General features: G+C 38.5%; 3 protein-coding genes across 8 annotated transcripts; 2 read left to right on the forward strand and 1 right to left on the reverse strand.

Annotated features, from left to right (window-relative positions):
- The first annotated feature begins 3,439 nt into the window (after window positions 1-3,439).
- rag1 (recombination activating 1) lies at window positions 3,440-6,592 on the forward strand. Its single transcript, XM_073050070.1, has one exon. The coding sequence runs from the start codon at window positions 3,440-3,442 to the stop codon at window positions 6,590-6,592; it is 3,153 nt and encodes a 1,050-aa protein (XP_072906171.1).
- Window positions 6,593-22,464: 15,872 nt separating this feature from the next.
- rag2 (recombination activating gene 2) lies at window positions 22,465-39,345 on the reverse strand. Its single transcript, XM_073049640.1, has 4 exons — window positions 39,243-39,345; window positions 35,489-35,607; window positions 34,884-34,945; window positions 22,465-24,672 (listed from the first exon to the last, which is right to left on the reverse strand). Exon 4 carries the CDS (start codon window positions 24,632-24,634, stop codon window positions 23,075-23,077), a length of 1,560 nt encoding a protein of 519 aa, XP_072905741.1. The 5' UTR covers window positions 24,635-24,672; window positions 34,884-34,945; window positions 35,489-35,607; window positions 39,243-39,345; the 3' UTR covers window positions 22,465-23,074.
- On the forward strand, window positions 31,567-70,836 carry iftap (intraflagellar transport associated protein). Of its 6 annotated transcripts, none has more exons than XM_073049641.1 (6): window positions 31,567-31,649; window positions 49,039-49,183; window positions 53,077-53,231; window positions 60,812-60,878; window positions 67,953-68,080; window positions 69,421-70,836. In XM_073049641.1, the coding sequence occupies exons 2-6, from the start codon at window positions 49,066-49,068 to the stop codon at window positions 69,592-69,594; spliced, it is 642 nt and encodes a 213-aa protein (XP_072905742.1). In that variant the 5' UTR covers window positions 31,567-31,649; window positions 49,039-49,065; the 3' UTR covers window positions 69,595-70,836. The 6 variants fall into 6 exon arrangements, with proteins under 6 accessions (XP_072905742.1, XP_072905746.1, XP_072905747.1 ...); XM_073049645.1 differs by having other exon boundaries at window positions 67,956-68,080; XM_073049646.1 differs by having other exon boundaries at window positions 31,607-31,649; window positions 49,120-49,183.
- The last annotated feature ends 73,343 nt before the right edge of the window (window positions 70,837-144,179 follow it).

Genomic DNA, 144,179 nt, shown 5'->3' on the forward strand with positions numbered 1-144,179 from the left:
AAATCTATCTCATACCCTCTTTTTACCCTCCTGATTTCCCTCTTAAGTGTGGTCTTAAATTCTTTTATGTTCATTGAGGGATTCATTCATAGCCGTCTGCCATCAAACACCCAAATTCCAGCCATACTGAGGACCATGAACAGGGATGGACTTATCAAACACAAAGAAACAACTGGTGCTCACTTGAAGGAGCACTTGAAATTACCTCTGGCTCCAGCCTACAGCAAAATGTTTGGTCAGTCCTTGCCACAAGACCAAAGTCAAAAAGAGCAGCTAACATAACAAACAACAAGGCCCCAGGAGCATATTTTATCCCAGGATATGTCCATTTGTCAGGAGCACTGTAAATCCCTGAAGGAAGGCACCACCTCCCAGACCACTCACTCACCTGTACTGCTAAACAGCACCTGCTCCGCCTGGGGCCTTGTCACTCACCTTCGAACACACCAAACTGAAGGAAAAGCAAATCAGCCCAATTTTTAGCAACTGAGAAAGAAGATTTGAGGGACAAGCTCCAAAGAAATGCTGTGAAGTTCAATTAATCCACAAGGTGGCAGCATCACGCAGGTGGACAACCAAAGAAGGTATTTTACTGCACTAAATAAGAGTTTAAAAAAAAGGCTGAGAAATTTGGGGAAATGGGTGAATGGAGAATTGGATATAAAATAATAATTAACAATGAATTACAAATTTAGCAAATTCTAACTGTAAATATTATACCTATATTTATATATATATTTATATTTATTATACTTATAAAGATTTATTGTAAAGTAGCAAAAATATTAAAACGATTAAATAAAGCTAAATATAAAATATTTTAAAATAAAAGACTCCAGCAGCCATATAAAGATTTATTGTGAGAAAAATTTCATGCAAAATTGCATTTACAGTTTGAGTATGTGGTTAAGCCTGACCACTAGTTTAGAGTGACAAGCCAAAGAGGCAGGGCAGCGCATCAGCTGCCAAAGTACGCCTGAAGAAGAGAGAGAGAGTTCCTGTTATTTCAGAGTTAACCTCATGGCCTGAAACAGGTGGAAGACCTCTCTGAAAAACACATTCTGCAAGACAAAGGTAATATAGGAAATGGCACTTCTATTTACACAGTGTAATGACTTTTCATTTGGGGCAGAACTATGACTGAATTTTTGTGTAAGATTACTTATTTTTAGTATCTTAGCTGCACTGAGATTATCTAAATGTTATCAAAACTATAGCCATAGCATACAAACATTATATACTGTATATTATAATATCAAATAAGCTCTAATTTTCCCCATGACATTTAACTTCTTGAACATATTGAAAACTGCTAAAAGAATAATAAAATATTCTAATAGGCAAGAGAGTGAAGAATTGTACCAAATATTACTCACAATTAATTTTATTGATTTTACATTTCGATGTTTTGAATTTTGAATATTTTAAAATATATATGTTATGAAATAGATTTTTCTTTAAATTTTCATATGGCTGCTTTGCTAAGCATAGTAAGGCTAGATTTAGGATAATGTTGCATATTATATTATACTTTACATTAGAAAGAGCTCTGGTAAATATGAAGAGAGGAGGTATGAAGTATTTCCTGGATAATGAGGGAATTAAGTTGTTTTTGTGAAATGGTGGAATGCGTTTCTATGAATTTTACTCCAGATGACTAATCCTTGACAGAATAGACAGAACTACATTACATTTTTAAAACTATATTGCTGACAGCTGTGTCACAGTATCTTCAGTGTTTCAAAATTTTTTATAAAGTCCAAATCCATTAAAATTAACCTCTAAGGTTGAAGATATTAATGTTTTGAAATAGCATTTGTTAAAAATGACAAGAACATCTATAAACCAATCGACCTTTCTGCTATCAGCACTAGAATTCTGAATGCAGTAAATAATTTGTACTGCTTTCTAAACGGAGCACTTTTTACACTGAGTCTCTTTTTTTTAAATAGCTTGGCAAGTATTACAAAACATAATGGTGTTTCTGTACCGGCCAGTTGGTGCAATTCTATCATTCTGTATTCTGAATTTTATCCAGCTATTTAGCTGATATTTAGGCTGGTACCAGTGCAGAATATTACATAATTTACCAAAAGACACCAATGGATCACAACCAGGATTTTCCTCAATTGTCCTTTGTCTACATTCAGTAGGTATATGGTTACTGTACCAAATTGCTTACTACTTTAGAGACAAGGTAGAAATACATTGTGCCTACAGCTTTGGAATATGTGACAATATTATTTTTAAGGATGACATCAGTAACCGATAGTGTGTCTGTCTCATTACACAAATTAGACTTCCTGTGCTTTATTGCAAAGAGGATAATGAATAAATATTATGAGTTGGATCATTTCAGATTATTTTATTGGAAAATATTTTACCAATCCAACAATTACAGTTGTTAACAATTTTGAGACAATCTAAGACTTAGTATCAACTTAAATCTTTGGCTTTCACTTCTTTGCTAAAGACTCTAGTCTGTGGTGGACTTAGTTGTGTAATGAATTGATTTCATTGGGTGGATATTATTGATATGTAATTGTAAACCATTTGCAGATAGAAATGAGGCTCATTTTCAATCTGTGACTGTTCTTTGGTAATGTTGCTTGATGTTCCAAATAGAGGTAATTTCTGTGAGTTGAAGGGAATTGCACTTTCTCTTAACTCCAATGTATTCTCTCCCAAATATGACAAATAGCTATTTATAATCATTTCTGTATCTGCCCTCAGTCTAGATTTTCATTGAAATTTGTGTCTGTGGTGCTGTTTCTTCTTCTATTCTACAGACTTCAATTTTGCTAACAAGTCTGAGAGGTGAATAGAATAATTAAATTAACAGGTTAATTGAAGGATTGCTTTTCCTTTTGAAGATCTACCCTCACTGTTACCTCAACTAAAAAAAACCTCAATAAATGTAATGGATTTTGATTTGATGAATTCTGCACTGTCTTTCCTTTATTACCCCATATTATATTCAAATCCTGCTATTATTCTTTTGGATTATTTTTTAAAGACAATTTTATCACCAAGGCTAGGCTGGATGGCTTGTCATTTTCAGATTCACCCTTCTATTTTTGAACACAAGTTTATCATTTTCAATTCCTCCTTGGTCATCAAAAACCCTTGGAGATAAACATAACGTAACTTAGTCAAGGGAGACAGAGTTAAGAGGCTGTTTTACAGTCTGACAGTGACTTACTTAACTCTGCAAATTCCTGCCAGGTAGAATATGCTATATTTAACTTTCTCATATTGGATAAGGTTAGAATAACATTGTGCCATTGAAATTAAAAGCACAATGTTAGGCTTTGAATTAGAATGTAGGTATTTTAAATTAAAATTTAATTAAAACAGACTGTCTTAAATTAATGACATAAAGAATGATCCTGTTTTAATCAATATCCACTTTTATGTCTCTATTAGATATCACTTTCTAATGGAAATGGAGGTGCCTATGCAAATTATACCTGAATATTTCAAGAACTCAGAAGCGAGGCCAACAGTAAATGTCCAAACAGAAGCCAAGATTTCAACAGAAAAGGCTTTTGAGTCCCAGGCTGTTCTGCCTGTCCGTGGTGTAATGTGGCAAATGACTCCTCCTCAGACCAAGCCACAGGGAGCTCTGTCTTTAGAAACATTGCCCTTGGACAAGAAGACTTTAGAAGATAAGTTCCTGGAGAAAATGCCTTTAGATGTCAGCCTCCCAAAAGCCAAGTTCTATGACTATATGCAAATGGAAACAAAATCTTTAGAAGATCACATGTTGAAGTTACAAAATCTCTGCCGCATTTGTGGAGTTTCCTTTAATATGAACAGTTATGACATGAAATACCCAGTCAATGGCCCTGTTGATCATGTCACACAAGAGGTTCTTAAGAAAATGGGATATGGAAACAGTTTTTGGCCAGAACTCATCCACAATACATTTAATATAGATGTCATGACAGATTCAGAGGCCAGACATCCCACCCACTTCTGCCATAGTTGTTGGCAGATTGTCATTCAGACAATCAACAATCCAACTAATGAAGATGCATTCTTTCCCGTAAGCACAATTGTTCAGTGGAAACCACACTCCAGTTTTTGCAATGTTTGCAACTCTGCAAGTGGAACACGTAAACGCAAAGTTCTCAAACTGAGTGCGCCAGGCACCAAGAAGCCTAAGGTATCAGTTGATATGCCTATCAAAGCAAGAATCATTAAAAGAAAAGATAAAATAAATTCAACAAGTATCTTATTGGCTAAAAAGATTGTGAGCTGCAAGAAGATCCATCTAAGTTCAAAAGTCCTTCTGCATGATTATCCCAATAGCTTCATTCAGTCAGTGTCATGCCAGGTTTGTGAACACTTGCTAGTTGACCCTGTGCAGTCACCGTGCAAGCATCTCTTCTGCAGAACGTGCATTCTCAAATGCACTACAGTACTTGGAAAATTTTGTCCAGTTTGTAGGTTTCCATGTGATCCTGCAGAGTTTAAAAGCCCAGTGAAATCATTCATTAGTGTTCTCAATTCATTAGTTCTAAAATGTCCTGTGGAAGACTGTGAAAAAGAGGTAAGATTTGGTGAATATCCCAAACACACCCAGTGTCACAAAAAAACAAGAATGTCACAGGCCTACTCTCCAATAAACAAAGGTGGCCGGCCCAGGCAACATTTGCTCTCTCTAACTCGCAGGGCTCAAAAACATCGTCTGCGTGATCTCAAACTTCAGGTTAAGGCATTTGCGGAAAAGGAGGAAGGTGGTGATGTGAAGTCAGTATGCCTTACTCTGTTGTTGCTGGCATTGAGAGCTGGAAATGAACACAAGCAAGCAGATGAACTGGAAGCTCTCATGCAAGGTCATGGATCAGGGCTGAAGTCAGGTGTCTGCCTTGCCATTAGGATTAGTACGTTCCTGAGTTGCAGTCAGTATCATAAAATGTATAGGACGGTCAAAGCAGCAACTGGGAAGCAGGTCTTCCAACCACTGCATGCACTCCGGAATACCGAGAAAACATTGTTGCCAGGTTACTATTCATTTGAATGGGAGCCTCCTCTCGCAAATGTCTCTACCAACACTGAAGTGGGAATAATAGATGGTACATGTGGCTGGTTGCAATGCGTTGACGACTACCCATTGGAAACAATTTCGAGAAGGTTTAGGTACGATGTGGCGATTGTTTCAGCACTGAAGGATCTTGAGGATCATATTTTGGAAGGTTTAAAACTCAAAAATATAGATGAGTATGTGGGTGGACCTTTTACTGTAGTAATCAAAGAATCTTGTGATGGAATGGGAGATGTTAGTGAAAAACATGGATGTGGCCCCTCAGTTCCGGAAAAGGCAGTGAGGTATTCATTTACAATCATGAGTATAAGTGTGGCAAATGAAAATAATGAGAAGGTGAAAATATTTGAAGAGCTCAAGCCAAATTCTGAATTGTGCTGCAAGCCTCTTTGCTTGATGCTGGCGGACGAATCTGACCATGAAACTTTGACGGCAATATTGGGTCCGCTAATCACGGAAAGGGAAGCAATGAAAAACAGTGACTTAATCCTCGAAATTGCAGATATACCTCGATCCTTCCAGATTGTCTTCAGAGGCACAGGATATGATGAGAAACTGGTTCGTGAAGTCGAAGGCCTTGAAGCTTCAGGCTCTATGTATGTGTGTACGCTATGTGATTGCACTCGAAGTGAAGCTTCGCAAAATCTGATCTTTCACTCTATAACACGGAGCCATGAAGAGAACTTGGAGCGCTATGAAATTTGGCGCACAAATCCATATCATGAGACGGCGGAACAGTTACGCGACAGAGTGAAAGGGGTTTCAGCAAAAGCATTCATTGAAACATTGCCCTCCATCGATGCTTTGCATTGTGACATTGGGAATGCAACAGAGTTCTACAAGCTGTTCCAGGATGAGATTGGGGAGATGCACAAACATCCCAATTCATCTAAGGAGGAAAAGAAAAGACGGCAAGCATTGCTTGATAAACACCTAAGAAAGAAGATGAACCTGAAACCGGTCATGAGGATGAATGGAAACTTTGCAAGGAAATTAATGACTAATGAGACTGTGGAAGCAGTTTGTGAATTGATTCCCTCCGAAGAAAGACGAGAGATTCTGAGGGAGCTGATGCATCTTTACACTCTTATGAAACCTGTGTGGCGGTCCACATTCCCACTCAGAGAATGCCCCGAACTTCTCTGTCAATACAGCTTTAATTCCCAAAGATTTGCAGAACTGCTTCATACAGAGTTCAAGTACAGGTATGATGGCAAGATCACCAACTACCTTCACAAGACTTTGGCTCACGTCCCTGAGATCATTGAAAGGGATGGCTCTATTGGGGCATGGGCAAGTGAAGGAAATGAATCAGGCAACAAACTCTTTCGGCGTTTCAGAAAAATGAATGCAAGGCAGTCCAAGAGCTATGAGTTGGAAGATATTCTGAAGCACCACTGGTTGTATACTTCAAAGTATTTACAGAGGTTTATGGATGTGAACAACGAATTGCAAAATGAAGCAAATTCATTTGTACCAGATGAATTAATCACCCAACACGATCCAATAAATTCAATAGATGATGATTCCCTTTATTTTTAAGTTGAGTTCCTGAATTTGAAGTTGGTTTTAAGTCTTTTTAACCACAGAAGACAAAACAGTCTGTAATGTGGTGGCTTGTTGTGGCCATACCTGGGAGACAGAGTTGATGCTGACGAAGTCCCAGAGGTGTGATTAAGAGAATAGGGTCAGTGTACGATGGACAAGGTCAGCTGATAAACGTAAGTGTTAGCTGCAGTCAAAGCAGGAAGTGATCACAAATCAGTGAGTTTTTCTGTATTTGAATTTTGTTCGGTAATCATAGAAAGCAGAAACTTTGGTTAGATTCTCTGCCTAAAAGTGAAAAAAAAGACCTTGGCAAGATGAGGTAATTTTTCAATGAAGGAGAGTTAACTTACTTTCCCTCATTAGTGAGAGAGAGCCTGTTTGGATGTTGAAGTGTTAGGATGGACAGTAGTTTTTGATGTCATGGTCCGTGGGAGTTTGCTATTGCGTGGGTTGGGGATGGCCGATGCTTTTGCTGGGGTGGTTAGAAGCTTTTTCTACTGCTGTGCGTGGCTGGGGCTTCGGTGTTCTAAAGTTTTCCTGTCATTCATTCGTTGTTTTTGTTTCTCTTTTGTGGATGTCTTTGAAGAGTAAGGATTTCAGCTTGTATACTGTATACATCCTCAGATATTAAGTTGAACCATTGAACCATTCACGTTGTATTTCCCGAGTGCTAAATTAAAATATTTCAAAATCAACCAAACATGTTTATTGTTGGAAGGATAATGATGTTGATCTTCAGTGCTGGTTGATTGACACCACAAGTCCATGGTGAAGTACTATATTATGATGCCTCTCTGAATAAGTGTTCTTGTTTCCTTGACAAAAATGTATTTGGCTGCTTTTAGATTTTATGTTATTATTTCATGGTGAAAATGGAAGATAAAATGCAGCCAGTGATTACCGCAGCCAATACTAATCCAGTGGCTCAAACTGATCCTTGCCATCAGGAAGACAGAAAGCATGGGGAGTACTGATAGAGCTTCACCATTGTCCAGCTCAGCATTGAGAAATGACTACTTCCAACACTCAGGCCTCTTGCTTCAACATGTGCTGTTTCCGTAGCACTGGGCCTGGGTCCCAAAATAGGCGGCTGCAAGTTTGATTCTCCTAGTTTTTTAATATTTAGTTTTGTTGTCAATTTCTCATGCCATTCTTGGAGATTTTGTTTCATTGTTATTAACTTCATAGGAGATCTGCTAGTGTTTTTACGTATAACATTGATTTTTGGTTTGTAGTTTCTATCACACTTTGTATAAATGTTGCCTTACAACATTCTTTTTGCCTCTGGACACTTTTCTTTTAAAATGATAATCAGCACCTACAGTTAAATAATTTCTGGTTCTGAAAGCTGAGCTACACTCCTATTAATAGTTTTTTTATGAACACAATAAATTGCAGACAGCATATACCATTAGCGACTTTGGAGATATGGCATAGAGTTTTTAAAAAATTTGGCCAGGTGTGATAAATGTCCTAACATCTAAATACAAAAGAAAATCACATCTTCTAATGTCACAGGAATGGAGTTAGGCCCAGAATACTAACATAGTGTGTCACAAATACTTTATTTACTTAGTAGAGAACTCTTTTCTTAGTGCCAGTGTATTTTCCTTAGATTACTCTGAAAAGAAATATAAAAGTACCAGATCCCAAAAAATAAATACCAGCACATTCGCCTTTAACCATATCCTGCAATGTAAAATCAAGAACTAACTGAATGCAACCTTTGGAGTCTTTATATATGTGTTCATCGTAGTAGTATATTGGCATCAAAAAGCTGGAAAGAGGTTCTTAAAAGTAATGTGCACACAAGTTAATGTTATTACTCTATTGAAGGACAAAAAAAAAGTGATTAAGAAAAAAAACAAATATCCTTTATTGCACGAGGACAATGCAAATTTAAGTTGTTCTCAGCTGAAATCTGATTTGGTAATGGGCAATCAACTTGGTTCTTTTTAGGTAATTTGTATTTTATGACAAATGTAATTCATTAATTTTGTTAAAGTAATAGATAATCTCGTATTGATAAACTTTTTTGGAGAATACGGAGCTGTAATGCAGGATTTTGACTCAAAATATCAACAACTCCTTTCCTATCACAGAAGTTGCTTGACTTGCTGAGTTTCTCCAGCAGCTTGTCTGATGCTCTTTTTTAAAGACACATATGGAATTTATATCAATTTTGTTGAATACAGTGCTCATAAGAGTCACAGCGATTAGATGTAATTGTAGTGCAATCTGCAGTGTTAGTTTATCAACTCTGTTTTTAGCTCAGATACAAAGCAAATTTTGAAATTAATCAATATTCAATAGGTCAAAACTGTTTTCAATGTTAATTAGTAAGATCAGTGTTTATTCATAGCATCTATTTAATTAAAGGTCATAGAAGATGTTAAGCAGCTCAAAAGAAAGACAAAGTTCTGGAGTTACTCTGCAGGTCATTCAGTACCTGTTATGAGAGAAATTGGGTAAATGCCTTGAGTTAAATATCCTTCATTATCATTTTGTGGATTATTGTAGCTCGTAGAGGATGTTATGATGAACGTGCTTTAGCATGCATTTTGAAAATTCTGTGTATTGAAATGTATTTTGTCAAAATTTGCTTTGCTTTTTTAAAATAAAGATTTCAAACTTTCAAAGAGTTGGTTACGAGTAATTTGTAACTTACAGCACCAATGATGTATTTGGCATTTCTACAATTCAAGTGATGTTTTGTGACTGAGAAAGTTGACTGCTAAAACCAGAATACATCTATACCTCAGATCCCTTAAACTTGCAGAGGTCTTATTTGTTATGTCCTGAACAGAATTTGCTTTGGGTCTCATTTCACTGCGACTGGTGACCTACAATCGCTGTTCTCTTACTGCTACGTATTGTCTCTTACATTACGATATTGGTTGGATCCAATACCCATGTTCAGAAAAAAAGACAAAGCAAGGATAGTGGGCATGGGGAACCTTAAATGGGGCAGTGAATCCAGTAAGAATGCTCCTTTACTGCTGCTGTGTGAATCTATCACAAAATAACCTAGGTTAGGAATTCATTACAAAACTCTTAATTAATTCAAAGCTTGAACTTTATTGTCTCTACCCAAATATTAACATAACTACATTGATCCCAGGCCAACTATTTATGTTATGAATGCTGTTGTTCCCTTTAGAACCATAGAACATTACAGCACAGAAACAGGCCTTTTGGCCCTCCTTGGCTGTGCCGAACCATTTTTCTGCCTGGTCCCACTGACCTGCACCTGGACCATATCCCTCCATACACCTCTCATCCATATACCTGTCCAAGTTTTTCTTAAATGTTAAAAGTGAGCCCACATTTACCACTTCATTTGGCAGCTCATTCCACACTCCCACCACTGTCTGTGTGAAGAAACCCCCCCAATATTCCCTTTAAACTTTTCCCCCTTCACCCTTAATCCATGTCCTCTATTTTTTTCTCCCCTAGCCTCAGTGGAAAAAGCCTGCTTGCATTCACTCTATCTATACCCATCATAATTTTATATACCTCGATCAAATCTCCCCTCATTCTTCTACGCTCCAGGGAATAAAGTCCTAACCTATTCAACCTTTCTCTGTAACTCAGTTTCTCAAGTCCCGGCAATACAAGTTCCTTTGTACCAATATTCACTCAGATCACCACTCCAATTTATTATGCATAAGTAGGGGATCTCCCATTGGCCAAATGATTGATCCTTCTTATCCCTGCTCCTGGCGTGGTGGAGGAAGATCTTCCTTCCCATAGTTAGTCTCCAGATTTCTTGCTGTTTCCCCTCATTCCTATTCTCTTTCCTTATCAGTTCAAAATGTTGTGTTTTGATTCCGGTCTATCTGGCTAATGTGTGTCAGATTCAGTTTATTGCCTTCTTACAAGTAATGACTTGTAATTAATGCCTCTTTCTTTTTTTCTCCCTCAATCAGACCAGTTGAGACAGATCAGCCAGTTCCTAGACTCAGGTCACAGACAGAGCATGCACATTCATAAACATGCATGTTCTATCTTATCAAAGAAATGTCACTAATTCTTATTTGGATATTACCTCTAGTGTTCAGTAGGTTATAAGTAGGGACCTCATTGTGTCCACTTTTAAGTGATTTTATCCAGATATTCCTAAGCACAACCAGTTTACAAAATGGAGGTTGCAGAACAGACTCACAAAATGGCAACCTCCTTTCCTTTCACCACATGGCAAGAATAAAGACATTTAACTTGTCTTCTTCCACTGTCTTTGACTTATTTCATTTAGATGTTTTCTTCCATATTTTGCATGCATGTTTCTTGAGAATTTTCTAGCAATCACCTTAAGCACTACAAGTTAGATGATTCAATACTTGAACAATGATGAAGGATGAATGCTCTATTCCTCTGTTCCTTTAATGACCAGTTCTGCAGTTAGGATCAGGAGTGTGTGATTAAACTATTGGTCTTGTAATTTAAAGGTCTGGATTAAATAAAAGAAAAGCCCAAATTGTGATAAACATGAAGCTATCAGGTTGATGTAAAAACACAACGGTTCACTAATAACTACTCTACATGTCTTATCTGCCCTTTGAAGTAGCCTGGGAAGAAATTTGGACTGGATTAGCTGGATCCTGCAGACACAGCTGCCAAAGTGGATATGAGATAGGTCTGCAGCAGGCAGCTAATACACCTCTGTGAGGGCTAAACCTAATTGACCTCATCCTCATCAATCTACGTGTTTCAGATATTTCTGCCCATGATTTCCAAACAGTTCTTGTAGAGACAAAGTCTCATCTGCACACTGAAGACACCACTCTGTTGATGGTAGACTATGAGAAGATAAAAGCAGAACTAAGCTATTCAGCCTCTGCTGCCTACTCGATCTTTCAATAATATCATGGCTAAACCAATACCTCAGTGTTACTTCCCTGCACTGACTTCAGATTCCTTGTTTCATTTAATATCTGAACATTTATTGATCTCCATATTAAATATTCTTAGTGACTGAACTTCAACAGTTATAGCGTGACTGGAAAAACTTCCAGTACCTACAATGAGTAACAACAAAGGACCAGTGATAAACTTCCATATCAGGTTGGGGAGTGATTTGGAAGGGAACCTACAAGTGACTGTGTTTCCTTTTAACCTGCTGCCTTATGAGGTACAGTCAGAGCAGAATGGGTGAGCTACTGCAGTGCAGGGCATTTTGAAGGTGGTACATGCCTGTCACGATGTCCGCAATGGAGGGAACAATTGTTTCGAGTGGTTGATGGGATGTCAATCAAATGGGCCACTGAATAGATTGTTTTTCTTGAGAGTTGTGGCATTGCACACATCCAGGCATGTAGAGTATTCCATCACATTCCTGGTGTGTGCCTAGTAAATGGAGGAATGCCTGTTTAGTGCCAGGAAGTAAGCTAGTTGTAGAGTTATACGGCACCGAAGCAAGCCAATTAGCTCAACTCGTCCATGCTGACCAAATTGCCTACTTGAGCTCATCCCATATGTCCCGCTAAACCCTTCCTATCCCTGTCCAAATGTCTCTTACACCTTATAATTATATCTGCCTCTATCATTTCCAGTGGCAGCTTGTTTCATACACCCACTCAAAGGTTTCATACAACCTCTGAAAAATAAACCCCTCAGGTCACCTTTAAATTTTTCCCCTCTCACTTTAAACCGGTACCCTGTAGTTTTAGGCACCTCTGTTCTGTGAAAGAGACCGTTACTAACAGCACATAAAGATTATAAAGGACCAGATTTGCCAGATTTTCAGCACATACTATTCTTTGCAGTTTTCATCATGATTTGGAATTGTAATGATTAAAAATGGTTTGATTTTGGTGATTGAAAATCAAATTATCAACAAAGGGCAACACAAATTGAGTTGTGAATAGGCTTGCAGGTGTGAGATGATGGAATAAAATTATTAATTGCAGCCTTCCTTGGAAAGCAAGGAATACTTTAAAGATAAAGAAAGAAGCTTAAGTTTCTTATCTAGTTTAAATCCACTGGAGCCTCTCTAGGTAGGTTTGCTAGAGAGGTTCCAGTGGATTTAAACTAGATTCGAGGGGGGGACGGGAACCAGAGTGTAGGAACAGATGTATGGGAGAAGGAAGAAAAAGAAGACAGTAAAGTTATTTGTACCATTAGAGATAAACAGAGAGGAAGTGGTAGAGAATTTCTTAAATGCATTTATTTTAATGTTAGGAGCATTGTAAGAAAGGTGGATGAGCTTAGAGCGTGGATTAATACCTGGAAAAATGATGTTGTAGCTATTAGTGAAACATGGTTGCAGGAGGGGTGTGATTGGCAACTAAATATTCCTGGATTTTGTTGCTTCAGGTGTGATAGAATCAGAGGGACAAGAGGGGGTTGTGTTGCTTGTCAGAGAAAATATTACAGCGGTGCTCTGGCAGGATAGGTTAGAGGTCTCATCTAGGGAGACTATTTGGGTGGAATTGAGGAATGGGAAAGGTGTAGTAACACTTATAGGGGTGTATTATAGACCACCTAATGGGGAGCGAGAATTGGAGGAGCAAAATTGCAAGGAGATGGCAGATATTTGTAGTAGGAACAGGGTTGTGATTGTGGGAGATTTTAATTTTTCACACATAGACTGGGAAGCCCATACTGTAAAAGGGATGGATGGTTTGGTGTTTGTAAACTGTTTTTTGCAGCAATACATAGAGGTACCGACCAGAGAAGGGGCAGTGTTGGATCTCCTGTTAGGGAATGAGATAGGTCAGGTGACGAAGGAATGTGTTGGGGAGCACTTCGGGTACAGTGATCAGAATACTATTAGTTTCAATATAATTATGGAGAAGGATAGGACTGGACCCAGGGTTGAGATTTTTGATTGGAGAAAGGCTAACTTTGAGGAGATGCGAAAGGATTTAGAAGGAGTAGATTGGGACAATTTGTTTTATGGGAAGGATGTAATAGAGAAATGGAGGTCATTTAAAGGTGAAATTTTGAGGGTACAGAATCTTTATGTTCTTGTTAGGTTGAAAGGAAAGGTTAAAAGCTTGAGAGAGCCATGGTTTTCAAGGGATATTGGAAACTTGGTTCGGAAAAAGAGGAAGATCTACAATAAATATAGGCAGCATGGAGTAAATGAGGTGCTTGAGGAATATAAAGAATGTAAGAAGAATCTTAAGAAAGTAATTAGAAAAGCTAAAAGAAGATACGAGGTTGCTTTGGCAAGTAAGGTGAAAATAAATCCCAAGAGTTTCTACAGTTATATTAATAGCAAAAGGATAGTGAGGGATAAAATTGGTCCCTTAGAGAATCAGAGTGGACAGCTATGTGTGGAGCCAAGAGAGATGGGGGAGATTTTGAACAATTTCTTTTCTTCGGTATTCACTAAAGAGAAGGATATTGAATTGTGTAAGGTAAGGGAAACAAGTAGGGAAGTTATGGAAACTATGACTATTAAGGAGGAGGAAGTACTAGCGCTTTTAAGGAATATAAAAGTGGATAAATCTCTGGGTCCTGACAGGATGTTCCCTGGACCTTGAGGGAAGTTAGTGTAGAAATAGCAGGGGCTCTGACAGAAATATTTCAAATGTCATTAGAAACGGGGATGGTGCCAAAGGACTGGCGTATTGCTCATGTTGTTCCATTGTTTAAAAAGGGTTCTAAGAGTAAACTTAGAAATTATAGGCGTGTCAGTTTGACATCAGTGGTGGGTAAATTAATGGAAAGTAACCTTAGAGATGGTATATATAATTATCTGGATTGATAGGGTCTGATTAGGAACAGTCAACATGGATTTGTGCATGGAAGGTCATGTTTGACAAATCTTATTGAATTTTTTGAAGAGGTTACAAGGAAAATTGATGAGGGTAAAGCAGTGGATGTTGTCTATATGGACTTCAGTAAGGCCTTTGACAAGGTTCCACACAGAAGGTTAGTTAGGAAGGTTCAATCGTTAGGCATTGAAGTAGTAAAATGGATTCAACAGTGGCTGGATGGGAGATGCCAGAGAGTAGTGGTGGATAACCGTTTGTCAGGTAGGAGGCCGGTGACTAGTGGTGTGCCTCAGGGATCTGTACTGGGTTCAATGTTGTTTGTCATATACATTAATGATCTGGATGATGGTGTGGTAAATTGGATTAGTAAGTATGCAGATGATACTAAGGTAGGTGGTGTTGTGGATAATGAAGTAGGTTTTCAAAGCTTGCAGAGAGATTTAGGCCAGTTAGAAGAGTGGGCTGAACGATGGCAGATGGAGTTTAATGCTGATAAATGTGAGGTGCTACATTTTGGTAGGAATAATCCAAATAGGACATACATGGTAAATGGTAGGGCATTGAAGAATGCAGTAGAACAGAATGATCTAGGAATAATGGTGCACAGTTCCCTGAAGGTGGAATCTCATGTGGATAGGGTGGTGAAGAAAGCTTTTTGTATGCTGGCCCTTATAAATCAGAGCATTGAGTATAGGAGTTGGGGTGTAATGTTAAAATCTTACAAGGCATTGGTGAGGCCGAATTTGGAGTATTGTGTACAGTTTTGGTCACCAAATTATAGGAAAGATGTCAACAAAATTGAGAGAGCACAGAGAAGATTTACTAAAATGTTACCTGGGTTTCAGCACCTAAGTTACAGGGAAAGGTTGAACAAGTTAGGTCTTTATTCTTTGGAGCGTAGAAGGTTGAGGGGGGACTTGATATTTAAAATTATGAGGGGGATAGATAGAGTTGACGTGGATAGGCTTTTTCCATTGAGAGTAGGGGAGATTCATACAAGAGGACACAAGTTGAGAGTTAGGGGGCAAAAGTTTAGGGGTAACATGAGGGGGAATTTCTTTACTCAGAGAGTGGTAGCTGTGTGGAACAAGCTTCCAGTAGAAGTGGTAGAGACAGGTTCGGTATTGTCATTTAAAGTAAAATTGGATAGGTCTATGGACAGGAAAGGAATGGAGGGTTATGGGCTGAGTGCGGGTCAGTGGGACTAGGTGAGAGTAAGCGTTTGGCACGGACTAGAAGGGCCGAGATGGCCTGTTTCCATGCTGTAATTGTTATATGGTTATAAGCTTGGCACAGGTTATTCAGTCTCTGACTTGCTCTTACATCTCTGCTTCAGATTGGTTTCTGATTGATGATGACCCCCAGTGTATTGATGATGAGAAATCTGGTGACGGTAATGCCAGTTTATGTCAATGGTGGGTAGTTAGACTCCTGGATGGTCAGTGTCTCGTTCTTCTATGTCATGAATGGCTCTTGCCACTTATCCCAAGTGCTGTCTAGATTTGCTGCAGTTTTGATTGCCTTGTGTGATGATGAGTTGTGAATGGTGAAATCATCAGCAACATTTCCTCTTCTGACCTAATGTTGAAAGAATCGTCACTGATGAAAGAGATGATGATGGTTAAAGCTGGCATATAGTCCTGAGGAACGCCTACAGATATGTCCTGAGGTGGGCTGATCCTACAACCTCAAACATTTTTCTTTATGTGAGGTTTGACTCCAACTTCATGAGTGTTTTACCAGTTATTTTTGATGCTGCATTCTGTTAAATGCTGTCTTAATAGCAAGAACAGTGGCTTGCTTCAGGAATTCAGAAAATTGGCCCACGTTTGGACCAAGGTTGTATGAGGTCTGGTTGGAGTGGTTTTGGCAGGGCCCAAGCTGAGTATCATTCAATAGGGTGCTGGTGAGTAAGTGCCACTTGATAGGATTGTTGATGACAACGTCCACCACATTGCTGATGACTTAATGTAGACCACGTAGGTGATAAATAAATAGCTGGGCTGGATTTGATCTGTTCTTTGTGAAGAGAGAAATACCCTGGCAATTGTTCACAATATTGCATAGATGCCAGAGTTATAACTGCATAGGAATAATTAACCCGAGGTATACTGTAGCTACTCGGAGCATAGGTCTTCAGTGTTACAACTGAGATGTTGAATGGTCCATAGCTTTTGCTGTATCTGTGCTCTCAGCCATTTCTTGGAGTGAATTGAATTGGGGAAGATACAGCGTGTACAGAAGGGATGGGTTATACCTAAACCCGAGGGGGTCCAAAACCCTTGCAGGCAGATCTGCTAAAGATGTTTGGGAGGGTTTAAACTAATTTGGCAGGGCAATGGGACCTAGAGTGATAGTGCTGAGGATGAGGTAGTTAGTTTATAAACAAAGGGAATCTGTAATAAGACTTCTAGAAAGGAGAGGCTGATGAAAATGTAGAATTGCAGTTAGCAGAATGTGTGACAACAGAAAAGGCAGACAATATTGAAAAGGGTGAGTACAGGACTGAAGATGTTGAATGAGCAGTATATAGAATAAGGCAGTTTAACTTGTAGCACAGTGACAGATTGGCATGTATGATGTTGTAGGTATCACTGAATCTTGGTTGTAAGAAGATTATAGCTGGGAGCTTAATGTCCAAGGATACACATTGTTTTGAAAGGACAGGCAGGTAGGCAGAGGGGGTGACATGGCTCTGTTAGTAAAAAAATGAAATCAAATCATTAGAAAGAGGTGGCATAGTGTTGGAAGGTATTGAATCGTTGTGGGTAGAGCTGAAGAACTGCAAGGGTAAAAAGACCCTGATGGGAGTTATATAGAGACAATCAAACAGTAGTAAGGATGTGATCTACAAATTACAACGGGAGATAGAAAATGCATGCCAAAAGGGCAACATTACAATAGTCATGGGGGACTTCAATGTGCAGGTAGATTGGGAAAATTAGGTTGGTGCTGGAGGCTGAATTTCTCGAATGCCTATGAGATGGCCTTTTAGAGCAGCTCGTGATTGAGCCCACTAGGGGAGCAACTATTCTGGATTGGGTGTTGTGCAATGAACCAGAAATGATTAGAGAGCTTAAGGTGAAAGAACCCTTAGGAGAAGTGATCATAATATGATCGAAATCACCCTGAAATTTGAGAAGAAGAAGCTAATGTCAGATATATCAGTATTACTGTGGAGTTAAGGAAATTACAGGAGGCATGAGAGAGGAGTTGGCAGAAATTGATTGGAAAACAACACTGGCAGGGATGATGGCAGAAAGGCAATTGCTGGAATTTCTGGAAGCAATTCGGAATGCACAGGATATATACATATCAAAAAGGAAGATGTAGTCTAAAGGCAAAGTGACACAACCGTGGCTAATAAGAGAAGTCAAAGCCAACATACAAACCAAAGAGAAGGCATATAATACAGCAGTAATTAGTCAGAAGTTAAAGAATTGGGAAACTTTTAAAAATCACCAGGAAACAACTAAAAGAGTCATTAAGAAATAAAAGATGGAATATGAAAGTAAGCCAGCCAATAATATTAAAGAGGATACCAAAAGATTCTTCAGATACTTAAAGAGAGGTAAGAGAGGATATCAGACCACTGGAAAATGGTAGAGCTGGAGAGCTAGTAATGGGGGTCAAGGAAATGGTGGACAAACTGCCTACAGATGGAATTAGACAGATTGGAAAAATGGACAAATATATAGCAAATGGAATACAGTGTTGGGAAGTGTATGGTCATGCACTTTGGTAGAAATAATATACAAAAAAACAGAGGCACAAAGGGACTTGGGAGCCCTTGTACAGGATTCCTAAAGGTTGATTAGCAGATTGATGAGGAAGGCAAATGCAATGTTAACATTTATTTCAAGAGGACTAGAATATAAAAGCAATGATGTAATGTTGAGACTTTATATAGAACTGGTGAGGACTCATTTGGAGTATTGTGAGCAGTTTTGAGCCCCTTATTGTCAAAAGAATGTGCTGAAACTGGAGGGGGTTCAAAGGCCATTTACGAAAATGATTCCAAGATTGAATAGCTTGTCATATGAAGAGCATTTGATGGCGCTGGGCCTATGTTCACTAGAATTCAGAAGAATGGGGGGTGACCTCATTGAAACCTATTGAATGGCAAAGGCCTTGATAGAGAGGATGTGGAGAAGATGTTTCCTATGGTGGGAGAGCCCACGACCAGAGTACACAGTCTCAGAATAGAGGGGCATGCTTTTAGAATGGAGGTGAGGAGGAATTTCTTTAGCCAGAGAGTGGTGAATCTGTGGAATTCTTTGCTGCAGGCAGCTGTGGATGCCAAGGCTTTATGTATATTTAAGGCAGAGGTTGATAGATTCTTTATTGGTCAGGGCATGAAGGGATATGGGGAGAAGGCAGGAGACTGGGGCCAAGAGGAAAATTGAATCAGCCATGATGAAATGGCCGAACAGACTTGATGGGCCAAATGGCCTATTTCTGCTCCTACATCTATTGGTCTTAAGGTCTTATGGTTATGTGATGGGAGCATGTTGAATTAGGATCTTGGTCTTCCTGTTTTTACAATATACTTCAGTAAATAATTCTGGTTTAAGAAGCTCAGTGACTACTTACTGGTGGCAGACAAAACAAAGAATAGGACTCAATACTTTATTAGTAACACTTTTTCTTGCAAAGTCTATGGTAAACCATCACCACAAACAATGGAGAGGTGAGTGCAGGCGAGGCTGAATCTCGGGTCGAGGCACACAGGTACAAGGCAAAGTCGAGGCGACATCGAGGCTGTTTGAGGCAAAGTTATGGTGAGCGGATTGGAGCATTCATTCATTTAATTTCTTGTACGGTACACATTCCTGAAATCCTTTATTTTCTAACGCAGTCTTGAGGCCCATCCACCTAAACTGAGAGCGAGGTTATATCGAACTAAGCACCAGGCTGATTTGGAAAGATCTGGTATGAGGTGGCAGGGTTCAGGCATGGCACGTATCAATGTGACACTGCCTGTGTCCTAGTGCAAGGAGCAACCTGATGTTTGGATGATTTAAACACTAGGCCAGATGGATTGAAAAGGCAGGATGTCGGGACAAGCGGCAAGGGTCAGGCTGGTTCTGCTCGCTGCTCTGTGACATTTATTCGGCTCTGCGCGGAACTGAGGCTGAGGCTGTGGCCTGCACTGGCTGCTCTATAGGCTCCATATCTAAGGGTTCCGTGACATTTATTCAGCTCTGCGCTGAACTGAGGCAGAGTTTGAGGCTGTGGGCCTGCTCTGGCTGCTCCAGACTTTGTGTCTATGGACGCACTTTTGTTCTGAATGCTATTTGCTTATTTTTATTGCTTGCACATTTTTTCCTCTGTACACTGGGTGTTTGACAGTCATTTTTAATGGGTTTTTTAATTTTGTTTGTAGCTGTCTGTAAGGAGATGAATCTCAATGACGTGTATTGTATTCATAATTTAATAATAAAAATGTACTCTGAACTTCGAACTTTGAAATAATTTAGAGCTCAGTCAATTTGACTGAAGTTTTATGACTTTCAAATAAGCACAGAAAATGCTGGAACTACTCAAAAACCAAGTCACATCTGTGTAAAGAAAAGCAGAGTTAATGTTTCACATTGGAGACTCTTTTGGAATTTCATCAGAGGAACATTTTCATCTGCTCAAGGAAGCTTGTTACTTTTCAGCTTTTCAGCCTCTTGCTTTGCTGGAATAATATTAAAGTTGTAATGAATAGCCTGCTATGGAACGGAAACAAGGACACTCACATCAAAGGCAGTCTTGGCTAAAGGGGCTTCAAATTTCTTCTTCTATTACTTACTGATTGCTTCTGTTCTTGATAATCTCTCGTCTTTATTTAGCTCTGGTGGGGTTAGGTCTTTGGGCTAATGTTTGTTTTGGTTAATCATGGTTATCAACTAGCTGCTGGACCTTTTGTGCTTTTCTAAACATCTTCTGTTCATTAGATTAATTGCAATATTTTTGCTGGACTTCTAGATCTAAGCTTGTCTAACATATTGAGCATGTGCAGAAACTTCCTCTAACTAAATATTGGGAAGTTTAAATGCTTGGTCTCCCCTATATGCCCTGTGCCTTGACCACTGACTCTATCTTCTGGAATCTCTCCTGGTGTTATATTCAACTCAAAAATAAATTCCTGACCACATCCCTGCTTTCCTCTCTCAGTTCCTCAACTGCTGAAACCCTGATTCAAACTTCTCTTATGACTTGACCTTTTCAATGCATCGTGATCATCTTAATCCATTATGTCTGTGCTCAACGAATATCTCAATTTAAAATAATCATCCTTGTTTTGCTTTCATACCTTACTGGCCTACAGTTCTTCAAGATATATGTGCTCCTATAATTGTGATCTTTTTCATATCCCCAGTATCAATTCCACCTCAATGTGTGAGAATGTGTTTAGATTCCAAGTCACTTGGCTCTGGAAAGCTGTCCCTAAGCCTCTCCCCTGCTTCTTGTTTTGGTCTGTTTGTCACCTTCCAAAATGCTCTCGATAATGGCATGAATTGAGTGCTGGCAAATGTAGCGCTGCTGCACTCGAAGTGGAAGAATGTGAAATTATTCACTTTTGTAGAAAAAAAACAGAAAGGCATATTTCTATTTAAATGTTGATAGACTGTGAAGTCTTGAAATACAAAGGGACCTATAAATCTTGTACACCTGTGACTGAAAGTAAATATGCAGGTGCAGCAGCTAGCTGTTAAGAAGAGAACTTGTGTGTTGCCTTTCATTGGCTTTGAGGTTTTGTGCACAGGCCCTGGTGACCACACCTGGGGTACTGCATACAGTTTTTTGTCTCTTTACCTAAGAAAGATATACAAGGAGCACCATAAATGTTTACTTAAACTTATTCCTGGGATGGTGCGGCAGTTGTATGAAGAGACATTTGGTTGATTAGGTTTACATTCACAAGAATTTAGAAGAATGAGCGGATGTCTCATTGAAATTAACAGAGCTTGACAAATGGGACACAGGAAAGGTAATTCATATGGCTCAAGAGAGGGGTCTACAACTTGGAGTCACATTCAAAATGCATAGTAAATCTCTAGCATTGAGATGGGAAACTTCTTCACTTGGAGGCTGGTGAACCTAAGGCATTGTCATCCATAGGAGAATAAGATATGAATATGCCATTACTGAAGAAGGAGATTGACAGATTTCTAGATACAAAGGAATGGGAGATTGCAGGAATATGGTATTGAGATAGAAAACCAAATTAATGGGATTAGCGTAGATAGACAAAAGGGTTGATGTGGATGTGGTAGACTGAATATTTTGATCTTTTTCTTCTAGTTGTTTGCTAAACCTACTATTTTGGCCAAACTTTTTGTCACTTTCCCTGACATCTCTTTCCATGACTTAGTGTTAACCTTTTTTTTGGAATGGGGCCTTGTTGGTGTGTTATGTCAGATTATTGTTATGATTATATAAGGAGAATTATTTTGAACAACAAGACAAACAACTTAAATAAAATATCCAATTAAGCTCCATAGAAAAGCTTTTAATAACGCAAGATATTTGGCAGAGAAGATCGTGGAAGGACTTCCAGATCTTAAATGCAAGGATGCCAATGATGGAATAATCAAAATCAGAGATGCTGGAGTTTTAAATATGTGCAGAACTATTGGGAATCTTTGGAATTTGTATTACTAGTGGGAATTATGAGATGTGAGAAGGTGCTGCCAAGGAGAGATTTGGAAGTGAAGACCAGACAGTTAAAATTGAGTGGTTGCTAAACTAGGAAACCAAAATAGGTTGGTGATCACATGTGGTAGGTGAATGTATCTTGACCTAAGTCAGGATTTGGGACGGGAGTTTATTACGTATGAATGCTATTAGATTGTAGGGATAAGACATTAAGTATCATACTTGCTAGTATTGAGACCGGCAATACTAAACACATGAACATGTCTGGAGAGAATCTGGAAAACTATAACACAGCAATTATAACTGGAAACCATTACAAACAAATCTTTCGGATGTGTATCCAAGACAGATGGAGCATGGGAATAAATGGAAAGTTGAGATTCATCACATTCCTGCAGATGACTGATCTTCCGAGCTTTATGTTACCTTACACTAGCCATTGAATTCTGAGTATCAGAGCTTTCAGTAAATGAAATTTATTGTGTCGATCTTTAAAAGTCTCAATTCAAAGGGTAATTATCATTTTTATTTCTAGGTAACATTAACACCACAGAAGTAAAGTTAATAATTGCTGAATTAACAAGCAGAGCAATAAAATGAAATTTGTAATCAGTTTCTTTAAAAATCCATTTCTGCATCAAATGTTGCATTCAAGGCAATAACACCAAAGAAACACTAAAGCTAACATTACATAATAGTTTATGATCAAACAATAAAAACTTCCTGGTCTTCCATACATCATTTAAATGTTGGATCTTATTACACAAAAGGTTTTATTGCATTTTAATGTATTTTACTGTGTTTTATAGTATTCTGAGCACCTTTGGCAATTTAGTTTAGTCGTCTCATTTGAGTAAATGGTGTCTTTTGTTAAATCAGATAATTTATATTTATGTTCAAGAAAGAACTTAGACATTGTCATCGGTAAATGATAAGAAGCTAGTTTAGGTTGCTGGTTGCTGCATTTGTATTCCAGACAATAATACTTGTTATCTTTGTAGGGTAGCAAACCTAAATAACCAAAAAACCAGTATGCTGAGATATCAACATTAAAAATGCTATTTTTCATAAATTTCTAAACATAGAATTAACATGTCTAACATTTTCAATCAAACAGTCTCTTCAGAAAGCTCTTCTTCATTGGCACCCTTTTCAGTGTTGCCGGTGACTTCTTACGGGGGGATTTTATCGGCGTTCGCTTTATCTGCTTTGGCTTGTGTGGAGTTTTAATTCCTCTGTCAATATAATGTTCATTGCAAAAGTACTTTATGTTCTCCTGAGAAAACTGAATCAGCTGCATTTCCGTGAGATTCATGCACTGAGCATGTACCCAGTGTCCATCATCACCTGCATTCGAGCAGAAGATCATTGCAGGTTTATTGAGTTCTGTAGAGTAATAAGGCACCCAGATCTTGATGTTTACATTGCAGTTGGCACTACATTTAATCCAATAACCTTCCTCATCAGCATCATCCGTGTTTTCCACATCGTCAGAGGGATCTGCTTCCACATCAAAGCGAAATTCTTCTGAATCTTCAAATGTGCTGTATTCCTCGGGATCAGTAAAGGATTCCTGGCTGGCAGACATCTGGCTTTCTTCTTTAGGCTGTCCAAAATTTGCAACGTAGAAGTAGTGTGCGTTTGGTGCATCTTGTTTTGTTTCTCCAGGAATTCCTATTAACACCGCACTACTTCCCATATCACTGCCAAACCAGGTTTTGCTTGCTTTGATGTCATTAGTCCACACTGGGGGTTCTTTTTCCAAAATCTGAATGTTATTATTCTCCAAAGTGATGGTGTTACAAATCATCCGCTTCTGGCTCTCAGATTCATAACCACCAACAATGATGAATTCATCTGTGCCAGCTTGGGTCACGATTGCACTTGATACAGAGATACCCCCATGTAGTATTGTACATTTCACACTTGGATGGATGTCTGAAAGATCTACTTTTAGACTAAGCAATCTTGCAGGACGATCATTGTTTTTAATAGAATGACCACCTAATATGTAGATGGTGTCAAGTTTTGAAATGGCAACATGGAATGAAAAGCCTTCTTCTATCTCTGGAATCACGTGGGATGTACAATGGCCTGTATTCATATCAATCAGAAAAACCTCAGGTGAACAATCCACCAGGCAATTCCAGTTTTCTGTAGTTCTTTGTTCAGGAGCCTGGTAGGATCTACCACCAAACAAGACACATATAGTTTCTCCCTTGTCCTGAATCACATTGATGGTGTGGCCATATCTTCCACTGGGAACTTCTCCTGTTAGTTTCTTTTCAGTGCATTGAAGAGATGTCCGCTTTTTGGCAGTATTGTCATAAACCATCATGACATAAAGTGTATTAGGCAGCTCATTATTTGGAGTTCTCCCACCGTGAATGAGATAAAAAAGGCTTCCTGCCTCTGAAGGATCTGAGTAATGAGTTACCGCAGGCCGACGCAGTGGTGGGAGATAGCAAGATTCAGATGAAAACGAAACAGGTTTAAGTTTCATCTGGTAACTCTTGAGATGAAGAAGGAAAACACCTGTGTTACAGGATCTTTTAGGCCATCCTTTCTGTCCAAAAAGAAAGATTTCACTATGAAAATTCATTAAGGAGAATCCTGGGTGTATAAGGTTGGTATTGCTGTTCTCTGAAACCAGTTGCAGGGACATTGCTGCAGTAGAAAGCTGGCTGGATCTTTGAAAGGAAACTGAATAGAAAATCATGTTAGAAATGAAAAGAAAATGAAGACCGTGATAATGCAGAACTGACCATGTACAGATGTTGCTATTAAGCTATCATTTTAACAGTAAGCCGATAATTAGTGCAACTTACTTTAAACAATTATTTTGGGTTCATGATTTATTCATGAAAACATTTGCAAAATGACCTTTTAACAAATAGCTATTGCATTCCACATTGTTAAATTCACTTTCAATAAATCTTTGTTCTGCCAACTCCATACCTTTTGAATTCTAGCTAATGATTTTTTCTCTCTGTTTTAAAGTGTCATTCTTTTATTGGAACATCAGTGGGAAGAGATACAAATGATTTTTCAATCTTTGGAGCCCAGTATGGTTTGAAAGTGCATCATTTGGAGATAATGGCCTAGAATTCATGGAAGCAATGAAGGCTGGAATAGATAGAAAGGTCTGGAAGGTGGAGATCATTGCTAGGCATTCCCAGTCATCTTAGGAAGCAACTCCTGAGCGAGGAGTAAAAAGAACTGTAGACAAAATGTGGGGTTGAGATTGCAAAGGGAGCTGGAAAGGGCACGTAATGAGGGTAATGTCGCAATTGTGATGGGGAACTTCAATATGCAAGGGGACTGGGAAAATCAGGTTGGTGTCGGATCGCAAGAGAGGGAATTTGTTGAATGTCTACATATTGCTTTTTAGAGCAGCTTGTACTTGAGCCTACTAAGGGAAAGGCTATCTTAGACTGGGTGCTGTGTAATAACCCTGACTTTGTTGGTCAGCTTAATGTAAAGGAACCCTTTGGAGGCAGTGGCCATAATATGATTGAATTCATACTGCAATTTGAGAGGGAGAGGCATAAGTTGCATGAATTAGTATTGCAATGGAATAAAGGGAACTACAGAGGCATGAGAAAGGAACTTGTCCAGGTGGATTGGAGGAGATACTTGCAGGAATGGTGGTAGAACAAAGATGGCAGAAGCTTCTGGGAATAGTTCACAAGGCTCAGGATAGATATGTCCCACAGAAGAAGAAGTTCTCATATGGCAGGTGTAGGTAACTGTGGCTGACAAGGAAAGTTGAGGACCGCATAAAAGCCAAGGAAAGGGCATATAAGGTTGCAAAAGGGAGTGGGAAGTTGGATGATTGGGAAAATTTAAAAATCCAACAAAAGGCAGCTAAAAAAGCTATAAGAAGGGAAAAGAATGAGAAAATCTGCAGATGCTGGAAATCCAAGCAACACACACAAAATGCTGGAGGAACTCAGGAGGCCAGGCAGCACCTATGGGAAAAAGTAGTCGATGTTTTAGGCCGAGACCCTTCAGCAGAACTTTGAGTCCTTTTACACATTGTTTGTCAATTATTTAGATAATAGAGTTGATAGCTTTGTGGCAAAGTTTGCAGATTGTAGGAAGATGGGTGGAAGGGTTACCACTCATCCTCCACTAGGTAGAATCTGTGGAATGCTCTGCCACAGTCTGCGGTGGAGGCCAAGTCCTTGGGTATATTCAAAGCAGCTGATAGATTCCTGATTGGTTGGGACATCAAGGGATATGGTGAGAAGGCAGGTGTGTGGTGTTAAATGGGATCTGGGATCTGGGATGATGAAATGATGGAGCGGGATCGATGGGCTGAATGGCCTAATTCTGCTCCTATGTCTCATGGTCTCGTGGTCTAACAGAAGTTAGCTTGATCAGAAGGAAAAAATGACTTTTGATTATGGTATGGTAAATTGGAATGAAATTTTCCAGAAAATTGGGTAAATTAATCAGAAAGAAAAGTTAAATGATGGCTGGCCTTGGTTCAGAGCTATTTTGTGGTTTGACCAGGACCCAGGAGGAGCTGGATATTTATTGTCTGCTTGGGACTAAAAGCTAGCAGGGTACTAATAAGTTTCTAAACCCATTCTTTATTTTATTCTATTTAGAGGTACAGCACAGTAACAGGCCCTTCTGTACCAATGAGCACCCGCCACCCTATTACATCTATGTCATCAACGAACCTACTAACTTGTGTATCCTCGGAATGTGGGAGGAAGCTGGAGCACCCGGAGGAAACCAACATAATCATGGGGAGAATGTACAACTTCCTTATGGACAGTGGTGGAGTTGTACCCAGGTGACTGGTGCAGTAATAGTATTATGCCAACAGCTACACTATAATGTTGCCCCTGCTTATGTGAAATGCAAACCCAGTCTATTGGTATTAAACTTTGAAAAGTCCATAAATTGAGATTGGCTTTGCTTTAACATCTGCAGCCCTGATCTCTTTAAAGTTGTTTCTAAAGGTCTCATTTGGCAACTCTATTTAATATTGCTTCAATCAGGATAAGCATGCCATAGTTGATGTTTTCGCAGTTAACATTATTCTAGGGCTACACCCATTTTATTCAAACCTTACCAAGACACAGATGTTATCACCTCTTTTGGCCATTGACAATGTTAGTTATGAATTCTTTTTGTTATGGAGCCTAACACGAACTTTTAAACATCCACCAGCTAATAGCTGAAACCAGAACCTAGTTTCAAAACCTGAGTGTAACATTATTCATCTAACCAACATCTGACGTAAGGAAAAGCTATGAGCCTAGTACTCTATCAACCTTTGTGCTGCTTGTGTCATGGGGGCAACTGTACTTTCTCCTTCAGTGACTTTCTTTCCTAGCCTAAATGAGGTCCATGGTACCCACCTAGCTAGTCCTGGTTTCCTGCATTTGGCTGATGTTCCTCAAGAACTGCCCCTGCACATACCTATCCAAATGCTTTTTAAATGATAATACTATACTATTCCTTTATTTCTGATGTTAAATATCTAAAGGTTCCATCCTTGCCTCTACCTTAGTTTCCTTTGGGGAACTATTTATGATTCTCTGCCCTTCCTCAGTATGCTACCCTTAATGACAATTTTGCTGCTGATGTAAGTTTACCTCTCCAACACTTTGCTCAACCCATGCTCTGTGTTATTGGCCTGCTTTTTGGCGTCCAATTCTGGATTACTGTGCGTGGGAAAACCAAAATTATTATCTTCGATTCCTACAACAAACTCCATTCCTGACCAACCGAATTCATCTTCCTCTCTGGTTAGTGTGAAGCTGACTTAAATTTTCCCAGTTACGTTTTCTTATTTCACCTTGAACTGAGCATCTGAATTCCTGCTCCCCTATTTTCAAGGACACCTACACACTTCTCTTGTCAATGATCTCTTCCCCAGGTCCTGGGCTCTAAAATCCCACCTCTATTTTCTCTGCCTCTCTGGCTTTCTCTCTTTCTTCATATTTAAGAAAGGAAAAACACATCTATTCGTCACTATTCATGAACTCAGAATGTTCTACCTAATTTATTACCAATTGGTTCTATCCAATGTTTATTACCAATTTAGTCCAGCTATACTTGTCTTTTTCCTTAAAAAGTGAAACATAGAATCATAGAGTCATTGAGCAATAAAGCACAGATACAAGCCCTTTGCCCAACCAGTCCATGGTACCCACCTAGCTAGTCCTAGTTTCCTGCATTTGGCTGACATTCCTCAAGAACTGCCCCTGCATGTACCTATCCAAATACTTTTAAAATGATAATACTATACCTACATCTACTACCTCCTCTGGCACTCACTCCATATATTCACCACCCTCTGTTTGAAAAAATGCCCTCGTCCCTTTTAGATCTCACTCTAAGCCAATACTCCTTATCCGGGGAAAAGACTGCTACCAGCCACTTTATCAATGCCCCTCATGATCTTATAACCATGGAAGCACTTTGCTTTGTTCGTTAAGTGCCGTGTTATATGATGCGGGCGATCATGGTCTTTCCATGACCCTGATTGTTCTTGGTAAATTTTTCCACGGAAGTGGTTTTCCATTGCCTCCTCTGGGGGCAGTGTCTTTACAGGACGGGTGACCCCAGCCATTATCGATACTCTTCAGAGATTGTCCGCCTGGCTTCAGTGGTCACATAACCAAGACTTGTGATATGCCCCAGCTGCTCATACGACCATCCCCCACCTGTTCCCATGGCTTCACGTGACCCTGGTTAGGGGCTAAGCTGGTCCCAAGAGTGAGCTGCAGACTAATGGAGTGAAGGAACACCTTACACCTCCTTTGGTAGAGATGCATTTCCACCCAACCGCCCAGTGTAGCAGTTGGTGCAACGCTGTTAAAGCTTGGGGTGTTGGAGTTTGGAGTTCGGAGTTCAATTTTGGTGTCCTCCATAAGAGGTCTGTATGTTCTTCCAGTGAAGTTTCTTCATGTGGGTTTCCTCCCGGTGCTCTAGTTTCCTCCTACAATCCAAAGATGTACTGGTAAATTGTCTTGTAATAAAGCTAGGGTTAAATAGGTGGGTTGCTTGGCAGTACAGCTCATTGGGTTGGTAGGGCCCGTTCCATGTTGTATTTATCAATGAAAAATCAATCTCTATAATGTTATCCCTCATTCTCCTGTGCTCCAAGGAGTGAAGACGTAGCCTGGCCAAACTCTCCCGATAACTACAGCCTGCTAGAACTGGCATAATTTACCTAAATCTTTTCTGTACTTTTTCCAGTCCAACCTCACCTTTCCTATGGAGGTTGAGTACCACCTTATCCAAAACCCAAAACCTTTTTGAGTGCTGACATGACTTCACAAATGGAAAATTCCACAAGGTGCTGGGAAGGTTCCCTGGCAATGCTCAGGTCTCTGCGCACCACAAACAGTTCTGAGAAGTGACCCCACATATGTAATGAAGAAAAGTTAATGAAAAACAGAGAAAAACACTGCATAAAGTGAAAAATTAAGACCTCAGTCGTGTATTGAAAGAATGGATTCGTCAGCATTGCAGTGAATAAATGCTGCTTAATGGTACGGTGATTATGAAACAAGCAAAATGGAAGGTAATTGTGAATACAGATTTCTCAGTTGTATACCGATGCATGCTTTGATAATAAATGAACCTTAGAATATTCAGCAGGCTGGTTGCAGAGATTTAAGAAAACGCACGGCATTGAATTTTTAAAGATTTGTGGTGATAAGGCATCTGATGATCATGAAGCAGCAGAGAAATTCATTGATGAGTTTGCGAAGATTATCACTGATGAAAATCTAACACACTGAACGGTTGCATCACATTTGTGCGATTAACTGGTGTTAATCGCACAAAGACTGCTTACTGGTAGCAGCAAATTCAGAGTTGGAAATGATGGCAATCCCAAGCTATCTCGTTATTTAATCCAAACACTGAAAAAATCCTAAATTCGAAATACCTCCAACCCCAAGCATTTCGGATAAGGGGTACTCAACCTATAATGGGTTTGGACTCACCATTGACTTTATACAACAACGATATAATGCTCTTAAAAACCTTTTTCGCCACCCGTAACAACACTTTCAATGCTCTATGTACTTGTATACTCCTATACTCAGTGGCCACTTTATTAGGTACACCCAAGTATTTGCTTGTTAATGCAAATATCTAATCAGCCAATCATGTGGCAGCAACTCAATGTACAAAGGCTCAGGAAGTTCAGGCTAAACTTCAGAATGGGGAAGAAATATGATGTAAGTGATTTTGACTGTGGAGTGAAGGTTGGTGCCAAAGGGGTGGGTTTGAGTATCTCTGAAACTGCTGACTACCTGGGATTTTCATGCACAACAGTCTCTGGAGCAGGGTTCCCCAATCTGGGGTTTTGGACTCCTTGCTTAATGGTAGGGGTCCATGACATAAAAAAAATTTGGGAACCTCTGCTCTAGAGTTTACAGAGAATGATGCAAAAAACAACACACATTCAGTAATGGGCAGTACTGTGGGCAAAATGCCTTGTTAACAATAGAGGTCGGAGAAGAATGGCCAGACTGCTTCAAGCTGACAGGAAAGCAACAATAATTCGAATAATCACGTGTTATAACAGTGGTGTGCAGAAGAACATCACTGAATGCACAGCACCTTGACACTGGAAGTGGATGTGCTACGGCAAGAAAAGATCATGAAATCACTCTGTAACCACTTTATTAGGTACAGGAGGTATATTACACTCCGTTCCATTACACTCCCTAGTTTCCTCCCTCATAGAATGTTTTGAATTGTAGGTAACTCCGTTTGTGTTTTTAAAAAAAAAACTATTAATACCCTGATGCACCATCAATAACTCTCTGAGACGTGAGGCGAGATATCGGCTTTTATTGACTGGAAGAAAGAACAAGCAGCAATTGACCACCAGGCTACATCCTGGAGACTGAGAGGCAGGGCTCAGGCCCCAATCCCCTTTATACCGGGGTCTGTGGGAGGAGCCACAGGAGGAGTCAGTGTGTGGGGGGGGGGGGGGGGCGTGTCCAGACAGGTATATGTGGTTCACCACATACCCTGAAATTGAAAATTTCATCAACTTTTGATCAATTCCTACCCCTTTGTCATGTCCATGTGAATCAGTTCCTGCTCTTCCTTTCCTCAAGTTCTTGATCTGCATGTCTCTTAAAATGTAATTGACTACTATGTACTCTTTCCTGTAGGTTTATAACATAACAAAATCAATTTGAAAGATCGAGTTTCTCCCTCCATCCGAGGAGAAACTTGACCTGGTAATCACTTCCAGTATTTTCAATATATTTTCTTTTGCTTTTAAAAATACTGCAGATACTGTAATTTGGAGATCTGAAAAAGCAGAAAATGCTAGAAATACTGGGCAGGCCAGATGACATCTCTGGAGAGCGTTTAAGGTCGACCCATTTACATTTTTCGTTTAGTTTTATAGGTACAAAGTTTTGGACACAAATAATGTTACGGAGACTTTAAATTACACCTCAGGTTTCCTGCTCAGCTTTTAATTTGTTTCCGGAACTAAATCTGATAATACGTTTTCCTGGCGGACACAATTCCGATTAAAGACAGGACCACGCTACCTGATGGGATTTGTAGTTTATTTTCTCGATGTTGGGAATAGACTATATCTCCCGGCAGGTATCGCGCCAGAATTTGGCGTTGCCAGGGCCACGGAGTAGGACATGGACGCTATGAGTGTCGGACCAGTGAGTAAACTTGGTTGAAGCGGCGGCGTTGAAGTTAATCAGCACTGTAAAATGACCGCTTGATTTACTCTGGTGACACAATTTAGTTTGGCTAGTTCCCTAACGCAGACCAACTTCTGATCTATTTTATGTTTGCAAGGGTTTAGGTGCCTGTGGCCTCTGATGCACTCCATAAGCTTGTCTCTCCTGATCCATTCCTAAACCATGCTCACTGACCCACAGAATGTCTTGGTCATCTGGTGCTGGCAGAACCACGCTGTGCTCAGCAGAGAGGAGGCTAAGCGTGACTACAACCTAAATACTGCAGATTACTGTACTCTATTCATCGATTTGCACAAAAGGTGGATTCCTTAATAGAAAATATATTACAGAAGTACAATAAGAGGATTTTGATAGCTTTTTAAAGGTTGATATTCCCCCAAAACAATATTTGTTTACTTACATGATTAAAAAGAAATAGTTAGAAAGCCTGGAATGCTAAAAGATTTTAATTGAACGGGTATACTTTAATATTATTTATGCAAAAGTCCATTATGAGAATTCTGCAGGACTTTAATGAGATTGACAATATCTTTTCTGTGTATGTCTTATTATTAAGTGTCTGTCTTAGGTCAAGGGTAGTATATTGGTCTTCGACTTGAGGTTGTGAGTCCAAATACATCGCCTGACACTTCAGCAGATGGTTTCTCTGGAGTCTCAATGCTGCTTTCTCGGTTTTAATATCTGAATTTGTAGGATCCAACTGGCTTACTAAGTTCTGTGTTGAACATAGAGCTGCTATTGATCTCTTACTGCTTATAAATCCGTCAGTAATCTGAAGTTGGGATGGAAAATGAGGAAAATAAATGTTTTTAATTTTGTATTTACATGTAATATCCCATAGTTGTTTAGTGAATTGGAAGCAAAAACGCAATGATGCCCTTCAATATTGCCATTTGATTTATGTGGTATTAAAATAGTTGTAACCTTAAACTTCATATGAATACTTAAGCTAAATTATACTACAAGGCACAAGCGTATTTTAAATTTTAGTTTCACAGCTAATGTTTTGTTGAATTAAATCATGTTTTTACATGATTCTTGTGTTCAGTGAAGTTGACATGTTATGCCTTTAAAGTAATTCTATTCAGTCACACTTGATATCATGTTACACCAAAACGAGACATGCTCTAGAGTCAACAATGAGAAACTTCTGCAGTTGTCATAATGTAAAGAAATTATTTTTATTTAAATGTCAGTTGGTGGTATTTTTCCTATGGTTTCGATGGAACCTTCAGTGCTAATTTGTTACGTTTTAACGTCAGTCTTTGAGCATAGCGGCACTATATTGATAAAGAAATATTGAAACCAAATTTGTCATAATTATGTAATGATAAATGAGGTAAATTTAGTATCATTTTAATATTAACATTATTTAGGCTTGGAATCAGAATCATGTTTAATGTCACTGGCATATGTCATGACATTTGTTTTATGGCACAGTACAGTGCAATTGATAACAAACTATATAAATTGCCATAAGAAATATATATAGACAAAATTTGAATAAGTATTGCAAAAAGAGAACATAAATAGTGAGGTAGTGTTCCATTGAGAAATCTGATAGTGGAGAAGAAGCTGTTCCTAAAACATTGAGTGTGTGTCTTCAGGCTCCTGACTTCTAAAGTTCTCTAAATGGACATTCTAACTGGATTTCTAAATGGACATTGAACCCATGAACGCCATCTCACTACTTTTTTTTGTATTTATTTCTGTTTTTGCACTGCTTATTTTAACTTAACTATTTAATATACTGTACATACATCTACTTACAGTAATACAATTTTTTCTATATTTATCATGTATTGCATTGTATTAGTGCCGCTAAATTAACAAATTTCATGACATATGCCTGTGATATTAATCCTGATTCTGATTCCTGTATCTCCTCCCTGATGGTAGCAATGAAAAGAGGGCATGCCCTGGGTGATGGGGATCCTTATGATGGATGTGACCTTTTTGAAGCATCAGCTTTTGAAGGTATTCTTGATGCTGGAATATTCTTTACTTAAAATTATATCTAATTTGGTTTCTACTTACAGAGAGCTTTGCTACTTTTTACAAAGTCTTTCAGGGTTTTTGCTGTTTTTCCTTGCAGAAAATCCACTGCATATAGTCTTTGTTAACTGTGGCTGTGAGGTAGATCGTTTTCTTTGCACTGTTATGTTCAGCTCATGGACATGGATTTAAGGGTATTGAGCAAAGGTTTGTAAATGAATTGAAGAAAGATTTTTCCATCCAAGAAATTGTTTTAACGAAAATGTCAATCACATTTAAAAAGCCTGTCAGAGCACTTTCAGGCACATTTAAAAATATATACCGTCAACCACAATCTGCAACATTATAGACAGAATTGGAAGGTGGGATTAAACTCATTATCATTTTTTGAATAGTGTAGACGCATTGAGCCCACTTCTAATTTGTTAATTTCTACATTTCAATGAACAGTGATGGAATTGCCCAAGTAATACTCTAAATGTAAATAACTTTCAGACTTCATCAAAAGAACGTGGAAGACCTCTGCCTAAGTTCAGTTGGTCCTTTTCTTTGACTTACTCCCTCTTTCTTCTTTACTAAATGTATTTAAAGCTAACTTAGCTTTTCCTCAATAAGATGACAATTGGGAATTTCAGACTTTCATTCAGGATCTTCGCTCATTTTGTACTTTCTTTCAATAAAGCTACCATTGATCCATTTGAATTTGATTGGATATTTTAACATGTAATAGTTTAGCATATGGACCTTCACTGTCCTTAGATGTAGATATATTGAATGAATACTGCTAATATGATGCTCGGCTGTACTTGGCGACAAAATTAATTATTTCTCCACAACAACACACGATAATTGAATTGTCTGTTTTTCTTTTCAGCTTATTGCTTTGCAGATGTTAACATTTCCTTTTAACCTTAAAATTAAGATATAATTTTTTTCTTATTTTAATGAAGAAAATTACTACAGTAGAGAAAAATATAGAGACTGGCTGTTATTTAAATCACTTGGCGTCACTTAGCACTTTTTCCAAACAAATAGCATAACAAGTAAGTCAAAAAGAATTAGTTTAGATAAAAGTGTATGTTCTGTATTAAGTACTGTAAATCTACTTACATACAAGACAGCTGTTAATTAGCACAATTACTGTGACAATAGTGTATGCTTGCTTTTAATATGAATATAATACCAAAATAACATTACCTGTATAGTGCAAATAGTTGCAGAAACTGGAATTGCTTGCAGAATTAGAATTTGCCGGACACCTGGTAAATATGTAGCATTCAGTCAATGTAGAGTATCTCTGAGAGCATTTACAGCTGGTGCAAATGATACTAAGCACTTCCTTGATGAAAGCAAATGCTAGTGAACAGCAGATGCTTCAATGACGTGGTGTGTTTCAAATGTGCAAGATATTAAATACGTTTATGTATACATCACTTTATAACTAATATCTAATCTTGTTCTTTATTAGTACTTATTATCTCCTGGTTCCCTTTGTGCAACTGTCTTAATATTAAATCTCATTCTGAATTAAAATATATCTTAAACAGTGGGTGTTAAATTAAGGGTACTTATGTTTATAACATGGGTATAAACTGCGAAGAATTAGTTAAATCGGCACACCACAGTTGTTGAATTTTGATAGTGAATAATGTCAATGATATTTATTCTGGACTAAGAATCAGTTTGTCCATCTCAGGTGTCACCCACAATAGTGGTCCTGCTCCCTTCAATTCCTACTCTGTAAAACAGCCTCATCAAATAGAAGATATATTTTAAAAGGATTTTAAAAAAATTTCAGTTACCTTAATTCTGCTTGAAGTTACTAGTGCTGGAAAGGTCGGTGAATTCAGTGGATTCCGGTTAATTCGACATATCAGGACCAGTATATTTTGCCCCAGTTAGCTGAAGTGTCATGGAAATACTAAAAAGGTATAAAATAAAAGCCAAACTACCTTTTAAATGAGTAACAAAGAAGAGATTTGAAGAGATTTGTTTTGTCAACTAAAACACTTGAAGACTTCCATAGATGGACTGTGGAGAGCATTCTGACAGGCTGCATCACTGTCTGGTATGGGGGTGGGGGGGGGGGGGGGTGGGTGGTGTTGCTACTGCACAGGACCGAAAAAAGCTACAGAAAGTTGTCAAATTAGTCAGTTCCATCTTGGGTACTTGCCTTCGTAGTATCCAAGATATCTACAAGGAGCAGTGCCCAATATTAAGGAGTTCTATCACCCAGGACATGTCCTCCTTTTATTGTTACCGTTAGGAATGAAGTACAGAATCTTGAAGGCACACACTTCAGTGATTCAGGAACAGCTTCTTCCCCTCTGCCACCTGATTCCTAAATGGACATTGAACCAATAAACGCTACCTCTCTTCTTAAGAAAAATTATTTCTGTTTTGCACTATTTTAACCTAACTATTGAATATACGTATATACTTACTGTAATTGATTTACTTTTTTTCGTTCTGTAATATCGTGTCACATTGTACTGCTGCTGCTAAGTTAACAAATCTCATGACACATGCTGGAGATAATAAACCTGGTTCTGAAATTATGTATTTAAATGAAGTACAGAGCAGATTAGAACACTATCAATACAGGACTATAAAACTTTATTAGTTCCTAATAGTTATCGATGGAGGAATTCATCTGTGTATGCTGCTGTGTTCTTTTGATTGACTGTAAATGAACAAAATCAGCGCAGACATCTAGTGCAAATAGACTGTTTTCATGGAATGCTTTCAATGATTGCATCCTCCAAATCTTCATTTTCATTATAACATTCAAGATGGCTGTAGATGCCTTCAAATTCTCCGTAGTTCTTAACTTATTGAAGTAGTGAAATTGTTTCATTTTCACTCCCAGCTTTTTCCAGCATCTCCAAGTCTGAATGCTTGAAACCACAGCGAGCAAAACAGTTCTGAATTGTCTTACCGCTTATTTCTTGCTGTCAGTGACAAAAATCGCCAACACGTGCAACGGATGCTATTTTAAAACTATTTGCTGTAAGCATGATGTAGTGTCTAAACAGACATGCATGTGCACACAACTGATGCTAGTTAGAAACTACAAACGAGAAAATCTGCAGATGCTGGAAATCTAAGCAACACACACAAAATGCTGGAGGAACTCAGCAGGTCAGGCAGCATCTATGAAAAAAAAGTACAGTCAACGTTTTGGGCCGAGACTCTTCAGTCCTGCTGAAAGGTCTCGGCCTGAAATGTTGACTGTACTTTTTTCTGTAGATGCTGACTGTCCTACTGAGTTCCTCCAGCATTTTGTGTGTGTAGGTAACAGTCTCCTGTCCCAATTAAGTGCTGTAGTATCCCGAATAAATGAAGGAAATCCTGGCTATTTTCTCAAGTTTTGTTCTTTTAAGAGTTGTCCCAAAAAAGCAGGTGCCCTGATTAACCGATGGAACCCTCTGTGCTTCTTATAGGAAAAAGAATATTACGGTAATTACTTCTGCTGTGGTTTGTGATTACACAAATTAAATAGATTTACTTGAAATGAAAGGTTAACTGCATAGTTTGGAATAAATTATGGACCTTTTTTATACCTGTGACTAAAGCTGACTCTCTGTGCCATTTTAAAAATGGTTTGCCCAAATTACTTCCCTCACCTCCTTCCAAAATTGTCCCTTGGTGTTATATTTTGCAGCAAGCACTGGTGGCTTGATACTGATAGCAGAAATTCAGTAACACACTTAATTAGGATGATCTTACCAGCATTAACCTGAAGAAATTGTTGGGAGGATTTGACATTGAGAGCCTAATTGTTTAAGGGACTTCTTTTTCATAGCATCATGTGGGATGACCAAAACAAGCTCTGCCCACAAAATAAATACAAAAAACAGCTGGTATGTCACATCCCCAGACAAAGCCAGAACTTACATATTCAAATCTTTTAAAGCAGCCAGTGTCCTTAAGATATATTTTTTCATGCTAAACGTCAAGAAGGATCTAGTATCAGAACGAAGCCATTGTGTTTTAAATGAACAAAAATGAGGAGCAATACATTTTAATATTTTGCAGAAATGTTTTCCTCATGATTGGTATTATAGTTGCACTCAGTTTTAATATGTTCAGGTAGCAACACATGAAAGTCTAAAGGAATAATGCATGATAGACTTTGTAAAATACTTATAATTAGACCTTGGAAACATGAGGAAATCTGCAGATGCTGAAAATTCAAGCAACACACACAAAATGCTGGTGGAATGCAGCAGGCCAGGCAGCATCTATAGGAGGAAGTACAGTTGACGTTTCAGGCTGAGACGCTTCGTCAGGACTAACTGAAAGGAAAGATAGTAAGAGATTTGAAAGGGGGAGGGGGAGGGGGAGACCTGAAATGATAGGAGAAGACAGGAGGGGAAGGGATGAAGCCAAGAGCTGGAAAGCTGATTGGCAAAAGAGATATACAGCTGGAGAAGGGAAAGGATCATGGGATGGGAGGTCTAGGGAGAAAGAAAGGGGGAGGGTAGCACCCGAGGGTGCTTCTCCTATCATTTCAGATCTCCCCCTCCCCCTCCCAGTCATGACAATAATGTCATGACTGATCTGCTTTTTGGCCTCCAGTCTTATTTCCCTAGAACTGTTGATCCCCATGTGGCTAAAACTAGATCTGTCACAAATTTTGAATGCTTAATAACTTAATATTAACAACTCTTTGATGTACAAAATTCCAAGGCTTTCAACTATACAAAAGAAGAAATTCAGTCTCATTTCAAGGGTGTCCTGCCCTGAGGCTCTGTTCCCTAACTGCAGATTTGCCCTCAAAGGGAAACAGTAAATTTGTAAGTCAGTTCCCCCATCTACCTTACAGAATCTTATATGTTTCTTATAATGAAAATCAATAGCTCCTTCCCGTTTCATGAAAGAAAATAGGACAGAATATTTGTGGGATCTTCATCCTACATTGCACCTTTTCATAGCTTTTTAAGAACTCTCCATAGAAGAAGAGACCAGCATAATAAAGAAGGAGTATGTCAGAGGGGAATGAGGAAGAACTTTTATCATAATTTCCTCTAGCACTTAAGGAAAGATGCTTTAAGTTCCAAAGGCATTGCAGCAAGATATATATTTTCTCCCAAATTCTCAGGCTCTAACATGCTAGTTAGAGCTTGAAAGAGAAAAAAATAGCCTGCTACTTGGATCTGCAAATGTTTAGTGCTTGATTTTCAAGTATAGGATTCAGCCATAAAATAGGCTTGTGCCGAGCATTCTGTTGGATATTTTTGTGAAGGTAAGTTGGGTTGTACTTTCACAGACTGGTAAGTCAGTAAGAGTGATCATTTCAAAACTGAGGATAAAGGTTGGAAGAAATTGTTTCATGGAAAGGGTTGATGGAACATGCAGTTTTAAAGTATGAGACACAGGAAATTGTAATCTTTACAGAAAGCTTGACGAGCATTCTGATGCAAGTGAAAATTTAGAACTGTGGAAAGAAAGTAGGAAAGTGAGCTGGCACAACACATTTGTCTAAACATTTTCAATTTAGAATTCAACAATTTAAAGCAAAAGAAAAAAGCAGAGATACTATAAACTACTTACCTTATTTTCCTTTGGATGTTTTACGTGTATTCAAAATATGGTGATTTATTTAGTAGAATGTTGTTTCTCTAGTTCCTTTAAAAATGAACATGCCTGATCTGGTGGGTTGTATAATGACCTTACAGGCAGTAGTTTCTAATCTACTCCAGGTCTGCAAAAAGTATATTCAAAACTATGCTCTTCTGTTGTGAAAGAATTGACATTGCAACATACTGAACTTGCTTCTGTGAATTATTTCAAATGTACCTACAAAAAAAAAGATAGAATCTTTAAATCTCCTGGTTTGTACTACACAATATTTGGTGAACTAATCACTTACAAAAATTAGACTGAAGAATAGAATTGATTGTAAAGAGCATGCACTGACTTATTTCTGATCCTTCTGTATTTTGTACTTAGCAAACATTACATTTTGTTGTGGTTATCACTGTATAAAATCTTCTTCCAAGAAAAGGAGTTGACAGATGCCTGTTTCATCAGTTCAAACCACAGAATGAAGAACTCTATGCTCTCTTTAATTTATAACTTACTGAATCATTTCCAGAGGTTTTATATAATACTCTTATAATTGTTATTTATTTCTTGAGGTACAGTGCAGAACAGGCACTGTTAACCATTTGAGCCACGCTGGCCAGCAGTCTCCTAATTTAAGCCGAGCCTGATCACGGGATAATTTACAATGATCAATTGACCTATCAACTGTTACTTCTTTGAACTGTGGAAGGAACCCTACACGGTCATGGGGAGAACGTACAAATTCGTTACAAGAAACGGCAGGAATTGAAACCTTGTCGCCTATACTGTAAAATGTTGCGCTAATCACTACACTAATATGCTGCCCCTCTAATATTAAATAATATAAATATAAAGTATTACATAATTAGGTTTTTAATATTATTCCTCTATCACAAATGAGATTTTCGTATATTAAGGGTAATATGATTGCAGTTCAAATGTAAGTTGCAATGTGAGGTAAGTTCATCGTAAGAAATATTTGTTTCTCAAAATGATCCAAGGGATAAATAGGTTTAGAAATATATCCCTGCTGGAAGCCATATGCTACAATGATGAGGTCCTGGTTTGACTTAATGCTGTTTGTACCTTTTGTAATAACAATCATGCAATTCTTTGTTAGTATTAGTTCATTAACAGGTTCAGTTTTTAAGAGATAAACAAGCAGAGGAAGGAATTAATTATCAATTAACAAAGGAGATTGACCACTTTGATTTATATTCATTGTAATAAAATTGGATGAAAAAGTAGTGATGCACATGCTATTAATAAGCTTGGTCGAATATGACCTGTTTTTTTTAGCAACCTTTAATATTTCTTTGTTTATTTTAAAATCCTCGTTAAAGAGGTAAGCAGTTAATCTCTTTTGTTAAGCTTTCCTGGTATGCTGTTATCAACTTGTATTCTAGCAAGTTAAAATGCAAAATGTTTTGAGCAAAGAACATTCTGGATAGAAATTCCAATGAATGGAGTGTGTTTCTGTTGATTGTAATTCACTGAGAAGAAATTGATGAAGATGGACCTAATAAAAGAGGCAGAATTCTGAGGTTTAAAGCTTCGAGTGCCATAGTAAGTGAAGATCCAATTCAGGATTACCATGATATTTATCAAGTTGACAAAGTGGTCATGCCGTTTGTAAAATCGATTTTAAAATATTATAGGTGTTAGGGAAAATATTAACTTTGATTTGCTGGATTTTGTCAGCAGTTCTGACAATCTATAATAGTCCTTGAAATTGCAAATTTACTGGCCAGACTCAGCAGGCTATTTCCTGGCTGTACCCTGCTATTAGAATCACATGAAATCTGTTGACTAGGAAACCTGCATTTAGATTATGCGCAGGCTACTTCAGGTAAGGACCTGTGAGTCACTTAACTTGAATTGGGACTTTAGAGATGTAAGGATAAAAGGAAGAAACAAAGTTAAGTTTTTTTTAAAAACAATGTTAAAATAATTTCTGAATTCCAATGATACTTGAACTCATTGAAAATCTTGGCATCCTTGACAGTTGACAGATCTGTGTGTCTGAAGCATTTTGGCCAGGATTATTCTGTTACCGAATTTTATTTTGAGGCATTGTCTACCTTTGTGGGCTTCATTGCTCAGTCCAGAACCATATAATATGGCTTGTCATTCCAATGAAGATATGTTTTGTGTCATGAAGAAAGCAGACAGAGGCGTCTGGCAGAAGATGCTATTTAGAAAAAGTTGATTGTTGGAACCTTTTGTTGATACAGTTCCAAAAAGCTGAAATAATATTGCAGCATTATAGAGAAGAATTAGCTTTGTGATACAGAATTTGTTTGATGTTTTGTTGAAAACAGATGGATGTTTTTCTGAAAAGGACATAATTTGTAATGGCGTCCTTTAATAGTTTTGTATGTATCATGTTATGCATAATTTTTAAATGGCTTAGTTTTTGCAGTGATAGAAGTTACAAGACTTGGCAAGATAGATATTCTTGATGGAAGTGGAAACTAGGATGACATTGACAAGATGGTGAAATGGATAGAAACATGAGCTCACTGCTGCTTTGCCTTCCCATTCTCCACACTGAACAGACAGAGCTCAATGTGGAGAATGGGAAGGTAAAGCAGCACTGAGATCATGGACTGTATACAGTTTACAAAGGAGGAGGTCTTTTCTGTTCTGAGGCAAATTAGGGTAGATAAATCCCTAGAGCCTGACAAGGTGCTCGCCAAGGGAAGTGAGCAGAGATACTTAAAACAACTTAGCCAGGGGTGAGTTGCTGCAGGATTGGAGGATAGTTAATGTTCCATTGTTTAGAAAGGCTTTAAAAATAAACCAGGAAATTAAAGTTTGGTGAGCCTGACATCAGGAGTTGCAAAGTTTATAGTTCAAAGCACATTTATTATCAATATTTGCAGACTTTATACAACCTTGAGATTTGTTTCCTTACAGGCAGCTGCAAAACAAAGAAACCCAGTAAAAATGACCGATAAATACCCAATGTGCAAAGTTATCCAATAGTACAAACAATAACAAGTAAGCAAATAACATTTAGTACTAAAATTCATGAAACTGAGTTCACAGCAACAAAGCCAGTCATCACTACAGAGGGTACAGGAGCTCGTTAGTTACAGGCCACAGCCTTAGTTCAGTGCCAAGACCTTGCTGAGTAATGAGCTGAACACCAGCTTGCCTCTTTTCTCCTGCCCCAACACTCTGACTTTTTCAATCTGGTCGAGTGCTTAAATTGCCCAAGCCTTGGTTTGTTTGTCATTCTCAGATCCAGGCTCTGCTGCCTCGATATGCTGTCAGGCCTGGGCTTCGCTGCCTTGCTTCAGCCCACACTGACCTTTCCAATCTGGCCTGACACTTAAATCGATTAAACATTGGCTTGTTCCTCGCTCTTAGGCCTGGACCCTGCCACCTCGACTCTGCCTTGCTTCGGATCTGCTGCTTTGAATTGGCTCCAAGTCAGCTCCAGCAACGGACAACTTCACTCTCAGACCTGTGTCCCACCACCTCGATTTGGCCCGCACACGTCACAACGTAACCGTGATGCACCTTCGAGATTTCAGTTCACACTGCAAAAATGCCAGGTTGTACAGGCGATTCAAAAGCTTATCTACAAAAGGGAAGTCACAGTCTATTGATTGCAGTGATATTTTTCCAGGTAAAGTGTGATCAATAGAGTAGTTAGTAGTTTTGTATGCTGCCAGCAAGGCGTTATCTAAATTGGAAGCCCATTTTAAACAAGAAATTACTGGAAGGTATTCTAAGGAATTTGATATATAAGTATTTGGATAAACGGACTGATCAGGGATAGTCAACGTGGCTTTGTGCATGGTAGATCAGGTCAAACCAATTTCAAAGTTTTTCGAGGAAGTTACCGGGAAAGTTGATGAAGACGAGATAGTGTATCTTGTCTAAATGGACTTTAGCAAGGCCTTTGACAATGTCCCACTTGGGAGGTTGGTCAAGAGGGTGCAGTCAGTCACATGGCATTCAGGATGGAGGTAATAAATTGGATTAGACAGTGGTTTTGTGGGAGAAGGCAGAGAGTGGTAGCAGATGGTTTCCTTTCTGACTGGCGGCTTGTGATTAGTAGTGTGCCGTTTGTATTCTTTATCAACAATCTGGATGTTAATGTGGTAAACTGGATCAGTAACTTTGTGGATGTCACCAAGGTTGGGGGTGTAGTGTACACCAAAGAAGACTGCCAAAGGTTGCAGCTGGATCTGGATCAGTTGTAAAAATGGGCTGAGAAATAGCAGATGGAATTTACTGCAGACAAGTATTGGATGTTGCACTTTGGGAGGACAAAGCAGAGTAGGACTTAGACCATGAGTGGTAGCGGGAGTGTCACCACTCCCAGAATCATCTGGGAATATAGATACATAATTCTTTGAAAATGGTGTCACAGGTAGATAGGGTCATAGAAAATGATTTTAGTACATTGGTCTTCATAAATCAAAACTTTGACCCCAGGAGCTGGGATGTTATGTCGAAGGTGTATAAGATACTGGTGAGGCCTAATTTGGGATATTGTGTGCAGTTTTGGTCACCTACCTACAGAAAAGATGTCAGTAAGATTGAAAGAGTACAGAGAAAATTTATGTTGCCCATATATCTCCTTGTTACCATCTAAGATTCTGCTAACAGCTGCGGTGTAATTGGCCAATTTATAAATGGCATTTGAGCAGTGCTTTGCCATGTGTATGGAGAGTTTAGAGAGAGTAGAGCAGTGGCTAAGCACACATTCTTGCGCTGTACCTGTGTTGATTGCCAGGGAGAAAGAGATGTTAGCGCAAATACGCTACTTGAAAAAGTAACATTGATGACCATAATCTGTTTCCAAAATTCTCTCTCTTTCTAACCAGCACAGACTTCAAAAAGGTGAATTATGCTTGAATTATCTTGAAGAAGCAATAAAATGAGAAGATAAGAGATTTAGATGATATTGGATCAATTGTGTCCTGACCTGTTGCATGGCATAGTCTCAGTGTAATTCAGTGGGCTAATTTGCTATCGATTGAATTGCACTTTAGTGAGCAAAGAGCAGTATGTAGCATGCTTAAGAGAATTAAACGAAACTAATGTTTGTCCAGGCTTACTAGTTTCCACATATTTATAGCTAGGGTGCCTAAGCTTTAGCATAGTACTGTATTTGTCAAGGTGGAGTGGAGAGCGAGTTTGTAAATCTGGCAATAACAAAGGATGTTGGGAATGGTGATGGTGGAGCGCTGCGGGAGGTGTGTGGGACAGGTGGAAGGGAAGGAGTGCCGAGTGTGGGGTTGGCACGGGTGCAGACACACCCAGCCCTGAAACACCAGGCAAGGTCATTTGATTCCAAACAATTGGTTTATTGATTGTTATAGAATGCCTCTCTGTTGCTTCCCGCTCCCTCCCCTCTCCATTCCCTTTTTCCAAACCAGTCTACACTAGAGACCCATATCAGAATCAGGTTTATCATCACTCACATAAATCGTGAATTTTTTTTGTGTCAGCAGTACAGTGCATTACAGAAAATTAATACAGTACTGTGCAAAAATATTAGGCACCTAGCTACATATATGTGATGAAGACTTCTGCACAGTACTGTATGTCCTATGTTTAAGAAATTACAATGATATTACCATATCATTCTGAAGAAATGATGCAGATGTGAAGCTGCTGCTTAGAGGGGACATTTAACCACAGCTGTTTATGCCTTCTTGGACTGACACAAAAGATTTCATGCCATTATCTGATGGGAAAAAATGTGATATTATCATCTTGATGTTTGTTACTTGTCCAATGTCATTGAAGATGTTTACCTGTTGCTATTCATGGACTCTAGCTGCATTTGAGATCCTTGTGCTCTGTGCTAGAATTGTGCAAACAGATAGGAAAGCATTGTGGGGTGTCAAGATGACTGCGAGGGCTTGATGAAGGGAAATGTGTTAATGTTTGCTAAATCTTTTTTTATTCATTTAAGGCAGGGGTTCCCAACCTTTTTTATGCCATAGACCAAGGACCCCAGGTTTGGAAACCCTGATTTCAGGGGTGTGGGCTTTGCAGTGGAACCAGCTTTAACTATCCATCCTTCATTGCCTTTGAGAAGGTGGTGGTGAGCTGCCTTCTTGAATTGCAGCAGTCCTTGAGATGTGGATATACCCACAATGCCATTAAGGAGAGAGGTCCATGTTATTGACCCAGTGGTGATGAAGAAACCATGATCAGGTTCAAGTTTAATTGTCATTCAGCCATACATGAATACAGCTAAACAAAACAGTGTTACTCTGGAGCCAAGGTACAGAATACAGTACCAATAGTCTTACACAGCACAAGGCACATATAAAATAGTAGTAATATACAGAAGAAATATAGTCCAAGTTGCTGAGTCCATGAGTGTTGCAGTAGTCTGCAATCAAACACAATATAGTTTGCCTTCTGCTGAGTGAGCATTGGGGGACAGCACCGAATCCACCGTGGATGCTGCACACACCGCCTCTGGTCTCCCATGAAGCCCACGCAACTCCAACGCCTCCCCTGGCCAGCTGCAGACAGGCAACACCACAGCTTGAGGCCTAGTCCTCACTGTGACTGATGCCATACAGCCTCCCTGCCAAGAAACTAGTGAATTGGACTTGCAGCGTTCCATGCCACCATGGTCCTCACCAAGTCCAGTCTCCTTGCACCAATGAGCAACTTGCTAATGGAGTAGACCTGCAGTACTTCAAGTTCTTAATGTCCAGGAAGGTCTTACGAATGTAACAAAACCATTTAACACGAGAATAAAACCTTCCATTGACCCCATAGAAGCCGCTGCGTCTGCACGCGCCGCCATCTTACTGGAACAAGTACTGGTATACGGTCTTTCTAAGTCAGAATGGTATGTGGCTTGGAGGGCAACTCCCATGCTTTTGCTGCCCTTGTCCTTCTAGCTGATATTGGGGTTAAGAGGAATTGTGAGTTAACAAAGTCCCACTTTTGTGGCCAGCCCAGTGGCACAGCTGGTAGAACTGCGGTCTTACAGTTCCTGCGACCCAAGATCATTTCCTGATTTCCAGTGCTGTCTGTGTAGAGTTTGCAAGTTTTCCGTGTGACTTTCTTCCAGTTTTCTATCATATTCCAAAACCCCTCAGATGGGTAGGTTAATGGGACTTCATGAGGAAGGGAGTGGAGTGTTTAAATGTGATTAGTGCAAATGGGCTTCTAATGATTATTGTGGTCCGTGTGGGTGACATGATTTCATAGACCATGGCATTTTTTTGAAAAGGAATTACAAGTTCTTTCAGTTTACTAACCAGTGTTTTTCCTCCTCAGTTAGTACCACAAAAGAAGATACATCTAAGTTGCTGTTTGCAGTATCTATATTTTATTGACAGAGACACATTTTAGAACATCATAGTGTATGAAGCACAGAATTATAATTGCAATTTCTTCATTCCTTTAGTGAAATATTGCACTTGAGTAAAAACAGCTCAATAAAAGATCATAAACAATTGATTTAGTTCCATTTACATTCCTACACAATTATTTGTAAAAATACAGCCACATTGCAAAGAAATAATTTGATCACTTACTTGATGGCATGTTTTCTTCAGGGGATCATTTTCACTTCTGATGTCAGTTATAACATCAACAAATAAATTGGGTAATTTATCTAAAGGTATTTTCTACTACTTTTTCGGACAAGCTTTAAAAACATGGCATCAGTTTATATGTATTCTAACTTAGTTATCAATGCTAGAAGTCAGACAATAGATACAAATGCTTCCTGTTACCAAACCACCAAGTTTTGCATAAATCATTGAGATTGCTTCATGTAAACATTTTGTACTGGTTCATTCATGATTCCCCAGAGGAAAAAAATTGCAGAAGTTGGGTACCTGCTCTGTAATAGATTTTATCTGTTATGTTTTGAAATGCTTTGTGATTTAGTATCCTTGTTTCATTGTTAAAAACAATTAATTTTGAAAACATAAGCTGTATTCGGATTCATTATTTGCTTTGTGAGTTTTTCCAATTATCAAATACTCAATACTCAAAATATATGATTCTATCTATACTTTTTTATAATACTCATATTAATTCTCCCTTTACACTCCAGCTCACTGAAGATAAAAGCTATCACTATATCAGACATCATTATATTTGTTCACTAGATTTTATTCAGAGCTGTACTTAATATAAATATGTTTGCCATAATTCCTGAATTACCAGTATTCAGAAAATAATTGGTCCAGGATTGATTGGCCATGTATGCAAAGAGTCATAGAAAAGTGTAGTATAGAAACTGGCCTTCAGCCCACCTAGTCCATGCCAAACCATTTAAAATGCCTACTCCCATCATCCTGCACCGGGTCCATAGCCCTCCATATCTCTACCACCCATGTACCTTTTCCAACTTCTCTTAAATGTTGAAATCGAGCTCTCATGCAGCACCTGCACTGGCAGCTTGTTTCACACTCTCACAACCCTCTGAAATGGTTTCCCCTCTTTTCGGCTTAAACTTTTCACCTTTCACCCTTAAATATGACTTCTAGTTGTAGTTTCACCCAAACTGAGTGGAAAAATCCTGCTGACTTTTACCCAATCTATACCCTCCATTATTTTGTATATCTCTGTCAAATCTCCACTCAATTTCTATGTTCCAAGGAATAAAGTCCTAAGCTGTTCAATCTTTCCTTATCACTCAGGTCTTCCAGTCCCAGCAACATCCTTGTAAATTTTCTCTGTACTCTCTTTCAACCTAATTTACATACTTCCCGTAGGTAGGTGACCAAAACTGCACACAATACCCCAAATTAGACCTCACCAACATCTTATAAAACTTGAATATAACATCCCATCTCTTGTGCTCAATATTTTGATTTATGAAGGTCAATGTGCCAAAAACTTCCTTTACAACTCTATCTACCTCTGCCACCACTTTCAATGAATTATGGATCTGTTTTCCCAGATCCCTTTGTTCTACAGCACTCCTCCATACCTTACTGTTCACTATGTAAGACCTACCCTGGGTGGTCCTACTGAAGTGCATTGAATTCCATCTGCCATTTTCCAGCCCATTTTCCAGCTGGTTTAGATCCTGCAACAAGTTCTGATAGTCTTCCTCACTGTCCACTCCATCCTAATCTTGATGTCATCTACAAATATGCTGATGCCGTTAACGACATTGTCATCCAGATCATTAATATAGATGACAAACAACAACAGATCCAGCACCAATCCTGGCGGCACTCCACAAGTCACAAGCCTTCAGTCAGAGAGGCAACGATCTGCTATCTCTCTCTGGCTTCTCTCACAAAGCCAGTGTCTAATCCAACTTCTGACCTTATCTTGAATGCCAAGCAACTGAACCTATCTGACCAACCTCCCATGCAGTTGGATTTAACATTTGGAGGAGCAAATGTTTCAATGAGTGGATGATAACTAAAAGGGAACGCTGATCATTCATCAAATTTGCAGTTTGTGAGATTCTATTGTGTCCAAAATGTCTCTATGTTACAGTCTTGCACAATAAAAATGAATGCAATGTAGTTATTTGTTTGTTCTTGAGAGCATGGTAAATGCAATTTTGATTTCCATTCTTTTACAACTAAACTGGAACAATGTCAATTAAAAGATAACCACTTAGTTAGCAATTCCTATTAGGTAGTTATCAAATTTAATTTCACCTAAAACATCTGGAATTAAAATGCTTGAACATTTGATTTGATATGGAGACTTCTTTCCTCTCAATGCCCCCCCACCCTCACCTTAGATTTGCTGAAAATATCTGTGAATTTTGGTGCGTTATGTCTTTTACAACATTTCTTTTCTATTCCAGAGTAATGCATAAAATACACTATTGTTTATGATTCTTTCAACAATGGAGAAGGAAGGTATAACTTGTGATGCTTTGGAAAAGTTTTGCAGGAGCCATGAACAAACATATGAGGAATTTTTGGAATCATTTATTCACCTTAGCAAAGGTAAGCAGCTCTGTCAAATTGGATTAAAATTTAGTATTTCTTTTATTCATTGACAGGATGTGGACATCCCTTTCTAGGCCAACATTTATTATCTACTTATAACTGCCTCTGAACAGAGAGTGGCTCATGAAGACTGTGGATTGGATTATGGGACTTGGTGTTGGGCTGTAAATGACATAGTTTTCTCTATGTAATGGTCTGAGTGTATCAGAGCCTTGATGCTGGGGATGTTGGCCTGAATGAGCACAATGATGCTGTTTTGCTTATCCTTCCAATGAACTTGGGGGATTTTGCTGAGCTGTGTTAGTGGTATTTTATCCAGTGCCCTGAGATACCATCTATTGCCCATCCAGAAATACAGCGATCTCCAGTATGCCATGAGTTTTTCCTCATTTGACCAAAGGCAATAGAGAGGTGGTTTCTTATATGAGAGGTTCTCATGATGAATTTTTATGAGACCATAACACAATAGGAGCAGAATCATGCTATTTGTCCCATTGAGTCTGCTGCATCATGTCATCATGGCTGATCCATTTTCCTCTTGTCCTGTTCTCTTGCCTTCTCTCGGTAACATCTGATGTCCATACTAATCAAGAAGTTATTAACCTCTGTATGAAGTATAATCCAATAGCTTGGTCTTCTTAGCCATCTGTGGCAATGAAGTCCATATATTCACTATCCTCTGGTGAAACAAATTCCTTTTAATCTCTGTTCTAAAGGGGTATCCTTTTATTCCGAGGCTATGCTCACTGCCCCTAGACTCCCCCCACTATAGGAACCATCTTTTCCACATTCACTCTATCTTGACCTTTCAGTATTTGATAGGCTTCCAAGAATCTCTCCTCATTCTTCTAAACTCCAGCAAATACATGTCGAGGGCCATCAAACACTTCTAATATATTAATGCTTTCATTCCCATGGTAATTCTCCTCTGGACACTCTCTAATGCCAGCACTTCTTCTTTTAGATATGGGGCCAGAACTGCTTGCAATACTTCATATGTAGTCTGACCAAATGGTATATAAAGCCTTTTATTGTCAGAGGGTCAGAGGGTAATGGAGACATCAGAGACAGTTTGGTAGAGGACCTGTTGAGGGGACATCTCGTTCTATCATATACCTGCTATTGAGTTGATGATGGATTAGAATTTGGACTGCCAGCATGCACAAACACACACATTATCTGAGCACTATACCTTGACAACTGAGTTTCAAGTTTTTGAAGTGAGCTATGAAAAGTTTCTAATGATTCAGTACCACTCTTATAGGACACATTGGAGAAAGAGTGAGAAAAGTTTTGGGGTACCACTGTAACCTAAACTGAGACAAGCTTTGTTGTAGACAGCACAAAATCTAGTTTTTGTGCTGTCATGAATCCAAAGTAAGATGGGAGTTGAATTTCTGTGGGTAGCCTAATTTAAGGAGTGTATTCCATAGTACCTCCTAGATTCAAAGGTTTAAAAGCTTTGTTAAGGCCATTTGTAGAGTATGCCGCTGCTTTCTGCATTTTTCTTGGAGTTGCATGTGAAGATTGTGTCATTGTGGATGCTATTGAATAGAGCCAGAACCCTGATAATGACTTTTATTGTGACAATGATTTTATTATTAGGAGGGAGAAATCCACATCTAGATTTCTCTTCTTTCTTGAAGGTGGCTATGATTCTGGCAACTCTTAAATTCCCCGGTCTATCTTGCTTTTCCCTTGAGGAGATTGAGACCGTGGATTGCTGCTTGAAATGTTTTATTGCCAAGTGCAATGGGACACCCAGGACTGTAATCAATAGCAGAAATGAGGGTCTAGCCAAAGGTTTATACAACTGAAATTTGACTTATTGACTTTTCTACATAATACCCTGGCCAATGAAGGCAAGAATGCTTTGTAATGCCTTTATCATCTTATCTACTTGTTTTGCCACTTTCTGGGAACTCTGGGCATGGACTCCAAAATCCCTCTGTATCTCAATTCACCTAAAGGTGCCTTAGTTTTTGTTAGGTAGCATTAACAGTCCATTTTTAAAATTTAGATTTTGTAACTGTGCTTGAGGTTTATTGGTCTTCACAAATGGAAATCTAAATCCCTGTCTTCCTCCATACTGAGTTTCTAATCTTAGGTACTTTATATATTTCTATTGGAGAAATTATTAGTATTTTCTGCAACATAATGAAGGTCATAAGGAACTGATCCCAAGGAAAACTGAATTTGTTCTTTTTCATAAATGGCAGAGGGCAAAATGTGTGTGGGGATTTTCTAGGTTAATGGTGCAATAAAATGTCACCATGCTAATATTACATTGAGGAATCCACACTAAAATCCCGACACGTAAAATCTTCCTGTAAGATGGCAGTGCATGCGAACAAAACAGCTTCTCGGGGGCCAACCAAAGGTGCTTTATTCTTTGTAAAATTTGTTTTTTACAATCTAAAGACAATTATACTGCAAGTACATTGGGTACTGCGGGCTACTCCATTAGTGAGCTGCTCGTTGATCAGAGTTCCTGGACTGGTGTCGGCAGCAGAGCCGGGTGAGATGTTGAAGGGGTTGGCCCCGGCGTTGGAGAGAGAGCTGGCTGAGGTGTCGAAGGGGCCAGTCGAGGTGTCAAAGGGGCCATTTGGGATATTGGAGAAGCTAGTCAGGATATCGGAGGAGCCTGCTGGTGTGTCGGAAGTGCTGGTAGGGATATCAGAGGACAAACGAGAGAATCTGCAGATGCTGGAAATCCAAGCAACAAAATGCTGGATGAACTCAGCAGGACAGGCAGCATTTATGGAAAACAGTACAGTCGACTTTTCAAGCCGAGGTCCTTTGGCAGGTCCTACTTTGTGGGTATATCGGAGGACCACCCCGCCCCCACCCCCCCCCCCCCCCCCCCCCAGGATGTTGGAAGAACTGGTTTGGGTTCGGAGGAGCTGACCTGGCTGCAGACCGTGTTGCTGTCCGCTACTCAGAAGCATCGAAGTTGGTGCAGTATATCCATGGAAGATTGTCTTAGACATTTCTCTTACGATTGCAAGACTCTTGGATAGTGATAATGTAAATTACTACAGGCTTGTTACCCTGGTTTGATGGAGGGACAGTTGACATGGGAGCTATGTATCCTTGTTTATAATGAGAACTAGGCCACAAGCCTTGGGTTTGTCTGCTGTTGCGGACCAGCTGAGAAGTGTGGAAGTCCTACAGCATGGTTGAGCTGTGCTGTGGCCAAGCCTTGCCCTTCAGTGTTGCTCTTCCGTGTTTGAGTGGTGGAATAACAGGCTGGATTGTGTGCGTCTGTGTACTGTCAGGAGATTGTACCATTGATTGCTGGACATTGTTTCTCGGGGTCTTGGAGTGTATATATATATATTTTTTTTTTACTGAATATGCTTCTTTGAATTTGTTACTCACTTTTTTTTTAATGTTTGCTTGTTATTTTTTAATGCTTTGCACCTTGTCCCCTAAGGAATGCTGTCTCATTCAGCTGTATCTATGTATGGCTTGAATGATAATTAAACTTGATTTAATTCGACTGACACACACAAAATGCTGGTGGAACACAGCAGGCCAGGCAGCATCTATAAGGAGAAGCACTGTCGACACGAAACGTCGACAGTGCTTCTCCTTATAGATGCTGCCTGGCCTGCTGTGTTCCACCAGCATTTTGTGTGTGTTGTTTGAATCTCCAGCATCTGCAGATTTCCTCGTGTTTGCTCTTTAATTTGATTGATTTGACATATAGAACTTAGCATGATTCAATGTGTTGATTTAGAGATCTGCCTGCCTTTTCATCTCTTAGCTTATTTAGTAAAAGGATACATTGCTTGCTTTTTGATGGACCATATTGTCAAGCTGTTTGACTTATGAACAAAAGTAGTATTTAAGTTTCTGATTAAATATTAAGGCCTTTTTATTTCCAGAGGACGCAAAGGAACAAAATACAGTACCTCTGACCATTGTGGAGATAGCAGAAGATGCTGGAAAATGCATAGATGTGAAGAAAGTACTGACAAACTCTCCTGAGAAGGGAGTACAGTCACCTAAGGATGATAAAGAGACAAGTTATGAACTGGAGGTACATAGGAGTTATGTTAACTTATCGCTGCATTGACTTCTATCAGATTTTTTTATGCAGAGGCAGTTCTTTTGGCATATAGGAAGAACAAGGGCAATAGAAACAAGAGTAGGCCATTTGGCATTTTGAGGTTGTTCCACTATTCAACAAGATTATGCCGTATCTTCTACCTCCGTGCCATTTCCTGCACTATTTTCATACCCTTTGATTCTCTTACTATTGACACATCTATTAGTCTCAGTTTTGAATTATCTCAAAGAGTGAGCTTCCAAAATTTCTTAGGGTAGAGAGTTCCAAAGATTCCCCACTCAGTGAAGATTTCTGAAAGAGGTGGCTGAAGAGATTGTGGAGGCATTAGTAATGATCTTTCAGGAATCAATAGATTCTGGAATGGTTCCAGAAGACTGGAAAATTACAAATTTCATTCTTCAAGAAGAGAGAGAGGCAGAAGGAGGGTAATTATAGGCCAGGTAGTCTGACCTCAGTGATTTGGAAGATGATGGAGTCAATTGTTAAGGATGTTGTTTCAGGGTACTTGGAGGCACATTACAACATAGGCCTAAGACCATAAGGCATATGAGCAGAATTAGGCCATTCAGCCCATCGAGTCTGCTCCGCTATTCCATCATGGCTGATCCCAGGTCCCGCTCAAACCCATACACCTGCCTTCTCGCCATATCCTTTGATGCCCTGACCGATCAGAAAACTCTCAACTTCCGCCCCGCAGATTCACTATTCTCTGGCTAAAGTTCCTCCTTACCTCTGTTCTAAAAGGTTGCCCCCTCAATTTTGAGTCTATGCCCTCTAGTTCTGGATACCCCCACCATATGAAATATCCTCTCCACATCCACCCTATCTAGTCGTTTCAACATTCGGTAGGTTTCAATGAGATTCTCCCCACATTCTTTTAAATTCCAGTGACTACAAGTCAAATGCTTCTTATATGTTAACCCCTTCATTCCCAGAATCATCTTCGTGAACCTCCTCTGGACGCTCTCCTTTCTGAGATATGGGCCCAAAACTGTTGTCAATACTCCATGTGTGCCCTGACTAGTGTCTTATAAAGCCTCAGCATTATCTTCTTGCTTTTATATTCTATTCCCCTTGAAAAAATGCCAACATGGTCAGCATGGTTTCCTTGAGGAGAAAACCTTACCTGATAAATCTGTTGGAATTCTTTGATGAAATAAGAAGCAGGATAAATGAAGGAGAATTGGGAGTGGTTGTGTTTTTGGAATTTTAGAAAGCCTTTGTCAAGGTGCCACACATGCGTCTGCTTAACACATTTAGAGCCCATGGTATTACAGGAAAGATTCTAGCATGGATAAAGCAGTGACTGATTGGCCGAAAGCAAAGAATGGGAATAAAGGAAGCCTTTTCTGGTTGGCTGTCAGTGACTAGTGGTGTTCCAGAGGGGTCTATGTTGGGACTGCTTTTTACGTTAAATGTCGATGATTTAGATGATGGAATTGATGGCTTTGTGGCCAAGTTTGCCCCAAGATAGATGAAGGAGGTGGGTAGTTTTGAGGAAACAGAGGCTAAAAAAGGATTTAGACATATTCGGATAATGTGCAAGGAAGTGTCAAATGGAATATAGTGTCAGGAAGTGTATGGTCATGCACTTTGATATAGGAAATAAAAGGGTAGACTTTTTTTTAAATGGAGAGAAAATTCAAAAATCTCAGGTGCAAAGGGACTTGGGAGTCCTCATGTAGGATTCCCTAAATGTTAATTCCCAGGTTGAGTTGAAGGTGAGGAAGACAAATGTGATGTTAGCATTAATTTTGAGAGGTCTAGAATATAAATGGGGAGAATACCGGAGTTTGGAGAGAAGAAGGAAAATGGATCAGCCATGATGAAATAGCGGAACAGACTCAATCGGCAAAATGGCATAATTCTGCTCCTATATCTTATGGTCTTTAAACCCCTGTGGATCTGTAGTAAAACTTTTTGGCTTTTGTATACAAATCTTTTCTTAACTAAGGCCTTCCTAACTGTTACCTGCATCTGTATGCTAACTTTCAGTGAATCACATTGGCAATCAGTGCTATTCAGTATTTAGTATGAATAAATTTAGACTTAGAAATGAAGTCTTTTAAAAGGAATTCTCTGCTTTTCAGTCTTGTGCATTAAGTAGACATTATCATATTTTCCCATACCATATTCTATTTGCCATGTTCTCGTCCTATCAATCAGATGGTCTTTATCCCTTATAGCCTCTTTATATTCTCCCAATTCTACTTAGTTTATCATTCACAAACTTGGAAAAATGGCAGTTCCCTCAGTCATTGATACAGATTTTGAAAAACTGGGACCCAAGTACTGGTGTTTGCTATACTCCATTAGTGACAGTTTGCCAACCTGAGCCTGCTCCCTTGAGTTTACAAGAATGAGAGATGATCTCGATGACACACACAACTTTTTTTAGGGGCTGAGCTGAGCTTTTGTGAGATTGATGCTTGTCTGGCTGATGTATCTAGAACTAAGAGTTAGAATCTCACAATAAGAAGTTGGGGGTTCAGGGTGTAGAAGAGATGCATTTTTTCAATAGAAGATGGATAGGATTGTGGAAGCTCAAAGTATATTCAAGACAGAAAATGGAGTTTTAAATGCTAAGGAAATCCAGAAAATGGAAGTATTGCATGAACATGATACTGCCTTATTGTCATTATTTCTTTTATTTCTTATTACCTATCTTAAATGTTGAATTGCTCCAGTATTATAGTTAGTATCAGCTGTCAGCTGGGCACTTGAACATCTGCTAAAGGGTGATTATCATGATCTTCCTTATATATCAGTTAGGGTTTGTGGCTGCCTTCATTAATCTTGATGAGATTACAGCGATAAAGAACTTCTTTGAGCAATGGGATCAGATCTGTTTTGCCTCGGTTCTGGCTTTTAGAACTTATGACACAGCCAGACATTATTTGATCTAGGGGCTATTCTCAGATTTCTGAAGGCCAACATCAATGGATCTTGGAGCTATTCCTAGTTAAGTGCATGCAGCTATCCCCCAGTGTTGCATTTCTTGTGTTGTGCAGCATTATGTAGAAATGGAGACAGAAGGAACTGAAGATGCTGGAATCTGGAGCAACCCACAAAGCGGCAGAGGAGCTCAGCGGGTCATAAAGCATCTGTGGAGGAACTGGACAGTTGACATTTTGGGTCAACATTTTTCATCTAGATTTGTGTTCAGATGATTGGTTTTAATCCAAAATATTGACTATTTCCTTCCATAGATGCTGTCTGATTCACTAAGTTCCTCCAGTGCTTTGTGCATTGCACAAAAATGTTTAATTCAATGCTTCATTCTTTTTTAAGAACTGGAGTCTTGGTACTGTTTGGAGCTAGTTGCTTTTCAGGTTGTGGAAGGTATTTGCAAATCTGTTAGCAGACGTTCCTTAGTAGAGCTTTGTGATACGCGATTCAATTCTGCATATGCTTTTGTGACATGCCATGAAGGCTTTTGCCTCTTCTGCTATTTCAGGTAGCTTCACTAATTATGCCAAATAACTTAATCCACTTTTTGCTGTTTCTACTAAAGCAAATGAGTCCTTTCTTGTTTACCCCATTAAAACTCATTTTACACACTATTTGTGCCAAAGAAAACAGCTCCAGCCTTTCCAATCTTTACAGTACTTGCCATACAGAACAGTTGCAGTGAGATCAAATTCTAACTTTAACTTAAAAATAAACCTGTGCCTTGATGTCTGAAATATCACATTTCAAATTATGTGAATAAATAATTTTGTTAACAATTTCTTAGATTTAGATAAAAATAAATATGTATTTATACATATTTTTTGAATAATTGTAGTAGTCAGCTGAATATTTTTCAAATTCAGTTCAGTAATATGGTATCCACATGAAGAACAATGTATTCATGTAATTTCCTGAAGACTTCTATACAATATTAAAATATGTTAAACTTTATCCATCAACTTAATTTTCACTCAGTTGGTAAGGAGGCCTGAAACCTGTTGTCGAAAATGGGGTAGAGGTGTAAATCCTCTCTGCACTTGAAAAGTATTTGAATGTGTATTTGAAGAGCTAAAACTTGCACGGAATTGCCTCCTTTCTCAATATAATTTTCCTGTAATTCTATGCAATATATGTTCTGTGTATTTATTTCATTTAAATAAAGCCTGCCTGTTAAAGATATTATGTAGATACTTCACAAAAAGTGAAGCATTGAATAATGACAGAATATACTACTTTTAATGGAATTTTAATGATCGTAGCCTAACCAAGTAACTGCTCAGGCTTTCCTCATGTGACATGACATACTAGCTTAAGTTACTTATAACAAATGTTTCCTGTTTTGGCTAACCACGTAGAACATTTGTTATTTTGTTAATGCAAGAGTGAACAGAATGCATTTATTTCACGGTGTTTGGTACAAAATATATTCTGTATTGTAATTTCTATTAGTATTTTGCAGAACTTATTAGAACTGTTAAATAACATTTAAATTAAATAAGCTTAAGAGACAGAATTTTGAAGTAATTCTTTCTGCCCACTTTAGATTTGTTTCTTCCCATAACATGATTAATAGTTTAATCCCAAAACAGTTAAGTGCATTGCAAAGGACAATATCAATGTATTTGCCAAATGAGCTACTTTCTTTGTAGTTTTTTTTCATCTTTTACTTTACGCATTTATTATCCCAGGACAAACTGGTCACCAAAGCTGCTGGTTGGTTCAGGATTAATGAAGGAAAGTCACCTACAGCTTTGTTAGTACAGTCATGCCCCCTACAGTCAGATTTAAAGTGCTGGGTTGCTCGAAGTAGGCTGAGCAGAGTGCCTTGTATTCACTGTAAATAATTTGTGACTTCATTTGACTAAACCTAATAACAACATAGTTAGTAAATCTCTTCCAGTGATGATTTTGAATTTTTTTGAAGTTTGCAATTTGCCGATGACAGCATTTGCAAAATAATTACTAAATTATAATTATATATTTGTTATTCATCACAATCCACAGAATTAAAAAAATTTTTTTTGTAAATAACTATGAAGCTAAAGAAATTGGTTTTGTGGTTATCTCTGAGAATTGTTTTCCGTTTCTACTGTTACTTGGTAGTGCTAACATTTTTGTGAATGACACTCAAACAAGTGAACTAAAAGGCCTAAACATTATTCCATCAGGCTTTAAGCTCCAAATAATTGCCTGTTGCCTGTTTTTTTCCCGTCATACAGTTCACAAAGAAAAATTTGATAGGCCCAGGACAAAGTTCTAGTCCTGGCTTTGGGAAAGCGAGAAGGGCCAATCAAATCACTGTGTGGTAAGCTGAAGGTAGGAATGGTAGCTAGAGATTGGAGTTTGTAACAGTGAAGGCAGGTGGTGGTTACTGGAAATTGGAGAGAGTTGTAGGAGATTCTTTGAAGGTCTTTAGAGGGTCTTGTGCAATGTTACCTGCAGATTTGAAACTGTTGAGGTGAAAGTTGGCAATTGGAGTCTTGGACAATAAAAAAGTCTGACAAGAAAACATGGGGAGTTGATTGCCAGAGTGCTGGTAGGTGGGTGAAGAAACTGAGGCCTAAGTGGAGCAGGTAGGGGTGTGAGGTAGATTAAAGGGAGCCTACCTGTAATAGGATCTCTATGCTGGGATAGCATCTGTTTAATAGGCATTCTTTAAATAGGTTTTGTAGAAAAAATGACTACTGTGCTTGGGTACTTCTGGTTTAAGATGGTGCTAGTGAAGCTCAGTGTCTGCTTATCAGCAGAGTCGGGGTGAGTGGAGGCAAGGCAGCAGGCCCATTGCCCAGAGTGGGGAAAGACCCGAGGTTCGATCAATTTAAGCTCTGGGCCGAATTGGAAAGGTCGGGTACAGGCTGAGTCGAGGTGGCAGGGTCCAGGCCCCACAGCATATCAAAGCAACAGAACCCAATGTTTGACTGATGATTTATGTGCTGGGCCAGATTGAAAAGGTCAGGATGTTGGGGTCGGAGGTAGGGGACGGGCCTGTTTAGCTCACAGCTCCGTGACATTTACTGCGCTGAAATGAGGCTCTGCTTTCTCGTCTGTGGACAGACTCACTTTCATGGACTTCAGTTCTGAATGTTTATTTGCTCTCGAGGTTCTATAATGTGTACATGCTTTGATAATAGATGTACTTTGAACTAGTATTCTGGACCAACATTTTGTTTATTGCATTGCTATCAGCATTGGAATGAAGCAAAACTATCTTAAATTTTATATATGTTTTTTGTCAATTTGGAGCTTTCATTCCATCATTTTAATTTTGTTAAAAAGTCCAAGTGAAAAGATTTAATAGACACAAGAGTGTTATGTCTACATTTTATCTTCCACATTTGACAGATGAACAGATGTTACAATCTGTGGGTATTATTTCTAGTTTAATCACTAGTCCCACTAGAGGAATGAATAAGAGGTAATAATATTTAAATCAGGCTCTTTTCCTGAGATTTTGAGATCCATTTGAACTTAATGGCATGAGTTTAATTCCCTATGGCCTAGGAATGCCATCAACTGAAGTGAGAAGGTAGCTGTTGAGATTTTCTAATACAGTGGATTTCAGTTAATTGAGGCAGCCACTTATTTAGGACAACTCTTAAAGATGAAAAAAGAAACAAGAAAATATCCCTTTGTTTTCCCTTTGTTTATTTGGGACATTATGCTGCTTAATTGGGACAGGTGACTGTTTCTGAATAGTTTCTAACTAGCATCAGTCATGAGTACTTGCCTGGCCATTAGATACTAAACTGTGCTTAGAATGAACAGTTTTTAAATAGTGTCAGTTACATGTATTTGTGTCTAAAAAAAACTGATTTTTATCAATGGTAGTTGGCAAGAAATAAGCAGTAAGACAATTCAGAACTGTTTTGCTCATTGTGGTTTCAAGCACTCAGGCTTGGAGATGCCAGAAACAGCCAGGAGTGAAAATGAAACAATTTTGTTACTTCAACAAGTTAAAATCATATTGAAATTTGTAATGAAAATAACAATTTGGAGGATGCAATCATTGAAAGCATTGAATGAAGGCAGCCCATAGCTACACTAGGTGTCTGCACTGAATTAGTTCATTTACAATCAATCAAAGGAACATGGAAATGTACACTAGAAGAATTGGGATCTAATACATAGTTTTATAGTACTGTAGTCTTCTAATTTGTTTTGCATTTCATTTAAATCCATAGTTTGTTACTTCATTAAATGGTGGTTTGTCTTTTTTTATACCTTTTGAGTTATTTTTCATGAAAATTTGGCTAACTGGGGCAAATGGTTAATTGGGCGAAAATGTACTGACCCCAAAGCACCCCAGTTAACCGGAATCCACTGTATTGTCCATGGGCCTGGATATGTCAGTGGAGCAGTTTCCTGCAACGAAGCAAACCTATTATAATTGGTCCTCAAGAAAGAGGAGCATTGTAGGGCACTGCTTTCCTCTATTTTGCAAACTTCATGCTGTAATTGCTTAATATATGGTACTGCACAGCTATAAGAAATGTTAGTAGTTATTTCAAATAAATTTAACAAGCTGATGGTTTGCTTTTATAGATGCCCATCACTAAGTTATTTTTATTAACATTTTGTTTATCTTTAATTCATTTAAGGTAGAGAAATGTATTGACATTGAAGACATAGACAGTGACAAAGAAAGTGAACAGCAAAGTGGCACTGGTAGGTAAACAAGTGCAAACCATAATAACTTAATCTGGATAAATGGACTTGCCAGAATGAAGAATGTTTTCTGGTGGTTGTGGTCTATACAGTTCTTGCTGATTTTTTTTTTTAGTAGACTACATTATCAAGTTGATTCCTGATTTTGATATTTGCTGAAGTCGTTTCCAGTCATTGTGGAACAATTTGCATTGAGTAATTTCAAGGCTAATATCTAGCAGTTCAACTTTACAAATCAGCAATATGAAAAACTATTGTAATTTATCATTCATTATCGAGACTTAAAAAAATTAGTTTTGATTTATTGTTGTCACATGTACTGTGATAGAGTGAATTTTGTTGTTTGAGTGCCATCCAGTCAGATCATGCCATATAAACACATTGAGGTATTATAAATTAAAAAACCCGAATGTAGTATGTAGTACTTTAGCTACCACTGTAGTGCAGGGAAACAAATCAAATACAAGGACCACAATGAGATCAGAAGTTCATCTTAATCATATGAAAAGGTCATCCAGGAGTCTGATAATAGCTAGATAAAGCTGTCGCTGAGTCTGTTGGTATATGTTTTCAAGCTTTTGTGTCTTCTGCCTGATTGGAGAGGGGAGAAGAGAGAATGACTGGGGTAGGAGGGCTCCTTGATTACATTGCCTGATTTCATGAGGAAGCTAGAAGTGTAGGCTTGATGGAGGAGAGGCTGATTTGTTTGATGACCAGGGTTGTGTTCGCAACTCTCTTAAAATCTTGGGCAGAGCAATTGCCATGGTAAACTGTGGTGCATGTGGGTAGAATGCTTCCTTCGGTGCATCTGTAAAATTTAGCAAGAGTCTTTGAGGACATGCTGAATTTCCTTAGCCATCTGAGGAAATAGAGACATTTGTATGCCTTCTTGGCTATCACATCTATGTGGCTGCAACAGGACAAATTGTTGGTGATATTTACCTAGGAACTCGAAGTTCTCAACCATCTCCATTGATAACCATCACCTCAACACCATTGATAAACACTGTGGAATGTTCTCCACCATGTCCACTCAACTAATGTAGACAGTTAACTTGGTAGAACTGTATTTCTTTGAAGGGGGCCATTTGGGCAATTTTGCATGCAAAAGTTGACTTTCATTTGTTAGTCTATACTTTCTAAAATATTAAATAATTTAATTAAATACTAAGAAGAAACTTAAGAGCAGGAATAGAACATTCAGGCTCTACTGTCTTTTCTGGCACTTAATGATAATTGTGATGTAATTTCCTGTATTAACCTTTGTTAATCAAAAGACACTGAAATCAGAAGCAAAGATTAGATGTAGAGCTCTTGTTTCTTTATCATGGCCTCATTAGCTCTATATTATGAGATGAATTTGTGATCTTGTGAATTTGGGATAACATTGTTCTTAATAATATTAGACTTAATTCAATTTAGTACCTGTGCAAAATATTGTTACTGATCACTAGCCATGTTTACATATTCACTTCCAGTTTCTTCTTTTTAAATTGTGTGCCTTTGAGGCCTTGCCTCTGAATTTATAAATATTATGTTCATATTTTAATAGAGTATGAACTTATTTTATTTTCAGATCTAAATATGGTTGTCTTTATTTTTCAATTGCAAAAAGTATTATTGACCTTTCTATTTGAATGCAAGTTATTTATGATAAAATTAATGAGTCTAGCAACTGCTACCCAGGGACAGTCCCTGCTATGCCACAGTTATCTCGACTGGCTGTTCTGCACTAGTGCAGCTCATTAAACTGCAGCTGGGCAGATAAAGAGCAAAACAGCAGATACCAATAGTGAACACACTTTATGGCTCAGGAATTGAGACAATATTGTAGTTGGGGCATTATGATAAAAACATTATTTCATGCAGAGATTCATTTTCAAATAAAAGCAGGAAGTAAAATAAACGTCAATATTGAATTGGATTTATGCAGATTTTTTTTTGAGAACCTTTGCTGGTTAGACAATGAATAACTGCATCTTTTTCCAATTAGTGCAAGAGTAATTTAATGAAGGAACTTGAATTAAATAAATTCTTAGAAAATGGGCAGTCATGCGATAACTGGTATACCACCATAATTCACAGACAACAATGGTTCAAGAAAAGAGGCCACTATTAGACAATTTATTGTCATTGTCTAATGGTGACTTTTTTCTTGAACCACTGCTGAATATGACGTCATGGTGGTCTTTAACAGTGGTAAGTGGATATTCTATGATTTTAGCCCAGAGGCATTGAAGAATGGAATGTTCCCAAGGCAGATGTTGAGTTATTTGGAAGGTGGCTTCAATGCCTTTCCACCACCTGCGAGGATGGGATTCTCTAAATTGCCTGGACGAATGCACTGCCAACAGCTCTCAAGAAATTTTGCCTCTCCCAGGACAAAGCAGAAATACTGTGCTTCAAAACGACTACTACCATTGTCCTTGATGCTGTCTGTGGTTGGAAAGATGCTATCAACATTGTCAAGAACCTCCTCTGGACCCTCTCCAATGCCAGCACATCTTTTCGTAGATAAAAACTGGGTCACAATACTCCAAGTGCGATCTGAACAATGCCTGTTAATGATGGATAAATATGTATGGTGCGATCTCTATGAGTCTGAAGTTGGTGAAGCCTTGAATTCTCATCCTGCTAAGAAACAGAAACTACAGAAAGTACGTCAATACAATGTTACATACCTGGAGTATGGTTTTATTCCATTCCCATCAGATCAGCAATGCCCCATGTGTCTTATTTGTAATACTGTACTGTCTAATGAAGCCATGGAACTATCAAGATTGCAGGACACTTCCGTAAAAGACACCCTGAAAAGGCTATTTATGGTATTATTCAGTTCCAGAAGATGAAAGAAGCATTTGAAAAGTGTTGTATACTCAAGTCATTTGCCAAGAAAGCTAAAAATTACCTTGATAGTAGTCTCATTGCTTCTTATAACATTTCCAAAATGATAGCAAGTGTGGAAAATCTCATACAGTTGGTGGAAGATTAATAATTCCTACTGTATCAGAAGTGCTCATCACTGCACTCAAAATGCATGCCAGTATTTTAAAATCATTTCAAAGAGACTTCATTGCAGTGAATCACAAACTCACATAACTCAGAAACCACTTGGCCATTGTTGTGCATGGGGACTTAAGGCTTTTGCTGTCACAACTTAAGCCAGCTATTTCAACTTATGCCAAAAACCATCAAGCTCAAGGATCACATTGATACTCAAGCTGCTGTACAGCACACAAGTACAGTGTAAGTCAGATTTAAAGACAAATAACAATTTAAAGCAGAATCATTTTTCTCATGTTAGCATATGGTAGACAGGTTTTTAAACTATGAAGTCCCTGGAAAGTATATTGTGCCTAAGAGGGGTGTTAGCCTAAGAAAGGTTGGGAAATACTGATCTAAATCCTACCCAACAGCACTGAGTGAGTACTTTCTTTGGAAGTACTACATCAGTTTAAGAAGGCAATTCTCTGCTATCTTTTCATAGGCAGTTGGACATGGGCAATAAATGGTGACTTTGTTTGAGCCTGAAAATGACTAAAAAACAGATGAATGATTGTGTCTGCGGTCGTTAAACTAATGGCTTATATAGGAGAAGAGCTGTCAAAGAAGTTCCTTGGTGCAGAGCATACTATAGGTAATACTATTACAGCCATAATGGGAATAATGGGTCTTTGGATTGCTACAATGCTGCTCAAGAATTTGCCTTACACTGGATGAAAATGAGCATCTTGAATGGTACTGCATCTGCACACGCTCAGGCAACAGGAGATAATTGTAAATTATAAAAAAAGGGGGGGGTTTCTTCTTTTTTTGTTACTGTGTATATTAATCAAAATGGCTACTTTGTTTTGTTAAAAGTAGGAATGCTTCTTTGTTATGATAAGTGCTTTCTCTCGCAGCTTGTTTGGGTTAAAATTTACTGATAACAGGAATTGTATTCATTTGTTAACCAGTTGGGATAGATGCTATTTGCTCTTCTGGGTCTGTAAGCTATTGTTGGCGGGCTTTTGGGGAGTCAGCGCGAGGGGGTGAGAGAGAGAGCACGTGATGCTGTAAGCTGGCAACGGAACGGACCCCGAGCGAGGGTCCGAGGCCAGGATTTTCGGCGAGCAGAGGAGACGGAGACAGACGTGCTGGGGGTGCTAGGTTGATCACTTCGGGTGGTCCTGAGCTGCGAATCGATGAGGTCTGAGGGGATCGGATGGTGGCCAGAAGACTTAATTAATTGAGCTCCAACGGTTGTGCACGAAGTGGTTTGGACTTTGATAAGTTTTGGCTCCTTTTCTTTATTTTCTTTTTCTTCATAGATACTGTATCATTATTAATCACTTAGTTCTAGTAAGATCTATAAAGTGTAATCATTTAATCGCATATGGTGTACTGTCTGTTATTTGGCGTGGTGGGGACATCACACAGCATCCACACAAACTGATTACCCAGTCTGGTGGGGCGAAGGCTGCTCCTCCTAGATGGAAGTGAGCTGAGTGAGCCTAAGGCGTGCCAGGGGCTATGTATTAAATTCCAGGCATCTTCTTTGAACACGATGGAGTCAGAAATTGAACCGGTAGTTACAGTATATTGCCTGGTCTAGTACCCATAACACTTATATGCCCATAACACTTATATGGCCAATACATTGAACTTTTGTTCACTGTTGATGGCTGGAAGGTTGGATGTTCTTTGTGTTTGCTTTTAAATGGAAAAAAACTGGAGATCTCTTGTTGGAGTTGGTCATCTCTTGTTGGAGTTAACATGAATAGCATTTATAACCCCACGTTCTTCAAGTTCTCTATATGTTCAAGGTCCATTTACATAACCACTATGACCTAAAAATGGAAGGAAGGCCTTAAATGCTGCTCTCATTTAGAGTTTGCAATCTCACATGTTTGGACACTTTGGCTGTGTTTCCTTTCTGCCTGGTGACTGCTATTTGTGGATGTCACCTTAAAGATATCCTTTATATCTGCAAAGTGCCTATTTCTCAGCCGGTGGCTAAGGAGGAAGTGTTTTAATTCTGATCCTTTGTTTGACTGAGTAGATATTCTTGTCTATTAGAAAGAAGAAATGCACACACAAAAGTAAGCAGTAATAAAGAGATATGTGTGTGCATTGTCAGCAGTTTCTAAATCTGAAAACAGAGCAAATAAAATATTGTATCTGTACATACTGCTATCTTTAATGATCTATGCACCATTGCTGTGTATGCTCAATGGCAGTTGCACAAATAAGGGAGAGGGAGAGAGAATATGCTGTATCTATAAATGTTAAAGTTATGATTGATGCAGATTGTTAGGCGAGTGTATGCACTGGTGAATTGTTGAGTGTTGGGATTTGATCACTGACCTTGACAAGATTTATGAGATCATTAAACACATCGTGAACTATGACCATGTCCTTTGGGCTTCACTCCTGCCATTGATCTGAAGAGCAGCCTTCTGTGGCTTCATTATTTTATTTGGACTTGGACGTGTGGGGCATGCTGGTGACCTACGATTCAACTGCCTTTGTCTTTCTCTTCATCTTGTCAATAAGGGTGTTTAGAGCCTTCAGTATCTTCACTTTTCTTTGATCTGCTCTCATTATCCTGAGTCTTTGAACTAACGCTGGCTAGCTGTTACAGACATTGCTTAATGCAGCCTTCTTCAGATTGTGCCAGTCACTCATGAAATTTTACATGGTGAATGCACTCAAAGCCTGTTTAAGCAGTTTATTGAAATCTTGATGAAATGGTAGGAGCATAGATATATTCACCTTGCCCTGGTTCATAGATTTAAAGATATTTTTGTATCATTTGAAGAGGAGCAGGAATTCCTGCTATGTGTGAGGCACACATCTAACAGGTATTTTCCTCATTGCTATTTATGTAAAAAATGTTTCCATGTTTTGTAAAAAATGTTTCCATGTTTTGTGCTATCACAAATAGCATCCACAATTATACACTGGAATTTAGAAGGATGAGAGGGGATCTGAATGAAACACATAAGATTATTAAGGGATTGGATACACTAGAGGCAGGAAAAATGTTCCCGATGTTGGGGGAATCCAGAACCAGAGCCCTCAGTTTAAGAATAAGGGGTAGGCCATTTAGAACAGAGTTAAGGAAAAACTTTTTCACCCAGAGAGTTGTGGATCTATGGAATGCTCTGCCTCAGAAGGCAGTGGAGGCCAACTCTCTGGATGCTTTCAAGAAAGAGTTAGATAGAGCTCTTAAAGATAGCGGAGTCAAGGGATATGGGGAGAAGGCAGGAACAGGATACTGATTGTGGATGATCAGCCATGATCACATTGAATGGCGGTGCTGGCTCGAAGAGCCGAATGGCCTACTCCTGCACCTATTGTCTATTGTTTTCTTACATTGCAATATACAATTTAAGTTTTTAACTGTGACAAAACTTGGGGTGTGATGGAAGTGGGTTTGTAAAGATTTATGTTCAATCTTATTATTGTGTACTTAGTTAGGAACATCTCTTAACATAACTTGCATATTTGTTTCCTTTTATCTATGTGGGAAGATGCTACAGCCTTGCTGATTAATAAGACTTAAAAACAGCCTATAGTTGAGGCTAATATTGTGGGCCACTGCCATGGTGACTACTTTAGTGAACAAATATGATAGATATTGGCATCATTCTGTGGCTTGCACCCCATGATGCAGTAAAACTCATTCAATAAAATTCTGTTGCTAAGCATTATGTGGCAGTGAAAGAATATCAGGTGGTTTAAAACAGGGATGATGGTTAATTTCATAATTTGATGGCACTGTATCTGGTGAAGTCACAGTGTGAAATATTGCATGGGTATTGCTAGTAAATCTATATGTGTTGCACAATGAAGTTAATGATGGGCATTTTCTGTGAGCTTTGATGACATTTCAGTGATGCTCATAAAGCAGTAATAGTTGTGAGTTTGTATGTTTTATTAAAATAGTTATTAGGAAATACAGTAGTCTTCAAAGATTCCAGTAATGAATAGACATTTAATTATTTTTTTCCAGTATAGCACATTTTGGCTGCTGAAGTATTTATAGATATTATCAACATGTTACTAACTGTCACTGTCCATTGAATCTAGAAGTACTCCCAGGTAAAATCAAAGAGGAGATTCCTGCAAGTTATTCTCATTGTGAGTGCAAATACACAATCCTTGACTTCAAAGTGTATCCATGTGTTGAAGAGTTTAATAACAAAGCAAATGACCAGGTACGCACATTATTTAAGAAATCTTAAAAATAATTTGGAGGCTTTATGCTGTTGCAAAGTAGTTACATTGCTGAAGCTCATATAATATATTTTCTGTGATGAGCTGATCAGTGTTTCAATGCTAAGTTTGGACATTGTTCAAATCCAAAATGCATTTATTTTTATTTACTTGAACATGTCAAATACAAAGTAATTGTCCCAAGATCGGTCTTGCGAACTCATTGACATTTTAATTTTCACATCAGATAATTTCTTGTAGTTTGTTGTATAAGGGAAAAATAAGAGTAAAAAGAAGTCTTTGTGTTTCTGTTCGCACTATTATATGAGTGTTATTGTTGGCAAAGACATATAGACATAAGTGCAATTCCTAGGAAGTTTCAGTCATCAATTTAAAAATAAAGTGGACTTTGAGCAGGGTGTAATTTTATGTTTTTTTTTACTTTAAGTACTGAGCACTATTTTATATTAATTGAGCACAAAGCAGTTGGTCATGCGTCTGTACTTTCTAATTTGCCACATAATATAAACTCCTGTGACAAGTAAATTGTTAAAATTGTTTTATTATTGTCACAAGTGCTGAGGTATAGTGGGAAAACATGTCTTACATGCCTGCCATACAGATAATTTCATTACAGCAGAGCATTCAGGTAGTACAAGGTAAAATGATACCAAAATTCAGAGTAAAGTATTACAGTTACAGAGGAAGTGCAGTGCAAAACCATTACAATGTAGATTGTGAGTTCAAAAGGGTTATGTTTTGTAACTCTTAAAGCTAATAGAAAAAAAACACAGGAGAGCCGGGGATAACCCACGTACTTTGTTTTCACTTTGGTGATGTGCGTACTTATGACACAGTGGGGTAATGATGTATGTTGTTTTATACTATATACTATATACTTTTACATATAGCTCATAATGAGTTATGTAATCAACACAATGCTAATCTATTAACAATATTACTGAAATTTTAAATACACAACAAAAAGTTCATCTTATCAGAGTAGGGGACCATTCAATGGCGGGATAGAAGCTAGCCTTGAGCCTGGTTGTACATGCTTTTAGGCTTCTGTAATTTTTGCCTGATGGGATGTGGGTGAAGAGAGAATGGCTGGGGTGGGATGGGTCTTTGATTATGTTGCCTGCTTTACCAAGGCAGAGCAAAGTGTAGACAAAGTTCATGGCGGGGATGTTAGTTCCTGTGATGTGCTGAGCTGTGTCTACAACTGTCTCTGGTTTCTTGCATTCATGGGCAGAGCTGTTGGCAGAGTAGGTGACATTAGAGGAGAGCCATGTTTCCAATCATAATTTGTGAGAATGAAATCTGCTTTATATTTCATCAGGTATTGACAGACGAAGTCCAGCCATTCACATTGGATGAAGAATTTGACTATAACTGTGTCTATCTTAAACCCAAGTATAGTGAGGCTGAACTTAGGAATCTTCCTGCCTTGTCACAACAGCGAAAAGAAAGTGGAGAATATAATACAGCAAAGCTGAGTGACTCTGACTTATAACACAATTGCCACTTTTTGGTGTAGTCTACCAGGCAGCATTACTTTCTGCTACAAGCACTTTGTCGCATTTGAAGCAGAATTTGGGTATAAGAGCTTTCCAATCCCAGAAAAATTTCTACTAATTAAAATCATTCAGTGAAGTGTTCACAGATTTCATATTATTTTAATGACATTTCTTCTTATTTTGAATCATTAAATTAGACAAAGGTATAAAATGAATTTGATTCATTTGTGTTTTTTTTCTATGTTACAAAGCCTCATGGTACCCCATTAGAGATATGATGATTACTATGAAATATTATAGATACCCATCCAGTTTCACTGGTATCCATTCTTTGAACTTGAACAGAATGAGGGAATATTTGCCCATTACTAGTTGTTTCACTTTAGAAGACAGTTCATTTGTCTGCTCCAAAGCTATATTGAAGCTTGGAGCTAAGTGATCTTCAGGGAATTCAATGACTTTTTGGTCACATGAAGGTATACGGTGAAATCTTCTATTCCATTGCCATTGATTAAGAGTAGCCTGATTGGTTGAAACTCATCTTATTGGATCTTTCCTAAACACATCATATTTCTAAAACTTCATTGAGTTGATGCAGTGTTGATGCTGGACTGGAAACATATGGTTAGCAGGGCACCTCTTTTAAAATACTACTGGTGTAATGTTAGAACTCATAGGATTTCTTTTGTATCTAGTGCACCTGGGCATTATTTGATATTTGACATGTATTAGTGTTCTGTGATGAAAGCAAATTTGAGCAGAGGCTAGATTTAGTATCCATCTGATATTTCAGGCCAGAGGTGGTTACAAAAGTTACACTCTTGCACTTGTACCTATAATTATTGACTATGGAAATGTACTATAGTATATTAGTAAGATTTGTTTTACACTATTTTGCATGTTGTTGACTTCAGAAACTTGTGGAGTCATACAGCACAGAAGCAGGTTCTTCATGTCAATGCTCACCATTGTGCTTATCTCTACAGTTCCCATTTATCCACATTTGATTTCCACTTGTCTATGCCTTGGTGATTCAAGTAAAGTTTCCTCCAAACTAGATAGAAACAGCAGGTAAATTAATGTGACATATACAGTTTGAGTTTTATTGGTTAGCAATTTATTATTTATTCTCAAACTCAAACAAGTTTCAATTAGACGTTCTTCTCATAGGCTCACTCACTTGTCCTATTTTTTATTCTTAAGATTGAATAATGATTTGTTCTTCTTATCTTTTTCACTATCAGCAGGTTGGCAAGTACAGGACAAGAGCATAGAAGATTGCTGTTTTTTCTCTTTGTATTTCAAACAGAAATTAAAATTTAAGGATGGCAGGATTTATTTCTGTCAAGATGTAATAGCAAGTACTCTTAAATAATTCCATACAGCTCTTGGCAATGTTTAACTCTAGAGCTAAGGATACATTTAATCAGTTTCTGAACAAAATAGATAATACTTATTCTAGCGTATTGGAAAATATTTGCATCATTGTATTCAGAAATGATCAGGAACAGTGAGCATTGTTTTGTGCAGGGGAGATCATGTCTGAGAAAACTTTTGGTGCATTTTGAAGAGGTATTAAGTGGATTGATGAAGATCAGGCAGTGGATGTTCTCTATATGGGCTTTAGTTCAGCCTTTGACAAGGTCCTGGATGGCAGCTGATCTGGAAAGTTAGATCACATGGGCTTCAGGGGAAGCTAGGTAGGTCCCACTGAATGTGATGCAATTGCATTACAGCACTAGCGATCACCAGTCGGGGTTTGATTGCTACCACTGTCTGTAAGGAGTGTGTACATTCTCCCTGTGATGTATCTATCACAATACTCCCAAGTGTGGATTCACCATTGTTTTATATAATTGCAACATATTGTCTCCTCTTCTAAATTCAGTGCTTTGTCTGATGATGGCCAGCACTTTCTTCACTACCCTTTCTGCTTGTGTGGCCACTTGTATTCCCAGGTCCCTCTGTTCCATGACACTCATCAGTGCCTGCTACTCAATGTATAGGTCTTATCCTGATTTGACTGTCCAAAACGCCTCTCCTCACTCTTGTCTAAGTTGAAATCCACTTGCCATTCCTCAGCCCATTGGATCAAGATTTCTTTGCAGTTCATTGTAACCTGCCTCACTATCAACAGAACCCACTTATTTAGTATCATCAACAAACTTGCTAATCATGCTATGTATATTCATATCCAAGTTATTTATATGAATAATGAATAACAGAGAACTCCAAGGCACTACTAGTCACAAGCCTTCAGTAAGAAAATCAACCTTAAATTGTCACCCTCTGTTTCCTATCGTTGATCTGTTTCTATTGATCCACCTAAAGGTTTTTGTAAAGATGAGCTGTATTTGCCATATGTACACTGAAACAGTGAAATGTGCAGTTTTCCGTGAACAACCAGCACAGTCCAAGGATTGTGCTGGAAGCACTCTGCAAGTCTCCCAATATTTCTGGCACCAACATAGTATGCCCACATCTCACTAACCCTAATTGTACATCTTTGGAATGTGGGAGGAAACTGGAACACCTGGTGGACACTCATGCAGTCAGCGGGAGAACATTCTAATTCCTTACAGACAGCGGCAGGAATTGAACCCCAATTGTTGATTTCTGGCACTGTAAAGCATTAAACTAATCACTACATTATTGTGCCACCTGATTTTGTCATTCTTTTAAAGAAAAGACTGTCAAGCTGGAGAGGGTGCAGAAGAGATGAGGATTATGTCATTACATGAGGGCCTGATTATAGGAAGAGGTTTCCACGTTGAATCTTTATTCCCTGGAGAGCAGTAAATGAGAGGTATGGATTAGGTGGATAGTCATAAGGTTGGAACACCAAAAACTAGATACAAAATAAGAGGAAAGTGACTTGAGACCTGAGAGAGAACTGCAGTGAGTACCTGGAATGAACTGCCAGAGGAAGTGGTTGAGGTGGGTTTAATTGAAATATTTAAGAGGCGTTTAGATGGATACATAGAAGGAGGGGGTTGGAGGCTTATGAGCCTTACACGGGCAATTTGTACTAGCAGAGTGGATGCTGCAGTTGGCATGGAACAGTTGGGTCAAAACACTTGATTCAGTGCTGTATTACTTTTATTTGTTTATGTCTGATGTAATACTGAAAAAATGCAACTTCATGCTAATGCACATAAATGTTTTTATTTGTGCTAAAGAAATTTCCAATATCTTGTAGTCATTTTTATTATTAAAGTTCAAAGTTCAAAATAAATTTTATTATCAAAGTACATATATGTCACCATATACAACTATGAGATTCATTTTTTCTGGGCATACTGAACAAATCTATAGAATAATAACCATAACAGAATTAATGAAAAACCATTCAACCAGAATGCAGAAGACAACGAACTGTGCAAATGCAAACAACAATAATTAATAAATTAGCAATAAATATCAAGAACATAAATAGAGGACATAAGTAGTAAGTCATCATACTTCCCGATGTTGGGGAAGTCCAGAATGAGGGGTCACAGTTTAAGGATAAAGGGGAAGCCTTTTAGGACTGAGATGAGGAAAAACTTCTTCACACAGAGTGGTGAATCTGTGGAATTCTCTGCCACAGGAAAAAGTTGAGGCCAGTTCATTGGCTATATTTAAGAGGGAGTTAGATATGGCCCTTGTGGCTAAAGAGATCGGGGGTATGGAGAGAAAGCAGGTACAGGGTTCTGGGTTGGATGATCAGCCATGATCATACTGAATGGCAGTGCAGGCTCGAAGGGCCGAATGGCCTACTCCTGCACCTATTTTCTACGTTTCTATACTCATTATTGTTTTATTGGTTATTTTGATTTGTAGAATATTTTAATAACTTTTCTTATGAAATAATAACCTTATGTTTCCAATTTTTACATATGGTTACATTTGCCAACAAGTCAAATTTGGATTGCCTTGATTCAATAAAAGAATAAAGAAAAATAGCTATTCGTTCTAAGTGGAGTTGTCACCCCAGTAATCTGGAAACTAGAATCTCATCTTCATTTCAAACATTAGTGGATTAATTTATAAAAATATTTGCCTGTGATTTCCAACACCATTGACTATAAATCTGTTAGATCTGTTGAAAGCTGGCTCAGATCTCACCGGTCAAATAGTAATCAAGGGATTAGAATTTTGGGAATTAAATTTGATGGTATTGAGAAATGTAGAAATTTTTATTGTGATCCCTTGACATTTGTTGATGTTTTGGCTTCTGACTTGTATTAATGTTCCTGCAGAGTTATTTGTGCATGCCTTTGTGGCCTTGTATTTCCTGTTGGAGAAAATGCAGTGTTTTTGGAACTCACATCAGAGAAGTGATGTCACCATGTTAACTTCAGTTCACAAGGTATCTTCAACTGTGAAGGGCCTGCTTATCAGCTGTTTCAGGCATTCTTCTACACCAGCAATTTGCTATTCAAGGGCTGTGATTGTAATCTTCTTTGGAATTTATTTTCCTTCTATCATAAATGTTATCAATTTTACATTGCTAATTTGAGAAATTCAATGATTATATCAAACACTTTGGTTCAATTTGTGTAAAGTTGAGAGTTTAAGAAATCTGAAGAAATGGTAGGTGATGATAAAGTTGTTGAATCATAGAGTAATGCAGCACAGAAACAGCTTCCTTGAGTCGATGCCAACCATCAGGCACCCATGCACTCTAATACCACGCTAATCTCTTTATTCTTCAGGCATTGTGATCAGCTTTCCCCAGACTAAACCACACATTTACCCACTATGACTACCTAACTTGCCTGTTTATCTGCTTTTGGCTTGTAGGAGGAATGCAGAGGATCTGGAAGATTACAAGCAAAGAGCACCAGAAGTTAGGGTTGAACAGAGTTGCTGCAGCTGTATGGCTACAGCTCAGTGAGCTGACCACTGTCCTGTCTGGTTCATATGGATTTGGAATGCCCCGTGAGTTAGATGGGGCTCAGGTGAACAGCTTTTCAGGGGCAGAAGTAAATGCTCTTGACCACTGGTTAGAAAGGGGGCTTTAAAGTTCATCTGTGCTCTTGATTGAAAAGGACATTGAGGTTTCCAAAAACAAAACTTGCATCCAGGCATAGAGATTTGATTACATGCCATTTTGTGGGATGTTCCAGTGGTTCATGTTAACATTTATGACTTACCTACCCCATGAAGAGTTGTCTGATCCAAAACCTAATATAATTTAGACAAGCTCACAACAGGACAATGGTTATAGAGTTGAGATAAATTGATATATTGGTTTAATATCACATTTACTGAGGTATAGTGAAAAAGTTTGTTTTGCATTACCATCCATACAGATAATTTAATGACAACAATTCATTGAGTAAGTACAAGGGAAAACAATAACAGAATGCAGTATAACAGTTACAAACAAGGTACAATGCAAGCCATAAGGTGCAAGGCCATAAAGAGGTAGATTATGAGTTAACAAGTCCAGTTTATCATTCTAAAGATTGTTTACGAGACTTAAACAGCAGGCTAGCAACAGTCCTTGTGCTTCAGGCTCTATATCTTCTGCCCAATGAGAAGGGGAAGAAAAGAGAATGTCCTGGATGGGTGGTGTCTTTGATTATGATAGCTGTGTTTTTTACATTCAATGTTGAAGCTGAATCTCTGCCTACAGACATTACCAACGGACATCATCATATATAGATGCACACCAGCCTGATTTTTAAATTTGATCGGTTGATTTTAAACTAACTAACAAATTTATGGTGCTTGGTTAATAGCTTCTAGACTTTCATCCAATTAATTCAAAAAAACGTAATTCATTCTCAGACAGTGGAAAGTGTTAAACAAGAAATAGGTACTTGGATCATTAAATCCAAAGCTTGCAGGCAGATCCTACCATTAATCCCACACTACTCCAGTGGGGAATCAATCTTTAATTCTCAATATTTGAGAAATTATGCAACAATTAAATTGCTAATGCTTAAAAAGAGAGAATTCATGGAGTGCAAATATTTAAGAGGTTTGTAATGTTGGAAGAATTGCAAAGGTAGTGAGGGTCAAGGCCGTGGAATGATTTGAAAACATAGATAATATTTTTATAATCATGTTGTTTGTTAACAAGGAACTAATGCTGGCCAGGGAGCATGAGTGATTAGTCTGACATTTCGAAGACACAATGACAATTCTGCTTTATTGCTTTGGTGCAAATCGCGCAAAATACGGTAGTTTAGTAACCCGATTTTACATTGATAACAAATAAACTGAAAATGGGAGGAGAAAGGTGCAGCAGAGCATTAGGAGCCAGGGGCTGGGCGGGAGGTACTGATGAAATTTCAGGAGCTTGAAGTTGGATGGGAGAGTGTTGAAGTGTAGGTGGAGCTTCAAAAGCCTGGATGTGGTTTGGCGACCTGGAAATGTGTGAGTTCCCAATCCTGAAGAGCTTCTGTTGAAAGAATGGATCAGGTGGAGAAAGAAGAAGAATTGTGGATCCCAGCACATTTGGAAAAGTGGAAAAATAAAGGAACGGAAGACTTTGATATATGGCAGAGATGGTAGAGCATGGGACATGGAGGGAAAACTGTAAGAAGAATTGGTGAATTGAATGCACATACCTGAGATACTGGCTGAGTTTGAACTGGGAGGCCAGGAAATAGAGCTTGGAAGCAAAGTGGGTAAGATGATGATGAAGACGAGGAAGGATATGTGAGTCTTAATGTGAACATGGTCAAAGAACTGCAAACAATGTATATTTTAGAAGGAAGCAGTGAGAGAGGATCTCACAGAACTCCTGCAGAGAAAAAACCTCTAAAGATGGCATACCTTGAAGAGACTTTGAAGTGGAATTGTACATTGGAGACCCAAAAGACTGCAGTTGCTGGAATCCAGAGCAGCAGAATATCTGTAGGGTTTCAACCCAAAGGGTCAACAATTCCTTTCTTCCTACAGATGCTATTTGACCTGCCGAGTTCCTTTGCCAGATTGTTTGATTCTCCAGATTCCAGCATCTGCAGTGTCTTGTGTTTCTAAACTGAAAATAGGGAGAAGGCCACTGCAGCAGTTATGATATGTTTGCTTGCACATTGCAGGGATGCTTATGAAATAGAAAAAAGCAGCATTTCAGAGTAACTTTGACAATATGCTCGACCATCTCTGCCATGAAAGCTGTAGTAAATTTATCAGTGGAACAAGCCCTTCTGGCCCAACAAGCTGCGCTGCCCAGCAATCCACCTATTTAACCCAAGTCTAAACACAGGACAGTCTAATTCATCCAATAACTGGTATGTCTTTGGGCTGTGGGATGAAACCAGAGCACCCTGAGGAAACCTATATGGTAATCAGGCGAACATACAAACTCCTTACAAACAAATTCTGAATTCAGATGCACTGAGCTTTAATAGTGTCATGTTAACTGCAACGCTACCCTAGCACCCACATATTGAGTGTTATCTTCTCTCAGTTACATGTAAGTGACATATCTCCACATTGTACTGAAGTTGTACATTTGGTGACCAGATTTACAAATGTAATTCTTTTCTTAAATTTTATTTTCATGACCAGCTGCTACATTGCAGAAACAGCAGCTTGTATTGTGATTAGAAAGCAAATTTTTATACTATCTGCAAGCAGAGTACCGGATAGAAAGGAATTTGCATTTAAAAGCATTGTGGCTAAGATTTTTTGAAAACTGATAGTTTGAACTGCTAAACTTTGTGCAGTTTTTCTTTAAACTGTATGTAGAGTTGTAAGATGATCACAGATGGTTCAAGTTAATATTTTAAACAAAGAAGATTAAAGCCAAAGGAAAAACCACATGTGTTTCAGTTAAGTGCGCCACAAAGATGTATATGTGATAATGGGCTTTCCCACTCCAAACAACTTAGAAGTGGGTTTAAATGACAGTTGCCACAGGTGGGCGTAGGTATAGCACATGTGGTAAGAATTACCTCAAGCTGAGGGTGCTCAAATGTGATTGGATCATTTCTAGGCCATTTGAAGAACCAACATCCAGCAATATCAGGTGCATGTTAAAGCTCAGCATTATCTTTCTCAGCATTGTTAGCTTTTTGCAAAGGTTTTTTTTTGCATTAAGCAAAACCAGACCCTTTGCAAATTACATCTTCAAGTGTTCTTTTGTTGGTGCACAGTAGCACCATACAGTTGTGAGGTTTGCTGTTTATTGTAGGGAAGTTGTGTGTGGAATTCTTGGGATATCAAGACAATGTTCTCAAAATACTCACAGTGAAGTCTAGATGTGGGTAGTCTGTTAGGATATTATTTGTAAGTTCAACAATGGAGTCATGTAGTATAGATTCGTGGCAAAACTGCATTTCAATACCATCTAATTTGTACTTTATTTCCAGTGCCACTATTTCTAGGTTAGGTTACATATGAAGTATTGCTGTGCATCTAGTAGTGATCTGATATTTCTGTACTAATGCACCTTCTCTTGATTGATTTTATTGAGAATCTCCTGCAAATAACTTTCCAACCTAAATTGAAGTAATGGTGATTCAAATAACAATGGATGAAGCATTATGATGTCTAATACAGTCCAGGATCTGTCCTTGTGAAATACATGCAATGGCTACTTATTAGGAACATCTATACACCTGCTCATTAATGCAAATATCTAATTAGTCAATTATGTGGCAGCAACTCACAGACGCAGACATAGTCAAGAGGTTCAGTTTTTCAGATCAAACAGCCTAATGGGGAGGAAATATTTTAGAACCATAGAACATTACAGCACAGAAACAGGCCTTTTGGCCCTTCTTGGCTGTGTCGAACCATTTTCTGCCTAGTCCCACTGACCTGCACATTTTCTGAATAACTTTGACTATGCCAGGTGGGGTGCTTTGAGTATCTTATTATTGTTATTATATTCAGCACAGAGTGACCTATCAACTTCCTGTGAAATTTTTCCCAATAATTTCTCCATTCTCTTTTCTAAACAATATTTGAATATGTATCTGTTTTGCATATCTTTACAACCTTTGTCACCTGGTTGCAATTGCAAATTTCATAGACATTACTGCAAAATGATTGGATTGCCCTTTGGGGTTTACCCTTCAATTACTCACAACAAGATGTCCTTGGGATCACTACAATGTGCACAGTGATACTTCCATTCTACATGATTCAACCTGTTAAATCTCATGCTCTGTAATGTTTTGCTTACTAAGATACTGTTCTAATATTACAGATGTCATTGTTAACTGCTTATAGAATAGCAAGTTTAGCAAAATCCTAAATTGAACAAATCTTATGTTGTGACATCCCAAAGTAGCTGAAAAGACATATGAATGACTTGTTTGTTATCTTCCCAATTTTTTCTTTTACCAAGCGCCCCTTTCCAAAATATATCAATTTCATTTTGAGGATCATGGCTATAATGGACTAAAATAGGAATAACAAGGATAATGATTATATTTCAAGAATTTTGCTTGTTATTAATATTCAGAACTTAAGTCTTCAGCAATTTTGCTTTTAGCATTTTCAGTTCTTTTTTAACTTTGACACTTATAATTAATATAACTGTGCATTTCTTTATTGTCATTTGAATTGTTATTGTTCTTAAGAGGCCAGTCAAGATTTGCAAATACAGATGCAAATTTGTTTTGAAAATATCCTGAGGGGTTTATGTTTACAAGTTGCAACACTGTTTTTCCATTGTTCATATGAGTTTTGGTTTGAAAAATCCAAATTAAATATGACATTGATTTCAATATGACTTTGTCACATTTTCAAGACATTATACTGTCAGCATTGTTTACTATCATTAAAGAAAAGCAATAATGACATTGTTTGTTTCATGTGTGTTTGTTTCTCTTTTGAACCTTAAGCCTACCTACACCAAAATCTCCAATCCTTCTCTCAGTACAGACTTTTACCACCATAACATCTTTACGGTTTGGTAGGAAGTATTTAGCTTATTTTTTCTCAGATGTACCATGGAGAGCATTCTGACTGGCTGCGTCACCGTCTGGTATGTGGGGTGGGGGGAGGCTACTGCACAGGAACACAATAAGCTGCAAAGAGGTATAAAATCAGTCAGCACCATCATTGGTACTAGCCTCCATAGTATCCAGAAATGGTGCCTCAGAAAAGCGGCTTCCATCTTCAAGGACGCCCACTTCCCATGACGTGGCCTCTTCTCATTGTTACCATCAAGAAGGAAGTATAAAAGCCTAAAACCACACATTCACTGATTCAGGAAAGCTTCCCCTCTACAATCCAATTTCTAAATGGACATTACCTCACTATTTTTGTTAAGTTTCTGTGTTTTGTACTACCTATTTTAATTTAACTATTTAGCATACATATATATACTTGCTGCAATTCTTTTTTTCCCTATATTTATCATGTATTGCATTGTACTGCTGCTGTTAGTTAATAAATTTCACAACATATGCCTGTGATATTAAACTTGATTCTGATTCATAATTGACAGATGTCACAAATTTAATCTGATAAACTGAATTATCTCAGTGATGCCCTCCATCTAGTGGCAAAGAAGGGAACTGACAATGTTAAACGAGAAGGTCTGCAGATGCTGGAAATCCAAAGCAACACACGCAAACTGCTGAAAGAACTCGGAAGGGTTTCGGCCCAAAACATCGACTGTACTTTTTTCCATAGATGCTGTCTAACCTGCTGAGTTCCTCCAACATTTTGTGTGTGTTAGTCCTTTGTGCATCTTCTTTATCCCAAGTTTCATACCAACTCTTCTATAAGTTACTAACTCTTTACAATCTTCAATTTCTGCCAATGATGCAAATCTGTTTTTTCAATCCCACTTGAAATTTTGTTCACCTATCACCAACTTAAGTTTGTGATTATGCTTTTACAGACTGATTTCGATGTAGATGGATCAGTTAAGAGAATTATTACAAAGACTCTGATGAGCCCTAACATTTAACATCATTTTCATCTCTAGTTTGGTGGTTGACATTACAAAGACGATCAAGCAGTAGTTTGAAAAGCACCATGATGAAAATCATGCAGAAGGAAAATGTTGCAAGAGCACAATAAAATATAAACTACTTTTTTCAAGATATAAGCCATGGGCTATTTCTTTGCTGAAATTTGAGCACATTTCACCATTTTTGACATCATTATACTGGTTGCTGGAGTGCATTATGATCAATTTTAAAATACTCTTATTTGTGTATAAGGCTCTGGATTATCTAGCTCCTCCATATATTTTGGAGTTTCCATCCCCTTACATCCCTAAATGTAATCTTAAATCCGTGAATACTGGTTTGCTTAGTGTTGCTCGAACCAAGCATATAAGAACTGGTGATGTGGCCTTTTGCTCTTGCACCAAAAATCTGGAATACTCTACTGACTGAGATATGTTCCTCAGTGGGCTGGTACTGTGGAATGTTTTAAAAGACTTCTAAAAACCTACTTTTAAAATTTGCCCTATTTATAGGCTTGCTTAATGTTTGTTGATGTTGATTATATAATTTGGCATATTCAATTATATTTTACTCTATATAATGTTTGTCATATGATTTTTAATTTTGTGTTGTATTTTATGTCTATATTGATTTATCTTTACAATCTATGTAAAGCACTTTGAGCCTGCATTTTAATTTATAAAAGGTGCTATATAAATAAAGTTATTATTATTAAATTACACAACCAGATATTGCTGAATTCAGAATGCAAATATTGAATATACTCATATTTTCACTTAAATATAGAAAATACTGGAAATATTCACCCATGTAGAAAGTAAACAATTAAATTTCATAGTAATGTTGTCACTACCTCCTCCCTTAGATGCTGTCTGGCCTGTTGAGTTCTGCCAGCATTTTGTGTTTTCATTTATTTCCAGCATCTGCAGATTCACTCGTGATGCTAATGATCTTTCATCTGTTTTTTGGTTAGACAAATGTGTATACTAACTTCCATATTTACCTATTTGACAGTATGGTGTCATACAAAGTTCTGCTGTTTCATAAGGCCTCACTACCTAGATTGGGGTGGATGCTGGGACCAAGACAACATCAGGTATTCCATACACACAAGTGATTCTGCAGATGCTGAAAAACCAGAACAACACATGCAAAATGGTGAAGGAACTCAACAGCCCAGACAGAATCAATGTAAATGACTAAACAGCCACTGTTTCAGGCTGAGGCCCTTTATCAGCACTGAGAAGGAAGGGGGAAGATGCCAGAATAAAAATGGTGGGGTTCGGGATGGATGCAAGCTGAAAGTTGATAGGTGAAGGTCAAGGGCTGGAGAAGGAAGGAATTTGATAGGAGAATAGAGTGAACCATAGAAGAAAGGGAATGAGGAGGGGATACAGGGCAAGTAATAGGCAGGTGAGAAGAGGTAAAAGATCAAGAGTGGAGAATAGAGGGTGTGGGGCGAGTTTGTTTGCTGAAGCAGATATTCATGTAATCAGGTTGGAGGCTACCCAGACAGAATGTAAGGTGTTGCTCCTCCACCCTGAGGGTGGCCTTGGCACAAGAGGAGGCCATGGACCTACATGAGAATGGGGATTAAAATGTTTGGCCACCAGGAAGTCCTGCTTTTGGCAGATGGTGCAGAGGTGCTTGATGACGCAGTCCCCCAATTTGCAATGGGTCTCACCAATATAGAGAAGGCTGCATCAGGAGCACCAAACAGTATAGATGACTCCAGCAGATTTGCAGGTGAATTGTTGCCTCACCTAGAAGGACTGCCTAGGGCCATGAATGAAGATGAGCAAGGAGGTGTAGCACTTAGGCCACTTGCACTCATAAGTGCTGAGAGGGAGATTACTGGGGAGGAATGAATGGACAAGGGAATTGCGAAGGGAGTAATCCCTGTGGAAAGCAGGAGGGAGGGAAGAGAGGTAAAGATATGTTTATGTAGGATCCCTTTGGAGATGGTGGAAGTTGCAGAGGATGATGTGTTGGATGTAGAGGCAGATGGAGTGGAAGGTAAGGATGAGGAACTAAAGTCAGTGGGAAGACGGGGTGAACATGGATGTTTGGGAAATGGAGGAGTTGCAGATGAGGGCAGCATCAATAGTGGAGGGAAGGGAAACCTTGTTCTTTAAAGAAGGAGGATATCTCTGATGTCCTGGGATAGACAATGTTGTGTATTTCAACCAGTGCATTTCCAAATTTTGCATTCAGATTCTTAGGTATTCATTTATATTTTACTGGCTTGTGATGCTATTCTATAGTTAGAAATACATTAGTTCATAAAAATATTAATTATAAACATTAGTCAAAGATGATGTTTTCAACTTTTGTAACCTTGACTGTTGCTTGGTCAGTGTTGGGCATGACACAATCATTGTGATTTACTTCAACACCTTCACTGCTATCCATGTTCTCTTGGTTTCATTCACTACTGTTATAATGCAAATACTCCATTTTATCCAACTGGCTTTTCTTTTGCTTATGTCATATTTTTACTGGTTGCTTAAGGCTTAAGGCTGAACAAAAATTCATTTTCATAAGTCTGTTGATGACAGTTTTAACCCTGAGTGCTAAGAGTATTACAGCACTTTGTGACAACCTAACTGACTTCATGGTGTGCTAAAAATTAAGCTTAATAAAATTAAATTTTTCTTTTGTTTTTCTCAAACGTCAAATTACTACGTGACCTGAACACAAGTTTCTTCACCTATAATCACCGTTCTCTTAGGAGTAAGTTATTCCATTTTATTACTGTATTTCTTTTATGCATTTCTTTTTCTTGTTCAAGTCAGATCCAGGCCTTCATAACCACTAAATGTGCCATTGCAAATGGCCTATTGATTATGACTTTCATTGCAGCAAGAAATCAATATTTTAGTACCTCTCTCTGTAAATGTATCTTGGATTTATTGACAAAAAGACCACTGTCAATCTGTGTTGGCAGCAACATCTCATGCTTTTTTGACTGATAATGGAATTTTTGATATTTGGAGATTTCGGCATTCTAAGGACAAAGAGTTTTCATTTTTCTCACATATTTATCATTCTTACTCGAGAATTGATTATTTTTTTATTGACTCTTGTTTTATTCCATCGGTAATTGGTTGAAATTATGATATTATAGCCATCTCTGACCATGCTCCATTAAAACTTTCTATTAAATTTATGGATACAGCTTCTGGTGCTAGACAATGGCGATTTGATTCTACCTTACTGCAAGATCCAGATTTCATTAAATTTATGAAGGAACAGATCAATTTCTTCTTTTCAACTAATTCCACGGATGATATTTCTTGCGGAACACTTTGGGACACTTTTAAAGCATATATACGTGGACAGATTATCTCCTATTCTGTTGGTTTGAGAAAATGCATTAAGAAGGAAACTCTTTTATTGGTTGATAAAATTAAAGAGATTGACAAGAAATATTTGACTGCTCCTAGTAAGGAGCTTTACAAACAAAGGGTTGAACTTCAAATGGAACATAGTTTATTACTTACATCTTTGATTGAAAATCAATTAATGAAAACCAGATCTGATTTTTATATACGTAGTGATAAATCGGGTAAACTGTTAGCTAATCAATTGAAGAATGCTTTGGTTAAACGCCAAATTATTAAGATTCGTCAGCAGAATGGTGATCTGACAGTTAACCATGATGAGATAAACAAATCTTTTCAAGATTTTTATACCTCCCTGTATCATTCTGAATTCCCTCATGATTATAATATCATGTATGATTTTCTTGGGTAATTGAATTTTCCAAAATTATCATCAGATGATCTTTCAATATTAGAAACTCCTATAACGGATGCAGAAATTAAAGGGGTTATTTCCTCTATGAATTCTGGGAAAGCACCAGGTCCAGATGGGTATACAGTAGAATTTTTAAAATGTTTTTCCTCTACTCTTTCTCCTTGGTTATGCAGGGTTTTTGAAGAAGCAATTAGATTGGGTAATCTGCCACAATCTTTTTATAGAGCTTCCATTTCTTTAATATTGAAGAAAGATAAAGACCCTACTGACCCTATAGATCAATATCCTTATTGAATGTAGATTCCAAGATCTTCTCCAAGTTACCAGGCTGGAGAAGGTATTACCTCAAATTATCTCAGAAGATCAAACTGGTTTTATTAAAAATCGCTATTCTTTTTCAATGTTAGGAGATTATTGAATATTGTTTATACTCCTTCACATAGCACTTCAGAATGTGTCATTTCATTAGATGCGGAGAAGGCATTTGATAGAGTTGAATGGCCATACTTATTTACTGTGCTTGAGAAGTTTAATTTTAGTCCGACATTCATTTCCTGGATTAAATTGATATATCATACTCCAGTAGCCTCGGTTTTTACTAACAATCAAAGATCTCCCTTTTTTCGTTTATTTTGGGGTACTAGACAAGGCTGTCCTCTTAGTCCATTATTATTTGATATTGCTTTAGAACCCTTGGTAATTGCTATCAGAGAATCACCGAACATTTTTGGCATTACTCGTGGGACGGATATACATAAGTTATCATTATATGCAGATGGTTTATTATTATTTATTTCTGATCCTGAGAAATCCATTCCTGCAGTTATATCATCATTGGCTCAATTTAGTAATTTTTCCGGGTATAAATTAAATCTTAATAAGAGTGAATTGTTTCCTTTAAGTAGACAGGTTCCAATTTATGGAAATTTACCTTTTAAATTAGTTAATGACTCTTTTATATATTTAGGGATTAAAATCACAAAAAATTATAAGGACTTATTTAAAGTTAATTTTTTACCCTTAATCGATCAGATTAAATGTTTGTTCACTAAATGGTCACCATTATCTTTATTTCTGATAGGTCGGATTAATGCTATTAAGATGATTATTTTACCCAAGTTTTTATATATATTTCAAGCGGTACCAATTTTTATTCTGAAATCTTTTTTTGCTAATGTTGATTCAAAAATTTCCTCATATATATGGCAGAATAAAAATCCTAGATTAGGTAAAAAATATTTTCAGAAGGCAAGGAAGGAAGGTGGATTGGCATTGCCTAATTTTAGATTTTATTATTGGACAGTCAATATCCGATATTTGATATGTTGGTTAAAGGATTGGGATTTATCTTTTAGCCCTCATTAGGTGAACCTGGAAATTAAATCTGTACAAGGATTTTCATTGGGTTCTATTTTAGGGTCTTCTCTTCCCTTTGCTCTTTCTAAATTGCAGAAACGAATTGACAATCCGATAGTTAAACATACTTTACGTATATGGTTTCAATTTCGGAAATTTTTTGGGTTGACTCAGTTTGTTTTAAATATTCCTATTGTATCCAATTTCTTTTTTTATCCTTCTATTATAGACCAAGCTTATTCAGCTTGGAAGACTAAAGGATTACTACGATTTTCCAATTTATTTTTGGATAATTGTATTATGTCTTTTGAACAATTATCTAATAAATATAATTTGCCTAGATTTCATTTTTTTTAGATATTTACAGATTAGGAATTTCTTAAATACTGTACTTCCTACATTTCCAAATCTTGAGTCTTTGGGTATTTTGGAGAATTTGCTAGAACTAAATCCTTCTCAGAAAGGGGTAATATCAAAACTCTACAATATAATTATGAAGATACATTCAGAGCCCTTCTATAAGATTAAAAATGATTGGGAAAGAGAACTTAACCTTACTATCCCTATTGAGAATTGGGATAAAATTCTTCAATTAGTTAATTTATCATCTATATGTGCTAAACATTCATTAATACAGTTTAAAGTTGTGCATAGGGCTCATATGTCCAAGGATAAATTGGCTCATTTTTATTCTTATATAAATCCTATTTGTGACAGATGTCATTCTGAGATAGTGTCTTTAACTCATATGTTTTGGTCTTGTCCGCTTTTGAAAAAATATTGGAAAGACATTTTTGATATTATTTCCATGGTATTGAACATTGATTTATAACCTCATCCTATTACTGCAATTTTTGGTTTACCAATGATGGACTCAGTCCATTTATCCTCTTCTGCTTGTCGAATGATTGCATTTTTTACATTAATGGCTAGAAGATCTATTTTGTTGAATTGGAAAGAAATTAATCCTCCTACCGTATTTCATTGGTTTTCTCAAACTATGTTATGTCTAAATTTAGAAAAAATTAGAAGTGTTGTATTTGACCCTTCTATTAAATTTGAAAAGATATGGAGACCATTTATTCAATATTTTCATATGATGTAATGTGACCCTGTTCCAAGCCTATTTGTTTTTCCATTTTTGATTTTACATATGTTGAGAGGATCGGAGTTGATGACACTGATGATTTTGTATTTTTGTTAGATATTATAAACAGCCCTTTTTTTTTCATCATTTTTTTCCCTTTTTTTTCTTTTTTCTTTTTTTTCCCTTATTAGTTATTAGGTTGTTAGATTAGATTTTCTAGCATAAAATTTATTTTTTCTTTTTCTCTTCTCTGTTTTTTTTTAATATATATTATGATATACCTAGTTTTGCTTTGTTTATATGTTACTTGTATCGTCCATGATTTGGGAAGACTCATTTATATTGTAACTATTGCTTATGTATCCTTTCATGTTCAGTTTAAATTTGTATGTTTGTAATCCCATTATCTATGTATTAATCTTATTATGTTGATATTAATCATAATAATAAAAAGATTGGAAAAGAAAAGGATTGTTAGCCCTGTGCTGAACTCCCGAACCTGGAGGACCAATGGACCACTCTTAGTCTGGTCTCTCTACCATTTGACCTGTTTGGCATGAGTGACCCAACCAAGATGCAAAGCATAAAGCCCTGACTCCAGGCAACATAGCTCTCCAAGTCACTGAGGCATGCAAGCCACCAAACTACAATAAGATTATGCTGTTTACTTTTTAGCTTGTGCTGTAAATACACCTTACGCTAAATGCCAATCTTCTAGAATATACTTTATTATTTGTTAATTTATTTGTGGTAATATTACTTTATCTGTTGAGTGTGAGTTATATGTACTGTGTTGTGCAACTTGGTCCAGAGGAATGTTGTTTCATTCAGTGGTATACTGTATACGGTTGAATGACAATAAACTTGAACTTGATAAAGGTCTTTCAAATGCCATAATTGACTCTGAACTGCTTAATGTCTTTCTACGGTGCCATTTTTTTCTGCCTTCAACCTACTGGCTTCCATATTTCCAAAAAAACTGCACTGACATTCTTCACACACCTTATTCACACACCTGATTTAGATGCATATCATATTTTTTACTGAGTTAAGTATTGTATGTAATTAGTTTTGCTACAACAAGTGTATGGGACATTGGAAAAAAAGTTGAATTTCCCCATGGGGATGAATAAAGTATCTATCTATCTATCTATCTATCTATCTATCTATCTATCTATCTATCTATCTATCTATCTATCTATCTATCTATCTATCTAAGTGATTGTCACAATTCTTAAGTGTTAACTACATACTTAATATTAAGTTACTTTTTGTTCCTATAGCAACTGTACTCCGGAACCAAGGTCACCAAAATCCCTGTACTCACACTGCAGTATACACATAAAGTTGGCATTTGCGTATGCTCTTGTGGGCTGACCTTATTGGCCTAGACAGTGTGGCATGTGAGAAAATGTGCCTTATGCTGAATATCCTCAAGACATATGTCCTCTACCAATTTGTCCCTGCTATACACATTTCAACAGTTAAGGCTCACTGGGAGATGCTAGGAATGTGGATAACCTTGAGAGTCAGCTTTTTGCAAAGCCAGATGTTGCTGATAAAATTCACCACCAATTTCAATGTTCTGGCACTGATTTTGGTAATGGAGATCAACTTTGGACCTAACACAAAACTGTTACTCTATCAGTAGCAGCGAACCTGCCCTGCTATATCCTTCTGAGAACTGTATTACCTGTAGTAGGTACCACAACACTCCAGAAAGGTATCACCAATGCAGTTTATCCATGAAGATAATGTTAGTATCTTTCCCAAGCCTTGCACTCAGCACAGAGGCTCTAATCACACTCAGTTGGCTCCACTGGGTAGGCACGTCATTGGTAAGACTGACACCAGACTCCCGAAATGATTGCTATTCTGAGATCTATTATGGTAGCAGATGAGAAGATTCAAGGATATGCTGAAAAGAATACAACGTCTCCAGTGACTCTAATAATCTCTAATGACATTCATGATGATATTACAAATCCTGAGTACATTAGGAACAAATAGAAACTGAGTTCACCCCCTTGTCAGTCTTTTATCTTATCTGTGGAAAGGTCTGTATTTCTCACATAGGCCTCATAGCTTACAGAACTGGAGTGGAAGCAAGTCACCCTTAATTCCAAGGTGCTGCCTTAGATGAACTTCATTGACTCCTCTACTATTATCTCCTTCCAAAGCACTTCCATCTTGTGCCTGAATGGCCGAAACCCGATGACTTTCTTTTACATTTCTCCTCAACACAAAGTGTTTTGTTATTTCTTCAGCATGCAAGGAATGTTGCATTTATATACATGGTAATCTGCTAAGTATAACTTAGATAGTCTACGTCATGATCAGTAGGTTCCGAAATCATCATTCCAGTTTTGTATTTGAATTACATTCGCTTTCTGTTTTACTGTAGAAATATTGAGTCTGGCATTTGGACAAAAAAACTTATTCTGTGAAAACACAGGACATAAAATGACTTTGCACATCCAATCTGTTTTTCATTATTGAATGAAACAGCCAAATGAATAGAAATTGGTGTTTCATGTGTTTCATAGATCCAACATTTATTATTGCAGATAAGCTAGGAGAATTTATATTAGTAAGATAAAGTATCTCATAATTTGGTCTCTGCTACTCAGCTTGGTTTAGCAAGTGTTGGCTGCCAAAGAGCAATATACTAGATAAGATCAGTGTCTGGAAATTAGTTGAACTGCTAATACACACAAAATGCTGGGGGAGCTTGGATGCTGCCTGGCTTGCTATGGAAAAGAGTAAACAGTCAATATTTTGGGCTGAGACCCTTCATCAGGACCGCTGAAAGGTCTCGGTCTGAAGCATTGACTGTTTATTCTTTTCCATAGATGCTGCCTGCCCTGCTGAGTTCCTCTAGCATTTTATGTGTGTGGCTTGGATTTACGGCATCGGCAGATTTTCTCTTACTTGTGAACTGCTAATACTTCTTGCATCTTTTTGCATTTAAGCAAAATGTTGAGGAGCATCATTTCTTATATAATCTGCCAAAAAAAACTTTCTGTTGTGTATTTCTAAATATCATTGAAGAGTTGTACCTGAGCTGTCCTTGACTTAGGAAATAGAGGCTAGGAAGCAGTGAAATTGTTGGTAATTAAATGTCAGGCTGAAAGCTTCTCCTTGCTGGATTATTTTCTGTGAAGAGCATCAATACTCAAATGAAGTTGCAGCTTTGTAAAATCATGTTGACCATATCCTTCCCATCACTAATTGCTAGTTTCCACTGTAAAAGTTATGAATTCAAACACGAAGAATATTGTACAATATCTATGTTGCCAGAACGAAAACAATTTATGTAGCACATTTACTCCAGCAAACAGACCAAAAGATTTAACCAAAGTCATTCAAATAAAATTTTACTTAACCATAAAAGAAAATGAGAGGAACAACAATTTGTCCAAAATAATGGACTTAATTTACTCCAAAGTCTGTCTAATGTTCCCTCCCACATGGCCCTCCAACTTTCTTCATCCATGTGCCTATCTAATAATGTCTTATTTGTCCCTAATGTACCTGCCTCAACCATCACCTCATCAGCACATTCCATGCGTCTTCCAGTCTCAGCGTAAAACTAAACCTAAATTCTGATATCATCCCTATACTTTCCTCCAATCTCCTTAAAATTATGCCCTCCCGTTATTAGCCATTTTGGCCTGTGAAAAAAGTTCTGGCTGTCCACTCTATCTATACCTCATATCATCTTAAACACCTCAATCAAGTCATTGCTCATCTAGTTTGTTCATTTTATCCTCATAAGACCTGCTCTCTAATCCAGGTGGTATCCTAGTAAACATACTCTGCACCCTCTGTAAAACTTTCACAACTTTCCTACAGTGAGGAGTCCAGAAATGAACACCATATTCCAAGTGTCATCTAACTAGGGTTTTATAGAGTTGCAATATTACCTCATGGCTCATGAACTAAATCCCCAACTAATGAAAAACATCACACCATATGCCTTCTTAACCATCTTATCAACCTGTACAGCAACTTTGAGGGGTCTATGAATATGGACACCAAGATCCCTCTGTTCCTTCACAGTGTTAAGAATCTCATCACTTACCCTGTACTTTGCCTTCAATTTCAACCTGCCAAAGTGTATTACCTCAGATTTTTTCTGATTTGTACTCCGTCTCCCACTACTCAGCCCAACTCTATATCCTATTAATGTTCCATTGCAACATGTAAAAATCACACTATCCACAACATCGCAAACCTTTATGTCATCTGCAAACTTGCTTACCCACCCTTTTTTTGAATACCCTCTATTATTTGAAAATAGCAGAATTATTAAATCAAAGCATTGCTTTATTCAGAGCCTATGTACATTAGTGATCCAAGGTGTGAAGGGTGAACAGAAAATGATGTGAGTTCAACCAAAGACATGAGAGTTTTAGGTCTGTTCATGGGTACATAAGTTGCAATAATGGTGGCCAGCCCTGTGGTAATGGTGTCACAGGAAAGGCATTCAGCAGAAGATAAACTGAAATTAAGGTGGAGTTTGATGATGTTACAATAGAGACAATAATAAGGTCATACACATTACTAAGATTGTGTAGAGTTTGCCTCCAGCACAGACATTTGCCGGACCAGAGAGATCAGAACTGGTGACTGGAACAGAATTTATACTGGGGCTCAAAATAACAACATTGGTCTTCTAATATTGAAGACAGTTTTGTTTCCTTCTGGATATTGAGAAATTAAGTTGACAATTTAGAGGTTGTGGCAGTTATTAGGAGAAAAGAATGCCAATATTTGAGAGAGAGCCAAGAGGCAGAATCCACATAATAATTTGGAAGTGACCTAGGAAGGATTGAAGGATCCTGCAAAGTGTTGAGGTTTATGGAAGTCGGGTGGATGGGGGGGGGGGGGGGGGGTGGGGGGAGGTGAAGTAGGGTGGAAGGCAGTCAAAAGGATTTCTCAGTCTGTGGTTGAATAGATAAAAAACTGAGCCAGGTATTCAAGATTCAAGTACATTTACTATCAAAGAGTGTATAAATTATACAACTATGAGATTTGCTTGCTCACGGGAGGCCACAAAGCAAGAAACCCAAAATAACTCAATTTAAAGAAAGAAAATAATAAATATAAAAATAGAAGATCAGCACTCGATGTGCAGGAGAAAGAAAAAAAGTACAGGTCGTGCAAACAATTGAAGTGAACCACAGCATTTCAAGCAAAAAATGAGCCCTCAGATCCGAACCTGGGAGCAGCCGGAGTAGGCCTAAAGCCTTGCTTATCAGTTCATCATATTAATGGTATTGAAAGATCCTGGCAGAGGATGGTGAGTCATAAAAGGTAGAAAGGCTAAGAGGGATGTGGAGGTGTGAATTACCTTTACTATCAATGGATGAAGATGACAAATAATTATTTTACAGATTTATTTAATGAAATATTTGCCTTAATTATGGATTAGATTACATAAGATTGCATTGTTCCATACTGCTTTGATTTATTTTCACATACCTAGATTAGGAAATAAGAGTTTTCTAATTTTCTAAAAGCAAATCTGAATGAAGCTGTTCTAATATTGTAGGAATGATTGGTAGGCATTTATGATTTTCAGAATGTTCTACATATTAATGAATATGTGATAAACAAATTATAACTATAGAGAGACAACTCCTTCTAGTAAGGTAAAAATAATGCCTGATTAACAATAATTTCATAAGGAATAGTGGAATTGACAGGAAAGGCTAGAGTTTTTTCTCCCAGAGTGTATGAGGTTGAGGGGTATAGATAAGAAAAGTGGTAATAGTCTTTTTTCCAGGGGAAGGAAGTTTAAAATTACTGAGCATAGTTTTAAGGTGAGAGGAGAAAGATTTAAGGGGGACTTGAGGGGAAAGAATTTCACATGGAGGTGTAGGGTGTATGAAGTGAAATTGCTCTGCCAGCAGAAGTACCAAAAGTAGGTAAAATTGCAATGATAAAAAAAACATTTAGATAGGTAATGTGCAGGAATTGTTCAGAAGGTTATGGACCAAACACAGGCAAACTGGCATCCTCAGGTAGTTCTATTTTTATCAGGTTGTCATGAACAAGTTAGGACAAAGTGCTTGTTTCCATGCTGATTAACTTTATGACTAAATTTTACAAAGCTTAAAAGTCATTGTAAGCATATTTTTGAAAAGAGCAAAAGGATTCAGGGACATACACAAGAGTGCAAGAAAATACAAGCAGGAGTAGTCCACCAGGCCCCTGAAGCTTGTCCTGCCATGCAATATGCCCATAGCTGGTCTATACTGACCTCAACCCCTTTTCTATCACAGAGCCCTTAACCTTTAATGCCTCAGTCTTACAAATATTTACCTATGTACAGCCTAAGTATTTTGAATATTATTTACCACCATCTGCGACAGAGTTTCAGAGATTCACAACTCTCTGAGAGAAAAATCTTTCCATTCATCTCAGTGTTAAATGATCGTTGCTTCATTTTGTAACCAAGTTGAGTTGTTGAGTTTCTCCCACTAGTAAAAGCTAATAATATTGGGTAACTTCAATCACCTTCACATCATTTAGCTTTTATCTGTGTACAAGCAATAGTGGGAGAAAGTACTAAATTGTGTGCAGGAGAACATTCTTTAACTTGTACTTTGCAAGCCTAACAAAGCTAAACTGGGCTGGGATTAGTCTAAGTGCAGTGAAGAGGATCAATGATCAAATGCAACTTAAAATAGTTCAAGTAAAACAGTAATTGCTAAAACAATTATTTGAAGATTGCCTTAAATGTTCTATACTGCTTAATGAGTCCATTCAAAGGAATGGGACCATACCAGATAGCTATGGCTGGGGTATAGCTGTGAGGATGGATATGAAGTGTATCTTTGTTCCTCGGCCCAGGATTCAAACCAGGGGTAATTCACAGTAGCCAACTAACCCAGCAACTATGTATATTTGGGCTGTAGGAGTAAACTGTGCTCAAAAGAAATCATTTAAAAGCAGGAAGAATGTGTGCGCTGGAGGACAGGATTGAAGCACTACCTGCTGCCCAACGTGCTATGCTAGAAAGAATATATTTGATTTTTTTTATTTGACTGTGTTGATCTTTAGACCTTCAGCTGCATGTTAAACTTGATCAAAATGTCTCAAAAATTGAGCCATTTCAGCCTAAGAGAAGATCCAATGCCCCATCCTTACAAAACATGAACACAAGCAATAATTTATCACCTTCTTGTAATGTTTATGTTAAGTGTTTCATTTGTTGTAGGTTTTTGGATTGTGGAATAATTATTTTTCAAATGTCCTGAAATGTTTGGGGAATGGTGTGAATGTAAAACTCCTTCAGTGATTGTGTGAATGTGGCAAAAGCACATAGAACACAATCAATATTCTATGACAACGTGTTATCTGATTTCCATTTGTTGTGTGGCCTCACATTTTCACATTTGTGTTTGATCAGGTTCAATAGACCATTTGATAATGTTGTTATTTGCCACTGCTATATGTTTCCAGCAAGTAGTTTATGACAATGAAAGTATGAAAAACAAATGTTTCTATATCAGAACCCATGAGGGATTCGACTGAAGGTTAGGCATAAATTCAACTCATACAAGACCCTAGATGTGACAGAACAACAAATCCTATTATCGTATTAAATAAACTAAAATCTCTCCTTACCTTCCCTGAAATTAGCCCCAAATCATTTCCTCTAATAATGTCTGATCTAATTTGCAGCCCAGAGGCTTCTCTACAAAATGACACAACTTTGACTGAAATGTATTACCTAATTTAAATCCCATTTCAATCTACCATTCAGTTATTCTCCATAATTGATTGAATGCAGCAGAATAGTGACTGCAAGGATTCATAGTATAAATAGCCAGGGATTTCCAATTTGAAAGTATATCTTCTTGTAATGCCAGAAGACTTGGTGTATTGTGTGCTAAGTTTGGGGTGGGAGGAGGTTCAGGTAAAAGATAATTTCGTGGTTTGCGTGTCAGATGTTGCTAAAGAAAAGCAGTCGTGCTTTGATTACACCACATGGTGGCAATCTTGTTTAATTTTGAAAGGCAGAGAAAAGGCAGCTGTAAATCTGAAATACGAGCACAAAATGCTGGCAATACCCAGCAAGTAATGCAGCATCCGTGGAGAAGGAAAGAGAATCAATGTTTCAGACCTATGAGCGTTCATCAGAAAGGTGAGCGTTGTCCCAATGCATCCTTTCTTGATGTTCAGCTGTTCTTGATCCATAGGTTGTTTCAGGATATTGCAACCCCCATTCCAAAAACTTGTCAAAACTAAATTGTGCTGATGATCTGGTGGAGCACATTAGACAACCCTATAGAACAAAAGCAGGCAATTTGGCCTGTTGTGACTGTGCCAATGCTGGGGATTGTCTACTTTGCTCTTACTCTTGACGTTTTCCCCCACAGAAATCAAAGAAAAAATTCTGTGAAAATGACTAAAACGAAAGGTGGAGCTTGGGATGATGCCATCTGATGGCGCCTCCTTTGCTCGCATCTTCGCAAACAGCTCTTCTTCTATCTTTAATATCTCTTTTTTTCCCTTTTCAGGGTTCTTTTGAAGACACTGACCCGGAGTTACAAGCTGTCTTTGGTTCTTTGCAGAAATGGGAGTTGCTCTCAGGGCCTCATGACCATTCGCTCTTCACTATGCCAAGGACGCGGCCTGGAAGACTAGCGCACCTTCAGGGTGCCGGACTTCGGTGGCTCTGGAGGCGGGCGAATTCAAGGTCGGTGCTGCCACCACCTAATGCGTCAAGGGAGACGGAAGATCAAAAGCAGTGAGCTGGCTGCTGTTTGTGTGCCCAGAGACCCGAGTTCTTTGGGCACAGAGCTCGGAACAAGTGACGCAACAGACTTTTAACACCATAATTCGGCGAGCCGTTTCTGTTATGTCTCCCCTCTCGCTGTGAAATGGAGCCACCTCTTTTTCCCTTATTAAGGAGAGAGAGAGAGAGAGAGAGCCTGTGGTACATCGAATTACTGGGTGAACAAGTAGTTTTTGGGGTACTGCAAGTCCATGTCTTTATTGATGCTTTGCTGCACGCTTGAGTGCTCGGTGGGGGGCACCGATGCTTGTTTGCTGGCAGGGGAGGGGGGCTCATTGCTTTGCTGCTGCTTGTGCGTGGGAGGGGGGAGCTGGGGGGGACTTTGGGGTTCTAATGTTTAACTGTCATTCATTCTTTGGGGCACTCCTCTGTTTTTGTGGATGGTTGCAAAGAGAAAGAATTTCAGGATGTATATTGTATACATTTCTCTGACATTAAATGTACCTATTAAAGCCTATTAAAATTGATGAAAATAAATTTTGATGATCAACATACAAGGATTTCTACATATAACAGGCACCTACAGGATGAATTGTTATCTTTTAGACTGAAATATGTCAACTTATATATCCACAGATTTTTAGCAATGTTCTGTTAATATTATTTTATGGGCTGTATTTGATATATGCATTGGGTTTTGTACATTGGTCCCAGAGGAACATTGTTCTGTTTAGCTGAATACATGTATACTTGAACTTGAATTTGAAATTAGGAATAAACAGGAAGTTAACTCTATAAGCACCCTTGAAGGTGAGCTCTGAATCGTAGGATGTGAAAATTTACAGAATGGGTAAGCCCTGAGCAAAGGATTGTAACATTCAGATGTATTGGGATGGGTATATTAGCTCAGATTCTAAAGTTTGTGAGTTTCTTAAGCATGTTCAGTTTAGTCTCCAGCAAGAAATATCCCAAGGCCATCCTTGCAAAGTGAATGTGCCTGTACTCAGAAATGATCAACTAATTTGCATTTGTTTTGTCCTTTGTAGTGGGGACCAGATCTTCAGCTTCAAGGACAGTACACTAAATTGAAGCAATACAAGTAAGTTGTTGCTTCTCGGAAAGTGTTTGTGTCCTTGTCTGGTGGGAAGGAACAAGGTTAACCGGGCAGTGATTGCATGAGAGACGCTGGGAGAAAGCGAGTGCCTATTGGTGGAGACAGGAAGAGGGAACGCAAGCATCATAGAAGCTATAGTCACTTTGGAATGCTGGAAGTGGAAGGGGGGAAATCATTGAGGATGATCCATTGAATATGGAGACTGTTGGAGTGAAAGCTGCTATCCCAAGTTCCAGGTGGAAAGAAAGTAAACTCATCACCAAACTCTGGATCCTTAGAGTTAATGCCTCCCTCTGCAAATGGATTCTTGATCTTTTGACCAACAGACCACGGTCAGCAAGGATAGGCAGCAGCTCCTCTGTCACACTTACTTGAAACACTGATGCTCCACAAGGTTGCGTCCTCTGCCCCCTACTCTACTCCTTGTACACTCGTGACTGCATGGCCAGATTCTGGTCTAACACTGGCCGTATCTAAAATAATAATGTGTCAGAGTTCAGGAAGGAGATAGAGAGCTTAGTGATATGGCGACATGGCAACAACCTTTCACTCAATGCTATCAAACCAAAAGATATGGTTATTGATTTCTGGAAGGGGGTGGTGCACAGGTTCCTGTCTACATCAGCTTCAAGTTCTGAGGTGTGAGCATCACCAATAGCCCGTCCTGGTCCAACCACATAGACACCATGCTAGAAAAGCTCACTGACGCCTCCACTTTCTCAGCAGGGTAAAGAAACGTTGGCTCTTACTAATTTTTGTCAGCATCTGCCTGGATGGCATTGTGGCTTGGTATGGGAACTGCTCTGCACGTAACCACAAGTAACGGCAGAGAGTTGTAGACATGACTGAACACATCACAGGACTTGATGTTCCCTGTCTATACTTTTCACTGCTCCAGTAAAACACCAGCATAAATCAATGACCCCGCTCACCCCAGACATTCAGGCATTTGCATCTTCTCCCAATGGGCCTGTAAGCATGTACCACCAGGCTCAAGGAGAGCTTATGCTTATGCACTTGTACGATAAATGGACTCTTGGCTTCACAGCCTAACTCACGATATTTCACTTTATCGTTTACCTGCCCTACACTTTTTCAGTAGCTTTTACACTTTTTTCTGCATTCCGTTGTTATTATTGTACCTTATTCTAGCTCAATGCACTGTGTTTGTGAATTTAAGGCTGCAGCCAAAACATAGTAAAACATATAGAGGCACATAATTAAGTGAACGGCTGTACTTCATGCATTAAGAACTGAATCAACATGATCAATACATCACATGAGTTACAATCAGTTTTGCCATCTTTAGAGAAGTGGGGCTGTTTATTTTTAGAACTTAGAACACAGAACATAGAAACCTACAGCACAATACAGGCCCTTTGTCCCACAAAGCTGTGCCGAACATGTCCTTACTTTAGAAATTACCTAGGGTTACCCATAGCCCTCTATTTTTCTGAGATCCATGTAACTGTCCAGGAGTCTCTTAAAAGACCCTATCATATCTGCCTCTACCACCATCACTGGCAGCCCATTCCATGCACTCACTACTCTCTGTGTAAAAAACTTACCCTGACATCTCATCTGTAACTGCTTCTAAGCACCTTCCAACCCACTCGTGCTAGCCATTTCATCCCTGGGAAAAAGCCTCTGACTATCCACATGATCAGTGCCTCTATACACCTCTATCAGGTCACCTCTCATCCTCCGTCGCTCCAAGGAAAAAAAGCTGAGTTCACTCAATCTATTCTCATAAGGCATGCTCCCCAATCCATGCAACATCCTTGTAAGTCTCCTCTGCACCCTTTCTATGGTTTCCACATCCTTCCTATAGTAAGGCAACCAGAACTGAGCACAGTACTCCAAGTGGGGTCTGATTAGGGTCCTATATAGCTGCAACATTACCTCTTGGCTCCTAAACTCAATCCCATGATTGACGAAGGCCAATGCATCATAGGCCTTCTTAACCACAGAGTCAACCTGTACAGCAGTCTTGAGTGTCCTATGGACTCGGACCCCAAGATCCCTCTGATCCTCCACACTGCCAAGAATCTTACCATTAATACTATATTTTGCCATCATATTTGACCTACCAAAATGAACCACCTCACACTTATCTGGGTTGAACTCCATCTGCCACTTCTCAGCCCAGTTTTGCTCCTATCAATGTCCCATTGTAACCTCTGACAACCCTCCACACTATCAACAACACCTCCAACCTGTTTTTGTTTGATAGTGATCAGTAAAATATTTTAAGGATCTGTCTTTGACTATGAATGGGAAAACAGTGTGTTATATATTAAACTGTAGTGTTGGAAAATGTAATTGTTCCCTTGGTTCGAATGTTCACTGTTTGATTTCTAGAAAATGTGGAATTAATACAAGTAAAGAAAAAGATTTCGGAAGAAATGACAAAATGACGTAAATAATACACAGGGATTGGATAAGTATGTCTGTGGGTAGAGGAAACATGAACTTGTTAGGATACAAACACCTACAATAGAAGTTACATGGCTTTACACACAATATTTTGGACTAGAAAGAGATGGACCAAAAGAGGTATATGGAAATTATTATTCAACCACTATTATTACTATTTTTTAATAATTATTATTTAGTTTAATGGTGTGGAATTTCAATTGTACATAAGTATCTTTTTAAGTGCCTTATTATATATTTTTTATTCCCACTATGTTACCTACTTTGTTATGCCTTCTTTAAAAATTATTTTTCTTTTAATATCACCTCAGTGTGTACTTGTGAATGTATAAATATATATAAATTTATACATATATAAAAATGGAAAAGGTTTTATATGTAAAAATGTTTGTGTAATACTTGTGAATACCTTATCCAAATAAAAATAAAATTAAAAGAAAGGAAATTTAATTGTAATATGAATATTTAGGTTTTTCTTCATTCCTAGCCACAAAATTCACATACTTGTAAATCATATTATCATCTGCCATGGGTTATTTTTCATTAGAGTAGTTAACCTGTTTCCATCCTCACTGAAGGGTGATAGTGATTGTAATTTTTAAGCTCTGCTGATCTTTCTGCACAATGAGTGAGAACGCTTTCATATTTGAACTTATGCTTTGTTGAGTTGGAAACTATGTTTTGGATGGTATTCTCTAGTCTATTGTAAGTACATAACACAATGTAGTTGAGATATATGTAGAAGTTCATATGTAGAATCTAATGGACACTTAATATGTTCATAGAAAATTTCCATGTTACTACTTTAATGTAGATTAAATATGATTAGTTTGAATCAGTTAATACATTCTTCGGTGCAGCAAATATAAGGCATGTAGCAGACAATAAACGGTGGCCTTGCCAGCAGGGCTTGTATTGAAGAATGAATATAACAAAAGTCAAATAGTCTGCTGTAATTTCTAGAATAGGGAGAGGACTGAAAGCATCGTAAACACAAAGTACACTGCAGATGCTGGGGTCAAAGCAACACGTACAACATGCTGGAGGAACTCAGCAGGTCGGGCAGCGTCCGTGGAAACGACCAGTCAACGTTTTGAGCTGAGACCCTTCAGTTGTTGGACTGAAAGCATCATTGTTCAATTGAAAGTAAGGGAGAGGTTTCGGAGAAACAGAATCACATGTCAACTTCTGAGCTTCTTTCCCAGGGAACTCGCAGATGGTCAGAGAAGAGCTGAAATGAAACCTTGAAAGTTTTGGGTGGTTTGATCATCAAGAGATGGCAATATAGTTGGAAGGAGGTGGGGCTTATTACTTGGAAGCTGGAATTTGTTGTATAAAACAGAAAGTAATTTCTTCTCTTTGCCTGTTTTGAACCACTACCTAGATGTAAACTAGTCAATTTTTAGCTTGGTATCCAGTCTGTAGTTAGAATGAGTTAGAATTTGTTTTGTTTTTACAGAGTGTTATCTTTTAAAATCTGTTATTCACTCCTACTGTTCTTTCTTGACTTGTTGGGCATTTCTAATACTTTTGGTTCGTTTGTCACTTTTTCAGTATCTGCTGTATTTTGCTTTTTTTAAACAGGTGAATCAATCAAGGCTTCAGAGGCAAAGCACTTTGAGGGCTTCAAGATCTCTTACTCATCATGCTATTCAATACTCAGCAGTATTCAGGCTGTTTCCAAATCCACACTGGTAACAGCTGGCACTGGTCTTTTAAAGCCCACACTGTCCATTGGAAGGGCACATTGCAATAATTCAGGTATCTCAGTGCCACAATGCATTATTAAATGTATTCCATTAGTCTGTTGTGGACGTATGCAGATGGATTATGAAATAGTCCAACACATTTACATTGTTGTTCATATGTGAATTTTAAGCAGAAGGATGGCAGACATAGCTGCCTTTTCAGTTTGAAGAACAGAAATGCAAATGTGAGTGGAGTTGCCCTGTTAATGATCTGCAGTTCTGAAAACATACACAATCCCAAAGGTAGATTACAGATATTTACACAAGTGAGAGAATCTCAAATGAAAGGACATTGTTACAAGAGCGCAGTCATTTAAAACAGAGCTGTGCAGGAGCTTTTCACAGAAAATGAAGAATCTTTGGAATTCTTTATGCAAAGGGATTTGGAGAGTAGATCAATGGAAATACTTTAAAAAGTAGGTAATAATTTTTTGGAAGATTGGAGAATTGAGGGCCATGGGGAACTGGTACAGAGATGAGATGAGGCTAGGAAATATTCATATTGGAAGGTAGAACAGAATTGAAGAGCTAACTTGCTTGTTTGTGCTACTATTTTCTATGCTGATGTGGAAATGAGTTTTAATTAGAAAGCATGAATTTAGTTCAAAGATTTGACCACTTAAAGAGTCAATTACCTTCTTAATGGCTTACTTATGGTTCATTGGCAGTTTTACATCAGTAACTCTGATTTACTACTATGTAGTGTTATAAATATTTATGCTTTACATTTAGTAAAACTTAGATCAATCCAAAAAGAGATTCCTACTGCAAATGACTCTCCATATAATATGTGCATTATTTTAAAAATTTGCTCTTAATGGTAATATTATAAAAGCGCATTCACCAATTTACTTCCTGTTGTAAAATCAAAATTGTTAAGCAAGATGCAGCATAATTATACCTCGTATTTAGAGAATGTCAGTGTTCTAATTTTGTTTAGCACAAAGCCGAGGAGTGGTGGTGGGGACAAACTCCCACTACCTAAAAGTGCTTCTCATGGTATGCACCTCAAATAGCCTCTGGCAACCAAGTCCAACTCCTGGCCTTCTCGTGTGGCTTAGCCTCTAAGCCCGGTGGAAGTGTTTCTACTGACAGGAGAAGGGGCAAAGGCGGGTCCTGGTGCCTTAAAACCAGTGCTTCAGGTAGATGGAGCTCGTTAGCCTGGTCCATTTAAGAGAGGGAAAACTCTGATTTTAAACTTCTGCTGTCTTGCGGCCATATCCATTTATGGGAAAGGCTTCAGGAGTAAACCCTGAGGACAAATCTGGAGTTGGAGTCCTTAAGGCAGTCCGACATTGTCTTCAACCTCGCTCTGGCAACTTCTGCGACAACACCAGTGCCAAGCTGTATCAGCCCTTGCCCTTCCCTTGGACAACATCAGTGCCATGGAGAGGAGAGACTCACTGCATGGGCAACTGCCGGTCTTCCATACAACCTTGCCCTGGCCTGTGCCCTGGAGAGGACACTCCAGTGTCGCCTCAGACTTTCCAGGTGCAGATCCATGGTCTCGCAAGACTAATGGATGGCTCACTCACTCAGTCACTTAAAATTATTGTTTTAATGACTATGGGGTCATAAATAAAGATATGGTGTGCTTATATAGTTCTGGCAACATTTAACATTCCAGGAATTTAATATGAATATTAATATAATATTCTTTAGGTTATTATCTCAGGAGAAAGGTCCTGCATCCAGACCAGATGTTGAAAGGTTTGAGTCCCACACCTATCTGTAACTTAATTGTTGAATAGTTTGGAAGATTAAGTGCTTTGGTAAGATAGAACAACCGATCAAAGGAAATGTAAGCAGTTGTACAATTGGAGCCCCAGTAGCATGCTTGTAGAGTGACAGTTGTATCAACACAAATGTATTTTGATCCATTGTACTTGTCAGCGTGAATGTAAGACACATGTGGCTCCTTGAGAAAGATAACAAAAAATTAGAACATGAATATGAAATGACTCTTTAAAAAATTTATAGATCATGGCATAATGAATAAAATGATCTATATTAGTAAGTCATCATGAAATAGTTCTTGTTTATTTTTGGGTTGATACTGAGAAAGTCAATTTTTATATCTATACCTTATGTATGCTAGTTGGTGCTTTCATTTCTGAACTAGTAAAATAAATTTTTCAAAGTTGCTATACTTTATGAGCTTTTGTCAAATACTTATTAAATTTGTCCTTTAAAATCATGTTGAAGATCGGTAGAGTATTTGGTCTGGTCTTGTTTTACCTCAGGAGCTATAATTCAGCTCCATAAATTTACATGTGATTTCGTGTTTAAAGTTGAGTTATGTTCTAGCTAGAAGCTTATTTCTCTTAACTATTTTGTTTTTAGAAATGGTTTGGAAAGGTGGTACCAAAATGGATGAAGACCATGCTTCCTTGCCTTGCAAATGCTTATGTGAGGTGGACAGTTTGTAAGGTAGATAGGGATATGACACTAAAAAATAGTTTGAAGTTGAGAGGAAAGAGGCTTGAGGTGGTTAACGTTGGCCTCATTGTGCCTTTTTCTCTAATGCTTTTAGCTGTCTAATTGACAAAAAAAATATATATTAATGTAGCCATTTAAATGATATAATTGAACCAATTATTAATGTATGGTTCAAAGTTCAAAGTAAATTTATTATTAAAGGACATTTACAGCCCTGATATTCATTTTCTTGTGGGTATACACAATACTTTTGGAGCATCACGTCTGGAAAAAATAGTTTGGCAGTTCTGAGCGAAGTAAAGAGCATTTTTGTTAATTAACCTGTAGTCTATGGCGATGATTTCATCAATCAAATCTTATCTGAAAGTTGCTAATTTTGTGTATCTGATCCATTGTTCCTCATTTTCAATGTAATAACTTAACTTGCAGATCTTAAAACATAGAATATATGAAGAATATACTGTACATATCTTTAGCAACCATGTTCCTGTGCAATTTGTCTCATTGCAAATATGTCAACAGAAAATTTGTCTTCTGACTGCTTTTCAGTCTTCTCCAAAAACCCCATACTTTGAAAGTTTTTGAGGTTGAAATTAATAGACATTAATGACTATACATTTCTTTTTCTACTTCTGAAATCCAGTTCCACTGAAGTAATAAAAATGAGTTCTAGAAGTGGATATTGCTTGTCGCTGCCTTTATATTATGTTTTTTTGCACAAGAGATCAAGAGAAATTTCCTAACTTTAAACCAGAAATTATTCTTGACAGTAATTTATGAAATATTCCTAGTGCAAGAAGCACCTCATTGTGTCCAAATTTGTGCATAATAATTCAAATTCGTGTTTAAAATGAACTATACAAAGCTAAAAAAATTGATTTCGTTTAGAGCTAACAGTGACTATGCTTTAATTGCCTGATATACTGTAACTGCTGTTAAAGTTGTAATTAATCCACTTGAAGAAACTGTTTCTATCATTAACAGAAAAGGTTACCAGTTCTTAACGTGCTAATTGTCTGTGGTGCCTAGCTGAGGATTCTTCATCCAAGCACTGAATATCTGAAAATTGTTTTTTACACAGATGTTCTGTTACTACAGTCTTTTGAAAAATATGTTCTTCAATTGTAATGTATTTTCTAAGTTTAACTTCAGAAACTGCTGCTCATTTATCTTCCAATTTCATATCTCAATCTGATCTGAAATATGGATACATGTCAAGTGTTCTGTGTATAAGTTAAGACATTGCTTGTGCTGTACATTAGGTGCCTAATATACCATTTACTTTCCAAGACCATAGGTAAATACCATAGGCGGCACAATATAGTGTAGTGGTTAGTGTAACATTATTCCAGTGCCAGTGTCTCAGGTTCAGTTCTGCTGCTTGTAAGGAGTTTGTACGTTGTCCCCGTGACTGCGTGGGGTTCCTCTCAGTGTTCTGGTTTCCTCCCACATTCCAAAGATATACTGGTTAGGACGTCAATTGGTCACAGCAGCTTAATTGGGTGTCACAGGGTCATTGGGCAGGTAGGTCATGTTACCGAGCTGTATCTCTAAGTAAAAATCAATTAATGATACAGGAGTTGATGGCACACTGATGCACCATTAATAACTCTCGGAGACGTGAAGTGAGAGATAGGTTTTTATTATCTGGAAGAGAAAGCACTGTCAGCAGCAAGAGACCATCCCACAACATCCTGGAGACTCAGGGAGGAGCAGTGCCTCCAATCGCCTTTATACAGGGGTCTGTGGGAGGAGCCACAGGAGCAGTCAGCAGGGGGGCCGTGTCCAGACAGGTATATGTAGTTCACCACACTCACATACAGATCCAATGATTTTGAAGGTGAACTAAAGGTATGTATTGCTGCTTTTCAGTGAGAGCAATGTCCTAGGTTTGAAATTTCTGTTCAGTTGAGCTTCCTTGATTAATGCAATGCACCTAAATTCAGCCAAACTAGAACAACAAGTATCAAGAAATTTCAGACACAAGCTGTGCCAAACAAAACCAAGTTAATACTGTATAATCTTCTGTACTAATTTAAAAATATATTGCGATAGAGACCTACCATGCTCACTAAACACACCACATCCACACATTAATCAGTTTTGTTTCTTTCTGTTGAATGTACCTGCTTGCAGCGTTTGTGGAGAATTTCTCTTTAAGCACAAAGACACTAATCAGAATCAGAATCAGAATCAGAATCAGAATCAGACTTTAATCGCCAAGTACCTATGCACATACAAGGAATTTACTTCCGGCAGATGTTGTCTCTCTGCTCATAACAATAATAATGATAGATATAAATGAAAATATAAATTATACATACAGGTAGTGCAATCCAAGTAATAGTTAGCCGACAGTTAACCGGCAGTTAACTGTTCAGCAAAGTGACCGCAGTAGGGAAAAAACTTCTCCAGTGCCTATTAGTCTTAGTTTGGAGGGATCTGAAGCGCCTACCAGACAGAAGCAGATCAAACAGTCTGTGCGCAGGATGGGAGGAGTCCTTTATGATGTTCCCCGCCCTCTTCTTCAACCTGGAAGAGTACAGGTCCACAATAGAGGGCAGGAAGGCTCCAATGATGCGCTCGGCAGTCCTCACTGTGCGCTGTAGTCTGGTTCTATCCTGCTTGGTGGCGGATACAGGTACTTGATGAAAGTACTTTTAAGTTACTGAGAAACATATTAATTTAATCAGTAAATGATTTTGTAAAAAGATTTGATGTCTTTTTCAGGGATTTAAAATTGAGTTACAGTTGTTGACGGTAGCGTAGTGGTGAGCATGATGCTATTACAGTTCGGGGCACCAGTGTTCAGAGTTCAGTCCCAGTGTCCATTGCTAGGAGTTTGTACGTCCTCCCCGTGGAATGCGTGAATTTCCTCCGGGTCCTTCAGTTTCCTCCCACAGTCTGAAGGCAAGGTTAGTAGGTTAATTGGTCATTGTAAATTGCCCCGTGATAAGTCTAGGGTTAAGATCGGGGGGTTGCTGGTGACACCACTCAAAGGGCTTTATCTCTAAATAAATAAATAATAATTAAAACGTTTAATTAAAAATATGCTGGATATACTCAGCAAATAAAGTAGCATATGTGGAGAAATTAAAACTGTGTTACCATTACAGGCTAATGACACTTCATTAGCCATTAAAAGAGGAAACTTTAGCTTAGAATTTCAATGTATTTTTGTATATCTTTCATGCCATGGTTAGATGCTTTTAATGATCATTTCCGTGTGAAACTATACCTAAAGAAAAATTGGTCCAGTCACTTCTATGCACAATTCATCTTCGTGTCTGATGCTTGCATGACATCGTTGCACTTCTGATAATGTCACAAGTCAAGCCCACATGTGTCCACCATTTCTGGTATGTATTGGAATTTCTGAGTGTAATCTATGACTACAGTTAAACATCACAAATAAACTGGCAAGAATTTGTGCTGAGATCAGCAATGAGATATTAATAAGACTGATAACTTGCACAAAACCTTTATATTTCAATCCTTAGGAAAATGAAAAACTCATCAGTGTTGCTTCATTATGGCTTGCAGTCTTTTTATAAATTCACATCGGAACTGCATCTTGACTTTCTTGATCATCCTTGACCTCACACTGGTACAGAGCAACTTTCAGCTTGCGATTCAGTCAGAGCAGACGTTCACGTGACAAAGTTGGCCAGACACTGAAACTGCCTTGTCGACCTGGCCAAATGTTTCCCCTCTTCTGCATTTAACCCCTTTACATACTTCGTTGTTGGCTGTCATTGGGAGACTTCATTTAAGATCGGCTGCCCTTCACAGTGGCCAGCACCATGAGGAGATAGCAGTTGGGAGCTTTTCATACAGTTCCTGATGCTTTTCTGTAGAATGCCTTGGTTCTGGTTCTAATTGCCAACTTTACACATTTTTATGGGGTTCCAACTGTGCCTTAACATTATACATAAAGCATATTTACTACCTGAAAATGGATGGAACTGAGGCACCAGCACGCAATTATATATATTTTCTCTATCGTTTACCATTTGTTTCAAATGTATGAACTAAGAACTCGGAGCTGTATAACCTCTGCTACCCCTCAATGTTGCTCCACCGATGAATAAGATTAAAATTGATCTAAAGTTGCTCTCAGGTCCATTTTCCTATCTATTCCCCACAACCCTGGACTTCTGAATAGACCCAAAGCTGTCTATTTTGGCATTGAGTGTAGCTGACAGTTTGAAGAGAAACTTTGATGACAATTTTCAGCTGTTGGCTTGCAAACATTGGTGAAGAAAGGAAGGTTGTAAAAAATTATTGCTTTATGCTGCACCATTTAATCGGATTAGTGCATGATCTTAGACAGATTCATGCAAGGCAAGGTTAATGGTCCGTGAGTGATCGATATGTAAATTAGCATTTAATGCTGTAAATACTGTCGTACGTATTATGGGATTGCATTCCTTTTCTCCTATTGTGTCTATGTGTTGAGCTTTCAGTTTTTTGTATGTTGAACTAATCTAAGAATTATTGACAGATTGGAGATTTCTGTTCAATTATTGTACGTGCATTGAAATGCAGACTTGGTTGGGAGCACTAAAAGCATTGCAAAGTAGTTTTAGCACTTAAAATTCTGCGTATGAAACCCATTCTGTATCAATAGTGGCACTGAACAATGGGAAAGGCTGAATTTTCTTTAAATCCTGAAAAACTTACATCTTTGCAAACATGGGGAGGATTCTGACCATTGTTAATCATGTTGTTTTTAAACATTTAAGTCACTGTTACAGCATCTATGAGGATCATAGAAAATGTGAATATGTGTGAATATTTGAAGTAATAGAATGGTGCCTATTTCTGTTCTGTAGTACTCTATGACTCTGTCTTTTAACTATCAGTATTCAGAGATCTTCATATTCAACCTACTTCCAGTGGAAATCATTCCTTTTCTACATTGGCATGCATATTTCTCTTGAATTGAAGCAGTTCTGCGCTCAATTATTTAAATCACTTATGTTGACCAGAGAGATTTTTTTTTCTCTCTCTAACTTTTACAAAGAATTATTGTTATCTTGAGCAAGTCCTTGCTTTGATCATTTTGCCCATGATGTGCAAGATGTGCAAGCAGGGCCCTGACGAATGAATTCAATTGATTCTGATTAGAAGCATGCCTGGCCTTGGCAATTACATAAATGCTTTCAGCAATATTTTATTGCTTCTTTCTAATATTAAATCTTAGTGAAAGGAGTTCACTGCTTACAATTAAATCATATAGTTCCATGGTTATAACATTGAGTTGTGGTTTTATTTTTGTGGATAGATAGATTTCTGGGATTTTATATAATTTTCTCCTTGTTTAGATGTTTTCAGTCTCAGAGACAGACAAAGGTTAAACATGTCAAATCTTACCTCCAAAATCGTGAAAATGTGATATTGAAAAGTGATACTGCAGCAATTAAACCACTGTAGCTTTGTGTTCATCTGATTCATTTTCCAATCAGGAACTTATCAAAGATGACAAAAATGCCTGCAGATGCCTGAATCTGGAACAACAAAAACACAGAATCTTGCGGGAATTCAGCAGGTCAAGCAACACGTGGGGGCAAAAGTTACAAGTCAGTGTTTCCAAGAACACTACCAAGATCTTGTCAAATATTGGTTACCTAAATTTTATAGCCTTGGTTGTGCTTTTTTAATATAATATTGAGTTGATTCATGGAGAAATTTTAGTAAAATCCAGCATATACGTAGTTTGCAATGTATTCATTATTTCAGTAATACTTGAGTAATATTGCAAATATATTGTTTGACTAAGCATTCTTAGTTTGTTCACATAATTTATTAAGGGTTATATGCTGTACGTAAGTGGCATACGTCATTACGTCACCTCATGACAGTTGGTTCTGAGACTGCAGGAAGTGGTTCTGACAGCTGGACACCTTTTTTTCTCTGACAATTGACTGTACTCTCCTCAACTGATCAATGTGTTGTCTCCAGATGACTTTGGACATAATCACTCTGTAGGAGAGTGGTCCAGTTCTATCTTTAATTTATCCAAGTACCCAGTTTTGATCATCTCTGTAGACCCACCCTAGCACTGCTTGTCCAGGAATGAAACGTGGAAGTGCAGCGTAGATTCACGAGGTTAATTCCTGGGATGCCCGGACTGTCTTACGCAGAGAGGTTAGAGAGACTGGGCTTTTACACGCTGGAATTAAGGAGATTGAGAGGGGATCTGATTGCAACATATAAGATTATTAAGGGATTGGACAAGATAGAGGCAGGAAATATGTTCCAGATGCTGAGAGAGTCCAGTACCAGAGGGCATGGTTTGAGAATAAGGGGTAGGTCATTTAGTACAGAGTTAAGGAAAAACTTCTTCTCCCAGAGAGTTGTGGGGGTCTGGAATGCACTGCCTCGGAAGGCAGTGGAGGCCAATTCTCTGGATGCTTTCAAGAAGGAGCTAGATAGGTATCTTATGGATAGGGGAATCAAGGGATATGGGGACAAGGCAGGAACCGGGTATTGATAGTAGATGATCAGCCATGATCTCAAAATGATTGTGTAGGCTCGAAGGGCCAAATGGTCTACTTCTGCACCTATTGTCTATTATCTATTGAACCTCCTTTTTTGAGGAGCCCTCCATTTGTCTCAGCTGTCTGTGCTGCACACTTCTTCTGAGATTGGGTTTGAGGAGATCCAAGCGTGAGTGCAAAGGACGACCCAGGAGCAGTGTGGCTGGTGGGTTGTTGGTTGTGCAGTGTGCTGCAATGCGATATGCAAAGAGGAACTTGGCGAGCTTCTGGTTCAGTGTACGTATTGTGCTCGGCTACATTACTCGTAGTGCGTTCTTTAGATTCTGGACAAACTTTTCTGCCAAGTCATTTGTAGCTGGGTGGTATGGTGCAGATGTAATATGCCTTATTCCATTCATTTTGGGGAGTGACTAAAACTGTTCTGCAACAAACTGGGGTCCATTGTCACTGACTAAGTGTGCTGAAACACCAGTCCTTGAGAAGAGGCCTCTCCACACATGAGCAGTATCGCGAGGCTGCAGTGCCAGCTGGAGGAATCACTTCCTGACCCTTTGTAGCTGCAATCACTCCTACCAAGAATTACAGATAGTCTTCAAACACCTCCATTTTCATACCAACACTCCAGACACCCAAAATGAATGTTAATCAGCTTTGTCTGGTTTGCATTCAACTCCAGTTCCAGGAGAATAACTGTTCAGGGCTGCATTTTAAATTTAGTCTACAATCCATGTTCATATCTGAAGATTGGTTGCTGGAGAAATTAATATTTGCTATATACACTGACTTTAGAATACACCCTAACTCTGCTGTCACAAAACAACAAATTTCATGTCATATAAGACAATGATAATAAATCTGATTCTGAGTTTGGACAAATGAAGCTTAGCAAAATCACTGCAATCATTAGGCAGTTTCAGATCTTTAAATATTTAAAAGTTGTACTTGCAAAGATACTGTACATCAAGAACATTATTGTGATAAAATATAAATCCGTTCAGACTGGACCATGAACTTAAGCTCATTTTGCTTTAGTTTAAGCCTTTTCTTTTCTGATGTTGCTCCGTATATGGCCTCTGACAACCAAGTACAGCTCCTGGCCGTCATGTGTGGCTTAGCTACTAAGCACGGAGGAACCATTTCTACTGACCGAAGAAGTGTGAAAGGTGGGTTACTGGCACCTTAAAACAAGTTGCTTTGAGCAGCTGGGGCTTGTCAACAATGGTTGGCAGCTCATCTAAGAGAAGGAAAACTGACCTCAGAACCTCCGCTGTTTTGTGGCTGTACCCACTCACGGGGAAGGCTTCGGGAATAAACCCCGGAGGAAAATTCTGGAACTAGAGTCTCTAAGGCCTCAAAAAATGACTGGCAACTCCTGCGACGCTGCTGGTATCAAACTTTATTGGTCTCTGCCGTTGCTTTGGGTTCATCGGATGTGTGGAGATGGGAAGGCTGCGCGTGGGCGAGAGCTTGCTCTCCCTATCGTATTGCCCATTATTGTATATCTAGATAGCTAGGACCAACATCAATGGTTAAACCTGACCAGTGGACGCCTCACTCCGACATTCACGTATAGATTGACTCTGTGCAACTTCATATACCTATTCCTACCTCAAAGGAAAAGAATCATAGAACCTGCTAAAAGACCCTAATGGAAACTCAAATCATGATATATGATAGAAACAGTAAAATAAAATCTTCAGCTCATGTACCATCATGTTCCAATCTTGAGAAAGAATGTGATGGATGATTTTCTTTGTAGGACAGGTTCCAAGTCAGCTACAGTGGCATTTGTGAAGATTATATGTGTGGTAATGCAAAGATATGCACAATGTGTCTACCAAGGCTGTAATTAATTGAAATCTATAGTCCCTACTGACAGCATGATCACATATTTTATAATTGCATCAATTTCGGGTTTGCTTGCCCTGTATGATCTTAGTTAATGCATTACAAGAGAAAGGTGGGTTAGAAATTAGTAGCCTTCTCCAATTTAAATTAAAGAGCAGAATCAGAAACAAAATTATGTTTATTATCACTGATGCATATGATGAAAGTTACTGTTCTGCGGCAGCAGTACAGTGCAATACATAAATTATACAATGAATTGCAATAAAAATACATAGTGCAAAAAGAGAGCAAAAATAGTGAGATAGTGTCCATGGATCAGTACTTTACCAGGCAGTATGTTGCTTCTGCCTTCCATTTGCCAAATACAGCTCCCAGTGAAGGAACATTTTAATGATATGAATATACTACTATTTGATGCAATTCTAGAAATGCATCTTGTAATGGAATTAATGCATCTATAAGGAAGAAAATCTAAATTTTTTGTCTTTTTTCTTTCTTGAATTGCTTCCAAACGTTGGTTCATCTCCAACGGTTGCTATCAAATAGTTTAATGCTCACCAATATTTTATAAAACTGCAAACATAATACATAAAAATCTCATTTTATGCTTGAGCGAAACTCTGCCACTTTGCAGATATTAGGCTGAATAGAGATTAGGAAAGAGTTGTATATTCCACGTGATAGATGTATTCAAAAAATCACATCAGAGAGCATATTACTTTGGAATGCTTTAAGGTTCCAATTATAAACGGAATTATAGCCACTCCAAGGAAAAAAAATCATAGAAATACTGCACTAATATATGTGTCCAATTTATTTTAGCTACAGCTTTAAAATATCTTTTCAGAGAAACATACATATTATCACAAGTTATCAGATCAAAATAATGACATATGAACACTTTAGCAGACAAATAATTATTCAGAATATAAGTATATCCTTTCCCCCAGAAGTTATGGTAGGGGATATTTACACAACTTAAATTCATATTTACAAGTTTTGCTTTGCCCATCCTGTCCATTAGCCTCTTTGAAAGAGCAATCAGTTTAGGCTTACTGTCCTCTCTTTTCCTCATATTTTTGCTTTTTTTTAAATTTACATAAGATTAGAATCTTAGGCACATATAAAACATTCTGTAAAGCAAAGATGCTTTCAAAATAATGAATGTTTAAATATCAAAAAGAATTACTATCAAGAGCAGTAAACAGTAAAATACTAAATCAAGTCAATATTTAGCGTGACCATCCTTTGCCTTTAAAACTGCATCGTTCTCTTTGGTACGCTGTCATGCAGTTTTATAAGAAACTCGGCTGGTAGGTTGTTCCAAGCAGTTTGGAGAACTTGCCACAGATCTTCTGCAAATGTTGACTAGCTCACTTGCTTCTGTTTCTCCAGGTAAGCCTTGTTCCACAGTTTTATTCACACCAAGATGGCCACCCAAGGGCATACTATGGGCCAAAGTTAAAATCTCATTCCTATAGACTTTAGGAACTACAACCTGGTGAACAATTGCCCATTCCTCACTTGCAGGAATATCAGGTGGTTTCCAATTCCTCATTAACACTCCATCCTTGAAATAATACCCAACTGGCTCTTCCTCAATCTCATCACCTGAGAGAGCCCTGTCTCTCAATGTAGCAATCTCAGGGTCACTGGTCTTTTCCACTATAAACTCCTTCCTGGATAGAGAAAAATCTTTATAGTCAGACCTAATACAAGGGTCCTATTCCAATAATGAGGGAAGGAAAGTTACTGACAGGTCATCAAGACCTGAGTCCGGATTTGGGCTCTCATGGGTAGCGGAACCATTCTGCACAGAACCATCTGCATTGGTTAACTTCTTAGCCACAGCTCGAGTTACTGTGCAGGATGGATACATGTTAGAATCCCTCTTTGGGTCATCAGTGATTGGCTTGGTCATCAGCTGCACTCCAGGAACAACTTTGCCGCCTGCTAGGTAATTCCCTAACAACAAAGAAACACCCTGCACCAGTAAACTGGGTCATAGTCCTATCGTAACAGGTCCTGAAACTAACTCTGACTTCAAAATTACCTTGTGCAGAGGTACAGAAACAATGTCACCCCAAATGCCTTGAATAAGATTTACCTCACCAGTGGCAGTCTCATCACTAAAGTCTAAAACATTGTCTAACAAGAGTGACTGAGAAGCCCCAGTATCTCGAAGAATTTTCACTGGTACCGGGGGTGACCCTTCATTCACTGAAACAAACCCCTCTGACACAAGAGGAATGAATTCTTTCCTGACCAGGTCAGACGTCTCAACCTTTGACAGAGCTTCATCAGAATGTCCAGAACCCTGTGGGTTCACAGGTGTTTCAAAGCGCTGAATGCAGGCATCTGCAACTACCTCCTTTTCCTTCTTCTTCTTCAGGACGACACAATTTGCCATAACATGAGCAGGTTTCCTACAACAGTGATGAGTAAGACCAGAATGTTTCTCCTTCAATTGCTTCCCTTCATCCTTACCTTTATCACTAGTGTCCCAGATTTAATTTCTAGTTTACCCTGACTATCCATGCTATTCTTTTGGAAGGTCTTACTCAGGGTAAACTTAACCTTGTGCGTTAGAGCAAACTCATCTGCTAATTTAGTAGATTCTTGCAAAGTGGCAGCATCCTTCTCATCCAAATATGTCTTTATGTCATTATGGACGCACCTTTAAAATTCTTCAATTAGAATCAACTCTTTCAATTTGTCGAAATCATCATCCACATTTTTAGATGTGCACCATCGCTCAAAACACACAGACTTCTCATAAGCAACATCCACATGAGTCTGGTTCACAGATTTCTTCAGATTCCTAAACCGTTGCCTATAGGCTCCTGGAATCAGGTCATAGGCTTTAAGCACAGCCTGTTTCATGATCTCATAATTTGCTGCACTGTCAACTGACAGAGCAGAATAAGCGTGCTAATTACACTCTGTAACAGGAGAGGCCAACCATCTCTTGGCCACCATAGGCTCTGAGCAACTTTCTCAAAATGCTGAAAGTATTTATCAGCCTCAGCCTCAGCCGCATCAAATGAAGGGACCAATTTAATTTCCCAACTGGCAACAAACCTATCACCAGAGTCAAAAGTTAGACCCCCTTGCTGTAGCGTCTCTAACTTCTCCTGCTCAAACTGCCTCTGTTTGTCTTTTTATATAACCATATAACAATTACAGCACGGAAACAGGTCATCTCGGCCCTTCTAGTCCATGCTGAATGCTTACTGTCACCTAGTCCCACCAACCTGCACTCAGCCCATAACCCTCCATTCCTTTACTGTCTATATACCTATCCAATTTTTTTTTAAATGCCAAAATCAAACCTGCCTCTACCACTTCTACTGGAAGCTCGTTCCACACAGCTACCACTCTCTGAGTAAAGAAGTTCCCCTTCATGCTACCCCTAAACTTCTGCGCCTTAACTCTCAACTCATGTCCTCTTGTCTGAATCTCCCCTAATCTCAATGGAAAAAGCCTATCCACGTCAACTCTCATAATTTTAAATACCTCTATCAAGTCTCCCCTCAACCTTCTATGCTCCAAAGAATAAAGACCTAACTTGTTCAACCTTTCCCTGTAACTTAGGTGCTGAAACCCACGTAACATTCTAGTAAATCTCCCCTGTACTCTCTCTATATTGTTGACATCTTTCCTATAATTCGGTGACCAGAACTGTACACAATACTCCAAATTTGGCCTCACCAATGCCTTGTACAATTTTAACATTACATCCCAACTCCTATACTCAATGCTCTGATTTATAAGGGCCAGCATACAAAAAGCTTAATTCACCACTCTATCCACATGAGATTCCACCTTCAGGAGATGCACCATTATTCCTAGATCACTCTGTTCTACTGCATTCCTCAATGCCCTACCATTTACCATGTATGTCCTATTTTGATTATTCCTATCAAAATGTAGCACCTCACACTTATCAGCATTAAACTCCATCTGCTATCTTTCAAGCCACTCTTCTAACTGGCCTAAATCTCTCTGCAAGCTTTGAAAACCTACTTCATTATCCACAATGCCACCTACCTTTGTATCATCTGCATACTTACTAATCCAATTTACCACCCCATCATCCAGACCATTAATGTATATGACAAACAATATTGGACCCAGTACAGATCCCTGAGGCACACCACTAGTCAACCTGACAAACAGTTATCCACCACTACTCTCTGGCATCTCCCATCTAGCCACTGTTGAATCCATTTTACTACTTCAATATTAATGCCTAACGAATGAACCTTCCTAACTAACCTTCCGCGTGGAAGCTTCAAACTGCCTTTGTCTTTCTCAGTCCTCTAATTAGAGTCTCTTTAACTTTATTTATTTCAGCTGTAACTGATGCTCACCTGGTTTCCTTCCAGGAAACATTTCAAACACGCCCCTTCAACCTTCTCTGCAGATACATAGTGCTCAGCTATTCTCCTCTGAACCTCTGCCTTTCTCATGGACAGTTTTACCGTAACAAATCCCAGCTTCTTAGCAATGGCCAACAAGTCGTCCTTTCTGGCATCCCCTAATGCCTCAGGGATTGGCGATGCCAGAAATCCCTCAATATCCATTGCTGCCAGTTTAACATACAAGTCAATTAAAAGGGAAATAACCAATCAGATCGATAATCAATTTGTTCAAATACTGGACAAGCCCCCAATTTATGTTATGTACCAGCAGCAATAGATCAAAAATTGTGTCAGGTTTTAATGTTATACCACTATCTTTATTAGTATCTACTCAAAATATAGAAAATTAAATGAAATGAAGAGAAGTTAACAGTGTTATGCATGTGTGTGGCTCCCAAACTGTCAAGCTTAGGAACAGTTCTTAAGATGGCAAACTAGAAAGGTCCAGTAGTCCATGAAATAAGTGAGGGAAGGGATTGGTAAACCCATGCTAAAGTGTAGAGAGGAGGCGATCATGAAGAATTCCACAGGTTCCACACTGGGAAAGTGAAGTAACAGTCGCCAAAGGTCTTACGTGTCAAGTCATTCTGAAATCCACGTAGAAATATCCAAAGGTGACAGTCCCGGAATATCCCTTCACACAAGTTGTTACCACATAGCACACTCGAATCCAGGTAAGGTAACAAAAAGTGGTTGCTACAGGATACTCCCAACAAAATCCACGTATGGATCATACAAAGTAACAGTCACACATCTAATGTGCACTGTGTGCTATTAATCAACCCAATCCTTTGGGCATGGGAAAGTATCAGACTTTACCCATTTTTTACACCAAGCCCCTGCTGACAGCTTGCAGTCCAAACTCCTTCCCCCCTGTCTCTCTCTCTCTCTCTCTCTTTCTTCTTTGCCAGCCCCAGCGGTCTGTCACAGCTTGTTATACTGATGTCTTAGTCCTGCCTCATCCAGGCGTTTTAAAGTGACATCCACAGTAAACGAAACCGTGGTCACGTAACATTGTTGGTTGTCTCTTTGTGTCTACTGCGAATGCACACAAGAAAATGAATCTCAGAGTAATAATATGGTGACATAAACGTACTTTGAACTTTGACAGCTGTGAAATCTGAGCATTGAATAATGCATTAAAATTCTCAATTCATTGAGGGGTGTACGGAGATAACATTTAAATCACAATGAAGTAGGGACAAAGAAAATTACACAAGTGAATATAAGAGTCTGTAGTTTTGTTTTCTCATGAGTGGAAGAACAAAAAGCAGTAACTTTATCAATAGTATTTATGGTTAACTTGGTGTATACCGAAATAGTTAACATTTTGGAAACAGCAGCCATTGTCAGTAATTGTAGATAACATTGTTTGTTAACATGGAGTAAACTGAATGCAGGAGCTATGTGAAAAAATTAGATCAGAAAGTTAAAGAATTTTTTTTAATCAGAAACGTATCACGACAAAGTTGACCAAAAATATATTTTTTAAATCAGTAGATTAAAGATATTCATGATCCCTTTCAGAAGCAAGCTCTTTCAACACTAATTTGCACTTGAATAATTTCATTCATAGAATGAGGGACATATTCCACTTCAAATTGTGCATTATCCTCTGCAGGTCACTTTAACAGAAGTATTTGTTCTACTATTATATTTTTCTGTTGAAGTGGCCTACAATTTGAGGAGTTAGTATGAAGAATGGAATTGATTCTTTTCAGTAGATTTCAGTGGTGGAAATCTTACCACAAGATTGGTAGAAAATGTATGTCAGAAATGAAAGAAAAAATTTCAAAGGGTATATAATGGCAACTTGCACAGTTATTCCTATTATTAGTCAAACAAATGGCTCTTTGTAGAGATATTTGTCTGTGATCAGTGAAGACTATACTGTCATATCTGAAAAGGGCACATGCCAAATCTTATTGTATTGTGTAATTAGCCTCCTCATTTGGCTTCCTCACAGTATGTAGGCTGTAATAGTGCAAGAACGACTTTTCTTACAGCAAAGCTTCATACTGTCAGCCAAAGTTTTTTTTTGATAATTACTGACTCAAAGCCATCACAGTGTGACACTGGAACACTTGACTGATTTCAAGATGTGAAGAAACAGGGAGGTTCATTATGTATATCTGCACTTTTCTATTCAAATCTGCACCTTCACCTGCAGTTGGTGCGCTTCCTGTTGGCTGAGCATAGAAGAGCAACTTGCATGTGTATAATGAAATGTCCCACGGAGTTTCCTAGAAGTGATTATCAAAAAGAATTTCATACCAAGTTATGAAAGGAAAGACCAAAAGAATATATTCTTGAAGCAACTACTTAAAGAACAGAGAAATGGAATTAGGACAGTTGAAAGTATGGTCAGTTGTAATACAGTGAAGGAAGTTGGAGAAAGTTTTAGAATGGAAAAGATCCCCATGACAGTGAGAGGCAATATTATGGAAAGCTTGGGAAGCAGGGAAGTTAATTTTAACTTAGAAAAGTTTCTGGACTTAGAGAGAATGTGTCAGCCAGCATCTCCTCTCTCAAGTGATAAACACCACAGGTGCGCAGCACTTGGCATGTTAGAAAATTGGCAATAAGAGTTTTGAACCAACCCATGTTTATATAGGATGACAACGGACAGGCTAGCCAAAGGAACATAAGTATGTTTTTTACAAAGTTAACAAGGGCATGAATGAAGATTTCATCAGCGAACAAGTGGTGGTAGGAGAGACAAGGACAAGGATAAGGAGGGTTTTGTGAACATCCTTTATGATGTGGATAACAAACTTAGTTCAAGCTCAAATAAAATATCAAACCATAAAAGTTCTTATTCAGCCCCAGGATGTAGGACAGATGGATTTCATCCAGAGCCTTATTAATCTGAATAATATCCATGGTTTATATTACCCTGCAAGGAAATATGGGGAAATATATAGTGGAATGCTATGTATTCCTATGGGAAACAGATATTATTTTGTATCTTTCAAAAATATGACTTCAGGAAGATCTAAGAGCTTGTGAAAAGTACCTGAATTGTACTTGTCTTCTGCTCCTGAAGAAACTATAACTGTCTTCCATTCCACCAAACCAGAATTCAGCATGGGTTTGAAAAAGATAAGTAATGTTCAGCTTCATTCACTGGCAAGACAGTAATGTACCTGTGACAAGGTGTGTGCTGTGTGCATACATCTACTGATGCTTCTGGACACATCATCAGTGATGTTCCTGGAATCATCCAGTGTTTCGGGTCTTTCAACATCATACACCCTTCTCCAGGTGACCCAGCCGGGGCTGATTAGACCCCAGATTGTGTCCAGATGGCTAGCTACACATGGCTCCCCTCTCTTGAGCCAGAGCCATCTTGAGGCCCTCTCTGCCACATTGGTGGTACTGCGGATGGCTCTCCTCGTCTCTCTCCCTCGATGCCCAAATTGCTGTAGGCTCTGGCTAAGGAACAGTCTGAAAATCCCCTACAACCAACTTCCACTGGGATTGTTGTCATGGCTTGCAGCTTCCTATTGAGCCCTCCCTTTGCCGTTGCCTCCAGAATTTGGTTGACATCTTCATCAAACTGCTTCCACAGTGACGTCATGTTAGCTGCAGGCCATTTGATCTGCCTCCTGTTAGAATTGATGTTAGAAGGATCAGTTTGCAACACTTGGAGGTTCCGGGCTCTATGGGGTGACTCCGGGCCTGGCTCCTCCTTCGTCTCACCAGGTTGGACACCTGCGCGTTGTGCTGCTCCTGCTCCCGCCAGACACTTCATCCTCGCTTGGTGGATCTTCAAGCCGCAATCGTTCTTGCAGATTTTGCCACATGCACACTGCTTGCTCATAGTCATTTGTCCAATGTATAGAGACAATTAACAGGAGTACTGGGTGTATAGTCTATGCATGATCTGGAAAGGTTAGAAAATTCAACTTAAATAAATACGGATAAAATTGCAGAAGTTCAAAGGTTCATGTATTATCAAAGTATACAACTCTGAAATTCTTCTTCTCTTGATAGCCACAAAACCAAGAAAGAGAAGAACAGTAGCCCAATCATCAATCCCCAAATCCCTCTCCCCACACAAAAAATTGAACAAAAATGGAACAGGCACATCGACCCTTAAATTCCCCTTCCCCCGTACTCAAAAAAATGAGAAAGATCGGGTGAAAAACACAGACTATAAAAAACTATAAGACTGAAAAACGTCTTTAGTCCAAGTCCATATCCAAAATGCAGAAAACCTGGGTAACGTACTCCAGGTGCAGTGGCAGGCCTTACCCTTTCCCATCCCCTTGCGATCAAAAGGCATTCTTCCCTCTCCATAGCAGAGCAATCCCACCAGGGATCAAAAGGCAGTGCAGGTGGGAACAGAAAAAATAACATTAGGGGAAATGAATCTTATTGCCTGCCGCTAAATGCAAAATAGAGCAGTGCTTAAAGTGAGGCCAGTTCAGTTCATCTCAGGATGTAAAATCTCCGCACATTGCAGAGCTCTGGGGATTGAGTGGTTAATTGGAAACATTTAGATAAACATAATGGGTCAAATAGCCTCCACCAATAATGCGATAATTCTATGACTTTCCAGCATAAAATACTAAATACATTTGTAAGGGTGGTCTGCTATGAATATGCAAGAAGCAGCTGAATTAAGTAAACACATTGTCTAATTTTACTTGGTCACTCAATGTACATAATTACAGTCAGGAAGCAAAGATTATCACCTTTTTTTAATCTCTGTTGAAACAGGCTGAGCAATGGTAACAAAAATTTTCCCAAAACCTAGATACTGATCTGAATTCATTTGAATATGATCAAATTTCCATGAATTTTCTGTTCAAATTGGATTTAGGGAATTGTGCCTCTGCTGCTGCCTGAACAAGCTCCAAACAACATAACCAGTATGTTCTGCAGGCACTTTAATTCTAATGTAAAATGTATATTTTCATGGGGAAACAAATTTAATGTCATTTTTTATTTAAACACATATTCCTTGCAAAGAGAAAAGTAGGCTTGTTGGCAGAGGAGACACATCATTTTGATGTTTTACCTGGCACAACCGAATTGTTTTTTTTTCCAGATAGCACTTTATTTTATTTGTTGTTTAATTTGATTTAGCAATACATCTCTAAGTCGGCTCTGCCAGCTCTTCGCGTCATGCCGTCCCAGCAACCCCACAACACAGACTGACCCTAATCTAATCACGGGACAATTTACGACGACCAATTAACCTGCCTTTGGATTGTGGGAAGAAACCAGAGCACATGGGAAAACACATGCATTCAAGAGGAGGATGTACAGAAACGGTGCTGGAATTGAATTCTGAACTTAGGAATGCCCGAGCTGTGCTAATCATGATGCTACCATGGCACTTTATTGTAGCATTTCACTAATGTTACTAGATAGGAGTGCAAAACTATTCTTAAATACAGTAGATGCTTGGTTACGGTACCTGTTACATTGCTCTTCTCAATTTAGCCAAATTATATGCAAAGTACCTCCATTCATTTCACGAGGCAATCTCCTTGTCTATTTTTAGTTATAGCTAAGAAAATATGCTTGCCACGACACAGGGTTTCATCTGACCATGCTTGCTTCATTGCTGATATGGTCCATTAAAGCATGTGCTTATTGCATAGGAGGTTGTCTATGTAGTTTATGAAGGCCAAAGAAGATGGTTGAGTGACCGTGTACTTATAAGAAATATTGTAATCTAAAAAAATGGCTTTTGGCATCTACATCATAAAAAGAGCTATGAAAGGCAATCGTGTGTGGTAGGTAATACCTTATTTCTCATTCCGAATAGATCTCTTTTAAACATGGCCAGAGTGCCGTTTCTATACATCCACAATAAATAAATAATGAACATAGTAACAGCAAATTTAAAGGAAGTGCAGTACGATTGCACTATTGCTAGGCAGCAGACAGGAAATTTCTTCATTTCTTGTTCTAGGAATAGTCTGTTTGGAACAGTCTGTTGATCTTTTAAAATCCCCCAGGGATGAATTACAGGATTCACAAGCCTAATAGAATCCTATAGTCCAAGAAACTTAACAACTCCACATATTATATATCCATTTTGTACCTGTTATAAACTTCATATATTGTTAATTGTAGTTTGTGAATAAATTGAGATGTTTGATTGCCTGGATGTTGCTCACTGACTGACTCATGACCATAGTTACTGCCTTTAATAAAACCTGCCATCACTTTTACAGCATGTGAGTAGGGTGCGAAAACTATTGAATTCATTGCCACAGATGGCTGTAAAGGCCAAGACGTTGGGTGTATTTAAAGCAGAGATTGACAGGTTCATGATTATGAAGGGCATCCAACATTATGGGGAGAAGGTAAGATAATGAGGTTGAAAGGGATAATGAATCAGCCTTAGTGAAAAGGTTGTGCAGATTCGATGGGCCGAATGGCCTAATTCTGCTCCAATGCCTTACTGTCTTATATTCTTATGTCCTCTGATTTATTCCTATGATTATAATGATTAGAATAAGGTTGAAACAGAATTAGCTTTGAATCATAAACAACTTGCAGAAAAATAGGTATCACGAGATTTTATGTGTGGAGCAGGTTAAGACCTACAAGTATCTGGGAGTACAGTTAGACGAGAAGCTAGACTGGACTGCCAACACAGATGCCTTGTGCAGGAAGGCACAGAGTCGACTGTACTTCCTTAGAAGGTTGGCATCATTCAATGTCTGTAGTGAGATGCTGAAGATGTTCTATAGGTCAGTTGTGGAGAGCGCCCTCTTCTTTGTGGTGGCGTGTTGGGGAGGCAGCATTAAGAAGAGGGACGCCTCACGTCTTAATAAGCTGGTAAGGAAGGCGGACTCTGTCGTGGGCAAAGTACTGGAGAGTATAACATCGGTAGCAGAGCGAAAGGCGCTGAGTAGGCTACGGTCAATTATGGAAAACCCTGAACATCCTCTACATAGCACCATCCAGAGACAGAGAAGCAGTTTCAGTGACAGGTTGCTATCGATGCAATGCTCCTCAGACAGGATGAAGAGGTCAATACTCCCCAATGCCATTAGGCTTTACAATTCAACCGCCAGGAGTAAGATATGTTAAAGTGCCGGGGTTGATTGTATTTAATGTATTTAAGTAAACTACTTAAGAACTTTTTAAAAGCTAGTATTAATGCTTTTTGAGAGAGTGATTTAGATGCATATCATATTTTTACTGAGTTAAGTATTGTATGTAATTAGTTTTGCTACAACAAGTGTATGGGACATTGGAAAAAAATGTTGAATTTCCCCATGGGGATGAATAAAGTATCTATCTATCTATCTATCTATCTATCTATCTATCTATCTATCTATCTATCTATCTATCTATCTATCTATCTATCTATCTATCTATCTATAAAGAATAATGGATATCCATGAGCATTGTTAATTGAGACTGGTTATGTGACAAATCTAAAGAGCAAAGCTTGAATGATTTAATGTTTTACAAGCATAAGAAAGTGAATTGTAGTTTTAGAATAGTTTCCTCGTGTATTATTTACTTTTGGAATCTACATAAAGTTGTTGTAAATAAGTTAAGCCACCTGTACTGTATTGATTGTGTCACAATATCTGAAACTTTATCAAATGAAAATCTACAAAGGTTAATAGTGTTGTCTATACATGGGATTCAATTTGCTTCACTGGTGAGTGCAAGTTAGTGAGCATTTCTCTGTCTCCATTCCTTTCTTTCCAATTTACAATTTGAGTTCATCTTCTTTGCCTTATGTACTTATATGAAAACATAATAAGCCATTGCAATGAGAAATGATGTTATACACACATCTATGTGCTTTGTTTAGGTTGCAAGGGCATTTTCTAAAAGAATAAAAATAATAAAAGATTTAATAATTGTGCTGGAATATGTTACTAGAAGGTGAATCAATTTAATGTCTTTCATAACCTCTGGTCACCATGAATGGTCTTATTTATGTGTTATTCTTTAATAAGGTGCTTGAAATTAGGGAGGATTTGGATTTTATGGATTGTTTAATTCTAATTGCATGGAAATTAATTTTAACTGTACTCTACTTGAGCCATTTTCCCACTTAAGGGTCACTTGATCCATCAGAGTGAGAATATTAGGCTATAGTGCAGTAAAAGTGCAGTGTACGGTGAAGCCCTCTATCTTCTCAATTATTCCTTCTAGGATCTTGCACCAGTACGGTAGAAACCTATTGTATTGCAATCAAAGTGCCATAAAGATAATGACCACTTTGGTTAGATCTTGTAACTAAAAAGTATAAAATAGCTTTGGGACATTTCAGTCCTTAAAGGAAGATCAATTGAAAATAAATGGCCACTGTGATGTAACCCTCAAACCTGATGAGTCCACCAAGGACGTTTTTCCGAGAATAATACAGAGATAAATGTAACACTTCTCAAAGACTATTTCTCTAAAGTAGAAGTGAGTTGTATTTATTAATTGGGCAGAAGTTTTTCTACTCTTTTGATGGGTGAGGAGCTGGCCGGCAAAACCAGCTTATGTTGTGAGTTTGCTGAAATGCTACCTAATCCTCAAACGGAACAAAGCCTAATTTTAATTAAACAAGCCATCCAGTTTTAATTTCAGATTGGATGGAGAGTAAAACTGGACGCCAATTCAAAGCTGATAAAAGCAAAAAAAAAGGTGAAGTTGAATTAAAAAAAGACCTAAAATATAATACTGGGACTTTCAGCAGGCCAGGCAGCAAATGTGGAAAGAGAAGTCGTTAATGTTTCTGATTCAAGTCTTTTCCATTTGTATCAGATTAATTAAACTCAATACTTCAAGTGCTTTTGTTTTCCCTGTTTTGGTTGCTCTCTCAGCCCCTTGCTTCTGCTCTCTTGACTGCCTAACACCTCCCTCTGGTTCTCTACTTTCTTCTCTTTTTTCCATGGTCACTGTTCTCTCCTATTAGATTCCTTCTTGAGCCCTTTACCTCTTCCACCTATCCCCTCCTAGCTTCTCACATTACCCCCTCCCTCACCCACCTACCTTACTCCTCACCTGAATTCACCTATCATCCATCAGCTTGCACTCCTTCCCCTTTCCCATCCTACTTTCTCATTCTGGATTCTATCACTTTTCTTTTCAGTCCAAAGTAAGAGTCTCAGTCCAAATTGTCAGTTGCTTATTTCTTTCCATATATGCTGCCTGACCTGCTGAGTTCCTCCAGGATTTTGTGTGCGTTGCTTCAATCATTGGTGATTGGATTTGGAAGGCAAAAATAACATTCCAAGTATATTTGTTACATGAGACCAATTCATAATGCAAGATCCAGATCAGTTAATCAGTCTTCTATGCAGTAGTGTTCTGGGGCAATGGCACCAACATGGGTAATGCCAACAGGCTGAATAAACTGAATAGAAAGGCTGACTCTGTTATAGGAGTCAAACTGGACATACTAGAGGCTGTGGTGAAACAAACGACCCTACGGAAAACCTGGGCAATTCCGGACAATGTTTCTCACCCTCTGCATGCTGAACGTAGGAGCACTTTTAGTATTAGACTAAGACAACTGTGCTGTTCCAAAGAGTGCTATATGAGGTCATTCATACCCTCGGCCATTAGGTTCTATAATGAGTTAGCCTATAGCTGGGAAAGTGATGACTCCTGCAGTTAGACTGCTTGAGGTAACTTGATTTTTATTTTTTCTTACTTCTCCTCTAATATTTATGTATTTTTATATCTGTATACTTGTAATTCTCTGTGACGCTGTAATTCCTTTGGGATCAATGAAGTATCTATCTATCTGTCTGTCTATCTATCTATCTATCTATCTATCTATCTATCTATCTATCTATCTATCTATCTATCTATCTATCTATCTATCTATGTGTCTATTAGGTTTTATCACAAAGTGCACAAGTACCAGTTTGAAAGGATGAGTGAATAATCATTATTTACCTGGAGAAGTTTAGTCCTGGATATCAACATTACATCAACATCATAGTTTAATGCAGGGGCTCCTAACCTTTTTATACCATGGACCCCAACCATTAACTGAGGGATCCATGGACTCCAGGTTGGGAACGCTTGGTTTAATGTCTGGTGTATGACGTCATACTACATTGAAGCAACTCCATCTATTGGCATTCCTTTTGCAAACAAGGTACAGAGGGTCTTTTTTATATAACAGAACAAGCAGTTCATTTACTGATCATGGACCAAAATTTGCACAGATTTACATATGATAAATGGATTTAGCAGGGAATAATAATATTCCAGCTGAATGTGTCTCCAGGGAGCTGTAGATAACACTGCTTCACAGTTCCAGCAACCCAAATTCGATCCTGGTCCCTGCTGACCTGTGTGAAGCTTGTTCATTTTCCTTCTGATTACATGGGTTTTCCCGAGTGCACCAATTTCCTCTCAAATCCTAAAGGTGTACTGCTTGATAGGTTAATTGGTCATTGGTTAAATTGTCCCCAGTGTGGATTAATAGTTGGAGTGTCAATAAGCATATGAGAGAGAATAATTTACAGAGAAGTAAGTGGTTAAATGGTATTGCGATTGATGGGATGACTCTGGGAAATGATATAGATTTGATGGGTTGAATGGATTCCTATGTCACAAGAAAGCATGAGAATTATGGTAGGCTTTGCTGATATTCTTTGAATAATCTTATGAGTCATAAGTAGATGAAAGCTTTGGGTTCAATTTTTGTTACATTGAACAATATTTTCAAGACAAGGTCAATGTCTTTTTGGTTTAATTTAACAATCAAATAATTTTATAGTTTCAAGATTTGAAATATAAATTTTCTTTCTTTGTTATTGTGGATGTCTTATTGCCAACTATGAGCATCTAAAGCATATTGCATGATTTATAGAAAGACTTCATTGGAAAAACATCATCCATACATACCCACAGAATCCTACAAGTTCATTACAAAGATAAGTGAATCAGCTGAAGCATCCTCTTCCCATTTTTGAGGGCTTTCAATCAACTCAGATACTAAGAACAGAGTGTGTGCTTTAGAAGTCTGGTGTTGGTTGGGTCTAGGCAGCCTGGTAGCTTAGCAGCTAGCATAATGATTTACAGAACCGGCAAGTTGTGGGCATGCTATATTGGTGCTGGAAGCATGGTGACACTTGCAGGCTGCCTTCAACACATCCCTGGACTGGCTATAGTTGCAAATGATGCATTTCACTGTATGTTTTGATGTTTCAGTGTACATCTGATAAATAAAGCTAACCTTTGAATTCTACTTCAGAAGTCCAGTCCATTGATGCTCCTTCCCAGCTCTGTTGTTGGAGAAGATTACTCAGTGGACAGACAACATACCCAATGATTGCTGAGAACCCCTGGCCCATTTCACTCAAAGTGGAGAAGGGGCTCTTGGGATGATCTTGAGAACCTTGGTCACTGAGATACACAAAACCGTGTATATATGTGATGGAAGGAGTGCACCACCTTATAAACTACTTATGGGGCCCACGCCACCCGTCAATCACCTATTTACACCAAGCCCACATTAATCCCATTTTTTATTCTCCCCTCTTTTTCATAACTCACTCAGACTGTGCAATTCATCTACACACCAGGGCAAGTTACTAGCATCAATTAACCTACAAACATGCACGTCTTTGGCATGTGGGAGGAAACCCACGCTGTCACAGGGACAATGTGGGAACTACACACAGTATCCAAAGACAGGAGGCATCAGGATTTTGAGAAATATCCTGCAATATGTAAAATCAATTTTAAGGTATGTTAACATGGGAAAACTAATCAAGCTGTCAGAATAAAGATGGACAGGTAAATATCATGCCAAATATTTTATTCCATTCTAACCACAATATCTCTTCAAATAACTCAGGGAACAAATGAAGTTATATTTTATTCCATTGGCCTTGTATGCAGCAGAGTTTATCAGTAGGTTATAAAGGGTTGTAATGAGCAATATAAATCAGTATCTTGTTGTGCAGGTTGACGTAGTATTTAGCATATAAGTGTGCATAATGGTATTTCTAGGGAGTAGGAACAAGAAAGTCAAAATGTGGTCTTGCTTTTGTATCCATGGAATAATATATCTTAAGAGTAAGATTACTTCTATTAATGTATGCAAGTACACCTTGAAATTCATATTACATAGTTTCCGAGTAGAGTATTTAAATGCAGTTGTTTCTTTTTTGATTTCAGCTATCCTGTTTCCCTTGAAGCACATGGAGAAAACCAATTGTTTAATGCTTTTGTTAAAAATTTGACATATTGTTTGTGATTACTATTCTGCTTTAGAAATGTATATATTCAGGCTATCAACTTTGCTCTCTGCCTCACTGAAATCACAAATAAAGGAATCCCTTTTCCTGACTAGCAGGATCTCTTTGAGGTTTTGGGAATGGTGGTATATTTGTTGTCAAAAATAAAGATCAAGACTTGAAGTTATTTTGATGGCAATAAGGGATTTTAAAAAGAGTTTAAAGTTCAAAGTAAATGTATTATCAAAGTACATATACTATATGTCACTATATACCACCCTAAGAGTTATTTTCCTGTGACCATTCTCAGTAGAGCAAATAACTACAATAGCATCAATGAAAAACTACACAAAGACTGACAAACAGCAAATGTGCAAAGAAGACAAACTGTGCAAATAAATCAAAATAACAATAAATAAATAATATTGAGAACATGAGTTGTGGCATACTTGAAATTGAGTCCATTGATTGTGAAATCAGTTCAATGTTGAGGTGAGTGAAGCTATCCATGCTGGTTCAGGAGCCTGATGGTTGAAGGGTAATAGCCATTCTTGAACCTGGTGGTGTGCGAATAAATCTCCTTTGCTTCCTTCCCGATGGCAGTAGCAAGAAGAGAACATGACCTGGCTAGTGGGGTCCTTGAAGATGAACACTGCTTCCTTGTGGCTGTGCTCCTTGTAGATGAAAGACCTTAGTTAGACCCCTCTTGGAGTACTGTGGTTCTTTTCTGGTCACCTCACTACTGAAAGGATGTGGATACTATAGAGAGAGTGCAGAGGAGATTTACGAGGGTGTTGCCTGAATTGGGAATTGGCATGCCTTATGAGAATAGGTTGAGTGAACTTGGCCTTTTCTTCTTGGAGCGATGGAAGATGAGAGGTGACCTGATAGAGGTGTATAAGATGATGAGAGGAAGTGATTGTGTGGATAGCCATAGGCTTTTTCCCAGGGCTGAAATGGCAAACATGGGGGGGCATAGTTTTTAAGGTGCTTGGAAGTAGGTACAGAGGGAATGTCAGAGATAAGTTTTTCACACAGAGCATTTTGGGTGCATGGAATGCACTGCTAGTGAAGGTGGTAGAGGAGAATACAATAGGGTCTTTTAAGAGACTCTTAGATAGGTACATGGAGCTTAGAAAAATAGAGGGCGATGTGGTAGGGAAATTGTAGGCAGTTTCTGGAGTAGGCTACACAGTTGGCACAACTTTGTGGGCCGAAGGGCCTGTAATGTGCTGTAAATTTCTATGTTCTGTTTCTTTGTGCTCAATAGTGGGTAGGCTTTCCTATGATGGGACGGGCTGTATCCACCACTGATAATTGGATTTTCTGTTGGTGTTTTCATACCAGGCCAGTTTGGTGTCGACTGAGCAAAGACCGGTGTGTGTCTCCCAGAGTTCCATCAGCATCTTGTTTGCTGATCAGAACTGTAGTATATATGACAACATGTGAAATACATGAACACATTCATTTTTTAAAATATATTGTTTATTAAATTTTTAAGATAATTGGATACAATGAATAGACTAATAGAGTAATGAAAATTAATATTGGCCCTCCCCCCTCCCCTTAACCCTTCCCCCCTTACATCCCTGTCTAAAAAAAAAGAAAAAAGAAAAAAAACAAAGAAAGAAAGAAGGATTGCCTGAATATCAGAGGATCCCCACATGCTCCATGGAGTTCAAAATAACTTTAGTATATATCTTTATTTTTTTTCCCCAAATAACTAATAATTTTATCTTCAAAGGACCTATATATTTAATCCTATCTTTTGTAGATAGGGGTGCCAAATTTTCAAAAATATATCATATTCATTTCTTAAATTATAAGTAATTTTTCAAGTGGAATGCAGCTATATATTTCATTATTCCAATGGTCCATAGTTAAGTATGAATCTGATTTCCAAGTAACTGCAATAGCTTTTTTGGCTACTGCCAATGCAATTTTTATAATTTTTTTCTGATATTTATTCAATTTAGGTTTCGGTATTATCCCTTCAATATCGCCTAATAAGAATAATGTTGGGCTATGTGGAAGTTGTAATACAATAATTTGTTCCAGTAAAAGTCTTAGATTTATCCAAAAAGGTTGAATTTTAAAACAAGACCAAGTAGAGCATAAAAAAGTACCGATTTCTTGATTACATCGGAAACATTGGTCAGATAAATTTGGGTTTAATCTATTTATTTTTTGTGGTGTAATATATAATTGATGTAAAAAATTGTATTGTACTAATCTAAGTCGGACATTTATTGTATTTGTCATACTATCAAGACATAGTCTTGACCAATTTAATATTCAAATCAGTTTCCCATTTTTGTCTTGACTTATGAATTCCTGTTTCATGTTTGATATGATTCTGAGGCACACATCTGAAATGTAATTAAGAACCTTGAATACACAAGGCAAGCCTTTCAGAGACCGGTTCCCATGGCATCAGTCTGCATGTTAACTTCAGTCAGAACCCATTACACTGGCGATGTGGAGAAGTCAGTAAAGAAATAAAGCTGTCCAGGGAAAATATCAAAGACATTGGACAACTCTCTCTCCTGGTAATAGGATGAGTTAAAGTAATTTCAAAATGTAAAATGGAAGTCACAGGACTGGAGTATAGACAAGAGCACGTGAATTAAAGACCAATATATGGACTTGTTGAGTTTAGCCTTACAGCTGTTAAAATATAATGATGATACAACATAGTTCAGCTATGCTAGGAGTCTTGAACTCTATAATAAAGCCCATGATCAGTTCTTATGTAGAACAGATAGGATTTTTTTTTTTAGCGTAAAAGAATCATTGAAAGTGAAGGCAAGGGTGAAAATGAAGCCATATGAACATGTAAGAAAGCAATCTTGCAGACAGAAACAGGCTCACTTCAGTACGCCCCTTTAACAGACCTCCTGGTGTTACTGAAAATGAAAGATGTTTCATTTGATGAATTGATACAGAGATTGCAGAATCACTTTGATACAAACCCTTGGAAATTGTAGAAAGATATAATTTTGTGACCTGAGAAAAAAAAAGGTCAAGCAAGGCCATTAGATATTTACAGTCCTTTGAGGAATCCATTACAAAAATATAATGGTGATTTCTTCTTGAACAGAGTGCTGCATGACAAGTTTAACAGATGAGCAAATTCAATCTAAAGGTATTGATTATGCAAGATTTAACATTTAAGTGAGCATGTAAAATAGCTACATTGATGGAAATAGTTTCTAAAAATGACAAAGAACTTTGCCTGGTGTATAATGTCAGGGCTAATGTGGTGTGTAGTCATACAGCAGCAGAAAGTTCAGAATCAGTATCAGTTTTATTATCACCGACATGTGACATGAAATTTGTTAACTTAGCAGCAGCAGTTCAATATTGTATTGAAAAGCCTGAGCATGTAGATATTAAGAAAGAGGATGTGCTAGAGGTTTTGGAAAGCATCAAGTTGGATAAGTCACCGGGACCGGACGAGATGTACCCCAGGCTACTGAGGGAGGGGAGGGAGGAGATTGCTGAGCCTCTGGCGATGATCTTTGCATCATCAATGGGGGCGGGAGAGGTTCCAGAGGATTGGAGGGTTGCGGATGTTGTTCTATTACTCAAGAAAGGGAGTAGAGATAGCCCAGGAAATTATAGACCAGTGAGTCTTACTTCAGTGGTTGGTATGTTGATGGAGAAGATCCTGAGAGGCAGGATTTATGAACATTTGGAGAGGCAAAATATAAGGAATAGTCAGCTTGGCTTTGTTAAAGGCAGGTCGTGCCTTATGAGCCTGATTGAATTTTTTGAGGATGTAACTAAACACATTGATGAAGGTAGAGCAGTAGATGTAGTGTATATGGATTTCAGCAAAGCATTTGATAAGGTACCCCATGCAAGGCTTATTGAGAAAGTAAGGAGGCATGGGATCCAAGGGGACGTTGCTTTGTGAATCCAGAACTGGCTTGCCCACAGAAGGCAAAGAGTGGTTGTAAATGGGTCATATTCTGCATGGAGGTCGGTTATCAGTGGTGTGCCTCATGGATCTGTTCTGGGACTCTTACTCATTGTGATTTTTATAAATGAGCTGGATGAGGAAGTGGAGGGATGGGTTAGTAAATCTGCTGAAGACACAAAGGTTGGGGGTGTTGTGGATAGTGTGGAGGGCTATCAGAGGTTACAGTGGGACATTGATTAGATACAAAACTGGGCTGCAAAGTGGCAGATGGAGTTCAACCCAGATAAGTGTGAGGTGGTTCATTTTGGGAGGTCAAATATGATGGCAGAATATAGTATTAATGGTAAGAATCATGGCAGTGTGGAGGATCAGAGGGATCTTGGGGTCCGAGTCCATAGGACACTCAAAGCTATTGCGCAGGTTGACTCTGTGGTTAAGAAACTGTATGATGAATTGGCCTTCATCAATTGTGGGATTGAGCTTAGGAGCCAAGAGGTAATGCTGCAGCTATATTGGACCCTGGCCAGACCCCACTTGGAGTACGTGCTCAGTTCTGGTCGCCTCACTACTGGAAAGATGTGGAAACCATAGAAAGGGTGCAGAGGAGATTTACAAGGTTGTTGCCTGGATTAGGGAGCATGCCTTATGAGAATAGGTTGAGAGAACTCTGCCTTTTTTCCTTGGCGCAATGGAGGATGAGAGGTGACCTGTGTTACGAACCCCATAACTGGGTGACTTACCAGCAAAGGTAGAGACGTCCGTTGAAGTCTGATGATACTATTTTTAACAGTATTTATTAGTAAAAATACACAAAAATAATATCAATGCAAATATACAGATAACATACGTTGTCAATACTAAACCTAAAAGTGCGGGTATAATAATAGTCAATAAGAAATAAGCTCTATCGTTGTCTAGGGAATAATGAATTGTCCGATGGAAATGTACAGTTCACTGCAGTTCCACAAGCTGCCGTCTTTTGGTTGTCGCTGTGTTGCACTTTGTTGGAGAGAGAGAGAGAGAGAGAAATAGAATGGGAACATTTACCGCTACTGGTTTTTCCAACCTTACCATATAACATATAACATATAACAATCACAGCACGGAAACAGGCCATTCTGGCCCTCCTAGTCTGTGCCAAACTCTTAATCTCACCAAGTCCCACCTACCCGCACTCAGCCCATAACCCTCCACTCCTTTCCTGTCCATATACCTATCCAATTTTACCTTAAATGACACAACTGAACTGGCCTCTACTACTTCTACAGGAAGCTCATTCCACACAGCTATCACTCTCTGAGTAAAGAAATAACCCCTCGTGTTTCCCTTAAACTTTTGCCCCCTAACTCTCAAATCATGTCCTCTCGTTTGAATCTCCCCTACTCTCAATGGAAACAGCCTATTCACGTCAACTCTATCAATCCCTCTCAACATTTTAAATACCTCGATCAAATCCCCCCTCAACCTTCTACGCTCCAATGAATAGAGACCTAACTTATTCAACCTTTCTCTGTAACTTAAGTGCTGAAACCCAGGTAACATCCTAGTAAATCGTCTCTGCACTCTCTCTAATTTATTGATATCTTTCCTATAATTCGGTGACCAGAACTGTACACAATATTCCAAATTTGGCCTTACCAATGCCTTGTACAATTTTAACATTACATCCCAACTTCTGTACTCAATGCTCTGATTTATAAAGGCCAGCATTCCAAAAGCCTTCTTCACCACCCTATCTACATGAGACTCCACCTTCAGGGAACTATGCACTGTTATTCCTAGATCTCTCTGTTCCACTGCATTCCTCAATGCCCTACCATTTACCCTGTATGTTCTATTTGGATTATTCCTGCCAAAATGTAGAACCTCACACGTCTCAGCATTAAACTCCATCTGCCAATGTTCAGCCCATTCTTCTAACCGGCATAAATCTCCCTGCAAGCTTTGAAAACCCACCTCATTATCCACAACACCTCCTACCTTAGTATCATCAGCATACTTACTAATCCAATTTACCACCCCATCATCCAGATCATTTATGTATATTACAAACAACATTGGGCCCAAAACAGATCCCTGAGGCACCCCGCTAGTCACCGGCCTCCATCCCGATAAACAATTATCCACCACTACTCTCTGGCATCTCCCATCTAGCCACTGTTGAATCCATTTTATTACTCCAGCATTAATACCTAATGACTGAACCTTCTTAACTAACCTTCCATGTGGAACTTTGTCAAAGGCCTTGCTGAAGTCCATATAGACTACATCCACTGCCTTACCCTCGTCAACATTCTTCGTAACTACTTCAAAAAATTCAATAAGGTTTGTCAAACATGACCTTCCACGCACAAATCCATGCTGGCTACTCCTAATCAGATCCTGTCTATCCAGATAATTATAAATACTATCTCTAAGAATACTTTCCATTAATTTACCCACCACTAATGTCAAACTGACAGGTCTATAATTGCCAGGCTTACTTCTAGAACCCTTTTTAAACAATGGAACCACGTGAGCAATACGCCAATCCTCCGGCACAATCCCCGTTTCTAATGACATCTGAAAGATCTCCGTCAGAGCTCCTGCTATCTCTACACAAACTTCCCTCAAGGTCCTGGGGAATATCCTGTCAGGACCTGGAGATTTATCCACTTTTAAATTTCTTAAAAGCGCCAGTACTTCCACCTCTTTAATTACCATAGGTTCCATAACTTCCTTACTTGTTTCCCACACCTTACACCATTCAATATCCTTCCTTTATGATTTCAATCTGTCAGGTGTCTCGTTGTCATGGCCATTCAATTGTGACCTCTCCTTTAGCTAAACCGTTCTTCTGTGATGAGCCCGCCACCCAGGCAAGGGAGGACGCACATGAGCCCCCACTGGCTTTTGCTATTAAACGCTGTCACTGGATTTCTAGCGTTTCTCCTGGTGCATCTAAAGGGGTTGTTCCCCAGACCCCTCTTTTATCCTTACTCACGGGGTCTCAGATGTCAATCAGGTTGGAATGATGCAATTCCTCAACCAGACCACTCTGGTTGTCCCCTGAGGGGTTTCAATGAATAGTACAGTTACTCAATACACAATTCCATCTCCAAGAGACAATAGCAGTAATCAGTGGTTCCGTTCCGCTTATGTCAGGAGACATTCCAAACCTTGTGTATTCTGTGTGTCTCTCTCTCATGCTGTGTATCTCTCTCATTTCCTGGGTCCCAGACCCGAAATAATAGCGATCTTGCAATTCTCAAAAAGGAGGGGGTGACTTTGTACCCTTCGGCCCCTCAGAGTTGCTTCACCTTCGTAACACCTGATAGAGGCGTATAAGATCATGAGAGGCATTGACCATGTGGATAGTCAGAGGCTTTTTCCTAGGGCTGAAATGGTTGCCACAAGAGGACACAGGTTTCAGGTGCTTGGAAGTAGGTACAGAGGAGATGTCGGGGTAAGTTTTTTACTCAGAGTACGATGAGTGTGTGGAATGGGCTGCCAGTGACGGTGGGGGAGGTGGATACGAAAGGGTCTTTTAAAAGACTCCTGGACAGATACATGGAGCTCAGAAAAATAGAGGGCTATGGGTAACCCTAGGTAATTTCTAAGTTAAAGACATGTTCGACACAGCTTTGTGGGCCGAAGGGCCTGTATTGTGCTGTAGGTTTTCTATGTTCCTATGTTTATAATGCAATACATAATCTAGCAGAGAAAAAAAATAAAGATAATAATATATAAACAAGTAAATCAATTACATATATCAAATAGATTTAATAAAAACATGCAAAAACAGAAATACTGGATATTAAAAAAAAAGTGAGGTATCATCTAAAGGTTCAATGTCCATTTCGGAATTGAATGGCAGAGGGGAAGAAGCTGTTCCTGAATTACTGAATATGTACTTTCAAGCTTCTGTACCCACTACCTGATGGTAACAGTGAGAAAAGGGCACACCCTGTGTGCTGGAGGTCCTTAATAATGGACACTGCCTTTCTGAGACACTGCTCCCTAAAGATGTCCGGGGTACTTTGTAAACTAGTGCCCGAGATAGAACTGACTAGATTTACAACCTTCTGCAGCGTCTTTCGGTCCTGTGCAGTAGCCCCTCCATACCAGGCAGTGATGCAGCCTGTCAGAATGCTCTCCACGGTACAACTATAGAAGTTTTTGAGTGTATTTGTTGACATGCCAAATCTCTTCAAGTTCCTAATAAAGTATAGCTGCTGTCTTGCCTTCTTTATAACTACATCAATATGTTGGGACAAGGTTAGATCCTTAGAGATCTTGACACCCAGGAACTTAAAGCTGCTCACTCTCACCACTTCTGACCCCTCTATGAGGATTGGTATGTGTTCCTTCATCTTAGCCTTCCTGAAGTCCCCAATCAGCTCTTTCATCTTACTGATGTTGAGTGCCAGGTTGTTGCTGCGGCCCCATTCCACTAGTTGGCATATCTCACTCCTGTATGCCACCTCGTCAGTACCTGAGATTGTCCCAACCATGGTTGTATTGTCAGCAAATTTATAGATGGTATTTCAGCTATGCCTAGCCACACAGTCATGCGTATATAGAGAGTAGAGCAGTGGGCTAAGCACACACCCCTGAGGTGCGTCAGTGTTGATTGTCAGCGAAGAGGATATGTTATCACTAATCCGCACAGATTGTGGTCTTCGAAATTGAAGATCCAGGTGCAGAGGGAGTTACAGAGGCCCAGGTTCTGCAATTTCTCAATCAGGATTGTGGGAATGATGGTATTAAATGCTGAGCTACAGTTGATGAACAGCATCCTGACGTAGGTGTTTGTGTTGTCCAGGTGCGCTAAGGCCATGCGAAGAGCCATTGAGATTGTGTCAGCCGTTGACCTTTTGTGGTGATAGGAAAATTGCAGTGGGTCCAGGTCCTTGCTGAGTCAGGAGTTCAGTCTAGTCATGAGCAACCTCTCAAAGCATTTCATCATTGTCGATGTGAGTCCTACTGGGCGATAGTTATTAAGTCAGCCCACATTATTCTTCTTAGGCACTGGTATAGTTGTTGCCCTTTTGAAGCAAGTGGGAACTTCCACCTGTAGCAGTGAGAGGTTGAAAATGTCCTTGAATACTCCTGCCAGTTGGCTGGCACAGGTTTTCAGAGCCTTACCGGGTACTCCATCGGGACCTTCTGCCTTGCAAGTGTTCACTCTCTTTAAAGACAGTCTAACATCGACCTCTGAGACAGAGATCACAGGGTCATCAGGTGCAGCAGGGACTTTCACAGCTGTAGTTGTGTTCTCCTTTTCAAAGCGTGCATAGAAGGCGTTGAGTTCATCTGGTAGTGAAGCATCGTTGCCATTCATACTATTGCATTTTGTTTTGTAGGAAGTAATGTTTTGCAGACCCTGTTAGAGTTGCCGTGCATCTGATGTCACCTCCAACCTTGTTCAAAGTTGTCTGTTCACCCTTGAAATAGCCCTCTGCAAATCATACCTGGTTTTCTGGTACAGGCCTGGGTTGCCAGACTTGAATGCCATGGTTCTAGCCTTCAGCAGACAACGTACCTCCTGGTACTCCCATGGCTTTTCGTTTAATATTAAGCCCAGGTTAGATGAACAACTTTGTGAAGCCACAGAGGTGGAAACATTGCTATCGATGTAATGGAGATCACCCATCAAAATATATCAACTTAGAGAAGGAAATGTTTTTACTATGAAAAGAATGGATCTTAGGGAATTGCAGATAACAAAAATCTGCAAGGAAAGCCTTGAATAATACTAAGGCCTTTGAAGAATGCGAAGGGCAAAGTTCAAGCATCATTTATATAGGATGTAATGATTTACAAATTAATGACTAATATACTGATATGAGATTGATACACCTACAGACTCATTGACAGTGGTATCTACAAGAGTCATAGAGCACTACAGCACAGAAAACGGCCCCTTGGCCCAAGTCCATACCAGCTTGGTCTTTCTGTTTGCCCCGGACCATGGCCCTCTATACCTCTCTCATCCATGTACCTATCCAAACTTGCCATAACTGTTAGAATTGAACTCGCATGCACCACTTCTGCTAGCAGCTAGTTCCACGCTCACACCACCCTCTAGGTAAAGTTCTTCCCTAGATTCCCCTTAAATACTTCACCTTTCACCCTAAAGCTATAATCTCTCGTACTCATCTCACTCAAACTGAGAGGGGGAACCCTGAACCCTGCACCCTACACTCTATCTATACCACTCAGAGTACTGTATACCTCTATAAGATCTCTCCTCATTCTCTTGCACTCTGAAGAATAAAGTTCTAGCTGATTCAGTCTTTCCCTATAACTCAGGTCCTCAAATCCCAGCAATGTCCTTGTAAAATTTCTCTGCACTTCTTCAAGCTTATTGATATTTTTCCTGTAGGTAAGTTGATTGAGAGCCAATAGTAAATTGCATACTGACTCTGAAGATAAATGCTGTTAAAAACCTCATTTTTTATGTGCTGTGTAGTTTAGACCATAAGACCATAAGGTATCGGAGCAGAACTAGGTCTTTTGGCCCATTGAGTCTGCGCCACCATTTAATCATGGCTGATCTATTTCCCTCTTAGCCCCAATCTCTTGCCTTCTCACCATATCTCTTCATGCCTAGACTAATCAGGAATCTACCAGCCTCCATCTTGGGTCCCAGAGCCAAATGCTCTTCATATCAAATCAAATCAAATCAAGTTTAACTATCATTCAACCGTACATGGGATACAGCCGAATGAAACAGTTCCAAGTTACCAGTTATAATAACATAGTACACAAATGGACTAAAGTGCAAAGTTCAAAGTACCTTTATGATAAGCTTTTCAATCCCAGAATTATTTTTCTGAACCTCCTTTGAACCCTCTCTTAATAAGTTTCTCAAAATGGTAACATTGTGAAGGTACCAACGTTTGCAATTATAATAAGATAGTACACAAATGGACCAAAGTTCAAAGTACCTTTATTATCAAAGTATGTCTGCTGTATACCCCTGAGATTCATCTCCTTGCAGGCAGCCACAAAATAAAGAAACCCAATAAAGCCCAGTTTAAAAAGAAGACTGTCAAACAACCCAAGTGCAGAAAAAGTCTAATTGTGCAAACAATAAAAGTAAGCAAATAACATTCAGAACTGAAGTTCATGAACGTGACTCCATGACCATGAAGTCAGTTACAGTGGATCCAGGAGCCCGTTAGTTGCAAGCTACAGCCTCAGTTCAGCACAGAGATGAGTAACAACTGAGAACAAGATGACAAATTAAGAAGTAGCAGAATATGTTTAATGTTCACGATGTTCAGATTAAAAGTGTAAAATAACGTGCAGATATGTTCAAAGATTTATATACAGCATTGTGGTTTTAAAGCTCATGTGCAAGTTAAACTGAAAGGCAAGTTGTTTCATTTCGGGTCTCGACTAAGCCAGAATGTACTGAAGGGTCAAGCAGTGGAAGGGGTGGAGAAACAGAGACTACATGAATGAATGGTCAAAACTGCACAAATCAATTGATTAACACCCACTATTGTGATGCCTAAAGCAGACAAAGCTGTCTGGAATTTTACTAATGATAAGGTAACCCTAACGGAGCAGAGAATGATGAACAATGCCTTTTGCATGGACAGAGTGCTAAAATAGAGGATAAAGCATTTGAAATGATATTTGAGATTACAAAGTTCCATTACTCCGTGTCATGTAGACAATTCATGTTGATCGCTTATCATAAACCTTTGTTGGCCATTATGTGACTCCCACCATGTCATCTTGAAGAATGCAAAGGGACACTTCCTGTTCCAAAGTTATAATGGTGCTGAAGTTTTAGCATTTAATCAGATTGACATTGAAGAAGCAATTATCAAGATTGTCTTCAGAAAATGCTGATGCAAATATTGATAGAAATATAAATCCTTACTATCACTTTTATCAAGTATTGTCAACAAGTCAGTGTTTCAACAAAAAGGGCTTTGGGGAAGTTACAACAACAAAATTGATGTAGATAATGGAAAGGCTTTACTTTGGAGCTTTTGAGCAATGTCAATATGAAAAACAATAAGTCATAGCTTACTACCAAGGACACTACTCTAATTGTGGAGTCTACCAGTCCATTCCAGTGTGTTCTACTACTACTTGTGGTGGTCTGCAGCTATTCAAAATTTATTCCTCTCCTTAGATGCTGAATTGATTGCTGAATTCCTCCAACATTTTGTTTGTGTTGCTCAAGACTTCTACCATCTTCAGATTCTCTTGTGTCTTTGATAATGTCTATCTTTGGACTTCTCCAGTTTCCCCACTTATCACTCTGCACACTCTGCATGGTAATTCTTTAAGAATTTCAAGAATATAATAATATGTAAAAGGTTTACATTATTCTTAACGCTGACACATCATCAGGTGTGGCTATGAGAGAGTGTTTAATTAGAGGGAAGCTTAAGGAACTTGTGAAGACAGGAGGAAATCTGCTGAAAATATCTAAAATGAAAGCAACAAATTTATTTTACCATTGCAATTTAGATACAAATGCCATGTATATCTACACTATAGTACTCCTTTCAACTCCAAGTAAAGCTTGATACTTCAGCCCTTCAACTGCCTGACAAAGCAATAGGGTAGGGGAGCATGGAGTTAAAATGAAGCAAATCTATTTTCCGTTCATTCCCACTTTTAATGGCATTGATTGCAGTGGCAGATGAGATCCCTAACAAGTTCTTTTGGGTCGGTCATTCATCATTGCATATACATAAAGACCCATTGACCATAGCCGCTGTTGTCACTGATCAACCGGACTGCTTGCACGCATTCCTCAATCACACTTGATTTACTTGTGCACAGGAGAGCAAGATGGCCCGTCACCACACAGCTCTGGTTTGAACAAAGAAATGCCGTTTTTATACAAAAATTGACCAGTTGTATGCAAATATCGATCTAATAGAAATGTTGTGCACTTCTGAATCCTATCATTTGCATATTTAAGTACCAATCATAGTACTTACTTCAGGTGCAATAACAAATTTAATCCGTGTGTTAAAGGCCAGTTGTCACGATGTGTGATGGCAGTATCAGAACCCATGTGCAGAGGAAGTACAGACTGTTGACGTAGAAACAGCGGTGAGAGCTTATTCATAATAATTCCAAAAGAACATCAGTGGCTTGACTGAGCGACACTGCGAGAAGTAACATTCTCAAAACTCGGACCCAGTGATTAGTGCTAATCGGGTTAACACGGAATCCTTGAAACTATCAAAATAAACTTAACAAGCTTAAACAGAAGGCATTAGGAGATGGCATGACAAAGAGCAAGACACTTGAGAAAAACACAAGGAAATCCAAACAATTGATGGTGCTCTAAAACCCTCAGAGCTCAACACTCTCCGGTGGCCGACACAGGCCAGAAGAACTCATTACACCAATAATACTTGAGAATTATTAAAATAACTGTCCAATTGTAAGTGTTGCCCTAGAATCCTTTGTTTGTATCTTTATCTTGTCTCGGTATGCTTGGTGACCTTGGTTTCAGGCTTGAACGGAAAGGCTGTTTAAGAGTCCGACTTTCACTGGCCGTGTTCGGCCTGGGTGACTGCACGGCCTCTGTCATCTTATATTTACTGTTGCCTTGGTGGGCTTTCACACAGAGAAAGGCTGTACAAAGTGTCTGCCTTTTGTTTGGTGAGCACACACTTTAACCCATGCCTTGCTGCGATATTCCCACTGCCTTCCGGGTGGAGGAGTTGAATAGCCAGCAAGCTTTTGCTTGGCACAGTTTACACACACAGTCATGAGTCCTTTGTAATATCCTTCCCTGTCTTGCTTTGTTTTTGGCAACCTGCTCTTAGTGCCGGTGGGTGGTCTGATTTGGTCTATCTCCTCCATCCAGCTGCTGATGCCCTCTGGTAACAGCCAGGCAGCTGATCAGGGCCATTAAAGTCTGGCCTCTTTTTGAACTCCTGTGTGGCATTACCATCTGCTCCTGCCAGCATCGTGCCAGTAATTAAAATCGAATGTCTGCACACATTGCTCTGAAACATTTATACTGTATACTTTGCCAAGAATCTGTTGCAACTGAAGAACAAATACTACAGATAGATAGATAGATACTTTATTGATCCCAAAGGAAATTACAGGGTCACAGTAGCATTACAATTGTACAGATATACAAATATTAGAAGAGAGGTAAGAAAGAATAAAAAATGTTAACTCAAGCAGTCTAACAGGAGGGGGTCATCACTTCCCCGTCTATAGGTTGACTCATTATGGAGCCTAATGGCCGAGGGTAAGAATGACCTCATATAGCACTCTTTGGAGCAGCGCAGTTGTCTTAGTCTATTACTAAAAGTGCTCCTCTGTTCAGCCAAGGTGGCATGCAGAGGGTGAGAAGTATTGTTCCAAATTTCCAGGATTTTTCATAGGATCCTTTGTTCTACAACAGCGTCCAGTGTGTCCAGTTTGACTCCTATAACAGAGCCAGCCTTTTAATCAGTTTATTGAGCCTTTTGGCATCACCCATGTAGATCCATTGCCCCAGAACACCACCGTGAAGTAGATTGTACTGGTGACAACAGACTGGTAGAACATGTGAAGGAGAGGCCTGCATATCCAAAGGACCTTAATCTCCTCAGGAAGTAGAGGCCACTCCGGCTCTTCTTGTACACAGCCTCTGTGTTGGTGGTCCACTTGTCTGAAATTCAGGTGCACCCCCAGGTATTTGTGGGTCCTCACCACATCCACCTCCTCACATCAATAGTAACAGAGAGCAGTGCAGGCTTAGTCTTCTTAAAATCAATTACCATCTCCTTTGTCTCACTGATGTTGAGATGCAGATAATTCAGCTTGCACCATTTGACAAAGTCCTCCAGTAGGGCCCTGTGTTCATTCTCCTATCCTCCCTTTATACACTCAACTGTTGCTGAGTCATCAGAGGATTTCTGCAGATGGCATGACTCAGTGTTGTATCTAAAGTCTGAGGTATACAGGGTAAACAGGAAGTGAGCCAATACAGTCCCCTGTGGGGACCCATGTCTGACACACAGCTCTGAAGCCACAGAAACTGTGGTCTGCCAGTCAGGTAATCCGTTACCCAGGATACAATGAAAGTGCCAACCTACACTGAATGGAGCTTCTCCCCCAGCAATGAGGGCTGTATTGTATTGAAGGCACTTGAGACAACAAAAAATATGATCCTCACAGAGAAAAGGTAGAAATCTGAAATGCCTGTTAAAGCAGAGCTTCTAAGGCCAGAATGAAATGTCTCAGAATGTGTGACCCATTGTCTACTTGCAACATTAGCTCAGAATTGGCTTGTGTTACATTTCATCAAGCTATTTGGAAAAGGCTCAAACTTTTTTTGATAATTTGTCTATATTATTGTTTATTGGGCACACAGCACTGTGATTTTATGCATGTGTAAAAAGTAATTTTATGTTTTGACTTAATGAGCTCTGCAGAGCAGAATTTCTTGTTCCAGACTATTTCCTTTTCACTCAGTGATTTATGTGGTATTATTGTGAATTATATTCTTTGCAATGAAAAAGAGATAACTTAGCTGATGTAAACTTCTGGTAAGTAGCTTGCCCTTGATACAACCTTGGCGTGCGAGTCCCTATGTCAGTGTGTGATTTTATAAAAATGATCTTCTACGTCGATACGTAGATATCGATGACACTGAAGGAGGTCATTCAGTCCATTGTGTCTCTGCATATCATTGATTTAGCTTTGTAGGGCTCCCTTTTTATGAATAATCACTATAGCAATATACAGTGGCTCTATAAATATATCTTAAAACTACCAAGCTGTAGAATTACATGAATATATATTACGACTACTAAGTTGATTGGAACACCTATTCCAACATTAATCAATGGAAAAGGTTAAATTAATAAAAATCACACGTTATTAAAAAAAGAAATAGATAGAAAGAGCTCCAGTTAAATTGTCCTGTCTTGCATTCTTTGCTAACATCCTCAGTTTACACTATTTAATTATGGTTACTAATCTTTAATGCAATATTGTGTAAGGCAAAGTAACTTTAGAACAGAAATAATCCTGCAGTATTGTACATTTCTGATTAATATTCAGACATCTGTCCAACCTTATTAGTTTAAAATTAAATTTAATTTTGGACTAATCTGGAAATTACAGATGTGATGAAATATTATTTGATGTTTCTCAACTTT

Source organism: Hemitrygon akajei, chromosome 6 (genome assembly GCF_048418815.1).
Source record: "Hemitrygon akajei chromosome 6, sHemAka1.3, whole genome shotgun sequence".
NCBI lineage: Eukaryota > Metazoa > Chordata > Chondrichthyes > Myliobatiformes > Dasyatidae > Hemitrygon > Hemitrygon akajei.

What these genes read in the sequence shown, in the direction of transcription:
- rag1 (XM_073050070.1), top strand. Translation starts at nt 3,440, where the DNA reads ATGGAAATGGAGGTGCCTATGCAAATTATACCTGAATATTTCAAGAAC.
- rag2 (XM_073049640.1), bottom strand. Translation starts at nt 24,634, where the DNA reads ATGTCCCTGCAACTGGTTTCAGAGAACAGCAATACCAACCTTATACAC.
- iftap (XM_073049641.1), top strand. Translation starts at nt 49,066, where the DNA reads ATGATTCTTTCAACAATGGAGAAGGAAGGTATAACTTGTGATGCTTTG. An exon ending in AGACAAGTTATGAACTGGAG is followed by an intron (nt 53,232 to 60,811) that starts GTACATAGGAGT and finishes AATTCATTTAAG; the next exon opens with GTAGAGAAATGTATTGACAT. An exon ending in TGAACAGCAAAGTGGCACTG is followed by an intron (nt 60,879 to 67,952) that starts GTAGGTAAACAA and finishes CATTGAATCTAG; the next exon opens with AAGTACTCCCAGGTAAAATC.